General features: G+C 39.6%; 5 protein-coding genes across 8 annotated transcripts in view; all 5 read right to left on the bottom strand.

Moving 5' to 3' along the window:
• Positions 1-4066: 4066 nt before the first annotated feature.
• LOC117288237 (programmed cell death 6-interacting protein-like) lies at positions 4067-37205 on the bottom strand. The gene is made up of 14 exons (XM_033769014.1): positions 36985-37205; positions 32926-32980; positions 31449-31518; positions 29985-30266; positions 27469-27695; positions 25600-25822; positions 24408-24531; positions 22976-23153; positions 21664-21885; positions 20005-20164; positions 18057-18205; positions 16341-16475; positions 14664-14829; positions 4067-5983 (listed from the first exon to the last, which is right to left on the bottom strand). Exons 1-14 carry the CDS (start codon positions 37185-37187, stop codon positions 5511-5513), a joined length of 2667 nt encoding a protein of 888 aa, XP_033624905.1. The 5' UTR covers positions 37188-37205; the 3' UTR covers positions 4067-5510.
• Positions 37206-47775: 10570 nt separating this feature from the next.
• On the bottom strand, positions 47776-78013 carry LOC117287819 (ceramide synthase 1-like). Its single transcript, XM_033768353.1, has 6 exons — positions 77333-78013; positions 64972-65131; positions 57849-58029; positions 52235-52396; positions 48632-48785; positions 47776-47914 (listed from the first exon to the last, which is right to left on the bottom strand). The coding sequence occupies exons 1-6, from the start codon at positions 77579-77581 to the stop codon at positions 47786-47788; spliced, it is 1035 nt and encodes a 344-aa protein (XP_033624244.1). The 5' UTR covers positions 77582-78013; the 3' UTR covers positions 47776-47785.
• A 2968-nt stretch (positions 78014-80981) lies between these two features.
• Positions 80982-82013, bottom strand: LOC117288047 (vicilin-like seed storage protein At2g18540). The gene has a single exon (XM_033768730.1). It carries the CDS (start codon positions 82011-82013, stop codon positions 80982-80984), a length of 1032 nt encoding a protein of 343 aa, XP_033624621.1.
• A 9782-nt stretch (positions 82014-91795) lies between these two features.
• On the bottom strand, positions 91796-105228 carry LOC117288276 (cyclic AMP-dependent transcription factor ATF-7-like). Of its 2 annotated transcripts, none has more exons than XM_033769064.1 (10): positions 105151-105228; positions 102487-102593; positions 101821-101917; positions 100763-100872; positions 99594-99901; positions 98254-98464; positions 97432-97592; positions 96927-97095; positions 93648-93762; positions 91796-92452 (listed from the first exon to the last, which is right to left on the bottom strand). In XM_033769064.1, the coding sequence occupies exons 2-10, from the start codon at positions 102538-102540 to the stop codon at positions 92355-92357; spliced, it is 1323 nt and encodes a 440-aa protein (XP_033624955.1). In that variant the 5' UTR covers positions 102541-102593; positions 105151-105228; the 3' UTR covers positions 91796-92354. The 2 variants fall into 2 exon arrangements, with proteins under 2 accessions (XP_033624955.1, XP_033624954.1); XM_033769063.1 differs by having other exon boundaries at positions 100763-100875.
• A 6009-nt stretch (positions 105229-111237) lies between these two features.
• LOC117288441 (tight junction protein ZO-1-like) overlaps positions 111238-144179 on the bottom strand; it is a 70348-nt gene continuing 37406 nt past the window's right edge. For 2 of the 3 annotated variants that reach the window (XM_033769304.1, XM_033769303.1), the window contains exons 8-25: positions 143964-144179; positions 142901-142958; positions 132168-132357; positions 131513-131612; positions 130372-130591; positions 129932-130089; positions 128791-128841; positions 128162-128257; positions 127565-127662; positions 126591-126807; positions 125801-125898; positions 125000-125218; positions 123567-124257; positions 122230-123295; positions 121461-121669; positions 118829-118891; positions 115933-116079; positions 111238-112034 (exon numbers count right to left, since the gene is read on the bottom strand). The exon at positions 143964-144179 is cut by the window's right edge and continues 121 nt beyond it. In XM_033769304.1, the coding sequence (XP_033625195.1) occupies positions 111934-112034; positions 115933-116079; positions 118829-118891; positions 121461-121669; positions 122230-123295; positions 123567-124257; positions 125000-125218; positions 125801-125898; positions 126591-126807; positions 127565-127662; positions 128162-128257; positions 128791-128841; positions 129932-130089; positions 130372-130591; positions 131513-131612; positions 132168-132357; positions 142901-142958; positions 143964-144179 (3998 nt within the window). In that variant the 3' untranslated portion in view covers positions 111238-111933. The remainder of the gene's footprint in view (positions 112035-115932; positions 116080-118828; positions 118892-121460; positions 121670-122229; positions 123296-123566; positions 124258-124999; positions 125219-125800; positions 125899-126590; positions 126808-127564; positions 127663-128161; positions 128258-128790; positions 128842-129931; positions 130090-130371; positions 130592-131512; positions 131613-132167; positions 132358-142900; positions 142959-143963) is intronic. The other variant, XM_033769306.1, reaches the window with a different exon arrangement.

The raw sequence follows: 144179 nt of genomic DNA on the forward strand, positions 1-144179 counted from the left end.
TTTACCTCGTCAATTAACACAGTCGGCCATTTATGGGAGTCAAATTTTTGACTCCCATAAATGGCCGACAGTGTTAGTTCGCAAAGTAAAAGGAAAACCACGGAATTTCGAGGCAAATTTGTGTGGATCATTGTATTCTACTTTTAAAATATCTTTCTAACCATATGCATTTTATAACAAACGGTTTAAAACGCTTTTTATATACCAACTCGTCCGATCCAAGGCAACGTGTTCCTTTAACACTTTTACGTTTGATAATTACAGTTCTCAAGCAAAAGGAACCACTTTCGCGTAAAAAACAACCTCAAATTAATGATTAAAGCTATTTGTATGTTTTTAGGCTTATTAATAAAATCTTATATACTATTTAAATTACATAATATTAAAAATGGAAATATAAACTTTAATGCAGATATTTAAAGGGCCTGTGTCGTCATGATCAAAGCAGGCTATTGTACATTGAATGATGAACTCTGACCAAGTTACAGCACGTACACACTCCCTCCGTATCCATAGAGTTATATATAAGAACTAGAGGGCGCACTGGCCTATATGCGCGCTCCGGCATGCGCTCCGGCGGCCATTTTCTAAGTTGACAAAACTGGCATCTCACAGCGTGTGTTTGTGCGGCCATTTTGTAAGTTGAACAAACAGCATCGCGTGAGCGTTCAATAAAAAAAACCTCAAACGTGTATTTCATATTCAACGCGCGTGCAGAATGACGCGCTTGTCGTCTTGCGGTCCCGAGGCGTTTGTGCACGAACTATCACTCGTGCGCCCTCTAGTTCTTATATATAACTCTATGTCCGTATCTTATCTATGAAGAGCGTGTGTGCATAGACGTTTTCACAAAATAATACCCATTGCGTAAGCGTCAACTGTTGAATGAGGTGCATGCTGGTCTAGCTAAGCAATCAAAATCATCGAACCTAGTTAACTGGGATCAACTGGTTCAACTGGATAGTGACCAAACTCGTCCATTTTCCATATTAAACCAACTGGTTTTAACTGTGTTTAACTAGTTTATCAACTGGGTTTCAACTAGTTCCAGTTAAACACAGTTTAACTAGATCAACTGGAATTTTGACCTGGGGGGTGAGACTTCAGAATTCCTTGTTGAGGCACAGGCCTGCTTTAAAATGACGAGACTGCCCCTTTAAATATGTTTCAATAAACATTTGTTTGAAGTAATTTTCATTTATTATGATGCTATGTACAACAAATCTGACTGCCACTACAACAAAAAGAATCAAACCACAGAAGAAAATAGAACAATTATTGCAAAGATAAGTATATGATGTGCATAGAGATAATAAGTTCATGTACCACAGACCAGTGACAAGATTATTGACCAGTAAAGATTTAACTGTTAAATAGGCCTGGGTGACTAGTGTGACTAATGTCGTAGTCGCGACTACCGTTTTAACTACTTGGTTAATCGTGCCGCCACAACTACTAAACAAAAATAGTCGCGACTTCCTATTTGGTGGACCTTTTGGTGTCGCCCACGACTATTCACAACAACAAAATTTACTTCTGAAACACAGTAAAATCAGTGACACAATCCTTCAATCCTGTCAGCAGGAATTTTACTATATTGTGCCTGCGGCTAACATTAGCTGCAATGCATCTTGGGAATTAAAATTAGAGGCGGAACTAGTCGAGTAGTAAATTTCACTAGTCGAGTAGCCTACTGTTTAACCATGGGAGAATTATTTCTACCTCCATGGTTAAATGGAACAATCAGGGCCAACACTCATCATTTAAACCTTGTGGGCAAGTCTGATATCATTTCAACATTGGCATTCTGCCAATTTTGGATGGGTAGCCTGAAGCAACGAGGAGGGGCGGAGAGTGTTATTGCAGACCTGGGAGAGAGGGGTAAAGGGGTAACTACATTGTAAAACCCCAAATCTTGGCACAGGTGGTGACAAGTCAACGGTGCCCCCAAGTACCTCAGAGCATGGCTCAGAGAGGCTACAGGGGGGCATTTGGTTTCACTACTCTTAAACTAGTTATGATGGAGTGCTCAGGTAACCTTCATCTCAAGAATGTAAATTTCAAATTGCAGGAAAAAAAAGAGGAAATGGCCGATTACACTTAACTTTTGTACAGTGTTTTTTAGTTTTCTATAGCACTGTTTTGAAAAGAAAAGAGGAAAATCAGCAGATCAAAAAGTTGCATGCCTCACATACGAGGGAGGTTAATGGAAAATGGGGAAAACGATTCATCTATAACTTCCATTGAGTACATGGCTAACCTTTCCTACTACAAGAAGTGATATTTGAATCTGTTTGAAAGTGTAAAAAAAGAAAAAAGTTTACAAGAGGCAATCTACTTTTTCCACACACAATTTCTTGGGCACTAAAATTGCGCCTCTCTTTTTAAAAGTAATAAAGGGAATTTTGTGCCATCTGACTCCTTCGGGAATGCTATGGCAGAGAAAGGGAATCCGGATAATGAACTGTCTATGATGGGAATAATTCACTACCGATAGATGCATGAAATCGCACCTGTTGAGGTCGTCACAAACTTGCTTTCAACATTCAACTCACTTCGGGGATGAGTTTTCCAAACTGTGGAAATTCCTGAAAAAAAAAATGCTTGTGGGGTCTCGGTTCCCCTTAAATACTAAACCAGGCCTCAAAATTGCCACAGCAATTGCCTTGGTGCCCTGTGCTTTTGCTGTGGTGCCCTGTGCAAGGTTCCTGTGCAAATTGAAGTGCCCTTTACCAGAGGAAAATTCCTGCACCCCATCAAGAGCGAAGCTCAAGGCCTGCTAAACCTGGTACATCCTGAGATGGCTCAATTCAGAAGGTTAAAGACTCTGTATACAGGTTTGAAAACAATGTGGACTATTTCTTTCTCAGTTTAATGACCGCTTTACTTCTATTAAACAAATTTAAAAACTCAAGACAGTGAGTTCTGGAATAATCTTAAGAAATCTCATGCCATCTTCAATCCTTTTTATTGTCATAATGAACAAAATCGAAGCCAAGTCCTTCAACCTCAATCATACACTTGAAAGTATCGATTTGAGCTTGTCTTTTGGACGAGAAGAGAGGACAATTTCACACATGTTTTGAACAATCACCAACAAAAATTCCCTTTTGAAATTTTGAGCAGAAGTAGGTTGACAGTTTGCAACCTTGACTTTGATGAATATGCAACCTTGTGTCACATGGTGAGACTGTCCTCCTCAAACATTAACTCAATTAGACTGAGTCAGTAAACAGCGGTAGAAAAGTTGGATACTTAATGATAAATAGTCATAATAATGGTTGATTCTGTTACTCTTTGACTGTTCCATGTGTAATAAATTGCTACAATACTTGGTAATCCACACCCTTCTGTGTTATACTGCATTTACATGTTGCATTTTAGCTGCTTGATGCTTTCAGCTTTCAAAAGTGTTTACAATTGTTTGGATTTTGTTGGCCTTCATATTTAAAGCAAGCTATTACATTTTAATTAGTGTATTTTATTTGGCAATTCAGTTAGTCTTACTGAGGATACACACAACAACCATATTTGTCATAAGAGATGTTGAATTTGCATCGGGGATAAAGAATATTAATTTTGATTTTTTTTACCCATACACCGATGTGTCATGTTTCTTGAATCCACAACCACATTATAAGCACAAAACTTCACAGGTACCAGCCTACTAGATTTAGCGAACAATAGAACATTACATGCTCGATATGGGGTATGGTGACCACCCTACTGTCTCTTCATTGCGTTCTCGGAATCACAGAAAATCTTTGGAGTGTTTTAAAGCCAGTGGACACTATTGGTAATTGTCAAAGACCAGTCTCCTCACTTGCTGTATCTCAACATATGCATAAAATAACAAACCTGTGAAATTTGAGCTTGATAGGTCGTCGGAGTTGCGAGATAACCAAGAAAGAAAAAAACACCATTGTAACACGAAGTTGTGTGCTTTTAATTCTAAACTTGAGGTCTCGAAATCAAATTTGTGGAAAATTACTTCTTTCTCGAAAACTACTCCACTTCAGAGGGAGCCGTTTCTCACAATGTTTTAGACTACCAATCTCTCCCCATTACTCGTTACCAAGTAAGGTTTTAGTTAATAATTATTTTGAGTAATTACCAATAGTGTCCACTGCCTTTAAGGAGTGGGGGTACTTCTGTACAATAGGAAAATGGTGTGTTCTGAAAACATTTAGTGGGGGTACCCTCTGCCCCTAATAAAGCATGTTATAAAACAGAATTTGTATGGGTGTTTAAGTTGATTTCTGAATAAGCCACTGAGGTTGCGGCTGCGGCTGTGGCTAGATCACCATGTTAACACATACTGAAGTGTAGGACGTCCTTAGGAACAGCCAAGGCTGCAACCCCAAGTTTAAACCCAGCCTAATTAATACTGCATCTCAATTGAGCAACTACTCCTTAGGCTTCCTAACTTAGGATTAACCTTAGCACGAGTTAAGTTCTGTAACCATAGCGTTTCTCATTTACCTTTCATGCACAGCTCGGTCGACCCGCACCAGTAGCGCCCGCCATGACAAACTTGCAAGTCAGGGCGCATTGAACCAATCCTAACTTGACATAGGATTAATCCTAGTGTTTCATGAACAATAAGCAAGTTTGGACAAGTATCCGAGGTCAAATATCTCTGATAAAAACAGTACCATCCTCACACACCTTATGAGGAATTTTGCTTGCTTTTTGAAGCCGCATGGCAATAATTAATTAATAAAACATGATATCTACAAAGTCCATTAGTATTCTGGTCAGTCTTGAACTCCGTGTTTCGACAAATCATTAAACATTGCTGGGGTGAAGTCAATCAAACCAACCAAATTTGGGAATTGTCCATATCCAATTTTGCAATCTTTCCAACGTTTGAAGTATACATGTATGTAGCCACAGCCAAAAGCTTCCAATTGAAAAGCAGTGTTTGATTTCAAGTAACCAACAAAATGATGGTCAACACCAAAGGCCCTTTGAGAAAAAAGGTTGTGGCTAATAATTCAACAGGAAATTAGTCAATCCGAGACTTACACTGGCAGCGTCATACATCAAGGGAATCATAAACCACTGACAGCGTATCGTTACTGCATGCTTATCATTGCTGATATTGGTTGTAGCCTGGTTGCTGAGGAGCTGGTGGCTTTGGAAAGCCACCTTGTTGTGGATATCTGGGCTGTTGTGGATATCCGGGCTGTTGTTGATACCAACGACAGTGTATCGGTCACTACTGTTTACCGTTGCTGATATTGGTTGTAGTCTGGTTGCTGAGGAGCTGATCGCTATTGTGGATATCCACCTTGTTGTGGATATCCAGGCTGTTGTGGATACCTGGCCTATTGTGGATAACCAAGCTGTTGTTGATACCAACGACAGTGTATCGGTCACTACTGTTTACCGTTGCTGATATTGGTTGTAGCCTGGTTGCTGAGGAGCTGATGGCTGTAGTGGATATCCACCTTGTTGTGGATACCCGGCCTGTTGTTGATACCAACGACAGTGTATCTGTCACTAGTTTACCGTTGCTGATATTGGTTGTAGCCTGGTTGTTGAGGAGCTGATGGATGTTGTGGATATCCACCTTGCTGTGGATATCCAGGCTGTTGTGGATACCCGGCCTGTTGTGGATAACCAGGCTGTTGTGGATACCCACCTTGTTGAGGAGGGGGCTGCTGATACTGCCCGCCGGGCTGTTGTTGATACGGGTTGCCGAATCCCTGGGGCTGCTGAGGGGCTGCGTATGGGTTATAGGGAGTAGGCATGGGGGCGAATCCCCCAGCAGGGGCGTAACTAGGCGTGGGTTGGTACCCAGGGGCGTATGTGGATTGTGGGGTGCCTTGGGGATATTGAGGAGGAGCACTAGATGGAGGGGCTTGGGGGCGAGGGGCTTGTGCAGGAGGGGCTTGTGCTGGAGGAGGTTGTGAAGGAGGGGCTTGAGGGCGGGTCGGGGGTTGGTTTGGGCGTGGTGGTGGTTGTCTCGCAGCTGTTCCTGCAAGCAAAACACAAGTTTTCTTTATAAATAAGTGCAGTCTTTGTCACCGCAATAGAGACATCAACGGACAAGTCAATTTTATGAAGAGTATAGTTTGAAACCTACTGATGAATCAGTTACCTCAATGTTATTTATATGTCAACTAACAATGGCTGAGTCAATGATGAACAAAAAGTGCTTGCTTTGTTGAGTACAAGATCTGCAAAGAGTTACATGCAAGCCTGGTTCATCACTGCGAGCGCGATTCAAATGTTGGCGCCACATCTTCACAATACATAATTCGGAAGAGACACGGTGCAAAATATTTGCAGCGAAAACGGAGCTGTAACGCAAAAGTTTGTATCGCATTAGCATTCGCAGGAAGTATGAATCAGGCTGATCTCAATAATTTCTATGTTGCTCATTTGGTTGCTCATTATAAACTGTTTTTGTCTTTTGGTGAAAAATCAAGCAATGCAACTCTTAACAAAATCTCTTAACAAAATATTCAATGTTACTCCCAGTCTTTCTACACACACAAAAAGGGCTGTAGATCACTCCATAAAAAACGTGTCACTTCCTTCTCATGGCATAGCCATGGTTTTGACATCACCGAGGGCCTAGAATTTGAACTGTTTCCCGATTATTAAGCAGTCAATATTGATTTTATATACCAAATAAAGATTCTTTTAATCAACAACACTCTGACTATTCAGTGAAAGGTCGTATGCGAAGAAAGGTCGAGCCGTGACACGGAACGCTAGTCGTACATTATACGTACCATAGTTGCGTTATTTTCAGAGCGGGCATAGTCGATTGACCATGCCCCCGGCATAGTCACTATGACGTCATCTTTATAGAAAAAGGGGGCATAGCTATTTCCCCGACTCCATTTTTAACCAATCAGATTAGAGGATTCTATACATGAGGTTGAGGTATATAATGGACACTATACAACACTATTTGGTTAGGTAAACTTGTCTGTATTGACCCCTTGCGCGAACGTCTCACCATTTTGGTTGCAATAGGTTTACATGTAAACGCTGCATCACCAAAAAATGCACACTTCACTGAATAACGCACAGGGACATTGCCCACCAATAGGGTACATCCAAGATTATTCTGATAATGAGGTGAATTGGGTCAATACACCCAAACCAAACAGTGCACTCCTACAGTTGCCACCATACCTCAAAAAGGCTAATGGGTTAAAGCTTTGGTGCTTCTGACAAGCTGAAGCAGCGTGTGGGTTTGAGTCCCGGTCTTGTCAGATCAACTTGTTGAGCTGTTGTCAGGCCCCTTCTACCACCAGCTACTGGCAGCAATGTACAACAAATGAGCCAGTATTTTGTGCAAAATGCGTGGCACACTGTATTATGGTATTTTCCTTTTTTTTTTTTTTTTAACACCATCTTCTGTCGTCTGTCAAAGCCAGCTCAGTGAACAAATTTATAAACCGTTTTTGTCTTTTGGTGAAAAAACAAGCAATGCAACTCTTAACAAATAATCTGACCAAATATTCAATGATATTCCCTGTTTTTCTACACACACAAAAAGGGCTGTATAATTAGATGAATAATGTACATGGGGTATCAACTGATAGCTCTGTTGAAAACAAAAGGAATGAATGAACCTTGCTGAAAATAATGTGTCTTATGACTCAAGATTATTCCATAAAAAATATGTCACTTCCTTCTCATGTCTTTATATACAGTTACTCCCTTTGCTTTCTTATTTGTCAGTTTGTAGCCTGATTAAGTTTCTCGCTAGACATTTGTTGACACACATAAACCTTTCACTTTCTTGTTGATGTTAATAATAAAATAATAATACTAAACAGTGCTTATTATAGCGCTATTCCAAAAGAGGCAAGATCACAGCACTTGTTATAACACTTATCTCTTCTGTCGGTAGAATCTTTAATTTATAATTAAAGGTATTCCGCTCATTAAGCTTTGTCTTTTCGTGCTTATGCCGTTTTATTCTTCATTAACTTGTAATTTTCATGAAATAACGCAGCTCTCAACAAAGTAACTATTTTGTTTGTATTATGGAGAGGAAAAAAAAACATTCTTAGTGGCCGCACATTTCGACACTAACAAAGTTCTTCTCGCAGGCTAGATGACAACACTACAATCATACACAGGAATACCGGTTAATCAAACCAGTCAAGTGGAAAAAGATGATAAAGATTAAAGCACACACAGAGAAAGCAGGGGATGAACAAAGAAGAAGGTAACAGTTGGGGGGGGGAAGGGGGGTTGGATAGGGACTGGTTGTATTCTTGCGTCTTTCATGCATATGCGTACATTCTCACATAAGGCGCAGGATTTATGATACCATGTCATGCACTGCATTTGCAATGAACAAAGAGGAAGGTAACAGTGGGGGGGTGGATAGGGACTGGTTGTATTCTTACGTCTTTCATGCATATGCGTGCATTCTCACGTAAGGCGCAGGATTTATGATACCATGTCATGCACTGCATTTGCAATGCACGTTAAATCGGCCCCCGAGCAGACATGTGCACAAACACACACGTCACAGGTTTTGATAACACACCGTCTTTCAACTCATGAAAATATTCTCACCATTGCATTAAAAAGCATTCAATATTTGTATCCTATTAAATTTGAAAATATCCTTGAGTAACATGGAAATAAAAATTTGTGATTGAAAAATGAATGAATGACTAGAACTCACACTATATAATGAAAATTTGTGCTTTGGTTGGGGTGTCAGCAAGTGAGTGAAGCGTGATACAAATGGACACAAATTTATGTGGCTCTGAGCAATTATTGGGCAACTGAGGTGATGGTTGATTGTATACCTTCACGTCCAGTAGGCGTATTATATTCAGCCTCAACGTTCTGTCCTTGGGCGAAAACTGACGAACATGTTCAAGAATATACAAAAAATATTGGTTAAACTTTAAAAAAAAACAATTTAAAAAAAAAGTACTTCGGAGTCTGACCCATGTAAAAATATTCATGGATAAGGGCTGTGTCAACTCTTTTAAGGTAATATCATGGTTTGAGACTGTGATCACAGAAAACAATTCATTCATTCATTCATTCATTCAGTCCATGCGGAGAAAACAAAGACACCAAAAACCATTGAAAACAACAAAATGAGTTAGTCTGAGCATGGAGGGTCTGAGTGGAGTAATAGCCTGAACACAACCAGAAGCAGATGAATATCACCCGTCATGAACTGAGCAGACATTTGATCTCTCATCCACAACGTTTTCAATGACTCATGGCTCTAAATGTAGACAAGATGGCCTCCTCAAGTCGATCCCTCGATTCCAATATTAAGTCTAGATAAGGTTCTCAGTGAACCGTGGCTACACCTGCCAGAACAGTTGTCAAGACTTTTAAGGAAATCTTGGATGCATGGCAGTAAATGTGTACTAATGTTACCAAAGGATGTGTCCGAATAAAAGACAACTGGACCAAAGTTCATAGATCTACACTGTACTTTAAAGCAGAAAATTTTGCTTAACATATGTCTGCTAAGCAGAAATGAGCAGTCCAGTCACAAATTGTGCACGTAACATGGTAGTTCAGCTGGTAACCTTATTCTGGTAAGCATACTTTTGTTGTGCTTAGCTACTTTTTGTGCTTATGTAGCTCCATCAAATTGGGCCCTGCCCTTTTCGAACTTCTTGGTTTTGTATCAAGGCTATGTACACTGGCTGCAGATACAATATTGAAGAACAGGCCTTTGCAGTGATTAGGAAGTAACCTACCCAAAGCCACCAACATTGCCCGCTGAGGGAGGGCAAAAACAGCCTGTTTCTTTTTTGGTGAAATGAGAGTTAAGCCATATCTGATTCAAGCGACTTCAGCTACGTGTATGGCTATAGCCGACAGTGATAGTGTTGAAAAATAGGTGTTTTTAGTCAATCCAGGCACAGCCACAAACAACGTGATTATAATTGACCTGGGCAAATATTCAATCAATCCAGGCCCTTTAAAAATAAAAACCTGGACTCGTGTTTTAACAAATTGGATGGGCCTCAGGTCAGGTCCATGATTCCAATTATGATGCCTAAGTTAAGGTCAGTGAACCATACTTGCATTTTGACCTAGGGAATTTCTACACATCAAGACCTTTGACAAACCTATTACAGTGCATAATTTTGTCAAGCCATCAGCAAAAAGTATTCTCAAGCACCGAAAAGTCTTGCACAGCCGAAACAGATAGGAAGCCAAATTTACACCAATTTCAATTGGTTCTAACTGCTACAATGAAATACTTGCTTTAGGGAAAACAATTCTTGGGCAACTCGTCTGTTTTGAGTGAGGCTTTACCTCTGTCTGAAAAACTACGTTTCTTCAGAGGAAGCTGTTTCTCACAATATTTAATACCATCAACAGCTCTCCGTTGCTCATTACCAAGTAAGATTTTGTGCTAAAAATTATTTTGAGTAATTACTAATAGTGTCCACTGCCTTTAAGAAATTGGCTCTTCATCTCTGATTCAAGTTTAGGTTCCGATTACCATTTGAAGCTATCCACGTGCAGGAAACACAAAGTTTCTAATTTGACAAATTCAGAAGCCCCATCGGCTAGAGGCAGATCCAGAACCAGGAGTTTGGACTAAGTCCCTAGAGAGGCTCAGAGATCAAAACAGGGAAGATCCCAGAGCTGAGACTAACAGACAAAGATGGTGATGTCAAGATTAGCTGTCGCCACCCCTCAGCCTCAGGGTTAGGGGTATCAAACTGGTAAGAGAACTGATGACAGAATGACTGACTGTTTCACTGACATCATGATGCTCAGGTTCACCAAGAAGGCCTCACTGGGTAGGAACTTCATGAAGCAAAAAAAATGCCTAACCACAAAACATGTTTGCTGACAATAAGAAAGATTACCAGTCACAACAAAATGCAAAGCATTCTTTACAAATGACAAGTTGCCAGACAGAATGACTGACTGACTGCACTGAAACTCTATCACATCGGAACTCACTGCTCTTCACTGGCTCCCCATACAACAGTGAATCAAATTCAAAGTTGTTCTTCTTGTGTACAAAGCTTTCCATAAACAGTCACCATCATACATATCTAACTTAACTACAGCTGCAACCAGTACATTGACAGCCTAGATCATATACATCTTCTCCTAAGTTAAATATGCCCAGAACTCATGCTGTGTCATTTGCAGAGTGCTCACTATCCTGCTACGGACCGAAATATTAAAACATTTTACCAAATCACATTTTTGCTGCGTGCTTGTTAATTTATTTTTCAATATTTCCAAGTTTCTCTTATACTGTTTAGCAATTATTTGTTAAACATTTCGAGTTTGGTTTGATAGGCTTTTGAGTCACAGTGGTTCGGTTCAATTTTTATTAATCCTAGCCATCAATACTAATGATAATGAGGCTCATACTTTATGTGTCACTTCACTATTTCCAAGAAATGCCTGATATTGGCGTGGGGTGTCGCGAAGTAACACCATTCAACTATTAAGTTTCTAACACCCACAGATTGTCAATTTATTTTCAGATAACCAAAGTCTGTTGATTAGTTTTCATACCAAATGTAATTTAAGTTATTTTCTGTAAACCACAAATACTCAACCTGTCTTCTGATAATTTAAAAAAAAAACTGCTTTACTAGATTGACATTATTTATGACTTCATTGAAAACCGTGTTTTTTTGGTCACATGCCAGTTGGTAATTTGCGAGGGCGAGATTACCGTTTTGCTGAAACAAAATACCTTCGCCCACTCAATATGTAGCATGATACATGTACATGTATATGTTATTGTTTGTTAATTTTGTTAAGTAGTGGGTGCGTTCGTTTAGCTTCCCTTGGTCGACCCCGGTGTGTGGCGTTTTCTTTTTCCAGGACGAACAGTGCAGATAATTACCCACATTCGTCCTGGAAAAAACCGGAGTCGACCCAGGGAAGCTAAACGAACGCACCCATACTTTTCCTTTAGTCAGGGACCTCAAAAGATCAGCTGTGCTACTGCACCTGTTTTTGCCTCTGACAATGGCACAAATATGAGCAGGAGAGAGACTGGGGAGCCCATAAAAGCAATAAAAAAACAGCACAAACCCGTCAGCTTGGGAAGACGCTGTCCCTTGAACCCTATAGGGCCCCCTTAAAGGCAGTGGACACTATTGGTAATTACTCAAAACAATTTTGAGCATAAAACCTTTCTTGGTGATGAGAAATGGGGAGAGAATGATAGTATAAAACATTGTGAGAAACGGCTGCCTCTGAAGTGTTGTAGTTTTCGAGAGACAAGTAATTTTCCACGAATTTGATTTTCGAGACTTCAGATTTAGAACTTGAGGTCACAAAATCAACCATCTAAACGCACACAACTTCGTGTGACATGGGTGTTTTTTTCTTTCATTACTATCTCGCAAGTTCGAAGACCGAATGAGCTCAAATTTTCACAGGTTTGTTATTTTATGCATATGTTGAGATACACCAATTGTGAAGGCTAGTCTTTGACAATTACCATCAGTGTCCACTGCCCATAAGCGGGCCCCTAGACCCTAGTCGTGAGGTGCTCTGCTGCACTAGATACACCCACCCTCGACAAAATTAGCCGGCATACAATTGGCCCTAGTGTAGCTACAACCTTGCTAGATAGGCTTGGTAAAAACAATTGCAACTTCCAAGGGTGTATTTCTCACTCAAATATTAAAAGAATTTGAGGCTGAAGCCTTTTCTAATCATCTGAAAGCACACACATTTGTGCAACAGGGATGTTTTTTTTCCCTTCATGATTCTCTTGCAACTCCTATGACCAATTGAGTCCAAAATAATTTCACAGATTTGTTATTTTATGCATATGTTAGGATACACCAAGTGAGAATACTCGTCTTTGACAATTTCCAAAGGTGTCCAGTGCCTTTTAAGAGTACATGAAACAGCGGTAGATAAGCAGGATGGGTGACAAAGAGTTGTCAATTGGGATGGGATGGGACGGGAAATCAGTTAATGAGCACCGGGCTGCCTCTATCAAACAAACATGCATGGTGGGAGACATCGTTATGATCCAATAACACAAACATTCACAGCTGCATATTTACAGTGCCTGTACGAGCAGGGCTCAAATTTGGGGGGAAACCTACAAGACCGAATGGATAGTAGCTCAAAACATATACTGGACCTGCCGTCGATTTCACCAAACTCTTCCCAACTTAGGAATAATCTTAGATTAGGACGAATTACTCTTTCTAACTCGAGATAGAATTAATCCTAGCGTTTTGTGAAATCGGCTGCAGAATTTATCTCACAAGACAAAAATCAAGATGAGTTGAACAAGCCATCAGAGAAGATGTTTCCACAAAGATATTACACAATGAAATATCTTATTCAAATAAAAATAAAAACAATACCACCGGGCTTGTCCCATTGTGAGTTTACTAGGGGAAAATTCTGCAAGACTGCATGGATTGCAGCTCAAATTTTTGTACTGGCCCATAATTATCTTTTTTACAAGCCCAGAATCTAATCGAGTTGAACAAGCACTGAGAAGATCATCCCACAAAGATATTACAATGAAATATCTTGTTAAAATAAAAACAAACAATACCACCAGGCTTGTCCCATTGTTAGTTTACTAGGGGAAAATTCTACAAGACTGCATGGATTGCAGCTCAACATTTTTACTGGCCCATAATTTATCTTACAAGCCAAGAATCTTATCGAGTTGAACAAGCAATCAGAGAAGATTATCCCACAAAGAGATATTACACAATGAGATATCTTATTCAAATAAAAAAATTAAAAAGACCACCGGGCTTGTCCCATTGTGAGTTTACTGGCCCGACTCTAAAACCATTGGACTCAGGCTTGTGGTCTAGTGTAAATTTTGAGCCCTTATTGGTAAAGCAATCTCTCCGTAACTTGATTACGGCAAATGCTTCTAGTAATACCAACCACGCTTAACTAGGGGCGAGAGTCATTGCTGACAAGAAAAGTCTGACACTACGATGAAATGATGGCATTTGCACCTTTCGGTAACCCCTAACCCCTATTCCGTCTTTCGGTTACGATTTCACAGAGTTAATGGAAACAGTGTCCTCAGCACTAGACAAGTACATATAGATCAAAGAGCAGGGGGTCGCTTTCACACAGAGTTAGAACTAGGACTAGTCCTAACTTAGGACTAGGCCTAGGAGATATTCAAAATGTATGGCTACATCCTAATACTCGTCCTAACTAGAGATAAGACTTGTCTCAATTCTTTGTGAAATCCACCCCAGGATTGTTTTATACATGTATGTGGACAAATTTACATCACATTTTCTTCACTAGGTTGACTTTGAAAGTCCGATTTCAGATAAAACTCTGAAATTTCTCCTCCCTGCTTAATTAAAGGGTGCTTGGCGGGGAAATATTGCCCACTGAGTGAGACCTATTGAGGGACGAAGAGGGGTGGGTGGGGGTTCAGCCAGCATAACAAGTTTTTTTCCCAAGCTCTCAACAGATTCAAGAAAGAGGAGACTTTTTATTAGGGATACTAGGTGGCAGTAGAGTTCAAGAAAAATCCGTTCTTGAAAAAAGTGCCCATGAACAATGGAAATTTATTGTTTTGCCAACATTCGGCAGCAGGGCAGATACAGGGCACCTACCAAAGCATTAAATAACTCTGCTGATGAGTCACTTTTCCAGTACATGTAGCTGACAGCGCCCTCTATTGATGTGATTAATCTACTCACCTTGAGTGTGATGCGCTGGGGTGACAGGGGGAGGAGATGACGGCTGGTTGGCGATACTCTGAGTCAGGTCCCTAAGGAGCTCCTCCTTTTCCGTCCTGCGAGCAAAGCAGAGGTCGCTGACCTTTCCTTGGAACCGGACCAGCACCTGGGTCAGGTCGTTGTAGAACTGGACAGCGAGGGAAAGAGCAACAAGTTGTGATTGGTGTTCATAAATATCACATGATTTGGTTAAATTAAAGGACTTTGATCAGCATCAGGGCAGATTGCACTAATGGGTCTATAGCCGGTTAACTCAACATGCGCTTAGACAGTCTTTAATTATAGACTGATTTCAACAACCTGCAGCTGATTTCACTAAGGGCTTGGATTAATACTAACTCGAGTGAGGACGAGTAACCCGCCTTAACTTAGGATGGGTTCAATGGGTTCTACGTATTTTGATACGGAACTGACCCCGTCCTAAGTTAGGCAGAGTTTGGTAAAATCGATGGCTGGTCTATAATGAATAGTGAGTCTTCAAAACTTAACCTGCGCTGAGCTGGCTATAATCAATTGTTTTGAGTTTAAACATGGCCCTAGTTTAATTCATGCAAAGAGCCCTACAACGCTACTAAATCCTTCCATTTTGTTCTTGATGTCTTCGTGTGTTCTTACAGCAGGGTTGATAATGTTGACTTGGTCTTTAATTTCGTCCCAAAGTTTTTGTTTTCCTCCCTTGTCACCAAATTTCTTAACTGAAACTAGTAGAGAATCGTTCTGGACCTCATGTAACCCTCGACAGGTGCAAACTTATCTGCTTGTCTGAAGGCTGGTTGCCAAACATTTGAAATTTGTTGACGTTGTCAGTGCGTCATGAAAAATGGCAGCCCTTGTACCTAACAAAGTTGAAGGGACGTTTGTCCGTGTTTCACTACTCATCACAGACTCTAAGACCAGCTTATTGCAACAGGCTTTAGATTTGACTACACTAAGACTGTCTAAGGCAGAGAAACAGCTATCTGATGCTCATGTTAGTGTGTTGGTGTAGTTTTGACAACCATGCCCTATAAGTATGTTAGCAGTGACTTGACACCGATACTCTTGTTAGGGTTGTCTTGACAACGATACTCTTGTTAGGGTTGTCTTGACAACGATACTCTTGTTAGGGTTGTCTTGACAACGATGCTCATGTTAGGGTTGTCTTGACAACGATACTCTTGTTAGGGTTGTCTTGACAACGATACTCTTGTTAGTGTTGTTTTGACAACGATGCTCGTGTTAGTGTTGTCTTGACAACGATGCTCAAGATAGTGCTTTGGGATTTTTTTCCACGCAAGAAATTATTTATTCAAACTTAAGTGTTGTGCTAAGTGTTGTCTTGACACTGACGCTCAAGATAGCGCTTTAAAGTAACAACGACACTCATGTTTGTGATTTAGTGTCGTCTTGACAACAATGTTGTTCATGTTAGTGTTTTTGTGTTGTCTTGACAACGATGCTCATGTCAGTGTTTTAGTGTTGTCTTGACAACGATGCTCATGTCAGTGTTTTTGTGTTGTCTTGACAACGATGCTCATGTCAGTGTTTTAGTGTTGTCTTGACAACGATGCTCATGTCAGTGTTTTAGTGTTGTCTTGACAACGATGCTCATATTAGTGTTTTAGTGTTGTCTTGAAAACGACACTAATGTACAGCTACCTTAGTTCCTTCTGTGAGGTTTGCAGTGAGTTCCATGTAGGCATTATGAGCAGCAGCCAGCTTACATAGAACCTCTTCACGGTTACTGGCCGATGTGTTGGACTGCTTGGCTGTACAGAAACGGGTGTTGGCATCCTACAGACATAACAAAAACAAAGAAATAATAAATAATCATTGTTTACATCTTGATAATTACCCAGCAAGTATGATTCCAATGGCAATTATGTAATGGGGTGTAGCGATCGGGTGGGGGTGTGAAACCCTTACCCTCCCAAATCCTACTCTATCCTCTACGGGCCTGTCACACCATGGCGATTCACCTGAACATATGCCGACGTACACACAAAATAGTGCAACACAATTGTCAAAGTCCAAGAACGACGAACTTCCCATCGGGAAAATTGATGTATCCATAGCGTATCCATAGCTTATTGAAAGTGTTTAATAGCGTATGACTAATGTATTGATAGCGTTTCACTAACTTATAACAAAGTTATGTTTACAACACCCTTTACCAATATTCTGCCTTTTCATTGGTTTAGAGCGTGAGCGCGTCACATGATATGTCTTAGTTTTACTAGAAGTCGGCCGTGTGATAGTGCAGCGGTTTGCCATGTGATAGTGCATCGGTTTGCCGTACGCTAGTCTGAAGACTATCACACGGCGTGCAATACCCAGACGTCCGTTGCGTGTACGAGGATGATAAATGAATAGTCTGTAACCATTTCGGATTACATGACACTACATGCAGCACAGTAAAAGTTTTCGCAATCTGTATAAAGCCAGCCGTCGATTTCACAAAGAGTTAGGACTCGTCTTATCTCGAGTTAGGACGAGTAACTCGTCCTAACTTAGGATTAATCGTAAGGTCTGCATGCTACAGTGCAGGGTTGGGACTCGTCCTAAGTCCTAAGATTAGTCTTAAGTAAGAAAGAGTTTTGTGAAATCGACGGCAGGCTCCTAGTGGATGATACCCATGCCTACATCCTTAAAGACTGTATAAGGTGGTCACCCTGTTTCAGCCCCAGGAAGTAGGTGGCAACGTGCCCGTGGTGGCAGTAGAACTTTGTTAACAGCCAAAACCAGTTTAACCCTCACCTTGAAGTGGCTGTCCGTGGCCTTGTGATATTAGGAGATCTCCCATAAAAGAAATTCATAAATACCCCAGACAGTTTCTCTACTCCTATTGGTTGAGAGCACGTCACGTTGGGGTGTTTAAATGGTTGATAATGACCAGTGTTTATAACCGGCTGGCTTCCGCAGGTCAGGCGCGCAAGATGATCACGCGGAATGTAACTCATAGCTATTAGTAACAGCGCGTAATCTACTTCTAAGCGCGCACGCGTAGTCTACTTCTAAGCGCGTGCGCGTAATCTATTTCTAAGCGTGCACGCGCATACACACAACCCACGTGCAACAGACTCTTCACAAAATTTTTTAAACAAATATTTCAAACCTCGAATTTTCAACTGTCAAAGTGTCTGTGTTTGTATTTTTTTATGTTTTTTACCAAAAGGAGCATTTATGAATGGGAATAAAAGAGAAGTGACTCGTTCTAAAACGTCTGTTTAAAACCTTGCAGGGCCATTGCCATCACAGCAATTCGACCCTGGCGGCTTTAAACGGCCGTGTAAGAACCCGTCACTACCCTTTTATTCCCTTATTAAAAAATAAGAACATGATTCTTCTTCTTGTGAATATTATTATTTTTCTGACCTGGACATTATTGAGCAAGACTTCCTGTCTGTGAATGCTTTCTTGGACTTGTTGGATGAGCGGAGAGAACATACGATCCAAATCCCCAACCGAGATGGACTCCTCATCAATTGCTCCGTCGGATGCCAAGGCACCGAGGAATTTTGATGCTGTGTAGATATAAAGACAACAAAGAATAAGAATATGGAGTTCTTAAAGCTATGGACACTATTGGTAGTTGTCAAAGACTAGTCTTCCCATTTGGTGTATCTCAACATACCCATAAAATAAATAACCTGAGAAAATTTGAGCTCAATTGGTCATCAAAGTTGCTAGATAATAATGAAAGAAGAAAACACCCATGTCACCTGAAGTTGTGTGCGTTTGGATGGTTGATTTCGAGACCTCAAGTTCTAAACCGGAGGTCTCGAAATCAAATTCGTGGAAAATTACTATTTTCTCGAAAACTATGTTACTTCAGAGGGAGCCGCTTCTCACAATGTTTTACTCTTCACCAAGAAAGGTTTTATGCTAATAATTATTTTTAGCAATTTTCCACAAATTTTATTTCGAGACCTCAAGTTTAGAATTTGAGGTCTCGAAATCAAGCATCTGAAAGCACACAACTTCCTGTGACAAGGGTGTTTTTTCTTTCATTATTGTCTCGCAACTTCGAAGGCCAATTGAGTTCAAATTTTCACAGGTTTGTTATTTTATGCATATGTTGAGATACACCAACTGTGAAGACTAGTCTTTGACAATTACAAATAGTGTCCAGTGTCTTTAAGTGTGTTGCTCAAAGAGTTTGGGGACTCCCTCTGCCACATGTTGGACATAGTAGGTGCATTCCTGAATAATCTTTGGCAAATATACATGGTTCGTTGTTTAGTGCACAGTTTCTACACAATTCTGGGTTTAACTACGATGCAGAATCGCTGGTCGTCATGTCACAATTCATGAGCAATGGGAAACATTAGACTTTCTGCCAATCACCAAGAGATGGCGCTCTTCACCAGGTAATGTCAACAATTTATGAATAGGAGAAGCATGAGAGTGACGGTCACCGACAGCACTTGTCAACAAATACTTTGTGTATTGTGTGTTTATTTTTTAAAGGGATGCTGCAGTGAATTCAAATAAAACAGTTAATTTTGCTGTCATTTATTTCTGATATATGTATTGAACATCAATAAAATGTGTTTTGTTTATTCCCGACATATCTGACTTGCGTAATTAGCGAATAAGTCATGCCCCCCCCCCTTTGTGGATTGTTACCGCCCCCTACCGTCGACGTCACGTCGGGAATTCAAACATATCATCGGCAAAAAGAGTCTGGTCCCTAACTACACGCCCCTAGGTACCAGGCCACACAGTGCACACATCTCTATAATATGCACACAGCCAGGGGGCCCGGCGGCTCGAGTTACCGACATGACATCACGTTTATGCAAATAAAGGCTCCCTTTTAGGGGTGGGGTGGGTTCCCCTAATCTCTTGAAAACCATTTTTAAAATACTTGCGCATTTAATTAAAAAAAATTTAAAAAACACTGCAGCCACCCTTTAAATTTAGATTTATTCCATCTGTATTTTGTATTTCAAAACACAATGCCAAACATTTGGTATGCAGTTTAATAAATGTGTAAACCAAACTGTTCTGGAACGGGACGTACTGGACACGAGTTCCCCAAGGATAACAACCGTTTGCATGAGTTTTTGGGGCTGTTTTTTCTAGGGTAATTAGCAAAAATTTCAAACTGCTGACCTACCAAAAATTGAGAAGAAATCTAGAGTTTAGTTGTCTGATTAATTTTCAAGAGGCTGAGAGACTTCCTAAATATTTGCTGAGTATTTTTGAATTTGTTTGCTATGTGAGTTGTGCACCATTACCTGGTAGGTCTGCTGCCCTCTAGTGGCAGAGCTTTCACAAAGTCTCCAATTCAATTACGACAGATTACCAAGGGACTTACTCATGTCACACTTGGTGTTTTTGAGTTCCGCCTCGGTGACTTCACGTTCCGCTTTGATGGACTCCACTTGCTTCATGAGACTCCGCAGTGACTGAACAGCCGGGTTGTCCTTGAGTGCTGCTGCAGCACTTGCTGCAGGCAGGGCGACACCTAAATCCTTCTGTAGGTCAAAGCATGGAACTATGGTCAAAGGAAGTACATCTTTCATGACATAGAGCAAGTTCGAATGCGCACATTTAGTGGACTACTGACCAGCAACGTACATGCGCAGTGACCCACTCACTCAAACCACTCGTTTGGAAGCCAAGTCAACCATCGGTACCACGGTATTCCACACTCCATTGCCTTCTGCGTTCTCAAAATCTTTTACTCTGCCCTCTTGATGTGTTGCTTAAAGCCATATAGTATTTGAGGCATTGCATGGTGAGGTATCAATGTATATTTGGTTTGCGGTAACACCATGTGTGTATCTACTTGCCAGGTAGAGTTGTTCTTAGGGAACTGTCTTGCTTTATTCTACTGCCGCGGAGTAGATAAACGGAGGTTCGGGAGACTTCTCAGTTCTGAAAAGAACTGTCCTGCTTTTTAACTATTACCAGGACGGATGGTATAGAAATTAGACTGGACTACTACTTTAGCTTATAGGATCGTAATTAACTGTACTGCCGCGGAGTCAGTTCAGAATTGGTCTCAACGTTTCGACTAGCTTGCTCTAGTCATCGTCAGGAGACTGAAGAGGTAAGAGAAGAGTGGGCTTATTTTTTTTTTTTTTTTTTTTGCTTAAAGCCATTGGACACTTTCGGTAAACAGTATTGTCCAAGGCCCACACTTCGTGTATCACAACTTATATATAAAATAACAAACCTGTAAAAATTTAGGCTCAATCGGTCATCGGAAACGGGAGGAAAATAACGGGAAAACCCCTCCTTGTTTCCGCATGTTTCGCCGTGCCATGACATGTGTTTAAAATTAATCCGTAATTCTCGATATCGAGAATTGGTGTTGTTTTAATTTTTTCTCAAAAAGTAAAGCATTTCATGGAATAATATTTCAAGAGAAGTCTTTCACCATTACCTTCTGTTAACCCTGTAAGTTATTCGTAAATCTGTGAACTTTTTTTTTCTTTTCTGTTCCGAAAGTGTCCAATGGCTTTAAAGGAGTGTACATTTGGGAATCACTCTTAAAATTGATGGCAATAAAAAGTTCCTTGGGGAGACATTCATGTACACCAGCTTTTGATAGTAAAAAGTTTTTTGAGAAAAGTTTCACTTCAATATAATGTGGTTAAGGAAAAGGATACCAGATTTAACCCCAATTTGACAAACGTTATTCTCAGTTTCTAAGACTGTGCACTCCAATCACAAACTATTCTTCCTGCTGCGTGGAGAAAAAAAAAAAAACACTCCAGATTTTTGGCGGTATTTCAATGGGACCCTTTTCGCAGATAAAAGTTTGGTAAAGGGTACCTTATGGGGAAATTTTAAAAATTCTACTGGAGCATTTCCAGGGCACCAAGGCATTGACCAGGGGGGCAAGGAGGCAAACACCTCCGTTGCCTCCAAGATGTATCAGACACGTCATTTTTTTCCCCCATGAAATGTATGAAGGTAAAATAAATTTAACAAATCAAACCTAAGAATAATGGCATTTCATCAGTACCTGGTCCTTGGACAGAATGACAATGAACTCCCTGTTGACATTGTACTTCTCTCTGACGACACCATCGGCCTGTATAGCATTATTAAGGATGGTACGATACTTTGAGGATTCTGTACGTAGTGGGGTCGTTAATTGTCCTGACTGGAGACGGGTCCATCGCTCCTTGAATCGTTCTCTCATCTCGTCATCGCTTTTGCTTTCCTCGTCCAGTAGACGTAATGACTGCAAGGACAAATGGGTCAAAACTTCTTTTGAAGGAACATTACAGAATTGTTTTTTTTTTTTTTGCTTACAAAACAGTTGCTGGCAGTGTAAGCACTTGATGTTATCCACCAATATAGAAGTTTGAGTTGATCGGCTATCAGGGTCACGAGAAAATCGTGAAAAACCATTTACACAATTTGCACGACATCGATTTAAACAAAAAATGAATAAAATGTTAACTGAGCAAGGACAAACCAGTCAAAACATCTTTTAAAGGAACAATACAGAATTGGTTTTTGCTAATAAAACATTTGCTGGCAGTGTAAGCACTTTAAGTCATCCACCATATTACACAAACTGACAAACGTGTAGAAGTCTAATACGATCAGGCTATCAAGGTGACGAGAAAATAGTGAAAAAACCGTTAACACATTTTGCATGACATCGATTAAAGGCAGTGGACACTATTGGTTATTACTCAAAATAGGTATCAGCATAAAACCTCACTTGGTAACGAGTAATGGGGAGAGGTTGGTAGTATAAAACATTGTGAGAAACGACTCCCTCTGAAGTGACAACGTTTTGAGAAAGAAGTAATTTTCCACGAATTTGATTTTGAGACCTAAAGTTAACATTTTGAGGTCTCAAAATCAAGCATCTACGAGCACACAACTTCATGTGACAAGGGTGTTTTTTTCTTTCATAGTTATTTCACAACTCCGATGACCAATCGAGCTCAAGTTTTCACAGGTTTGTTATTTTATGCATATGTTGAGATACACCAAGTGAAAAGACTGGATTTTGACAACTACCAATAGTGTCCAGTGTCGTTAAACAGAAATGGAATAAAACGCTAACTGAGCAAAGAGTTGAAAAACGGTAGTCGCAACTCGACTATGCAATCAGTAGTTGCACTAGTTGCTTAGGCCTATTACTGCCGTTGACTTAGGATTAATCTAGGACTTAGGATGAGTCCCAGCCTTGTACTCTATCGTGTAAACCTTAAGATTAATCCTACGTTAGGGCGAGTTACTTGTCCTAACTAGAGCTAAGATTATTCATTGAGTTTCGTGAAATCGGCAGCTGGTTCAACAGAAAGTCATCTCACCTCGTTAAGGATTTCTGTGTTCCTCTTCAGCAGATCTGGCATATCATTAAAGAGTTTATCAATGCTGGCTATGCCTCCCTTCTCACGTACTGCGGTGGACTTCTGCAAGACAGAAGGTGGGACCGTCGACCCACCCATATCTTCTATAGATGCTGGCAGATTCAACGACGCCAGAACACTGTCAAAGAAAATTCTTAAGTTAATTTTTCTTGTCTATAGACCATATTGAATATGACGTCACCATTCAAATAACTGCCCTACAACGTGGCGTCTGTAAGCGTGTGAGTGTACGTCTGCGTGTCATAGAAATCAAAACGGGAACGCTGCGTGCTGCGTGCTCCATTGATGTAGGCATTTAAACGTGCAACAAAGGGGTTATTCAATACAGTCAATTTAGCCAAGTGTTTTGTTTTCCTGTTGTGGCAAAGCAAAAGGCTACAGATATAAATCAGTTACTACTACTAAACAAAATTATACTAAAAATTAGCAAGCACTAGTCAGCAGAACAAGATCATCTGAGCACATTACACCTATATTAAAGATGCCATGTCAGATTTTTGGCCGATTTGACCCACAAATTTTGATTTAAAATTCAATATGATGGGGGTCGAGAAAGTTACATGCTTTCATTTGAGCCATTGCTCGAAAAAGTCGACCAATTATTAGTAGCAGTGAAATAAAGTGCTCAAAATTAGTTTTTGTCGGGATCCCGACAATATATCACGTGACCAATTCTTATGTGTTTTATAAGAAACGTTTTAAATTTTTGTCATGGTTCCTGACCATCAAAAGTAAAAGGTAAAAAATATTTGGTTAGAGCGGGTGATACTCTGTGAAATACCATTCATTCAAAAAATATATCTTTTTAAATGTTTGGGGCCGAAAATCTGACATAGCATCTTTAAATACAGAATACAAAATGTATAACAAATTTAAAATGTTGTGTTACACTTTGTAGAGGGGAGATAAAATAAGACAGTTCCATCAACAAAAGGGATGTCAATACTTCCCCTTGAACAGTTTTAAAGAAAAGGAAGACCCAATTAATTTCTTACCTTCTACTCTTTTTTACGTTTTACGTTTTGTTTAAAAGGACATTGGATTGCCTTGGATCGGGCCAGTTGGTCTAAGAAAAGCGTTTGTTCTGAAATGCATATGGTTGGAAAGATGTTTTAAAAAGTAGAATATAATGATCCACACAAATATGCCTCGAAATTGCGTAGTTTTGCTTTTATTTTGCAAACTAACACGGTCGGCCATTTTGTGGAGTCAAAAATTTTACTCCACAAAATGGCGTGCCGTGTTGGTTCATGACCTATAGGGGAAAGCAATTTGGTAATGGGTTTGAACATTGTTTTATGGGTAAAAGACTAACTGGTTAGAAAACATCTCAACCCTAGTGTTTACATGCATATATTTCAGCAGCACTTACCTATCCATGAGTTGTGTGCTCTCACGTAGCTTGCTAAACTCTCCGCTTATTATATCATTTTTCCGAGACTCAAACGCATCCAGTGCGTTGTGAACAGCTAAAGGAACCAGTTTCTCAAAAAGATCTACAAATCAGAAACATCAAACAAAACATCTTTGAGGACAAAGCTAGAAAAGGGACTCACGCCATATCAAAAGTTGTGAGCACAATACAGTGAAGTAGGTTTTGAAACTGTCTCAAGACCTTCTTTTAGTGGACTCAGGTCTCAAATGAATGAATGAATTTAGTCGTGCAAGGCAGTCAAAAGAGGCCGCTCAGATTTCCACTCAACATGTTCAAGGGTTTGGGTAACTTTTGAATGACAAAGAACACAAATGTCCACAAATTACATAAAACTTTTAACGGTTTAAAAATAATGATAGAAAGCTTCCCTTAAAATATTACTTTTGTGAGTGGGGTGGTGTAATTTTTTATAAATTAGTAAAACTATTTATCAAGAATAATTTTCGTTTCAGGGAGACAAATTGCTTCTCAGTTTCAAATTTTTAGCATGTACAATGGATTAACGCAACTCTCCTGAAAACAGTGCTCTGTAATTTTCACTTGTTTTCCTCAAAAACTCGACTACTCATGAAGCTGGAACTTCTTCGGGTAAACTATATTACATGCATCTTCATTTAAAGGCAGTGGACACTATTGGTAATTACTCAAACTGATTATTGGCATAAAACCTTTCTTGGTGACGATTAATTGGGAGAGGTTGGTGGTATAAAACATTGTGAGAAACGGCTCCCTCTGAAGTGCCATAGTTTTCGAGAAAGAAGTAATTTTCCACGAATTTGATTTCAAGACCTCAGATTTAGAACTTGAAGTCTCGAAATCAACCATCTAAACGCACACAATTTCATGTGACAAGGGTTATTTTTCTTTCATTATTATCTCACAATTTCGATGACCGATTGAGCTTAAATTTTCACATGTTTGTTATTTTATGCATATGTTGAGATACACCAACTGTGAAGGCTAGTCTTTAACAATCACCAATAGTGTCTACTGCCTTTAAAGTGAGTAGGAATTCATGTCATGGGCAAAAACTTGATCTACAAAAGGTATCAAAACCCATTTAAAGACACATAAATATGAATGTCCATTAAAAAAAGCATTCTTCTAGGACCTTGAAAATTACACACACCTGAGAATTTGAGATACAATGGTGATGGAATTTCCAGAGGTTTAGCGATGGGAGCGGAACCAATAGACTTGAGATTGGCAATCTCTGGTACGATGTCATGATAGATGAAGTCATTGTCTTTCTTGGCGGCAGCGAGGGCACGCTGGACCTTCTCTGTCGTTGACTTGAAGTTGACGTGCTGGCCTCCACGGTGAGTGGCTGACTGTAAGAGCTCAATGGCATGCTGGAAAAGAGCAAGAGCAGGGGTCGATTTCACAAAAAGTTAAGAAACATATTGCTAGTCCTAAGTAAGGACGAGTAACTCTTCCCAACTCGAGATATAAGACTAGTCTTTACTATTTGTGAAATCCACCCCTGGACAGGTGTTATTGGTGTGATCACAGCATTAGGGATAACGAATATGACAAGAAACACAATAATAAATAGTAAACAAATAATGAAAGTTTATGAATGCAATGGTGTGTAAGATGGAATGTTCTTTTCAGTAAGGCGGAGCCGGGTTGAATGGAACATTCCGTCTTTCAACAGATGAAAATATTCTCACTATTGCAGGAATTCAAAACATTCATTACTTGTTTTATACTTTTTTAAGGATACAACTTTCAAAACAAAAAAGCATACCAAAATTTAATTGTGACACTATAACCATTTTTCTGGTTCGGCTTGTCTGAATTCGACAGTGACTAAGTGCATTCTGTACTGCTGTTAAGAACCGTGGGCACTGTAATGTAGTATGTGCCGAGCAGTAACTGTAACTGCTGCATTAACAATGACACGCACACGCGGTGATGTTGAACGTACCACGCAGTAGAACAAATTGGATGGAACGAGAAACTCACGGTGAGTAGAACGAAAAATGCACGCTGAATGAAGTAGTGCAATGGTCTGTTTATTTCCTATCACGTGACGGACAATACTCTAATCAAATGGCAAGAATCTGCTTCGGTCTTATATAACACCATTTGATCTACCATCGCGTTAGCAGTTTTTCCAAAGGTTGAATTTGTTTTTTTTAGGATCAGACCCTATTCAAGATCCTGCAATTTTAATCCACCTTTTGAGTGTATCTAAGATTGATCGTAACTGCAAATCAACCACAGTTGCTATGAAAATGGTGATGTCACAATACAAATTACTATGGTGACATTGAAAAATTGTATTGCGATGAATTGTATTGCTTTGTGAAATCGGCCCCAAATCAGGCAAAATGGTTTCCAGAAACAGGTGTAAACGCAATGGTGGATCAGACTTGGGAATTCAATGTGGCCATTTCCGGTGTTGCTCTGAATGCCAGGATTTTTCTCAGTGTTTTTTGTGTGACTTCTGTGAGCATAAGTGGATTTAGAGCAAGATTAAGCACTGGTGTAATAATAACAATATCAAAGTCTTATATAGTGCACGTATTTACCGAAAGGTACTCAAGGCGCTGAGTATATACACACTTTCAGAAAGATAGGTTATTGAAGTGATGAATTCTGCGACCCAATTATTTAGCACCTTATAAGGGTTTACAAGGTGCTACGGCGCATACAGCAGCCACAGCCAGGAACACCGGGGCGAACCCCTTCTCTTTTCGATAAGTGCACTGGGTTCTTTTACTTGCGTTACACAACACATGGGACCAACGGCTTTACGTCCCATCCGAAGGACAGAGCAATGGTTACAGTGTCTTGCTTAAGGACATGGTTAAAGTGTAATGGCTGGAGATTCGAACCCACATATGAGTTTGAAGTCGGTGCTCTTAACCGCTCGGCCACGACACTTTGACTACCTTGTTCTGAGGTCCTGATAAATATGCTTTTCTAGATTGAGTGCCAACGCTGTAAACCAGGCCGAGGGAAGCACAAATTTGGAGATGAGGGTACTCACGTTCAGCCTGCCAATCTCCTCACCATAATTCTTTGCATTTTGACACACCATGGACTGATAGTACTCGGCCGTGGCATGCATGAAGGCTTGTTTCCCGGCCACGATAGGAATCCATTCCTTGGGAAGGATCTCCTTGATGTAGGACACCTGGCAGAGTTTCAAGGCCTCGGCGTACTCCTCGCTCGCCGTCATTGCAATCTTGGCGATGACTCCATTCTTCATCTTATCTGAAGGGGGATTAAAAATGGGGAAGACAGGCACACAGGGTCAAGATATATAATGTGATATAATAATAAACAATAATAATAACACCATTTATATAGCGCCTTTTCCTAAGGTTGCAAAGCACTCAGAGAATGACAGGGAAAAAAAACAGCAATGGGAATGCAATCAAAAACCAAAAGGGAAAACCACGACTAGGCAAAGCCTGAACTTAATCAAGAAAAGCCGGTCTCTCTTTGACTAGAACGTGCAGGCCAAGCCAGGCTAGATTTACTGATTGAAAAAGAATGTTTTCAGAGACCTTTTGAACATGGTAACAGAACTCTGTATTAGTCTTATAAAGCTCACGTATCTACTGATAAGGCACTCAAGGCGCTTGAACATATAGAAACATTCTAAGACAGGTTTTTTTATAAGGCACAATCCAATCACCAAACTGTTGTACCATAACAAACAGTCTCCTGACGATGACTAGAGCAAGCTAGATGAAATGTTGAGACCAACCCAATAACTGACTCTGCGGTAGTACAGTTAATTATGATCCTATAAGCTAAATTAGTAGTCCCAGCCTATTTCTTTACCATCCACCCAGGTAATAGTTAATAAGCAGGACCGTTCTTTTCAGAACTGAGAAGTCTTCCGAACACCCGAACAATCTACTCCAAGGTGTTAGAATTAAGTAAGACAGTTCTCTAAGAACAAACTCTACCTGGCAAGTAGTTACACACATGGTGTTATGACAAACCAAATATCAATCAATCAATCAATCAAAGGTTATTTGTAGAGTGCCAAAATCAAGAGTTTGTTCTAAGGCACTGAGGCACAGTTGAATGGTTAGTAAGCCTGCTGGAACAGGTGAGCTTTAAGGAGTGTCTTGAATGAGGTGAGTGAGCTGGCATTTCTGATCTGTGTAGGAAGCGTATTCCACATTTTCGGGCCATATACAGAGAATGATCTCTCTGCAAAAGTAGAATAGCGAGTTCTTGGCACAACAAAAAGGGAGCATGAGGTAGTTGAACGAAGATGTCTTTGTTGAGATCTTAACTCGAGCATGTCCATGATATATCCAGGAGCCTGCTTATGGTACGCTTTATACATCAGGATCATAACTTTGAAGGAGATTCTTTGAGTGATGGGAAGCCAATGTAGGTTGAATAGATGAAGACTGATGGAGTCGTATTTGCGTATACTTAGAATCAATCTTGCAGCAGTCCATTGAACATTATGAAGCCTTCTTTCCAGGTTCTTGTTGATGCCAGTCAAGAGACTGTTGCAGTAGTCCAGTCTAGATGTTACTAGTGTGTGCACAGCTAACTTTGTGGTCTCGACAGTCAGCAGTTTTCGCACTCTACCTATGTTGACCAGATGGAAGTTGGCAGACTTGACAATATATATATTGATACTTCACCATGCAATATATATATTGATACTTCACCATGCAATGCCTCAAATCCTATATCAAACAGGTGAAACAGCACCTTAATGGTCCACCTCAGCTGCTGAGCATAGAATGTACAGGCAAACAAACAGGGCCCAATTTCATAGAGCTGCTAAGCACCAATTGCTTAGCATGACAAGTTTGCCTCCATAAAAACTGGATTACCAATCTTATTTACCTGAGATTTTCATGATAAGCAAACAACAGCTTAATACCAGTAAAAAGCAATATGCAACAAATGGTAATTTGGTTGGTAACCTATTTTTATCAAGGAAGAAATTTCATGCTAAGCACATTTTTGCGCTTAGCAGCTCTATGAAATTGGGCCCAGGAAGGCCTAATTAGCCCAGCCTTTATGTTTATTGTGACTGGTCCCCAATTCGCTAAAAGGTGTAAATTTGATGGGTGGTAATGAATCAATCAGCAGGTCAAGCTTTTGAAAGGAAGCAAGATACAATATTGTACAATATCCACCATTTTGGGGGTTAAATAGACCGATCCATTAAGCTCCGCCTTATTGCGTGTTGACCAACCACAACCCATTGCACAACCAAAAGTCTGACACTATAAAGTCCGACATGCGTGAGCGTATGTTGGCGCGCGCAGCAGGGTTGTGCAGAATGGCATGGGAGAGGCTCACATGCTCTTGCTCACACGTGCGCCATGGACGGAGCCTAAGGGATCGGTGTATTCCCCCAAGTGGTGGATAAGCTAGGCCGGTGTTAGTGAGCTGGGCATCAAGCAATAGGGGTAAATTACAATTGATTGGGCTACTGTGCAAAAGTGTGGTGATCTGTAGTGACTGGTTTCACCATTCTACTAGAATTTTGTCGAAAAATATATGTCAGTGACTCACCCTGTCGAGCTTTCTTGAAGAAGGTGTCTTGGGCTTGAGCCAACATGAGTGCCCCCAGAGCCGCCAGGCAATCTGGGTGTATATCAAAGGTACGAATGCTCTGCACGCTGGAGACCACAGTGTCTTTGAGATAGTTGAAAATACCCGCTGCTTGCTGGAACTGTTTGGCCGCTGTCTTAAGGGAGTCGTCGTCCTCTGAGCTCTGTAGAGCGGCTATCTGACTGTTCATGGCAGCGATGTTGAATAGTACACATACCATCTCATAGCTCCCTGTTGATCCACCTGTCAGGAATAATACATGTTTCAATATGAAAACCGTGGGACATATCATCTGATGTTTTGTAACTTCTGTGCCTGTAAATTTGCTAAGCACATACAAATCATGCTTAACAGATCCTGGTTACCAGCCAAAACTCCATAAAGTTTACATTGATGCAACTGGTGCCCGCACTAATGTTTTGCTTAGCAAAGAAATTTACTAAGCAGTATTTTCTGCTTAACAGCTTTATGAAATTGGGCCCCTGGGCATTTATCAGGGCTGGAGTTTCACACTGGACAACAGGCCCCAGGCCACTGTAGCTGGCTACCAGCCAAAACTCCATAAAGTTTCATTGCTGCAACTGGTGCCCTCACTAATGTTTTGCTTTGCAAAGAATTTTACTAAGCAGTATTTTCTGCTTAAAGGGAAGGTATACGTTTGGTAATTACTCAAAACAAATACTAACTTAAAAACTGACTTGGTAACGAGCATTGGTTAAACATTGTGGGAAACGACTCCCTCTGAAGTAATGTAGTTTTTGAGAAAGAGGTTATTTCTCACTAAAATAATAAAAGACTTCTAGCTAGAAGTCATCTGAAAGCACACAAATTTGTCCAAAAAGGGTGTTTTTTCTTTCATCATTTTCTCGCAACTTTGAGGACCGATTGAGCCCAAATTTTCACAGGCTTGTTATTTTACGCATAATGGGATACACCAAGTGAGAAGACTGGTCTTTGACAATTACCAAACGTGTACCTTCCCTTTAACAGCTTTACGAAATTGGACCCTGGTCATTTTCATTTATCAGGGCTGGAATTTCACGCTGGACAACAGGCCCAAGGCAGTAAACGCTAGTGTCAGGCCGGCAAAATCAAAACATGACTATTGGGTCTGATAAAATATAACCAGTTGAGTAGCGAAATGCACTTTATATGAAAGACAAATGTGTACTTGAATTGAATTGAAAATATAAAAATCTTCTCTTACCCGCCTCGACCCCCCAATGTACATACACACGTACATGTCTACTCTTCATATAAAAGCCGGTCTGTGCACATTAAACTGTGTCAGCAAGTTTTCTTCTTATACTAAATCTGGTCTTATAAGAAAACTTCTGCTTCATTAAATATTTTTAGCTACAACGCCTATATGTCCTTGTGGATTTTTACCCCAAATTCAAGCCTTGTTTATTTTTGTAAGCTTACTCTGCTTTCGGCCACCCCCAAAGAAGGATCCCTTATCGAACGCATCTTGCCATGTGAACGTTACAGAAACCTGCAAAACAAAACAGAAGAATTGGTTACATTTACGTCTCGCTCATTCAGTTTAAATAGCATCAAGTATTGACAAGCTAAATGCACTTCCTGGTTCGTGATGCTCTATGAATTTCTGAAGTGCTTGCGAGTGATTTAAAAGTTGCTGATTATTTTCAAGATGGTACATGTAGATTGTCATCTGAAGTGAGTTATTAGACCCCCCAAACATTTATTCTGTTTTGGGTTACCTGACCAACCATAACTAACTATGCCATGAGCCATAACTTTTTATTCAAAGTAAAACATATACAAGTAAAAATTAATCAAGCAAAATATAAAAAAATGTTTCACGGACAAAACAAATGTCTGACTTCCGACTTTACATGTTTTTAAATACAAAATTTAAAACACAACCAGAACAGTAATTGCCATGGTGCCTTGTGCTTTTGTTGTGGTGCCCTCTGCAAGGTTCCAGTACAAACTTTCCCTAACCAGAAAAAAACAAATTCCTGTGCCTCTTTAAGAGCGAAGTTCAAGGCCAGGAACGTGAATGTTTGCGTAAACATTTGCAAAATGTCAATGAGCGCATGTAGCAATATTTAAAGGATACTTTTTGTAGGACAAAAAAAACACAATGTCCACAGATTTACATTGAACTATTTGAAGATAATGATAGTCCTGATGCTGTACTTTTTGAGAAATGAGTAAAAACAGTGTCATGAAAATACGCTTTTATACATGCTAAAATAATTTTCGTCTCATGATCACTGAGACGAAAATTATTTTTATTGACATTGTTTTACCCATTTCTCAACAACTACAACACCTCAGCAACTAATATTGTAAGGTACGCTTTCTACTATCATTATGTGCAAACGGTGTAAGTTTAATGCAAATCTGTGGACATTGTGTTTTGTGCGATAAAAAGTACCCAAATCCTTTAAACACCCTGGCTAGAAGATGAATAATATCATAATTTAATTAATAATTAATAATAATTAATAATTTGGGGGCTAATCATCCTTACTCGCAGCTAAGAGCTGAATTGCGAAGGACGCGGCTACAACGTGTTCGAGAAGCAGGCATGCAAGGGCGCATTCAGCTGCCAGCCACATCAACCCATTATGACCACGGAGCACAGCCAAGATCGAAAGTGTTTGATTTTTCCTGAGGGAGGAAAACCGGATAGTCTGGAAAACCCTCGTGGCACAGCAGAGAACCAACGCACAACTCAACTCACATATGGCCCCGACCGGGAATCGAACCAGGGTCACCTTGGTGAGAGGCGAGCGCTTTACGCACAAGCCAACCGTGCCACCCTTAATCAGGGGAAATATCACAATTGGACAGTGAAAATGCTCCACAATGTGATGAGAGATCAATAACTATGTTGAGCCATGCCCTTGGTAAAAGGAGTTCTACTCACATGGCTTTCAGAGATTGGTAGTTTATTTTCTATGGCCTTCAGTTGATCGTAGTATCTGAGAAAGAGAAAAAAAATCAAAAAGAAAATTTAGTTTTATTGCAGCAGTTATGTATTTTGAAAGTTGTAAAATTGTGTATTTTAATCAACAAATCTGTGATGGCCCTATAGCCAAGTATCTTTGTCATGCACATTCTACATGTATAGTGTGTGCCAAATGTCATGATGTTATCATCAAGAGCTACCTGTATTCTACATGTATCATGAATGCATAAATGGCGAATATAGGTCTAGCTGACAGAAAGTATGAAACAAAACAAGTATACTTAAATTTGATATGTCATCTACATGTAGTTCTTAAAAACAAGCAAAGCTGTCTTCTCAGCAATAAGTAAGGGGGGCACAACTGCCCCACACTCCTAGTACACTATGAAATGTTAAAGCAGAAGAAGTTTACATTTCCTCATATATTTTAGCTTTTATGAATGAAATACTGCCCTAACATTGAGTATAGAGCTCAAATCAGTAAACGTGGAAGTTACAGTAATGTTTACATTTTGGGTTTGTGTCCAGTCTGATTTAAAGGCAGTGGACACTGTTGGTAATTACTCAAAATAATTATCATCATAAAACCTTTCTTGATTACCAGTAATGGGGAGAGGTTGATAGAATAAAACATTGTGAGAAACAGCTCCCTCTGAAGTGACGTAGTTTTTGAGAAAGAAGTAATTTTACACAAATTTGATTTCGAGACCTCAAGTTTAGAATTTGAGGTCTCAAAGTCAAGCATCAGAAAGCACACAACTTTGTATGACGAGGGTGTTTTTTCTTTCATTATTATCTCGCAACTTCGGCGGCCAATTGAGCTCAAATTTTCACAGGTTTGTTATTTTCTGCATATGTTGAGGTACACCAACTGTGAAGACTAGTCTTTGACAATTACCAATAGTGTCCACTGCCTTTAATACAGAGGCATGTTGCCTTCAGGGCCCAAGTTCATAGAGCTGCTAAGCACAAAAATCTGCTTGGCATGAAATTTTTGCCATGATAAAAAAACAGGATTACGAACCAAATTTCCATGTGATTATCAGGATAAGTAAACAACAGCTGAATACCAGTAACAATCAATATGCAAGAAATGGAAGTTTGGTTGGTATAATATTCTGTTTTTATCAAGGAACATACTTCATGCAAATCAAATTTCGTGCTAAGCTGCTCTATGAAATTGGGCCCAGGTTGGTGCTTTAGGCTGAAAAATGTGTTTGTTTTTAAATTAATATGGTAGGAAAGATATTTTTAAGTGATATATAATGATTCCCTAACATGTCCAATGAAGAATGTGGTTTCTGTGTAAAATTTTGTAGAACCAACAGACTGTATAGATATAATAGATGTTAAATTTTGCATCGGGGATAAAGAATATTAATTTTTGTTTTTACCCATACACCGATGTGTGTTAGCACTGTATACTCAGTACTTTCCCAAGTCCTGTGAAAAAATATCACAGGCATGTTACTCGGATGGGATTCGAACCCACGACCCTTGCAATTCTAGAGCAGTGTCTTACCAACTAGACTACCGAGGTTGCCCGGTAGCTAGAGGCAGTTCAAAAAAAAATTAAGACTGTATAGACTATGTGACCTACAATTACATTCAAACCGCCCTCCGTTGACAAAATACTGCATACCGTATGTCATGTTTCGCCGGGCAAAAAGACGCATAGTCATGGTAAGATTGCATACACTTTCTAGCTGGCTGCCAAAAAACACATTTAGGTTTTGCCCGTCTCTGTAAAAATTATCAAGAACCAAGCCTCGGCAGGTTTAAACCACTAGTTGAAAACCTCTTCACCACACATTGATTCCCTTATTAAAAAGGATAATAACTCGTTTCAAACAGCATCAATTTGAGAGACTTGAATTAATTAAAAAGGCAATGTCACCCTTTAGGAATTCTTATTTGTAAGTAAATTGTTTAGTTTTTCACAAATGGTAATTCCGTACTCCAAACACCAGCAGTATAAAATAAGTTCATAGGCCTCTATCCAGGAGGATATTACAAGAGAAAGAGATCTGACTGTGTTCATAGCCACCATCCCTTTCCTGCATTTGTCATACCATTTTGGTAACTTTACCCTCAAAATGACATCAGATTACAAATCCCGCTGCAGCGGGATGTTTGTTTCCATTTTGACAGGAGCTTTTTACTAGGAAAATGAGGGTGGGTTGTGCTCATAGCAGGAAGCCATCAGTCATGTCAGTAGCCACGATGTTTCCTGCAGTTATTACACAAATGTATAATTGAAACTCTAATCTGGTATGTAAATCCAAAAGCCCGAATTATAAAGATACCAATAATATCATTACCAATGCAGTTCTAATACAGTGCTTCACAAGCCTGTTGCTTCGCTGCTTGGGGCATTGCTAATTCATACTCTGCTGTGGTGGCGCTGTGAGTGAAGAATGTATAAACGAAAGACTACTCCCCGCACTTGCACACTTTTGCAAACGTCATGGCACTGTCCATGTTGTGCCACTTTTTCTTTTCCTTTTACAAGTGCAGCCTTCTTAATTCAAGATAGTCACACTGCCAGACACACCAGGACGAACTTCTTCTCTTTGAAATACATGTAAGTGTGTATTTGGGTCTTTTATGTGCGTTGATAGATTTTAAAACAACACACAAGACCTACAGCGTTCACCCCACCGGGCAAAGCAGTTGTTCAGTGTCTTGCTTTAAAGGACACAACCGGGACTTGAACCCACACTCGACCGACCAGATACAGCAGAGCTTGAGTTTGGTGCGCTTAATCATAGATAGACAGGCCTTCGGGTCACAGTGTTTTGGTACACTTTTGCCATCTTGGCCGGCTTAAATTGGTTATGCTTATTGACCTTGCACGCGCGTCACACGCGGCGACTGATCCACGCTCACCATGTGGGTGGGCAAGTTAGGTTTACGTGTATTAATGCCACGTAGCCTAAAACGCGCACTTTCACTTCATAACGCACATCATAGAGTTATATATAAAAACTTACAGTGAAATCGCCCACCAGTATGACGCATTCAAGATTTTTTTTTATGATGACGTCGGGTGAAATGGGTCAATTGGTTCTTGATTTTGTCTGATTCTGTTGTTTTGTCATATTTTTAGTTTTCTGTTTTTTTAATAATGTCTAGGTATGTTCTTTGCTTTTTTGTGTTGTTGTATTGTTCTTCTTTGTTTTTTGTGTTGTTGTAGTTGTTGTTGTTGTTTTTGTCATTGTTTCTTTTGGTTGTTGTTGTTATTTGTTTTGTTTGCTTTGTTGTTTCTTTGGGTTGTTGTTGTCGTTGTCCCTATTGTTGTTGTCTCCATTTCGTTTTTCTCCCCATTGTCTTGCTTGGTTGCCCAACCCCAACCCCCCCCCCCCTTTCCCACCCTTTTCATCCAACTGCATTTTGTATTATAATAATTTCTTGCCGATATTATTATTTTAATTTTAACAATTTTGATTTATACATATTGTATTTGCTAGTTTCCCTGATTCTGTTTACTTGTAGTATAATACTTTTTTGTGAATGTTATTGTCTTGTATCTTGGCCGAATAAATAATAATAATAATAATAATAACAATACTCGCCAAATTGAGCACACACATTTTGGAGTTGATGTGCTCTCCACGTCCACGAGCTATGGTAAGTGATAGCTGGGGGGGGGGGGGGGGAATCTCAGCATCAAACTGACATTTTCTATTCAAAAAAGTGCTTTCACCTCCTGACCTTATTGCTGAAGGACAAATGGTATTTTTACATAGGTGTTGCCATTGGGCCAAGACGGCAAGAGAAGAAGTGGATGGATTGAGGGAGTCCAGCGCATTCAATTGGCACTTCCCTTCCACTTGGAAGCAGGATGCACTTTTCATGACGGATAATTTTCCGCGCGTCGCCACCAATTTATCCGCCGTTAATTAACAACATGTTGCTTTTAATAGTGCTCAACAAATATTATAAATAAAAGTACGAGCAAAACTTAAAAAGGTTGTTTTTCTAATCAAATTATTGTCCGGATTCTGGGCTACACACCTTGCGAGCGTTTCCAGAGAAGTATTGTGTTTGTCAAGTTTTCTGCACACCGCGTTGTTCCGGAGTCTATGGAGCTCATCCAACTGACTTGAGTAATCGTCACTTCCTTCATCTCCGAAGGTATTCTTGATGAAGTTTTTCAAAGGACGAACAAGGTCCAATTCTGCGCTGTTTTTCAGCGGAACGGCGAGCATCGTTGCCATTTTTGTATGTCTACAGCAGTGAAAAGTTCGGTGTGAGCGAAAAACAACGGAATCTACGACAGCGCCCTCTATGTTATTGGTACACCTGTCACGAGAAAATGAGTATCCCCAAAGGGCCCACCTCTTGATGATGAGTCAGGATAAATCAATAAAAAATACTACGTCACTGCTTTGTGATAACTCAAACATTTGTTTGAAAAAGGCTAAAGAAAATCACCCAGAACGATCAAGTTCCTTTGACTATCAGAACTTGAATGTGTGCAATGAAAAAAAAAACACATCAAAATTCGATATGAAAAATAAAAGAAATTGATTTGCCAGATAGGTCAATAAATTATTTTGTTTATACTTTTTGAGTCATCTGGATGAGACCAATAACTTACTGCTTTCGATGAATTGTTCAAATTGCAAATCCAGCATAACTTCTTTGTATAATTGGCACCCCAACTATTGGTGCACTGCTAAAAATTGTATTCTTGAGATATGAAAAAAAAATTATTTTGAGAAAATATTTCTTGTGTCCAATCTCTAGAAAAAGTTTCTCGGGAGTGACACAAGGAAATAATATATTCTCTAAATAAGATGTTTTTCTTATTTCAAGAATACCATTTTTAGCAGTGTGACATTTTAGAGCATCATAACAAACTTTCCAGAAGAAAAAAGATACCAGAACCCTAGCAAGTTTCTTGCTTCACATCGTATCGCTATGGAAATTGAGAGTGTGAGATCAAGAACAGAGTGCACAACTGTATGAATCATTTTTTTAACTCAGATTTATACTGACGTATCATCCATGTGGTATATTGATGTGCAATATTAAGGGATTTCTCTAAATAAGATGTTTTTCTTATTTCAAGAATACCATTTTTAGCAGTGTGACATTTTAGAGCATCATAACAAACTTTCCAGAAGACAAAAGATACCAGAACCCTAGCAAGTTTCTTGCTTCACATCGTATCGCTATGGAAATTGAGGAGTGTGAGATCAAGAACAGAGTGCACAACTGTATGAATCATTTTTTTAACTCAAATTTATACTGACGTATCATCCATGTGGTATATTGATGTGCAATATTAAGGGATTAAGCTGACAAACATCTGAATTAAATACCTCTTTATGAAGAGAGTTGTTCCGAAAAAGCACCCAAAATTGAGATGTCTCATTTCGAACAGTGTAGGTGTCGCATGCAATTATGTCCTCTATGCAATACTATCCGGAGGAGGACATTATTGCATATGCAATAATGGCTGCCGGACGGTTTTGCATAATGCAAGTGTTCCACCAGACACATTTGCATATGCAGTTGTGTCCACCCCATGCAAAACAGTCCTTGCAGTAAATTAAACGCTCTTGGTCGAGTGAACACGTTCGTCATTGTTTTACAAGCTAAGTGCATAAATATGTCATGGATGTCATGGGAAACAGCTGTTGGTTATTCGCTGCAATCATAAAATATGGAATATTCATGCTGCATATATAAGGTATAGGTTCAGTGCATGCATGCTCGCTTACGTGCGCACATAATGTACAGTCATGTACATGTACTGTCCACCGGAAGGTTTTTGCATAGCCCCGGACACGATTGCATATGCAAAAGTGTCCGGTGCGGACAGTATTGCATGGTGGACACAATTGCATCTGACATAGGCCTTTTGAAGACGAGCACAGCACTGTTCAGAAAGCAACACACTAGAGAAATCAAATTTGCATGTTTGCCACCCATAAGCCAGTCTCCTTACTTGTTACACCATCAATGAATGTTTCAAATCAGTGTACTTAAATTTATGCAAGAGGAAGGAAATACTTTCTCCATGATTTTATCCTTGAATATTGCTGCATTCCAGAGCTGTGTGTTCTGCATTACCTAGAACACTGCCCTCTGTTGACTTATTGTTGTACATCCCACATTCAGTCGCTCTGATGTACTGCAACCAGGGGCCCAATTTCATTTAAGCCATTGGACACTTTTGGTAAACAGTGTTGTCCAAGGCCCACACTTCGTGTGAAAATTTAGGCTCAATCGGTCATCGAAGTCGGGAGAAAATAACGGGAAAACCCACCCTTATTCCGCGCGTTTCCTCGTGTCATGACATGTGTTCAAAATAAAATTAATTCGTAATTCTCGCTATCGAGAATTGATATTGTTTTAATGTTTTCTCAAAAAGTAAAGCATTTCATGGAATAATATTTCAAGAGAAGTCTTTCGTGACCATTACCTTCTGTAAACCCTGTAAGTTATTTGTTAATCTGTGAACTTTTTTTTTATTGTACCGAAAGTCAAGTGTATTAAGGCTTTAATCCTGTAAGCACAAAAGCACAGAATAGTATTGCCCAGCAGAAACAGATTACACGCCCGAATAAAGTTTGCCAGACTCCAATTTTGCTTAGCAAAGAAATTTGTTCATCAGTATTTTCTGAAATTGGCCCAGTTCACTGTGATTTTTCATGTGTAGCCCTTGCATGTTATCAATAATCTTCTAGCAGGGTGCCCATGTTTTCAAGATAATAAATAGCCTCCCATGGATTTCTCGAACTAACGCACTTTCAAAATTTAACCATAATGATATCATAAAATCAAAAACCTAAATTTTTGAAACTAAGATTAATCATGTACCAGTATAGTATTTCTTAATTCAGTTGTATTGATCCATGATCTAATTATACGATTCAAGGCGTGTATGTACATGTGCATCATGTCAAGCCAAAAGACAGCTGATTTCACAATGACAAGAATGAATTTTGTCGTCTAGTTACAGAATCACAATTTCTTGATTTGTGTAATTGGTATAAACATACACATTAAAGCAATGCTTGTATCAGAAAGATTGGCTGTTGCCAGGTTGTTTTTTTTTTATATCCCCTTGTGGGAATTTATTGAGTTCGCAGGAAGATCATCTAAAAAAAACCATAAAATAACTATTTATTAAATTTATGAGTTTGTCTTCAGTTTCTATTACATTCAAACCAAAACCACTTCAATAAATGATTTCAAACTATAGTTTTACTGTCCTCCATATATTTGCTGGATTTTGTTTTCCTCCTAGTTTATCACACAAGTTGAATGGCATGCCTGCCAAATTTAAGCCCAACATTTCTGCAGATACATGTAAATTAACATTGGTCAACTTGCAAAGTTTATTGAATTTTGTACAAACTCAAATCCAAATGCGGCATCACAACTGCAAACACAATACTGGAGAAACAAAGTCATATCTCTTTGAAAAAGGTCTGAAAATGTGTCAATACTTGCAAACCGCCTAAATATTGAAAGGGAAATAAAAATACAAATCTACTTCCTTGTGTTATCAGGGCTTGTCATTTCAGATGTAGATTTGAGCGCTCATCTTGTTTTTTGTTTTTTTTAAAGGTACTGGACACATTTAATAATATTGTCAAAGACCAGTATTCTCACTGTGAAATTTCGGACCCAATTGGTAATCGAAGTTGCAAGTGAATAATGAACGAAAAATCACCCTTGTTGCACTAATGTGTGTGCTTTCAGATGCATTATAAAATGCTTCAGCTGAAGTCTTTTTTTTATTTGAGAAGTCGTTTCTCACAATGTTTGATCTCATCAACTCTTTATTGCTTCTTACCAGGCAAGTTTTTGTGCTAATAGCTATGTTGAGTAATTGTCAAGTGTCCAGTGCCTTTTAAGGCAGTGGACACTATTGGTAATTACTCAAATTAATTATTAGCATAAAACCTTACTTGGTAACGAGTAATGGGGAGAGGTTGATAGTATAAAACATTATGAGAAACGGCTCCCTCTGAAGTAACATAGATTTCGAGAAAGAAGTAATTTTCCACGATTTTGATTTCGAGACCTCGGATTTAGAATTTGAGGTCTCGAAACCAGGCATCTGAAAGCACACAACTTCGTGTGACAAGGGTGTTTTTTCTTTCACTATTATCTCACTACTTCGATGACCGATTTAGTTCAAATTTTCACAGGTTGAGATACACCAAGTGAGAAGACTAGTGATTGACAATTACCAATAGTGTCCAGTGCGTTTAAACCATTCCCTCAAAAAGTACAACAAAGTGAGAACTAATGAGGAAATAATACAGCTAATTTGGAGTCAGGGAATTTCTTTCCAATAACAATGTTTATTGACTTTAACAGAGATATCATGTTACTAGGAATGCTTATACACAGTTTTATATTCAAGGACTTTCTTCAACCAAACGATTACTCTGGTTTGCTTAAATTCGGACGTTAAACCTCGGGAGGCACTTCGGTTTTTACAAAAATCCTTTGAAACAAAATTCGACCACACTGGCAATCCATTCTGAAGCAATATTCTTGCAAATTATACATTTTGAAATATGCTCACATTTACGTGAATGTTGACACTCCTTTCTTTACTCCAGTGCCAGTGATGAGGTCAAGGTACCATACCAATGACAAGAATATAATTACAACTGTCTACAATTCAAGTTTTTCTTGACTTAGACTTTTGTTGTCAACTCGAACAAATTTATTAGAATGTGCAGACATCATCTAGTTCATATCATAAAGGCACACTGAGAAACACAGATAGCGTGACTGTTTGCTATTTTACGAGTAAGAACCCTGTGCACAACACGCTGCGCAAATACACGCGCATCTCCTGTCCGGCACTTTGTGTGTCAAAACGTGCACAAAAGGAATGGACTCCCCCAAACTTGGTTCAAAGTCTTTGATCGTGGCTTTTTAGTCGTCCTGATAGCCGCTACAGAGAGCGCCCGCTTATGATCAACCTTCGTCATTTTTAGCCTACGATCAATTGCGAGTTAGGGCACGTGATAACTAAACATGTGAGGGTGTTTTTCGTGGCTGAGATAGAATAATAACCGCGATCTAACATTTGAATCAAGTCTACCAAAAAGGCAGAGTAGCCAGCCTGGTTCGCAGGTGCGTAAACACGTGTACCTTCCTTTAATGCGTGTTTTTAACACACAAAATGATGGACAGCAGAGGCGCATGCAAGCGCGCTGCGCGTTTTGCAATGAGTCTATTGTATATGATAGAATACAATGATTTTATTCTCTAACATGTTTATTATTTTGCGGGGTGCTATAAGTGCTCTTATAAATATTATGTGGGTATGCACAGAAATACAGCACTTTTTAGATTTATGCTCTTGTTAGGTTTGCGATAGCATCATGTGTAAATCCCTTTTGAGTAGTGTTGGTTCTGCAAAAAGAACTGTTGGTTTCAAGTCAACATTTAGAAGACAATCAGAGCATACCGATCAACCACCGGTTCTTCTCAGAACCAACACTACCCAAAAGAGATTTGCAAAAGGTGCTAGAAATGGCAAACCTCACCTGATAATACTCCCACCATGCAAAGTTTGACTTAAATTCATGCTACCAAATTTATGCTACTGGATAGCCGAGTTAAATGTCTCCCCCCCCCCCACCCCATGTTCTTTATTCATGCATTTCCATTGTGTAGCCATATTTCTTTTTTTTCCAGAGTGGCAATAATCTAGTGGCTTTTCAAGGAATGAAAATCAGAACTTATACTGTCAAACAGTTTTGATCAAACATTTAAATACGAAATTCTTATAAATGTGGTCGCATTGCTTAAGTGAAAGTTCTTAAGAAAATAATTTTTCAAAAATGTCATATTTTTCCCTTCCAGTCTAGGCTTGGCTTTTCTCCAGTGGAATAAAAGTTCCATAATAAAGAACTTCAAGCGACTATCATTGGGTTTTATCTCCTACCCCCTTCAACAATCCCCACCCCCCAAAAAATACATTTAGGAGATCCACCTGGTGCCTTTATGAACATTATCTCAGTTTTAAGCTATGTTTGAAAGAAATTATCTGCCAACAGGAATATTTATGCGACTTAGATAAGTTTTCACATTTCAAGAAACATTATAATATTTAAAATTACATTTTGATACAATGACACTCTCGATTGCTGCAACCATTTCAAAACATACAAGATTTTGTTATTGTTATGTTCCCAACATTGCAAACAGCATACAAATGTATATGCAACACTTCACTTGTCAAAAACTCCTTTAAAAAAAAAATGCATCCGCAAATTTATCTTCACTTCATATGCATTCACAGAAGTTTCCTCATCAAAAAAAAAAATGGGCTTGTAAATTAGTTTAAAAAAATAGTAATACAACTTAAAACTAGATACATTCAATTAACGCTTAATATAATCTAAACCACTTCAGTTCCAAATCAAAATAAACATACCATTTTCTAGTAATAAGTTCAGCCAGTTTGTGACATCATTGAAATCAATTGTAGTAATTTAAAATCGTTAGTTCCCAAAATCCTAAACAACTCACAGCACTGGTTAAGCCGTGATCCGCGGCTCTGGTTGTTGCTAAGAGCAACCTATACTTTAATGTATGTTACCATGGTGATCTAGCCATATCCGCTAATTTCGAAATGGTCTTACATCCTCTTGCCTTTTTTGATTGAAGTAATTGCTCTCCATACATTTCTTTTAGAGCTTTGTAAACATTCTAATAAACTTTGATTTAAAGAGAATGACTACAAAAAACGAAATCGAGTAATGTTTATCTGTAGGCCTACTTGTTGTTAAGATAGTAATGCAAGTATCTTACAGAATATCTAATTGAAAATGCCACTGTTGTATGTCAAAGATATTGAATCTTAAAGTTTGCCTGCAGACGACTTCTGGAAATTCTGTTGTTTTTGTTAGAATGCCGCCTCAATCAATACAGCCACAGATGCAGGTAACTTCCGTCATTTGATGCTCTTTGCGTGACAGTTTTTTGGGCACTATATTCAAATGAAATGTTCACAGGTGTCTTATATTGTTGTATGTTTATTGTCAATTTGCCCTACAGTTAAACATAATGTTGACAAATTTAAAAAAAATCAATAACCCTAAGGGGAGAAAACAGTAACATTTAAAACATTTTGTTAAGTCCCTCAGCAATGTTAATCCAATATAAAAAGTGATATTTTGTTTTTATCAGTTCCCAAAAAATTGACAATCGAATATATATATAGTATTGATTGCCAAAGCAAAAAGATCAAGCCTCAGTTTATTCAACATGAAATGAAATGGAATGCATTATAGACTGATATTGGTGCATAGTGAATAACTTTGGTTACTTCAGAACGCACAATGGTGCCACTCCTCTAAACTCTTCTGGGTGTTCAAGTTCGGACGAGTAAAGGCCGAGTCACACCGCTGCGATAACGAAAACCATAACGATCAGGCAGAAGGCATTCTAATGTTCGAGTTGCTCCACGCAGAATATGCCCACACTCATTCAACCAACAGAATGCATTCTCTTTGCGTCGTTATCATTTTCTTAATCAGTGCAGAGTGACTCGGCCTTAACCTGTTCTAACAACTCCTAGGACTAGTCCTAAATTAGGATGTTCTTTGTAAAAATTGACCCCAGAGCTCTTTGAAATAAACAAAGACAGTTTCTATAGAGAAAGATTTGTTGTTTTTGATAGACCTCTTCCTTCCTGTAATTTAATTACCCTTTCGAGACCATACTTTTTGTAATGTACTATTTCCAGACATAGTCAAGGTGCGCTGGAAGGCAGACAGAATGGTCTAATTGAATTCTGCCCCATGCCGCCAAAATCCAAGCATAGACCATACCCCAAGCTCGCTGCATGGATCCATATTACACACGGTACAGTGTGTTTGGCAACACTTTCGTTTTCTTTCTTAAGTATAAAAATTGCCATGCAATAAATTGTTCAACATTGGAAACCACAACAAGTGGCATATTTGATGTACAGCGACAAAATTTGCGTATCTACAGTTAATGGACCCTGCATGGGCCGTGTGCATGTGCGCATTTGTGTCGTCCTTAGGGACTTCATGTGTGCATGTCATCCTGCTGATGTATCATAATATGCATGGACCGTGTGTGACTGTGTATCATCATAACCTATTATGTACGTAGACACCACCCATCAAAGATATAGCACAAGACGTCCTTGATCGCAGCTACAGACATGGATGATTGCATAACACAATCCTGTAAAAATGTCTAAGGAAACAAATAAATACACAGTTATTTGTTACATAATTAGTTCACATAATTATAAATGCATTGAAGGTTGTCAATTCAGAATATGACTTTCGCTGAATAGATAAAAGTCAATGCAGTAGCTGCTTGTTGCCACCACATGCATTAGTATGAGCCATTTTTAACCACTGTTGGTTATTTGGATTCTGACACGGCCTACAAAAGCTACACAGAATAACAGCATCACTCTCATATGACCATAAAATTGAGGGGTTTAAGTGTCTATTGGCCCAATGCACCCGAGTAGAGCACGGTTATACTCCATGTGAATGAAAATGCAATGCATATTTTGACAGCACGAGTTCGCAAAACACATTTTGAATGAGTTCAGCACAGCGAGACATTCCCGGGGCAAAACATAGCTGTGACATAAATAACACAGGAAGTATGAACCGGGCTGCAATTTGTATTGTCTGTAGTAGAGAATTTGCTATCCTCAAATAGTTTTAATTATTTTAATTTTAAGGATCCCCTTTTTGATTCCATTTGGAAGAAAAGAGTTTCCCTGTTGAAAAGCACTACGGCAATGCTTTTTGTAAGCCTGATGCCCTTAGACTGGTACAATATCTTTATAACTTGACTAAAAATGGCAGACCATTGGGCAGGCTGACCATTGGGCAGGCAGACCATTGGGCAGGCAGACCATTGGGCAAGTGGACCATTGGGCAGGCTGACCATTGGGCAGGCAGACCATTGGGCAGGCTGACCATTGGGCAGGCAGACCATTGGGCAGGCAGACCATTGGGCAGACTGACCATTGGGCAGGTCGACCATTGGGCAGGTCGACCATTGGGCAGGCTGACCATTGGGCAGGCAGACCATTGGGCAGGCTGACCATTGGGCAGGCTGACCATTGGGCAGGGAGACCATTGGGCAGGTGGACCATTGGCCAGGCTGACCACTGGGCAGGCAGACCATTGGGCAGGCTGACCATTGGGCAGGTAGACCATTTGGCAGGTTGACCATTGGGCAGGCTGACCATTTGGCAGTCGCGCTATGTTTTATGTATTTAACAAACATCAAGTTTATAATACCCCATTACCTTCATTAAAAAAATCTGTTAGAAACTGCTTTTCATCTAAATAAATTGGGGGGAAAGAAAGCTTCATTATAACGCAGCCCTTCTTCAAATGTTCACTATGTAGCTTACCATATTATATACAAAGTTTTAGTCTAACCTTTTCATTACAAAAATCCTGAATTACATCAAGAAAAAATTCATCCTTATTGGTATTGAAGTATAATACTATTTACAAAGACCTAAGTGTCAGTTATTTGAACATAAGTTTACAGTTAATTTATATGAGCATCAGCAAACAATTGATATTAATACTTGGAGAAAAAAAAAAGATGATTGAAAAAAGGCAGTGTCAACCATGTTTTAAAAACTCTGAAAATAAATCCTTCAAAATAAGAATGCAGGATCCAGAGAGGCTCAATTGTAAGAATTTAATTCAGGTACAATGCCTTAGTTCTGTTATGCAGAAAAATATTGCTTAACGTATTTATATACCTTGCGGAAAAACCCCAAAACAACAACAACAGGGAATCAGTCACGACAATGTAAAGTCTTTAATTGTGCCAAGCAATTGGTGGGCAATGTCAATGTGTGCTATTCAGTGAAGAGCGCATTTTAGGCGACACAGCATTTACACCGTGCCCACGAAAATGGTGAGCGTGGCACATTTGCCGCGTGTGACGCGAGTGCAAGGGGTCATCAGACACGAAGCGCAGGAAACCTGCCACTGTCTCTCATCAGTATTTTGTCATATTTAAAAATGAATGCTTTTCAATAAATAAGGTGAAAAAACCCCAAGGATGCAATGAAACTCTCGCATGAAATTCTGTAAGTCCAATTCAAGACATTTTTCTGACACCAAAGGGTTTTCAATTGGGTATATATTTTCAAGAGGGTGGGAAAATACACACTATGTAACTACACTGTTAAAAAAAAAATTTTTTAAATGCCCTTTTTTTTTTAGTGCATCGACACAAACCTCCATAAATTTAAATGGCTGAAGTTTATTCTGAAAGACTTTTAATTTGTAACGGATCTAGAAAATTATATAGTGTACACAATTTTGATTCAAATAAAAAATTTGTAATGATCTCTTCAGAACTTAAAATGTTACTAGTAACAAACCATCGTTTGCTTTTGATCTACTCAATTATTTTCTTTTTCATCCACCACATGGGTCGGATTTTAACTTCAAAATTAAACTTGTGAACTTTTGTTAGTATAAAAAAGGGTTAAGAACCATCAATTTGCACAGCTACAACTGAAACAATGGGGAGGTTTAGCTGCACGTTACGCGAGCAAATACGTGAACGTGAACGTCAGAAATTGTGTTGTTAAAATCTCACGTTTTTAGCATAAGTGCTGTTACCATTTTTCACTTCAGGTAGCAGACGTCGTACTGTACGTAAGCATGAAATTAGCACAGAGTGGTGATGTACATAGAAACAAAACAATCTGTTGACATTTGCGTTCATATGTTTGCTTGCATGACGTGCAGCTAAACCTCCCTATTATCATTGCCTAAAGGTGTGAATTCTTCTATTCGGTCTTTTGCTCTTTCTTGGCAGCATTAGCTTTAGCTATTTCTTTGGTAACGTCAAGGTCACGGATATCATCCAACTCTTTCATCTGTCCAGTTGCAACTTTCTTCAAGACAACGAGGATGTGCTGTGGGAATTAAGTGAAGAAAATTAAAGAAATGTGAGGTTATATTTAAAGACACTGGGCACGTTTGGTAAATGTCAAATGCCAACCGCCGATTTCACCAAAGTCTTCTTAACTTAGGATAAATCCTAGGACTAAGGACAAGTAAAGTTCCGCATCCAAAGACGTAGGACGAATTGAACCCATCCTAACTCAGGACGGGTTACTCGTCCTAACACTCGAGATAGGATCAATCCTAGCGCTGTGTGAAAACGCCTGCAGTATTCTCACTTGGTGTTTCCCAACAATACTATGCATAAAATAACAAACTTGTAAAAATTTGGGCTCAACTGGTAATCAAAGAGAAAAAGAGTTATTGAAAGAAAATACACCCTTATTGCACAACTTCGTGTGCTTTCAGATGCAAGGTCTTTTATTATTTGGGTAAAAAATTATTCTCTTAGCCTTAGAGGAAGTATAATAACATAGACAACTTTTGCCGACAGAGTGCGTTCATTGAAATATTTCTCAATGTTCATTGTTGACCGATCAGTGATTCACGAAGATTTTGTTGTAAACGGAATTCAAAACATGTTCAAAACAACCGATCCTCAAACCACAAGTTCATTAATTGTTGTTGATGGGAAAAGGATAATTTAGGGCTGAAATTAATTAAGATAAAAATCGTCCAAAACGATTTTTGAAGTGAAGGAGTGAAAGTATTGCAATCCATTGACATACCATGAACCAGTAGATATCCATGGCCAGTAGAATCCAGAGCATGATATTGAAGATGATACCAAACGGCATGTGATGAACCTCGTTCTGCTTAGCAACCAATGGTATGGTGTTCTTCAGTACCTTCAACGGGTACCAGTATAGACGCATCACACACCTTCAAGCAAATAATATAAATGTACAAGAAAATACATCAATAATAATAAGTATAATAATAATAATAACTTGTCTTATACAGCGCATGTATCTACCAACAAGGTGTTTGCACCTTATAAGGGTTTACAAGGTGCTATGGCCCATTTAGCCGCCACATCCAGGAACACCGGGCGAACCCCTTCTCTTTCTAATAAGTGCACTGGGTTCTTTTACATGCGTTACACATGGAACCAACGGCTTCACGTCCCATGCGAAGGACAAAGCAATGGTTAAGTGTCTTGCTTAAGGACACAAGTGCCACGGCTAGGGATTCGAACCCGCACTCTGCTGATCAGACCCACCAGGGTTTGAATTCATTGCTCTTAACCGCTCGGCTATGACACTACCACAGATCAACCATCTTAAGCAAAATATTACAGACAAAATAATTTGAGCTTTCCTTGCATTAGAAACCAAGAACATCGCGTGACGTGTCATGTTCTAGCGGTTAAGGGTACCAGATTCAAACTCTGGTGTTTCTGATCACAGATTGTGGGTTCGAGTCCCAGTCGTGCCACTTGTGTCCTATTAAAGTAAGGCACTTAACCATGATGTTTTGTCCTTTGCATGGGACGAAAACCTGTTGCACTTATCAAAGAGAAGGGGTTCACCCCGGTGTTCCTGGTTTGATTGGCAGCGTATTGCGCAACCAACATCATTTTGTAACCCATTACATTGTGCTATATCTCATGCATGTGCATTTAGGTCTCATACCTTGTAGAAAAATACTGTATGTTTAAAGCGCCTTGAGCATCACTGAGTGACAGATATGCGCTCTTTATAAGAAGCCACTATTATGTGTTGTGGAGTGTTGTGCACAAGAGGTATTGCACAAGTGGTATTGTTATTGGTATCTGGTGCTAAGTCACCCAAATATGGGTTCGAATCCTGGTCGTGACACTTGTGTCCTTAGGCAAGATACTTTACTATAATTGCTTCTCTTCACCCATGGGGTATAAATGGGTACCTGCGAGGGTAGAGGTTGATATTGTGAATGAAAAAGCCTTTGGAGCGATATAAACTGTTGCCCAGGTTGTATACTCCCAAGGGAGCTGAGAAACATTAAAAGGGATGTTACTGGCCCTATGACCAGGGCACTAATGTAAAGCACATTGATACGGTTATCTTGATTCAATCATAGTTAAAACAATGACAACAGCATTTCTATATCAGATTTAAAGGACACACTATTTTATTTAAAAACAAAGTTCATCACTAAAAGAATAACATTTCCTGAAACAGATGAGAATTTTTGGGGGCTTTGTATTATTTCTTCAGGCTTTTGTAACCTATGAAGAATTCAGCACCACCAAAAATTATCACTGCATTTTGTTATCCATTCTGGGTGTATTGTGATGATTTTATAGGTTTATTCGGACGAGGACTCATTTACTCTTAAGTGAAAAACAACAATGTGCTGCTGTGGTTTCCCCATTTTAAAGGCAGTGGACACTATTGGTAATTACTCAAAATAATTATTAGCATAAAACCTTCCTTGGTGACGAGTAATGGGGAGAAGGCGATGGTATAAAACATTGTGAGAAACGGCTCCCTCTGAAGTGCCATAGTATTCAAGAAAGAAGTAATTTTCCACGAATTTGATTTAGAGACCTCAGATTTAGAACTTGGGGTCTCGAAATCAACCATTTAAACGCACACAACTTCGTGTGACAAGGGCGTTTTCTTCTTTCATTCAGTTCGGAGCATGCCAAACGCACAGTGAATACACTGTTTGCCGAATACCTGTACGTGTACGAGGAAGGAAGTCTCAGTTTTAGATGTGGGAGGAAAACCTCAGAGAAGAATTCTTGGGAAAACCGACGCAGTCAGATAAGGACTAAAAACCCATTCCACGAAGTGCAACCTGCGTGATTTGAACTGGGGTTCTAGAAGTGGAAGGCTAGGAAAGATACATGAACCACAATGCCAACCGTATATCCCTTGTAGAGTGTCATGGCAGAGTGGTTAAGAGCATCAAATTCAAGTTCTGGTGCAACTTCTGGAGTGTGGGTTCGGATCCCGGTCGTGACACTTGTATACTTGAGCAAGATACTTTACTATAATTGCTTCTCTTCACCCAGGGGTATAAATGGGTACCTGCGAGTGTAGAGGTTGATATTGTGAATGAAAAAGCCATTGGAGCAATATAAACTGTTGCCCAGGTTGTATATTCCCAAGGGAGTTGAGAAACATTACAGGGATGTTATTGGCCCTATGACCAGGGCACTAATGTAAAGCGAATTGATACGATTATTGTGAAATGCGCTATATAAGAATTGGTTATTATTATTATTATTGTCCAATTGTCCATGCAGGGTTCTATCTTTCATGACTTTTATGAGTTTGATCCGCAGCTTAAAACAAAAAAAATAAGCAAATCTGCCTCCATTTAGCACCAATACGCTAGATTGTGCATGTTCCATGGGCAGACACAGTAACTGTGATGTCATGTACATACGTAGCAGGCTGTGCAATTGACCGTGGAAACTACAGGATGAGGTTGCTTATATACAGAGCAGGTAAGGCTTTTTAACAAAGGCAATTTCCAATGTTGTGGAACAATAGTATGCAGTTTTTATATAGCCCTTTATAAAGGCCAAGGGCAATCTCAAAGGGCTCGTTATTTTTACGATGATCGAGTTATGAGACCTATTATTTGTCTATCTTTGTCTTTTTTTATTCTGTGCTGATTGCTTCTTTTTTTTTTTAGGAATAGTTTTGTAAATTGCTTAGCTCACTTTCTTTGTATATTTGTAAAGCACTTAGAGAAAAGGAGATGTGTGCTATAGAAATAATGATTTAAATGTTAATGCAATATGTATGGGTTAACAATACGAAGTACCCAACTTTCCTTTTATGTCCTTCAGTGGCCTTTTAGTGTCAAGGTCGCACATGTTCGATCTATTTTATGTATTCTATAAGTGCCATTATCGTACATGTACATGTATTCAAAAAATGTCATCAATCATACATGTAGGCCTACTATATGTATGGACCATGATAGGCATGTTATCAGGAGGGGGGGGGGGGGCGGGCATTATCACTCAGTGTCTGGATATATTCTAGCCAAACCAATAGATAGAAGACAATGAAGAAGTTTCAGTTTTAAAAATACTACTGACTTTGTGATGAACCAAGGGCATTGCAAATCAGCAAGACGCAATTTTTAAATAACATTCTGAAGTTTTGTTGTGTGCCAAGTCTGTCATCTGTGATTACATCTTCATGTCTTTCAAGAAATTCTGAAGGCGCAGGGAGTTCAATTGAAAATCCTGAACTTGGGAAAAATCCCGATGCATCACAAGCCTAAATGAACCTGTGTACAACTCTATGAATGGTCTGAATAAAAGGTCAGTGGGACGGTTTAGACAAATTTACATGTATACGAATGAAACAAGAGAATGTTCGTACCAGGAAAAGGTGAGGAAGGTGAAGAAAATATTGGCCAGCATTTGAAAAATATTATGCTTCTTGCCGTTGCGGAACTTGAGGTAAACGCAGACTTTGGAGAACTCTAAGAAAATGTCATCGAAGTCGTGAAAGAAGGACACCAGGATTCCAATCTTGTGATATCTGAGGAAGACCAAAGAGAAAAAGAAGAACAAAATGAGGGGTGCAACCAATTAATTGGGATTTGTCATTCGAAGGATTAATCTAACCAGAGAAAATTTTAAGGATTCACCCAAAAAAAAAATACTATAGTAATGTTTCGGTTTTGGTTTTGTTTGTTGTTACCCTTACACCTATGTACTGATATCATTCGGGTGGGATTTGACCCCACAACATTTTGTATCGATAGAGCAGATGTCTTACCACTAGACCACCAAGCTATCTCGATGGCTAGAGACAGCTTGAATGCATAGCAGTGGGTGGAACAACAATTTAATAGATGTTAATCTTTGCATCCGGGATGAACAATTAAAAAAATGCTCAAATTTTTTGTCAATTATAAATTATACCTTGTTTGTTTATTTGACTTTGTCTTCAATTTCTCAATTTTCTTTCTTTTGTCTTCAACAAAAACAACAATCAAAGTGGTACACTCCAAAAAACCTAAATCTTACAAATATTATGACAGCTCTCTTAATTTCCTGGGTTTTTTTGCCACAGAAAATTCAGCAAAAAGGAGGTTGGTCTGAAGATGGTACTGTAAATATCATTAAACAAACAATATCACGGTACTGTATATGTAACTTAATTAACATTTCAGTAGGACTGATGTCCTTTTGAATTGCACTTCGTATCCAATTACAACACAGTGCGATAACCAACAATTAATTTGCCAATGCGACACAAAAGAGTGCATTCATAAATGATGGTACGTGGCAAGCCCTCAGAGCAGTGCAATCGTTAGTTCAAGTTCTTAGCCACCACCGTCGACCCTGCTTGTCGTCACAATACCCCAAGGTTAAATTCAACCAATCACAAAATGAGCAAATTATAGTCACCGTTGTTGACTCATGAGTGAACCCGTTTAACACAAAAGGTAATGCATACTCTCAAGAGGCCATTACTATTCGAAGAGAACATTTTGATAAATAAATAATTTAAAACTGCGGTCAAAGTCTCAGCTTTAAAGTTTCATGGCTCGATTTTTGCCGTAAAAAAAAAAGGATAAATTGTTTGTATTTTCACAAAAGGTACTAAATCTCTAAAGACGGCATTACTCTTTGAAGAAAACATTTTGATAAATAAATCGTTTAAAACTACGGTCACTGTCTCAGCCTTAAAGTTGCATGGCTTGATTTTTGCCTGGAAATAGAAGACGAAATGTTTGTATTGATCAATTTTTAAAATAAATTTATAGCACGGCTTGTGTGTGGCCACCATTCTATATTTAATACTATAGCTCACAATTTGTGCAAGAGAATCTGTGCATAAAGCATCTGTGAATCCATGTTCTTACAGAACTTGTCTGCGGCCAAAAGATTACTTTTCCTTCTCTGTTTGGGGTCTGCTATCGGTAAACCTTGATATTTTGCCAAGATCTGTATCATACTCAGTTGCTGTACAGGCATGAGACAGTATTTTGTCCTTCAGCGAGCGGAAAAACATTTAAGGAATTATGTAAAATAAGGCAGGGAAAAATTTCATTTAGCACTTTTGTATAGCAAAATATTTGAATGCACACTGACTGCATGCTAATATTGATTAGCTAATTTATGAATTTGGAGTAGCAACTGATACATTTTGTGTAGCATTTTGCTCTGCTATACAAGGGAAACTGTCACTGCAAGGGCTGAACTAGTGTGATATAGGCTTTAACAGACACTATTTATTTGAGGCTATTGAATTGAATCACCCTTTCTCCCTTTTCAGTGGCCCTGCCCCGATGTATTAACTTCATGTAGACCCTACATGAACAATTTTGCCCTGAGCCCCTTTCACACGAGAGAAATTTAGCAGGGGTCCCTTGTAAATTGTAGCATGGTTGTAAAAATGTAATGTACCAAGTGTGAAAGGACAACAATTGTTTCTTCTGTCAAAGTTCTCTTGCAAAATCTTGTCAAACATTGCTACATTTTACAACCATGCTACAATTAAGCAAATGACCCCAGTTAAATTGCTGTCATGTGAATAGCACTTTAATGAGCTTTCTTGAGACAATCATGAATATTTGTGTGTTAAAATCAACAAAAGGGGCAGACAGTTTGGTTCCATGGGAGAGAAAATTTCCTCCCGAGTGTGTCAAGGTCTCATTTAAATGCGCGTTGGCTCTGCTCCATTCAGTGACTTCAAGGCAACAGGTAACAACAACACTGCTAGAGATTGTTGCTAAGGAAGAGTGCCAACATTATGGGGTGATTTCTTTTTGCTGTTACCATTATTAAAGGTTATGGTAATGATTAAAGCAAATATCTGGGCGGAGCAATTAAGCGTGGGTACCTTGTTTTATTTCAGTTTGAATTTTAAAAATATTAAAAAGTTGCACTTTGTGTGACTCACAAAACACAATGCTCTGATCTTTGCTAGTAAAATCTTCGCAAGCATGGATAATTTTTGTCGTATATGTACCTGTAGGTCACGACATGCAACAAATCTTCCACTTGCGGAAGTTTTGACTATGACTACGGAATGTGCAAAATCCTTGGGTAAACGGAACCTTTGTCACCGCTGCTTACTCGCTGACAGTTAGTTTTGCGCATGTGGGAAATTGTTGACGAGCGCCCTCTTGAGTCAAAATCGTAAACAAAACATAGCCTTTCAACAGTTGAAAACGATCTGAGGTCATCGCGATTTTTGACCAATTAAAAGCCAAGATGGAAAACTAAACATGAATATGCAATGAAGTTAGTTGCGATGGTCGGATTTTGAGTCGAATTGATCCTTCAAAATCTACGTAATGTGAATTTTCTTGTTGAGAAATAGACCTCACACGTAAGAAATATATAACAACTAATGTTTTCCACTCAAAATTGAGAAAGCAAACCCTTTGAAAACAATTCCCTGTTTATTTTTGTAACACATGACGACGTTCTGGTGAAGCATTTTTATCAAGAGTAATGTACACAAGCATTGGGCAATTGCGCTTTTTGTGACGTGTGCACATTGTAATAAACATTGTGCATTGTATGCGTTTGTTTAGTTTGTATGTGAAACATGTAGGCCGCGTCAGAAAAACGTCGGTGGAATCCCACTGATTTTGATAATTCCAGAGGGTTTGCTGCTATATAAACGGAATAATTTGATAAAATAATAATTTTCCTCTACAACAAACATTGTTTTAATATCAGGGAAATTCAATTTTACTCACAGCACTAACAAAACTCATCGTTGACGTCATTCGGTCTCGGTTTTAAAGTCATAGAAACATGCACAAAACAGCGATGGGGTCACTGCTATGAATAATTCATCTCATGTTGGACTTTCTGAAAATCTCGCGCATGCGCAAAACTATTTGGCACTCGATGTAGAGCTCTGAACAGCGGTGTTGTTCATTGAATGATGCCAAACAAAAACAATCAGTACTCATATATATGTGTAGCAAGGGAGCATATATGGTTTTTTGTCATGTGAAAAGGGCTTAACATAAAAACTTGCACTGGGGGAAAATACATCTATAGCAAGATGCATTAAAGAAATCCAATCGCCTCAAATTGAAAAGGTCTACTATAATAGTTCAGGTTCACCAAGTAGGCTTTCAAAGTGAGGGGGGTAATGCCCTCATGTTTTGATCCAATCAAAGTTTTTCCAAAGGACTCTGAAGAGAGAATCTCCTTGAAATATGCACCCATTGTCAAAAATCAGTAAACAGTTTCAAATGCAAATTATGTATGTATTATTAAGGGAATAAAAGGTTAGCGACTAGTTCTTTCACGGCCGTTTAAAACAGGCAGGGTCGAATTGCCATGTGATAAAGGCCTGAGCCAAAGTGAAAGAACTGTAGCTACCCTAGTAGCTACCCTTTTATTCCCATTAATAACTACCTTTTGGGTTTAAAGTAAGAAACTCTGTAAAACTTGTCCGTTTCCGACGTGCTTGAGCTCTGTACACGTTTCTACCTCCATGGTGTATGTTACATGTACAATGCCCGTGTGTTGCATGCCTATTTCCGACAGTTTCTTAATAAAAATCTAAAACCACCTGTCATTTCAATCTCTCAGAGTATTTTATCGAAACTGCACTAAGGTCATCCTGGTGTACTTTGAGAGAATTGCGCTTGCATGATCAACTCAAATGTGTGTGGGTCTATTCAAGAAATCGTCTAATGACATGAATGATAACAAGCCATTGAGGGATACATAATGTTATCATGAGCCGGGCATTGGCCTTCAGTAATACCACTTAGCAATTAGTGTAGATGATTAAAACGCATGACGGAGGTGAGCTAACAACAGTTTTTCCACAGTTTACAGATTGGCTTTAAAGGAGGTGTGCAAGCCTTCAGTTAGGCCTATTACAGAGTACGTCATCTGTACCCTCTTTAAAGGGAAGGGTAATTGTCAAAGACCAGTCTTCTCACTTGGTGTGTCCCAACATATGCAGAAAATAACAAACCTGTGAAAATTTTGACTTTTTTTGGTCATCAAAGTTGCAAGAGATTAATGAAGGAAAAACCACCCTGATTATCAATAGCTCTCCATTGCTTGTTGCCAAGTAAGCTTTTACGCTTACAATTGTTTTTTGTAATTACCAATAGTGTCCAGTGCCTTTAACCAGACACTGTACCTCAAAAATATTCTCGCTACTAGTATTATTATGAAATAGGGTTGCGGAAAGGGTACCCCATCCAATTCCAACCTCAAATGTTTTCCTCCCGATGACCAAAATTGATATTAATCCCGACTATTAATACATTATGTTTTCCTCCAGCCAATTCCAACCTCAATGTTTTCCTCCTCCCGATGGCCGAAATTGTTATTAATCCCGACTATTAAAACATTACGTTCAACTTCTCCCCCAGCCAATTCCAACCTCAATGTTTTCCTCCCCCGATGGCCGAAATTGATATTAATCCCGACTATTAATACACTTTGATCTCCCTCATCCAATTCCAAACCTCAATGATTTCCTTCCCAATGGCCGAAATTAATATTAATCTTGAATATTAATACAATTATGTTTTCATAACTACAGCTGAAGGATTACGCTCGTGTGAGTCTACAAAAATTTGGGGTAATGCTTTTTCAGCAGTACAAAATCACATTTACAGGCACTGGAGAAAACGGCTCCCTCTGAAGTAAAACAGTTTTTAAGAAAGAAGTAATTTCTCACCAAAATATTTGAACTGAATTCGAGACCTCAGCTGAGGTCTCGAATTCAAGGCATCTGCAAGCACACAACATGTTCGACAAGGGTTTTTTCCATCAGTCTCGCAACTTGGAAGACCAATTGAGCTCAAATTTGCACAGGTTTGTAATTTTATGCATACATGTATGTTGAGATACAGCTAGTGAGAAGACTGGTCTTTGACAATTACTAAAGGTGTCCAGTGTCTTTAAAATTAATGTTTGAAATGGGTAGCTGTAGCTGTATGATGTGACTTCCAAGGAAGGGGGGAGGTATACACATATTTCTTTAGTACCTTGTCGCATATGAGAATGCTATAAGCGTGAGAGACAGGACATGATGGAGGGACATGACTATGGTATCCGTTCGCCATATGTCGTGGAACAGCGTATCCACAATACGATGTAGGTAGTATCCTCCCTGGATTGCATACACAAGGTAGATGTCGTAGGGAACCGCATTGCCCGGTGCCCAATCTGCGAGAAATAGACAACAATTCAAAGTTCAGTTAAAGCCATTATACACTTTCGATAAACAGTATTATCTTCAAGTACACGCCAATCCTCCAATCAGATTCGCAGAATGGAGTGGTGATAAAAACCTATATTGCTAATAGTATCAATAATATTTGCTTGAAGATAAATACGTTATCACACGCGCGCTCGCGGAAAATATAGCGCGTCTGTGTCCCATATCAAACTCGACCTCGTTGGATATGGGACGCAGACGCGCTGTATTTTTCCATGTTCCACTCGCGCTTGTGTGACAACTTATACTGTCCAAAGGCCCACACTTCGTGTATCACAACTTATATATAAAATAACAAACCTGTGAAAATTTAGGCTCAAACGGTCATCAGAGTTGGGAGAAAATAACGGGAAAACCCACCCTTGTTTCCGCACGTTTTGCCGTGTCATGACATGTGTTTAAAATAAATCCGTAATTCTCGATATCGAGAATTGATCATTGTTGTAATGTTTTCTCAAAAATTAAAAAAAGAAGTCTTTCACCATTACCTTCTGTAAACCCTGTAAGTTATTTGTAAATCTGTGAACTTTTTTTTTCCTGTTCCGAAAGTGTATAATGGCTTTAACGAGTTTGATCACCGATCTTGGGTACAATACAAAACACAATGTTCACAGATATACGTTAAACTTAAAATGATGGTAGAAAGCTTCCCTTAAAACATTACTTGCTGAGGTGCTGAAGTTTTTCAGAAATGAGTAAACAATTCCTGAAAAATAATTGTTTTCTCACTGGGGAGAAAATTGTTTTAGCATGTACAACTGATTTACTTTTAGGGGACTCTCCTGAAAAACGTGCTCTGTAATAGTGCCTCGGGGTTGGTTTACCGTGAGGCGATTAATAAATCTAATTCATTAATATGAATAACGTCTGCGATTCATCATCTGTGTACTATACAACCTGGCATGATGGTTGTCCCTTTAGAGGCAGTGGACACTGTTGGTAATTGTCAAAGACTAGCCTTCACAGTTGGTGTATATCAACATATGCATAAAATAACAAACATGTGAAAATTTGAGCTCAATCGGTCATCGAACTTGCGAGATAATAATGAAAGAAAAAACACCCATGTCACACGAAGTTGTGTGCGTTTAGATGGTTGATTTCGAGACCTCAAGTTCTAAACCCGAGGTCTCGAAATAAAATTCGTGGAAAATTACTTCTTTCTCGAAGGACACCTCTCTTATGCTATGACTGTCAATTTTCACGGGGAGTTTGAACTCTGATGATGTCAAATTTAATGAATCGCGATTATATCGAATATCGCGATATATTGTCGGCGATATATCGTGAATAAAATAAATCGATATGGCCCAAGCTTACCTACATGCAAACAAACTTTGATATATAAGTAGGCCTATAGAATTACAGGTAGTTGGGATTGGAGGGACAGTATGTAAACTGATGGACTACAGGAACAAAAACAGAAACTTAATGTGACCTCGGACTGTTCCTAAAAACATGCCAGGCTTGGCATGATAAGGAATAACCTTGGATAAGACTAGTTAATCATCCATGCCAGCATGGTCAATCCATACAATTTGAAGAAAAATAAGTCCATAACAGCCTGCTAACATTTAATAACTGTTTTCAGTCAGGTTCTTATTTTTTTTCCTGCAAGGAGGGGGATCTACATCATGCAGTGAACGATTCTACAGACCGTATTGAAAATGATGTCATCATTAAAAAAAAACCTGTCCTACAACATGGAGTCTGTGAGCGTCTGTGAGCGTCTGTGAGCGTGTGTGTTTGTGTGTGCGTTTGTGTGCCTTAGAAATCAAACTGGGAACACTACGTGCTGCATTGATGTACACGTTTAGACGTGTATACTGTTTGCCCTACAAGATGGCGACTTTCATAGAAACAAAGGGGTCTATACAGAGCAAAATACTATACAAAACGTATCAGTTGCTACTCAAAAATCATGGATTGCCCATCAATACTAGTATTCAGCTGTCGATTTCACAAAACTCTTACTATCTAAGGACTAATCTTAAGACTTAGGACGAGTCCCAACCCTGCACTGTAGCATGCATACCTTAAAGGGTCGATGTAACTTTTGTAGTAGGACAAAAAACACAATGTCCACAAATTTACACTCAACTTTCACAGTTTGAAGATAATGATAGTAGAAAGCTTCCCTGAAAATATTACGTGCTGAGGTGCTGTAGTTTTGGGGAAATGAGTAAAACAATGTCATGCAGGCCTGTATGCTTCGTTTTTGAAAGGGCAAGGGCACCAAGGCATTTTCTCTGTGGCAAAGGGCACCCTATGAGGAAATTGTAAATTTCTACTGGAGCATTTCAAGGGCACCAAAGAAATGGCAAGGGGCAACGGAGGCAATCGCCTCCGTTGCCTCCGTGAAGTATCAGGCCTGGGAATGGAAATAATTTTCGTCTCAAGAGACGAACACTATTTTTATCATTTACAAAAATATTTTTATTACATTGTTTTACACATTTCTCAAAAACTACAGCACCTCAGTAAGTAATATTTAAAGCTTTCCACTTTCATTATCTTCAAACCCTGTAAGATTAATCCCAAGTTATTCTTTGTGAAATCAACGGCAGTGTGCATATTAATTTAAACAAATTCAGCAGCCTGTAGAGAGAAAAAGAAATGAGTGGCATGCCCCGCAGTTATGTCTCTTAAGTAAACCTGGAATCTGATGGCAAAGGGTGCAAACAAAAATTGTATGATATTATACTACATTGTACTATGTACCTCTCGTGATCTGGGTCAGTACTAAGTTGATTAAATTCTGTTGTCCTTATTTCGACCCCCTTGGAATAAATAAACCCTTTGCATTATGACATCACAAGCCAAAACGGTATTTCCACCAATGTGAATGAAGAGCTTACACGTGTACGTAATATCATGAGTCCTGAGCAGCACGTTATGTATACCCATGCATGTTTCCATTGTTTGACATCAAGATGGCTGCCAATGCAATGAGGTAATATAAGTAAGTAATATAAGTAAGACACTAGAGAAAATTTGCCTAAATCCAAAATGGCCACTCATTGCATTTTTAGGCGAACGATGAAAGCTTTGACGAGGTGCATGAAGTCACCACGAGGGGGTTGAGTGAAGCTAGCTCTTGTCATGGGCTCACCTGAATGAGCACCATAGGGTAATCTCTAATCAAAAGCACCCGATGAGAAAATTCCCCTCATCTAAATTTCAGAGATCCAGGATGATGAGTAACTAACCATCATTTTCCATTGGCCTTACATAATAAGCCTTGAGGGTTACCATAACAAACACTGCATAAATGATGAGTTCCTGTTTTTGTAGCTGGAACCTGGTGATCGAGTAACAGATCTCAATAAACTATCCATCTATACAGTTGTTTTAAAGTTTTATTATCCCAATTTAAGTGTCCATGCCATGTGATTTGTACATAAAATAAAAAGAACGGTAGATCTTCAACTTGGTTAAAAACAAGGTCTGAGTTGAAGTTGAAAACACCACCAATTCAATTAATGTGTTTCACTGTTTTTAAGTTATAAACCACCAGGGATTTAAGTACATTCCTTGTCAACAACTAAAAATAAATTGGTTTCATATGTTAGCTATAACTTCTAAATGGTACGGAAGTTGTGACATGTTCATGTTTGCTTGGAATTGCCCATGTGCATTACGTTTAGACTTTCTCTATGGTCTGACAATACAGCACTTCCTAACTGATGACCCAAAACAACCAACCCACGTGGTGCATGTATCAGAATACAATGGGATTTTTCCCTGCCTAAATAAAATACAGGTCATGGCAGCCTAACCTTAGCCCAAAATAGTTTTCTTCAATAAGTAAACAAGTTTTGTACTTTGCACACTTGACTTCAGGATGTGCTTAAAGGCACTGGACACTATTAGTAATTGTCAAAGATTAGTCTTCTAACGTGGTGTATCTCAACATGCAAAAAATAACAAACCTTTGAGAATTTGAACTCAATAAGGGACTTTCGGGACGCTTGGTGGCAGCAGACTTACCAGGTAAAATCCATTGTTCTCGGTAATGTGCGCATGCTCAGAACTATGTAAACAATGGAAATTTACCTGGTAAGTCTGCTGCCACCTAGCGTTCCGAAGTCTCCCATTGGGTGTCAAAACTGCAAGAGAACAATGGAAGCAAGTCGCACGAGTTGTGTGCTCTCTGATACTTTTCGTGAGAAATTACTTCTTTCTCAAAAACTAGGTTACTTCAAAGGGAGCTGTTTCTCGCAATATTTTATACTATCAACAGCTCACCATTGCTCGTTATCAAGTAAGTTTTAAAGCTAACAATTGTTTTGAGTAACTACCAATGTTGTCCAGTGCCTTTAAAGGCAGTGAACACTATTGGTAATTAATCAAAATAATTATTGGCATAAAACCTTACTTGGTATCGAGTAATAGAGAGAGGTTGGTAGTATAAAACATTGTGAGAAATTGCTCCCTTTGAAGTTGAGTAGTTTTCGAGAAAGAAGTAATTTTCCACGAATTTGATTTCGAGACCTCAAAATTAGAATTTGAGGTCTCGAAATCAGGCATCTAAAAGCACACAACTCTGTGTGACAAGGTGTTTTTTCTTTTATTATTATCTCGCAACTTCGACGACCAATTGAGTTCAAATTTTCACAGGTTTGTTATTTTATGTATGTTGAGATACACCAACTGTGAAGACTCGTCTTTGACAATTACCAATAGTGTACATTGTCTTTAATGTTCTAGTTCGCGCACATGACCACCAATATGCAGTGAGAACTTCAAAGGAAAGCAATAAGCGCCTGACTGCCTCCCAGCAGTTTTTAAACAAACCCTTGGCAAAACCGAACATCAAACAGTGGAACAATGGCGCTCAGATGATATGCAGTGGTGTGATTAGAAAAGTTATTTTCGGCACTGATCTGTGGTGCAAATACCAGTAGCAAACTTTTTAGTGCCATACTTGCTGGAATACACCCAAAGAAATAAGCCATCCCTACTAGGGGCCAACATTTAAAACATTAAATTCTTGTTATTTTAAGCTACAAATTCTAATGACCCTTTTAAAAAACAAGCTGGAATGAAACTCTTGCACACAACTTTAAAGGGTTTTGATACCCTTTGTTTTAGGCCACCACATGATCTCTACTCTGTGAATGAAGTTGTATATGTAACATAATTTACCTATCTGTACAAGTTTAATAATAATAATAATAATAATAATTAATAATTAATAATAATTAACCATTCTTATATAGCGCATAACACATAGAAATCAAACATGTCCCTAAGCGCTCTTGAGAAAAACACAACAGAATACAAAGACCAGATGTACTGGGTAACAAACAAATGGATGAATTAAATGTTAAACAAGTGCGTCTTTAAAGCAATCTTAAACTTAATAATGGAGTTTTAGCTTCTACTGTCTAAGTCAGCAAGTTTTTTGAGAAAGCAGTGAAAATCACAGAGCAATATTTTTTATAGAGAGTCATGTAAAAATGGTATTAATTTAGTAACACTAGTACTGGTAATGATGCTAAAATAATGTTGATCTCCCGGGAAGACAAACATTATTTTCGTGACATCATTTTACTCATTCCTCAAAAACTACAGCACCTTATCAGCTCAATCTGCGGATATCGTGTTTTGTGTCCTACAAAAAGTTCTCAAACCCTTTAACATCGAATGACAAAAATATGACCTTGTCATTGACCAATCCCTATCCTACCAATAACATGAAGTCAACAAACTTTTCTGTTGCCATTTGGATTCAACTTTGACCCCACTGAGTCAGCCTTGTTTGGGGTCCCTGGAAAGTTAAATAGTACTAAAAGTATCTCTTGTACCACCAGTACAAAGTTCAATGATGAGTGATTACATTAAATGCATGAGTAGGTATGTAGGCGTATGTACACTGATAACTCTCAATCAGCATCGATAACATTCCTGTCAGAACACGCCAAAACAGAACAATCATTTATTCTTTCAAACACTAACACCTCGTTCCAACTGGCCCCCGCGTTGATCCCCCAATTCGAAAAAAAAGGGGCGATCAAGACCCTGACAGTGCGATCAAAGGGCGATCAAAGAGAAATAAGCTCCAGTGGGAACACGAGGGCAATCAGGATCTGACCGTGCAATTTTGATCCTCCTCGGGAGTAGGATTGAAGCGGGATCTGATCGCCTTTTTGGATTAATGGGCGATCAAAAGTCTAGTGGGAACGCAAATTGCGATCAGACCCCGCAATTTGCTAGCAAAACAGAGCATACAGCCCTGTACACAAGTGGGATCGCGACATGATTTCACGCCTGCAACTAATCTTGTTGCGGGATCCTGATCTCGCAGTTGTAGGTCCAGTGGGAAGGCCACGTCATAATTCTTCAAAAAAAGATATCTGTAATTCCTACCTTAAGTGCTTTGTCCTTGGGATAGAAAATTAAGGGCTATGTTTCAGTGTGGTAATGATCTGCAAGTTCTAAGTAACTGGAAACCCAAACAGGCCCTGTGAACCTTAAACAGACTGATCCAATGAGCTCAACCTCCATGATCCGCCAAAGCAATTGTCTATCAATCAATGTCATCCATTTTTGTAATGGGACTTCAGCTTATCAGACATTTGAGTAAATTTTGCAGTTGTGATTGGTCAATCCCATTAATGGGCACAGTTCCTTGGATTGGTTCTTGTGTGTGGATTGATGCAATGGTTTAATTGGTCGACTACATCTGTACGGGATGTTGGTCTCTTGACCGTCTGAAAGTTCGTGTTCGAGTTTGATATCTGCCCACAACAACTGGAGCCCTAGACTAAGAACCCTAGTTCGTCTTTGTTGTGTGAAAAGGGCTTTAAAACATACAGCACAATCAATGCATAATCAGAGTGTGGGTTTTAGAGAATTAGGATAAATGCATATATAAAAAGACAAACCTTTGAACATTGTGTGTGGCTTGGTGAAAAAATCCGGGTAGCGACTTAACAGGACATAGGCAGCAAAACTCCATGTAACACAGTGACACATGCAACGCCATGCACTCTCTGGTAACTTGTTGATGTTGTCTTCACGCAGCTTTCCCCAAACTGCAAGAGGCTGTCAAGAAAAAGAAAGAAAGGAAAACTAATTTAGTACAAATAGTGCAAATTTCCAATACAATTTTTGTCCTTGTATAGAAGTGCCCCTTACCAGAGCTAAAGTGCCATGCAGGGTTTGCCCTGAAATCAACTGACTGGCCAGCAGGACCAGTTGGCTTGTCATCTTGCAAGACAATCAGGTTTTTTTCACTGGTCAATATTTAAAGACAATGGACACTATTGGTAATTTTATTGTCAAAAACCCAGTCTTCTCACTTGCAGTATCTCAACATATTTATAAAATAACAAACCTGTGAAAAGTTGAGCCCAATCGGTCATCGAAGTTGCGAGATAATAATGACAGATGCTTGATTTCGAGACCTCAAATTCTAAAATATTTCCATCTATGAAATGACGTAATGAGCTGTTCTGACCAATAATTGATATTCAAAATGTTCAATGTCAGTCAGTCCCACACCAGACCTTTCTAAAAAATAGCAGACGTTTGTAGGAAATTTATGCAACCACATGATCTCACGGAGTGCCTGAGGACTGAGTCAGCAGACAGACTGCCTTAGTGAATAAAGTCCTTGTGAGAATTATCATAACTTGAATGTGACACACTCTATGAATGTGACATATGGGTTTGCAAATGAGTGACCAAAACCACATTGCACAAAGCATGAGATACATCCACACTGTATTGTACGTACATTTCATTGAACCAACCAAACCATTCCTACATGGCTGTTTACACACGTAGGTAAGGGCTGCAGTCCCTAAACCTTAAACCCGCGACAGTACTTTGTTAAAAAAAAAAAATAGGACACCAAAGGTTGTGCAGACAACGAAGGATTTATTTTTAGTACTTTAAAAACTCTTGATAACACACTTCATGTTGCCTTTGCCACACCTTTAAGTTGAACTTTAGTCAAAAGATAACCCGAGTTCATGAATAAAAATTCATATTTGTTGAAAGAGCAAGGTCATTTGTAATTTGCAAAGGGCACTTCCATTGGAAAATCTATTTAAAGTCTATTGGGGAACTTGTGGCCCTTTTCGAAATGACTAGACTCGGCTTTGGATTTGGCCCAGGCTAGCTTGGCCCCTCGGTTGTTTTGATAATTGTGCATGCTTTGCGTATGCTTTTCAGACGAGAGGGCCCCGGCCTGAAGCCGAATCCAAAGCCGAAGCCAAGGTTTCGAAAAAGGCCTATGACTTGAAGCTTTGGATTTTGTCCCTTTCAATTCCGGAAAGGGGGGGGGGGGGCGGGGGCAGGGCAGCTGGGGAGGGGGTGGAGCTGGTGAGGGAAATTGGGGACAATTATGATTATTACATACATTTATTTTGTAAATTTTTAATTCTTCATTCTAAATCTAAATGCTATAGAATTTGTCCCTTTTGATATTCCTGGCACTACGTTCAAAACTCCTCCCCAGCTAGCCCCTATCCAATTCGCCCGAGGCCACTACATGTAAATGGAGGAAAACACAATGACATGCAAAGTGGAATATTCTTCCCAATCATTGTTCTTCATTGTTTACAAGGACAGTTGTATTAATCTAATGCAAAACCTTTCCAGAAATTATGGTCAAATATTAAAGTGTACAGAACAGTGAATCATTTCAGTCAAAATAATATTGGTTTTAGCAAATTGGTAATACTCAAAAAAATTGTTAGCATAAAAACTTACTTGGTAACAAGCAATGGAGAGCTGTTGATAGTATAAAACATTGTGAGAAACGACTCCCTCTGAAGTAATGTAGTTTTAGAGAAAGAAGTAATTTTTCAGAATTAGATTTGAGGTCCCAAAATCAAGCTTCTGAAACCACACAATGTGATAAGGATTTTTTCTTCCATGATTAACTCTCAACTTCGACGACCAATTGAGGTCAAATTTTCACTGGTTTGCTATTTTGTGCATTGTATGTTGAGGTACACCAAGTGAGAAGACTAGTCTTTGACAATAACCAATAGTGTCCAGTGTCTTTAAGTGAATGGTTTATCAGTTCTGAATACCAGTGTCTTGTAAACACACCAATGACGTGTATAGAGAAATTGGCCCCTTTAAAATGGTAAGTCATCTTTACATCGTTTTGGTTTTTTGTTTTACAAATCAACAAAGAAACTGAGTCTGGAAGGGAAAGTGGTCGGTTTCTTCTTGGAAATCCGAGGGCAGAGATTATGCATCCATCGCATTACAGAGGGCCTTTTTTGAAGTGATTTATGGGGAAAACTAAAAGGTCAACAAACTTTTGGTCTCAATGCAGCATCTGCCACACGTCCCCCCCCCCCCCATATTTAAAGGCTTGTAAAGCAACAAGTTCATAGTTTTACATGTACTGTTTTTATGTACATCTTCAGATGGTATTTTGTGTGACTGGTGATAGTTTGCACACTCCGGTTTAAAGCCATTAAGGAACCAAAACTGGGCAGAAAGTTACGGGTGCAATTTGCTGTTAACGGACACTACAGGGTAAACTGCAGACTGCACACACAATGCATTGCTGTTAGTGTTACTACCAATATCAAATGTGTGCAGAAGAGCCTTGTATAGTACACACATGTAGGTCAACAGTTTGCCAAAAATACAACTTTATCTTACAATTATAATCTGCAGATTGCAATTTTTTTATTTTTATTTTTAACAAAAAATATTATCATGGTGTTTTGTCTCGCACTTTATTTTAGAGGAAATTTCCATAAATTCTAATTAAACATTCAATAATGTTCAAGGCCACCCGGTGTTGTTAAAATTCTATTTGATTTGCAGGGGAAAATAAATTACAGCATCACTCTTTCTGTAGGGCCTACATGTAAAAATGTGATGTCATCTTTAAACAATGCAGTTTGGTTACTGCCTAACTACCACTGGCAGTAATGCTGCACTCATTAAGTAAGAACTAGTGCTTCAAGTGTCAAGTTACACACTAAAAAATACAAAGCTTTAGTTTCAAACCCTTAAAGGCGCTGCAGCTGAATTTCACAAAACGCTATGATTAATCCTATCTTGAGCCCGTCCTAACTTAGGATGGGTTCAATGTGTCCTACGTATTTGGATACAGAACTTAACTCATCCTTAATCCTAAGTTAGGAAGAGTTTGGTGAAATCGACGGCAACTTTGGTAGTTATCAAAGACCAGTCTTCTCAATTTGTGTATCTCAAAAGATGCATAAAATAACAAACCTTTGCATCAAACCTTTGGAATATTTGGACACAATTGGCTGTCGAAGTTGCGAGAAAATAATGAAAGAAAAAACACCCTTGTCGCACAAGCTGTTGCAATTAAAATATTTTAGTGAGAAATAACTTCTTTCTCAAAAACTACGTTACTTCAGAGGAAGCAGTTTCTCATAATGTTTTATACTATCAACAGCTCTCTATTGCTCGTCACCAAGTAAGTTTTTATGCTGACAATTATTTTAAGTATTTACCAATAGTGTCCAGCGCCTTTGAAATGAGGTACATTGTAATATTAATTTAACAATAACAAGAGTAGGCCTTCACAGACATGCAACTTTGTAAATATTTTGCAAAATACAAGGCAATGTCTAAGCTGGCAAACCTAAAGCCTCAGTGTTTTTCAGTTTTCTAAAATTTAAAAACCCTCTGGCAGGGACACTGTCAACTGTACCTGTACTAAAACAAATAATGACGTAAGCACGTATAGCTGCACCTGCAGTAAGAGTGACTCTTGTTAAATAATACAAATTTATGTGTGAAGATTAACTCAATTAGGCATGCAACTACTTGACAACATTCATAGGAAGATCGCAGTCCTTTTGGAGTATATCATTTTTAAGGTCTAAAAAAAAATAGTATGTAAATAAAATAAAAAACGCTTTGTTTGCTAATTAAGTGTTTCAAAAGAAAATGTATTACTCTTGTTAATGGGTTGATACTTTGTTTGAAATAACCTCAGAGCACCATGGGTGCCTGGGGCTCTATACCCCTCAGGGACCCAAGAAAGATCACAGGAATGTTATTGGGATACCAGGGCACTGCAAAAGTGTATTGTCATTAATATTTTAAAATGCACTACATATAATAACAACTAGTTTAAAGACAGTGGACACTATTGGTAATTGTCAAAGACCAGTCTTCTCACTTGGTGTATATCAACATATGCATAAAATAACAAACATGTGAAAATTTGAGCTCAATTGGTCGTGGAAGTTGCGAGATAATAAGGAAAGAAAAAACACCCTTGTCACACGAAGTTGTGTGCTTTTAGATGGTTGATTTCGCAACCTCAAATTCTAAATCTGAGGTCTCGAAATCAAATTTGTGGAAAATTACTTCTTTCTCGAAAACTATGTCACTTCAGAGGGAGCCGTTTCTCACAATGTTTTATACTATCAACCTCTCCCGATTACTCGTCACAAGAAAGGTTTTATGCTAATAAATATTTTGAGTAATTACCAATAGTGTCCACTGCCTTTAAGGTAGGCCTTCATCAAATCGCCACAACCCTCCTTGCTTTAAATAGCTGTCAAATATCGTCACTGGTCAGTCTTTTATTTCCCTATTCTCAAACTGCTGGTGCTTTGTTTCCTTCCCGACTTCTTGATGGCCATTAATACAAATTGGCATTCATTTATTGCAAATGAAAAAAAAACAGGCAACATGGGCCCATTTTCATAGAGTTGCTTATCTGCCGATTTTTTGTGCTTACTGTGCGATTTCCATTTCATAGCGCTGCTCACCGTAAGCACACGAAAAAGGCGTGCTAACCTTCTGGTGCTTACTGCACGAAAATAAATGACCTGACAATGCAAATCCATGGTGAATGTGCAAGATGGCAGCCTAATTGTCTTGCTAACCTGTGAAATACGCTTTCTGCTACAGTAAGCACAACAATTTGCTTATAAAACATTAAACAGCTCTATGAAATTGGGCCCAGGTTTGTCGTTAATTAGCATGATGCTCTAAAGGTATTAAGTGATTACTGCCACATTGATAATGCACAACGTCTCATTGTCACACTGGGGTTTATGGGTTAGGGACCATCATAAGGTTGAACAGAACAGACACCAAATAAACCTTGGGTTAAGTACTCAGGGCAGTTGGTCAGCATTGTCCTAGTGTCCTTTCAGTCAACCTCTTTAAGCACACTTTCAACAGCAGGAACAATACGCATCATATAATATGATTGTATGTGTTGTTGGGTGTTCTTACAGGGTTCGTTTTAGGCTAAAATCCATAAGTTCCTCAATTCTGATCAATAATAAATGATCTCCACCATATACCACTTGTTTAGTAGCACCGCCCCAGTTTTGGATATGGAGCCCTTGCCCTTTTTGCATTATCAATGTAAAAATAAATAACTGAGGTCAGTAGAATGATGATCAACAGAAAACCTTAAAATAGCTCTACGGCGGACATTGTACGCAGACATTGTACAGTACTTGTAAGTCGTCACGCAAGGTTGTTATTAATTATAAACATTGCATACGAATCTGTTATAAAATACACGAATCAGGCATAATGAGGCCGAACTGTATAGGTATCAGACAATTCTAAATGGAGTGTGTGTTTGAGTCCAAGTCCTAGTCATGAGACTGTCACTTTGGGCACTGTCACAAAGGGCAAGACATTTTAAAGGAACTTAAAGGAACACGTTGCCTTGGATCAGTCGAGTTGGTCTTTGAAAAATGTTTGTAACCGTTTGTTATAAATTGCATAATAGAAAGATGATTTAAAAGTAGAATACAATGATCCACACAAATTTGCCTCGAAATTGCGTGGTTTTCCTTTAACTTTGCGAACTAACACGGTCGGCCATTTATAAGTTTGACTCCCTTAAATGGCCGACCATGAATTGTTAGTCGACGAGGTACGTGTAAAAAGAAAACCCTGCAGTTTCGAGTGATACTTGTGTGGATCAGTATATTCGACTTTTAAAATATCTTTCAAATCATATGCATTTTATAACAAACGGTTACAAACGCTTTTCAAAGACCAACTCGACCGATTCAAGGCAACGTGTTCCTTTAAACTACAAGTATGGCACCAAGTTTACACTCAATCCAGAAAGGTGGATTGAGATCCAATATTTTCATATCCAAGAGCTACTGCAGCAACCATCACCTTTGCTTGCCACAGCTTAAGCCCGATTCATACTTCTTGCGAATGCGCATGCGATACAAATTTTGACGTTACATATTCGCAGCAGTTGACTTGTGCTCAACTTCTGCAAAACATTTGCTGCGAAAACAGCCCTGTGACAGCAAAACTCATGTATCGCATTTGTAAGAGGACCATACATTGTTTACGTACTGTTTGTTTTTGTCGTTCTTATTGTACAATGTAATTTTGCTGTGTTTTGCTTACTCTTTTTAGCTTTAAAATGTTTATAATAATTATGTAAAATTCTATACGGCATTTTTTATGTAAGACGCTATATTAAAAATAAATTATTATTATTATTATTATTATTAACCAGGCTTCATACAGTGCTTTAAAGGAACAAGTTGCCTTGGATCGGTCGGGTTAGTCTTTGAAAAGCGTTTGTAACCGTTTTTTTATAAAATGCACATGGGTAGAAAGATGTTGTAAAAGTAGAATACAATGATCCACACAAACATGCCTCGAAATTGCACGGTTTTCCTTTTACCTTGTAGACTAACACGTCCGCCATTTATGGGAGTCAAAATTTTGACTCCCATAAATGGCTGACCGTGTTTGTTCGCACAGTAAAAGGAAAACCACACAATTTCGAGGCAAACTTGTGTGGATCATTGTATTCTACTTTTAAAACATGTTTCCAACCATATGCATTTTATAAAAAAGGGTTAAAGACGCTTTTTATAAACCAACTCGTCCGATCATTTTCTTCCCTTTCAAAGCTACCATATAAAATGTACAATCACATCACCCAGCACAGCTATGTCAATGCGGAGATGATCTTCCCTTGATCTTATCCAAGAATACAACATAAGGCCGGGGTTGGTTTCACAAAAGAGCTAAGATTGATCGTAACTGTTATTCAATCGTAGTTTGCTTAATAATAGTAAATGTGATGTCACAATGCAAGTCGCTACGGTTAAACTGACAATTTTGTCTTACGTTGGATTTTAATGCTTTGATATACTGAGCCGCGGACATCTAAACGTATACCTACACTGTTAAGTTCTATAATACATGTACTGTACATGTATGATAAGTCTGGATCACCAGTCTGGATCATATTGAATTTCCAGAGGATCTTTACCTACTTCATGTCTCTAATGCCTTCTCTGGAACATGGCCTACAAACATCTAGTGCCACCTCACCGTATGCACTTGAAAGCAAATGTTCTATGGGTACTTCTTATAAAGAACCAGTGAAAAAAACCGAGGCCAAGTTTTTTAGTCTGCCTTAGTACTCCAGGGGCATTAAACTGCACTCACCGACAATATGAATTACAATGTACAAGCTCCTCTGCTGCATGCGTCACACCAATGATTACACAACCTGCACATATGAGAGCCATTTGCGTTCACTACAAAATAGCATTAATCGTCCCATCGCCTTGCTGCATAGAATTTGAGGTATCAATATGTATTGGGTTTGCGGTAACACCATGTGTGTGCATCTACTTTGCCAGGTAGAGTTTGTACTTTAGAGAAGAACTGTCTTGGCTGATGAGTAGATTTATGGGATTGTTCGGGAGACTTCCCAGTTCTGGAAAAACTGTCCTGCTTTTTAACTACTATTGGGCGGAAGGTATAGAAAATTGGCAGGGACTACTACTATTTACTTTAGCTCAGACTCAGAGGACCATTAATAACTGCACTACCACGCAGTGACTTCTTAAATTGGTCTCAACGTTTCGACTAGCTTGCTCTTGTCATCGTCTAGAGACTTCAATTATCAATACCTCAGTTTCTTTCTTCTTTCTTTGTCCTCTTTTTAATTCTGAGACATGCCGCTTACAACTTCCTCTGTATAACCTCAAGAACCAGCCAAGAAGTGGTTTCTTCCTTCCATTTTGCGCTGTCTTTCTTTTTCAGGCCACATACAAATTATGTACATGTACCTGCACTCTGAGTTTTAAGCTATAGAACATATTATTTATGATGGAACTTGGATTGGTAGATTCAAATTCCCTAGTGGACAGCAAGGTACTTAAAAACGTAGCAATTGCATCTTGATTTTAAGAAAGTTTGAAATGCAAATTAAAATGTGTTTTAGGGGTTAAAATTTGACATGGTGATCCTTAATTGATTTAAATAGGATGTTGTAGACATTGACAAAGGCAAAGATTAAGCAAGATGGCTACACACTGGCATGGAGGAAGAGATCTCACCTGTGGGTGATTCTATAGTCTCCAATACAGTTTACTGTGTGCATTCACCCATCAACCTCTATTGATCTTGGATCATACACAACTGGCTTCATTTGAATACAGTAGCATTGTGATCACCTGATACCAAACAGTCACCAAAGAGCCCATGCTGATATGCAGGGTGACCATGTACATGTACCTGCACTGAAAAACAAGTACAACTGTACTTATACGTACTACACATGATGTCGGATGTGTACAAAACCTTTTGTTTGGTCAAAGGGTGTCTTCTATTTTAGAGATAATGGTCAAGGACAGAGAAAGTAGAAGAAAAACACTGTATAGGCATATTGGTAATTTTGCACAGTGAATAAGTTTTAAAGGCAGTGGACACTATTGGTAATTGTCAAAGACTAGCCTTCACAGTTGGTGTATCTCAACATATGCATAAAATAACAAACCTGTGAAAATTTGAGCTCAATCGGTCATCAAAGTTGCGAGATAATAATGACAGAAAAATAACCCTTGTCACACCATAGTTGTGTGCGTTTAGATGGTTGAGTTCTAAATCTGAGGTCTCGAAATCAAATTCGTGGAAAATTACTTCTTTCTCGAAAACTATGGCACTTCAGAGGGAGCCATTTCTCACAATGTTTTATACCATCAACCTCTCCCAATTACCCGTCACCAAGAACAGTTTTTTGCCAATAATTATTTTGAGTAATTACCAATAGTGTCCACTGCCTTTAACGTGCACGATCTACTCTAAGAGCAACTCAGCTCCACTGAATCATGGTAGAGCCCTCTTAAATAATGTTTACAATAATGTGTACTCCCACTTGAAGTGAAATGTATTATTTCGAATACAAGCTCTTAATTATTACTTTTGTACATTTGCGGTAACATTTTAAACTATTTTCTCTAGCTGTCATTAATGATATCAGGAGAATGCTTTTGTCTGTCGATTAACCTTAACAAAAGGCTTTAACGTTCAGATAAATATACATGTAGCGTACATGTATGTCTGCTTGTTTCAAGTGGTGTACTGTCTTATTAAAGACTGGGCGAGTAGTGCATTTTACTACTTGACTAGTCGCACCTCAAATAGTCGCAACTTCGACACCAGTCACAACTAATTTTTAATTCTCAAGATGCATTGCGCCATATTGTTTGACGTAGGTACATTATCTAATAACATTCACGCTGAAGGATTGAAGGGTTGTGTCATTGGTGTCTGATTTTAGTCGCAAATTTTTTTGTAGAAGTCGTGGCGGCACGATTAAAACCAAGTAGTTGAAAAAAGTCATCTGTATCAAAAGCGGATATGACTAAATTGAATTGCAGTGTCTGATCCACCTTTGTGAAAACACTCGTTTCTGTAGTCCACCCATTGCAGGGTTTGACATTCCTCAAAAGGTGGGTTAACAGTGCAGGATCTTGAACTACGTCCTATTTTCCTACAAGCTGGTCTCCCTGAGTCTATGGAGGTCCACCAAGCCTTAGACATCGAGATGTTTTTATAGGATCCCCAAGAAGTTGAAAAAGGGTAGTTGCAACTCTATCTCGACTTAGACACTAGTCACACAAGCCGCCCAGGCTTTAATCTTATTATTGACGGTTTAACATGGATCTACTGAGTGGTAGTGTGGTTTGGTTTGTGTTTACATTTCACAGTTATGTGTATAGAGTTGGCCACTGCTGCCTCTGTACAGATAAGACAGTTTATAAATCAAATCAAATCAAAACCCAGTCCTCAACAATGTTCAACACCAACAGAACTTAGCTGGCCAGGTGTACATTATGCAATAAAGGAACCTACATTTTGCACTAAATTGGCCTGTAAAAGCTACCTTGCATGACCAATGAGGATATTGCAAATATTAGGGCCTACCACACAACAGAGCTTACTTTGTAAGTCAAAAGGCTTTCAGTGTGGCTGGGCCAATGATTTGGAACAATCTCCCAACTGCCATTAGGGAATCTACTACTCTTTCTGCATTTCATAATGTCCTTAAAGACAGTGGACACTATTGGTAATTGTCAAAGACCAGTTTTCTCACTTGGTGTATCTCAACATATACATAAAATAACAAACCTGTGAAAATTTGAGATCAATCGGTCATCGAACTTGCGAGATATTAATGAAAGAAAAAAACACCCTTGTCAAACGAATTTGTGTGCTTTTACATGGTTGATTTCGAGACCTCAATTTCTAAATCAAATTCGTAGAAAAACCCTTCTTTCTCGAAAACTATGTCACTTCAGAGGGAGCCGTTTCTCACAATGTTTTATACCATCAACCTCTCCCAATTACTCATTACCAAGAAATGTTTTATATAATGCTAATAATTATTTTGGGTAATTACCAAAAGTGTCCACTGCCTTTAAGACTAACCTTTTTCACAATTAATTTCTTTCTAGTGCGCTATGATCTAGATGGAATTGCGCCTTATAAATTTTAATTGTTATGTTACACGTATGTTAAGTGTGCATTCTGATTGACCAAATCTGTTTCAATAAAAAAATTCCTACACTATTCGCTGTGCCACCAATTACCCATTTCAAGGAGGCAATTTTATCACTGAGATTTAAATCACACAATTAAAATCATGTGATGGTATGTGTAGGCATTGTTAAGTTAACCTTCATACACCTGGATGAAACTGTGAACCATTCATCAAAAATGCTGCAGAATATGTACCCTGCATTCAAAGTGCATAGTACAAACAAAACATGATGAGCATCCATCATTTATAGGCCCCTGCTAGTGCTAGCCCCTACTCCCTTTTTTATCGAGTAAGAAACAACAAGATTCCATCCTAATCAAATAAAACTTTTTGACAATTAAACAAGTTAATTCAAAGACTGCCAAATATTAAACAAAACTGTATCTGGTCATCTTAAGGGTGCAGGTTTCCTGTAGTGTGGGAGGAAACCCAGTCCTTAGTTCAAAGACATTTCTGATTTAAAGAGAGATCTCCATCTCCATTGGTTCAGTCAGCAAAATATCCTGCCGGATACATCTAGGATACATCTGGACTTTTCTTCTTTAAAAATAGACCATCTTACATTTAAAAGTAATATTTCTGGAACCAACTTGGTCCTAATGCGATTCGTCCTAACAATGTCGCTGAGCTGAGCTCTGTTTCTTGAAGTACTTCTATGGGGTTAAGTAAAACTTTGCAATAAAAAAAAATGAAAGTGAAACAAACAAATCAATACGTTACTCACATGCCAGGCTTGTACTCGTATAGGAAGAAGAAGAAGATTTTTTAAATAGATTTATATTTTGAATAATGCTATTTAAAACACCCATGATTGCATTATTTGTGCAACGAATAACTTCTGTATGGCGCCACCACTTTTTCACTCATTTTTACAAAAGGGGATATCTCATTAAGGTAAATTAGATACTATATTATTTCATATCGAATGAAAAAGTGGTGGCGCCATACGGAAACTTTTCCTGTGCAACTGTTGTTGAATGTTAGCAACAAAATAAGCAGTTCCCGCACATTAAGGCTACTCCTATATATAAAACTGAGGTTCATAAATCATAGCGGAACGAACCTCATCATAGTTCTAGGTAGTAGTCCGTAGTATGATTAGGGGTTAAAAGGCAAGCTCAATTTATATCAAATATGTCAACCCCTTGAGCATGCATGGACCATGGTCAGTGACTGTGACACCGACCATGGAGGTAGCCTACTAGCCCACCTTGTTGAGCTGTTAATGGCTCCGCTTTTAACATCGGTCTCATCACTGTCACCATTATATGGTAACAGGTGACAGTGATGAGACCGATGTTAAAAGCGGAGCCATTAACAGCTCAACGAGGTGGGCTCTACTGTATAGTAGCCTCCATGATGAACCGACAGTGTCAAGTATTTACTGCAATGTAACGGAGTGTACTTATACTAAGCAAACATTTTTAGTAAAAAAAACATACCTTAAAAACCTTTGTTGTCATCAAAACTCTCATTAGTGTCCAAATAATTGCCAGGGAGAATGGCAATTTCAGTTCCTCCCAAGAAATGGGCACACAATACGTTCTGACATCTCCGACAAATCCGTCGGGGTGGCTCGGCTCGTGTTGGTAGTAATGCCACAAATCGGGGACGACCACCGTCACAAGTCTGTGATATTCTGGGTACAGCACGAGACTATCCATGGTTATTGTCAGATTGTCAAAGAGCATTCCAAACAAATACCTCACTCAAAATGGACAGCAACTATCTTTGTTAGGCGGGAATATTTCTGAGATAAAAACGATGTGTCTGTTGTTGTTGTCTTGGGTGTTTTCTTGAACGGCTTCTAAAATCGAAAAACACGTTCACACACGCACAGTTACAACGTTCGTCATCTTCTTCGTTCGTCGGCACTGGACTTCCGCGTTCCACCAAACAGCAAAAGACACTTGTCCAATCAGGTCCTAATTGTCAAACTAGTTTAATCCCCTGCTGCAAAGTGTAAACTACAAGGGGTACCCAAATAACTGATAGTGAACAAAAAGAGTAAACAATCGTGACGTCCTCTCTAATCTGTGTCCTGGCTGGCACTAGCAGAAATGTCCGTGATAATAATTATACAACGCAGAGCATGAGAGTCAAAATTCACCGGCCAACGGCTACATGATCATCAATGCATGCGCATGTGAATCGGACGATATGACGTCAATCCCCCACAGTTGGTTCAGTATCTGGTGACCCCCCGAGGAGGTCAACCATGAATCGAGGGGGTGGGGGCGGGGGTTGTTAATTTCAACACAAAAATACAATAATAGTGAAACTAGCTAGGTTTTACCATTCTACCTCCATAGTTTTACGACGGAACACGACAGTTTTACGACGGAACAGGACAGTTTTTCTTTGAATCGTATAAAAAAAAAATGGTACGTGCGGGTGTAGTTCACGTGGGCGGGGTCGTTCGGATCGAATACAGCGCGGCGTATACCAAAACCCTCGTTTATGTTTTGAGCGCGAATGAGGGCGGGCACAGGCCGCGTGTGTGACGACTCAGTGTGGAGAGGGGAGCCTTCACAATTCGAGTCCATTATTTTATGAATTTGTTTGCCTACTTCTACTCTGAAAATTCGGATGTCGGACACTTTCCCTGAACACTTCGTACTCGGGCAGACATAGAGACCATTTCGAAGGCCTATACCATAAAAGCCTTCGAAAGTTTACACTGATTTTTATGTGAGGCGCATTTTCTTGAGGGCTAAAATATGCGACTTTAAGTTTCCACAACAATTCACTTGTACAGTTTGTTTTGTTCCAAGTCTGGCGGCGGCGTTTTGAATTCGAGTGTAGTTTCTCAATGACATAAAACTTGTTAACGACCATGTTATGGTTTTTGAAATAATGATTTTAAATATGTTCTGCGGTATAGGCCTATACTTGACAATAACTCCGGAACTGTTTGTTGCATCATAATTTCAAAGTTTAGTATGGCAGCTTCGGAAATAAGCAGCTTGCTCTAAACAGATGCTCCTCAACAGCGGCCCGAGGGAGATTTTTGTACAAAGAGATGTCAAAGAGACAAACACAATAAATGGTTTGAATAAGGAAGTCTGCGATAGTGATTGGCGATAACTCAGGAACTAAAGGCATGGCAGTGCACAATATTGTACTTCAATCTTCTTTGAATAATACCCAAAGCTTTATATTGCCACTGACTTTGTGTGTGCTAAGCTTCATCGTAAACCGGATGAACAGCAAGTGGGGACGCTCCGAACGCGTCTCAAAAGCATCTCCAACAGGATTTTGCACATAGATATAAAGAGGTGTCAAAGTCAGAGTCAAATGCAAAGTAAAAACGACCACCCGCGTGCAAAGGTGACATCCTGAATTGACATTTACAATGTCAACATCATGCTTACATAGTATCTATGTTTCTGAATAAAAAATGCAAAATAAAAACGACCACCCGCGCACAAAGGTGACGTCCTGAATTGACATTTTCATGTCAACATCATGCTTTATGTTTCTGAAACAAAAATGCAAAGTAAAAACCAATACCCGCGCGCAAAGGTGACGTCCCGAATTGACACCATGCTAACATAGTATCTCTGTTTCTGAAACAAAAATGCAAAGTACAAAACCAATACCCGCGCGCAAAGGTGACGTCCCGAATTGACATTTCCATTGTCAACATCATGCTAACATAGTATCTATGTTTCTGAATAAAAAATGCAAAATAAAAACGACCACCCGCGCGCAAAGGTGACGTCCTGAATTGACATTTCCATTTGTCGTCAACATCATGCTTACATAGTATCTATGTTTCTGAAACAAAAATGCAAAGTAAAAACCAATACCCGCGCGCAAAAGGTGACGTCCCGAATTGACACCATGCTAACATAGTATCTCTGTTTCTGAATCAAAAATGCAAAAAACTAAGACCCGCGCGCAAAGGTGACGTCCTGAATAATGTCAACATCATGCTAACATAGTATCGTTGTTTCTGAAACAAACAAAAACAAAATGTCTGTTTCATATTTTTGTTCAGTTTGTTTCTAGTATGATTCCATTGAAGTGGTTTGTTATGTGGTTTTCTGAATATCTTTTAATAACAGTGTTCCTGTTGTGTGAAGAGGTAATTTGGCCAGTCCCAGCGATCTTGTTATAACATGTAGGTTCAGCAATCCCCTTGTTATAACAACACAATTATTATAACGACAGTCGACTGTGTGACGCGGCGGTCGGTGGGGGCGCTGTCTCTCTCTACAGTATCTCCTACCACTTATCACCGTGATACAAATAAATTTAACTTCCCCAAGTCCGTTGGGCTGATAATTTAGGACAGCTTCTATTACAGCAACTGAACATACATTGTAAAACTTTCCCTTTATATAGGCCGCGAATTTCTTACCGCTTTTTGATTGGCTGAAGGCAGCCACGCAAAATAGGATTCGCGCGCTACGAAAAAAGCAGACAACAATTGCAATAAAACCCTTAATAAAAGGAAAGTTGTAAGGTTTTATACATCGAGATTAAGACAAGTAATGATTGTGAACTTATTTATGAATAACCCCAGGTCTTTCTGCACTTTTACAAGCTTAATTTAAGGAAAGAAAGTCCTAACAGCGTCTCCCTTATTTGGTATGACGAATCACGAGTCATAGACCTAATGAATATTAATGAACTGAGTGTGCAATGGCGGCGCCCATACAACGATCATCTCGTCGCATAGAACTAAAGTAATCTATGAGAATTGTACGGATCTATATCACTTGTTTTTACATGAATTAAATTTTACATCTCAAAGGTAAGTTTTCTACTTGTTTAGGGAGAAATACACAATAATTAAATGAGACAAAATAGACGTGAACTCCGTCTCACGTCACACAGCCGCCTCCCGAGACTTTACGCTGTCCCCAGCGTATTTTAGATTAAAACCCAAATTTTGTCTCACTTAATATAATTCTAGAATAAAAACTTTAAATTTTAAATATTGCGAATTTAGATAATTAATCTGAAACTTCCTCAAAAGGTCTTGTTTACCAGTCCGCAACATAATTTGAACAATAACAATCCTCAACACATTGGAACAATCTGCAACACATATACTTATTACTTTGAAAAACAGTTATAAGTTCACTCCTCTGACAAAACATATTCTTTCTCCCAGGTTTCGGTGTGGTCCTTATACTTCACCGTATGTCGTTCGATGAGTTTTATCACCTTCCCCTTTAATACTGACTTTACTTCTTCGTGGGTTAAGTTCCGATTAAGAGGGTTGGAATCCGGAAACGAGGATGAGTTTGATGCCGAAGATGTTACTGACGATGTTGATGAACATGAGGATGAGGCTGAGGAAGTTGCCGACGACATAGAATGGATTGATGAAGTTGGGCTTGGTGCCTGCTTGGTCGTTAACCGTTTTCCTATTCCGGGTCCTTTTACGGGTGTTTGTGGTCGAACCAAATAGCTTTCTATCTCCTCGTCCAGAAGAGATATTGAGGCGGCATACGCCACAACCTCCTCTTCCCTCTCTTGCATCTCGCCTTCCTCCTCGTTCTCCTCTTTCCTTAGCTCTTCATCTTCGTTCTCTTTTCTTATCTTCTCTTGTTTCTCCTGCTCCTCCTTTTCTCGTTTCTTCTCCTGTTTCTCTTCTTCTCGTTTCTTCTCCTGTTTCTCTTCTTCTCGTTTCCTCTCCTGCTCCTCCTTTTCTCGTTTCTTCTCCTGTTTCTCTTCTTCTCGTTTCTTCTCTTGCTCCTCCCTTTCTCGTTTCTTCTCATGTCTCTCTTCTACGTGTTTCTTCTCCTGTCCCCGTTTCTTCTCTTCCTTCCCTTTCAGCTTGTCCTTTCTCTGTTTTTCTTCCTCTCCATGTCGTTTCTTTCTTTCCTCCTGTGTCTCTTCCTCACTTCGTGGTTTCTTTCTACTTCGTCTCTCCTCTTCTTTTTCTTCCCTCACCCTCTTCCTCACTAGCTCTCTCCCATCCTCCACACCCATGTGTTTGTGTCGGGTATGTCGTTTTAAATCCTCGAATCTGCTAAAATTTGTGGGGGTCGGGCACTGGGGACATCTGTACTTCTCCTTCTCTTGCTTGTGTGTCTCGATGTGGCGGGCTAAGTTCCACCGCCTCCAGAAGGTTTGGCCACATTCAAAGCATTTTAGAGTCTTCATCTCGTATCTGTAGTTAAGATAAACAAACAGAAATATCCATCTTACTTAAATACATCACTCTAGTTAAGTATATCGCAAGGGTCTCTGGCGCCTTCGTTTTGGGTTGTGACGCACAGTCACCTCCTTTGTTGTGGGAAGAGAACTCTCTTTCCCTTCTTGACTGTTATTACCATTGACTTCAGACTTAAGCCAATTCTCTTTGCTGTTACCCTCGTACAATTTCAGGCGGTCTGCATGCACCACGAGCATCTTTCCTTTTGGTTTCACCTGAATCCTGAAAATAACATCAGATAGTTTATGTGTTATCAAATACGGTCCCTCCCAAGGACTTCTAAGTTTAGGACTTAGTCCTCTCTTCTTAGCAGGGTTATGCAACCATGCAAATGTCCCCTCTGTTAGTTTACTGGCTTGGGCTCTCCTGTCGTAATTTCTCTTCTGTCTGACGGCTGCGCCTTTTAAACACTCTCTGGCCCCGGTGTGAGCTAGTTGCATTCTTATTCTTAACTTCTCTGCATAGTCATCTCTGTTCTCCAAATCTTCCTCGGTCCAGACTTGCTCGGTAACTACATCTATGGGTAGAGCTAGATCTCTCCCCAACATCATCATGTTAGGTGTCTCCCCTGTTGATTCTTGGACTGATGTCCGGTACGACATCGTAGCCAATGGTAGTTGGTCATCCCAGTCCTTGTGACACTTAACGGGATCGATCATGGTAGACACAATGTTCATCAGAGTCCGGTTGAATCTCTCAATCAACCCGTCCGACTTGGGATTGTATCCAGTAGTTCTGGTTTTTCTCACACCCAGATACTTACAAACTCCTTGTATTACTCCAGCCTCAAAGTTTCGTCCCTGGTCTGTGTGGAGTTCCTGTGGCACACCAAATCTGCAAATAAATTCTTCTACAAATATCTTAGCTACTGTGTCGGCCTTCTGATCTGGTAGTGGATATGCCTCCATCCACTTGGTGAAATAGTCGCCAATTACAAGGATGTACATGTTACCCCTCTCAGTTTCTGGTAATGGCCCAAGGATGTCCATGGCTACACGTTCAAGCGGCACTCCAACCCGACATTGCTGTAGTGGCGCTCTGCCCTTCTTGGGAGGTGATTTTCGTCGAGCACAAGTGTCACATTTCCTGATAAAGGACCGGACATAAGCCGACAATCCCATCCAATAATATCTCATCTTGACCTTTTCAAGGGTCTTCCTAATGCCCATATGTCCAGCAGACTTTGCCCCATGTAACTCTTCTAGAATGGTTTGTCTATACTTCTGTGGCAAAATGACTTGTTTCTTCGTTTGTTGACCATCTGCTGATTCCCATCGTCTACATAACACTCCGTTGTGTACTTCAAGTTGGTCCCATTGTGACCAGTATGTCTTCACTGAGGATGAATTCTGAGAAATTGTCTCCCATTTAGGACGCTCTTCGGGAAAGTTTTCCTTTGCAGTGAGGATGTTGCTCATGGTTGAGTCTGCTAGCTGTCCTTGACGGATATCTGTACAGCTTAACTCTGGTTCCCAGAAAATCGATCTTATCAAGTTTTCTGTCATTTGATTGATTTCCGCTTCTTTCTCTACTCTTGGTTCTATCTCTGTCGTCGTCTCTTGTCGGCCACACTGTTTGCACGGTCGTCTTGAGAGACCATCTGCATTACCATGCTGCCGTCCTACCCTGTGCTCGATTGTAACGTCGTACTGTCCTATAACTTCCATCCAACGTGCTAATTGTCCCTCCGGATTTCGGAAATTGATTAGCCATCTCAAAGACCCGTGGTCTGTCCGGACTAGAATCTTCCTTCCATAAAGGTAGTGACGAAAATGTCGGAGGTATTTTACAACAGCCAGAAGTTCTCTCCTCGTCACACAGTAGTTCCGCTCTGGTGGGCTGAGGGTCTTACTAGCGTAGGCGACCACCACTTCCCTTCCTTCTTGCATCTGAGAAAGCACTGCTCCTGTTGCAAAGTTGCTAGCATCGGTGTCCAAAATAAAATCTAGTTTAGAGTCAGGATACGCCAGTATAGGTGATCTGATGAGCCGACCTTTAAGCTCGTTAAAACCCTCTTCACATTTCTCTGTCCACTCAAACTTCGTGTGTTTCTCTGTCAATTTATGCAAAGGCCTTGCAATATCTGCAAAACTCTTAATGAATCTCCGGTAGTATGATGCCAATCCCAGAAAACTCCTTACTTCTGTTACATCCCTTGGCTGCGGCCATTCTTTTACGGTTGCTATCTTCTCCGGGTCGGTATGTATCCCCTTCTCCGACACAACATAACCCAAATACAACACCTCCCGTTGATACAAGTGACACTTCTTTGGCTTCAGCTTAAGTCCAGCCTTTCTAAGTCGATGTAGGACGGTCACCAGCCGACCTGTTATTTCTTCCTCTGTCTTACCATACACTATTATATCGTCAAGATAGATTAAAAGAATGTCCCATTGCAGTCCAGCCATGATACGTTCCATTAATCTCTCGAAAGTGGAGGGTGCGTTTGACAGCCCGAACGGCATGACGTTCCACTTATATAGCCCTCCCCTTACAGTAAACGCTGATTTGTCCTTGGCATCTTCATCTAACTCTACTTGCCAGTAGCCGGATGCCAAGTCGAGAGTGCAAAACCATTTGGAGCCTGACAGTGCATCTAAAGATTCTTCAATTCTCGGTATGGGATATGCATCTTTAATGGTCACGGCGTTGAGCCTCCTGTAATCGATGCAAAATCGTTTCGAACCATCTTTCTTGGTTACCAAAACCACTGGTGATGCCCATGGGCTATGCGATGGCTCTATAAGTCCCCTGTCTAACAAATCTTCTACTTGGCGATTTATTTCTTCTTGTTGTCCCATCGGTGCTCTTCTAGGTGGTTGGCGTAGGGGTGCTGCATTGCCAGTTTTTATGTTATGTTTGACTGCATCGGTGCGACCTATGTCATGGTCCCCCTTGGAGAAAACGTCTTTAAAATCACTTAGCATTTTCTTCACTTGTGGTTGGTACTTCTCATCTAAATCTTTAGTACTCCTTGTATATAGGTCATTAAGATGCTCGGGGATGTCTGTCTCGCATTCCACGTCGTCATGTTGTAACTCTCTTACCATGTTAGCTGAAACCGTCTCATGTTCAACCTGCACTGGATAAATCGTACCCACAACGGTCCCCTCTCTCATAATTTGTTCATCTCTCGTCATATTGATTACTCGGGCTGGTAGTACACTATGGTCCATGTTCACTAATGTTCTTGCTACCATTAGCCCTCCCTTCGCCAATACTTCTCGTCCAGTTGGTTCTATAATACTATATCCTCTAAACTTCGTAGGTTTTGAAGTCCTAACTTTTATGACTGCTTCATGGCATGCCGGTATGGTAGTTGTCTCACATACAACCACTCTGGCACAAAGAAGTACGTCTCTATCATCTCTGCATGAAATTTGTTCTCCATCTATTTTAAGTTTAAGCTGGTCGAAATTCAAAGTTCCCCCAGAAGCTAACAAGAAATCCATTCCCAGAATTCCTTCACTGTTGATCTCGGCTACTGTTATATCGAGCGGCTGACTCTTCTTCCCCACTTGAAGATTCATCATTACATGTCCCCATGCCTCTATCGGAGTTCCGTCTGCCTGCTTCAAACAACTTCCCATCATACCCAAACTTTGTCTCTTCTCATCCGGTAACTGCATATATGAAGAAGTTGATAACACCGTCTGTGTCGAACCGGTGTCCAGAAGAAATTTCACTTCCAACCCATTTATCATCCCAGTCACAAAAATACCTGCATGTGCCCGTTCTTTGGCTGATTCTTTCTTCGTTACATCAGCGTCAGGCCTATACTGTGTCTTTATTTGTTCTACTGCTCGCTCCTTGGACCATTCCTTCTTGTAGGCGTTCCCTCGATCCGCTGGGCTCGCCCTTGGCCGTTTCCCTGGTTCTTTATACGTTGTACGTGACAGTCACGAGCAATATGTCCCAAATCCCCACAGTTGTAACACCTCACCGTGTTATTCACATCTCTTCTTGGTACAGCTTGAGGACATGTCCGTTGTGGCTGCCTGGTAGTCATTATTTCGTGTTGTATCTGGTCTACCACCTTCACTACATTCGCCAGTGTCATCTTCAATTCTGACAATTCATTTGGTGATTTGCAGCTCTGCTCTCTGTCGGTGAGTGCTCGGAAAAACTTGTTTTGCCTCCCTCGCTCTCTACATTTTTCTACCTTTACGAAAGATTCGGTGTCCAAGGCTGCTCTGATTGCGTCATCCAATGTTTCTGGGTGAGCCCGGAAAATTCCACCCCTTATCTCTGCATCATCGATCGCATCAGTGAAATGTCCCTTTGCAAGTCGTTCCCTAACGACGTTTGGTAATTCTGGATACGCCATTGCTGACAGATCACGAATGGCTTGACCCAACTCTTGTAAACTCTCCCTAAGTCCTCGTTTGCGCAGACGAAGTTCCAGAAGAAAGTTTTCAGCTTGTTCGCCCGGGCCGAATCTTTTCTCCAGTTGTGTGCAAAGTCTCTCATAAGTCGGATACTCATGGGTAGAAAAATTCCCAAGTACTCTCAACGCTGGTCCTTGAAGTCTGGTGGCAAGCTGGTGAACAGCCTCTTCAGCCGTCCATTTATTAACAAATCTGCACGCTTCAAAATGTTTGTAATAGTCCTTCCACGGAATGCCGCCATCAAACTTATCTGGAATTACCTCCCGTCGAACACCCAAGCGAGAAGGTCCGTTGGCCCTATTAGTATTACAGTATGGTCTCCGAACTGCCTCACCACGGTCTCGTTCGTCGTACATGTTTTCAGGGGGAGTCTGTTTTTCCTCCTGGTAATCTTCTAATCTTTCATACCGCTGCATTTCACCGATGTCAAGATTTCTCCGTAATTCTCCGTCTCTACAACTCCGCTTGTAAAATATTTCTGAATCCGATTCTCTTGTGACGTATGAGGGAGATGGTCCAACTTCAGGTCTCCATGACAACTCACGTTGCTCCGGGTCGCCTCGTAGTTCACGCCCATCTACCTTTCTCATAGATTTACTCCTGGAGACCAACTCACGATCCTCCGGGTAAAGTGTGGACCCTCTCTGCTCATCACCCTTGCCCCCATCATGAACATCTTCAAACCCAGTACGCCTCCCTCCCAGAGTCTCATCTCTCTGGTTTTCGTTTGATTTACCTCCTTTCGTTGTGTCCATGGTTCTACCCTTAATATACTCGTAAACTGCCAATCCTGTCTACGACGCCAATTTGTGACGCGGCGGTCGGTGGGGGCGCTGTCTCTCTCTACAGTATCTCCTACCACTTATCACCGTGATACAAATAAATTTAACTTCCCCAAGTCCGTTGGGCTGATAATTTAGGACAGCTTCTATTACAGCAACTGAACATACATTGTAAAACTTTCCCTTTATATAGGCCGCGAATTTCTTACCGCTTTTTGATTGGCTGAAGGCAGCCACGCAAAATAGGATTCGCGCGCTACGAAAAAAGCAGACAACAATTGCAATAAAACCCTTAATAAAAGGAAAGTTGTAAGGTTTTATACATCGAGATTAAGACAAGTAATGATTGTGAACTTATTTATGAATAACCCCAGGTCTTTCTGCACTTTTACAAGCTTAATTTAAGGAAAGAAAGTCCTAACAGCGTCTCCCTTATTTGGTATGACGAATCACGAGTCATAGACCTAATGAATATTAATGAACTGAGTGTGCAATGGCGGCGCCCATACAACGATCATCTCGTCGCATAGAACTAAAGTAATCTATGAGAATTGTACGGATCTATATCACTTGTTTTTACATGAATTAAATTTTACATCTCAAAGGTAAGTTTTCTACTTGTTTAGGGAGAAATACACAATAATTAAATGAGACAAAATAGACGTGAACTCCGTCTCACGTCACAACTGTAAGATTTCATGGTCTATAAAGAAACTAAAATACTGACTAGTAAACTCATCAATTCATTTTGAATTAAGGTGACTGCTTATTAGCCACATGGTTTACCGTACAACAAAGCAACGTTCAATTTTACCAACATAATAATAAGAGAGGCACATACATTGTCACAAACAAGCCCACAATTTCGTCAAATTATCAACGACAACAAAATTAAATCTTATCAAATGAGTTTATTTAATTTTGAAAATAAGACGTTCACTGACAGAAAAAACAAATTCAGTGGTTGTAAGATTAAATACAAGAGTCACCAGGAGGTTTCAATGGTTCTGTTCTAGGCTCCTGTACGATGAGCAAAAGATATCACAAGAGCTCACTACACCAGCATTTAACATTATTTCAACAAAATGGCAAATATTCTACATTCAAATATGAATAGGGGGGTAAGATAAAACAAATTCTCACATGCCAAATTTTAGCACTAAGGCAAAGATGTTTAACATAATAAAAAAAAAATATACAGGGGCTCTGTATAACACAAAGGTGTGTCTGCAAAAAGGACACCCTGTTTCAAATTTGGACACCCACAAATGTCAATGTATTGTAATTTAACAGTTTTGACACCCTATTTTTCCCTTTTCAGCCTTGGTTTGGCAACATTGATCTGATAGGGAGAAAACCAAGATGGCCGCACCATGATTAAAGCCATTATACACTTTCGGTACAGAAAAAAAGAAAAAGTTCACAGATTTACTAATAATTTACAGGGTTTGCAGAAGGTAATGGTGAAAGACTTCTCTTGAAATATTGTTCCATGAAATGCTTTACTTTTTGAGAAAACATTAAAACAATATCAATTCTCGATAGCGAGAATTACAGATTTATTTTAAACACATGTCATGACACGACGAAACGCGCGGAAACAAGAGTGGGTTTTCCCGTTATTTTCTCCCGACTCCGATGACCGATTGAGCTTAAATTTTCTCAGGTTTGTTATTTATATATAAGTTGTGATACACGAAGTGTGGGACTTGGACAATACTGTTTACCGAAAGTGTATAATGGCTTTAAAGGTCTATAGCGCAAAGGGACAACAAACAAATAAATAAATGCAAATAAAACTTCAACGCCTTGATCGAGTATAGGTTGAGAAATAGATCCAAGAGCAGAATTTATTTTCTACATTGGCCCTTTCTTCACTTTTGTTTTTGCAATTTTGCTGGCTATTTTGTTCACTTTTTACATCCAGGTCTAAATACAGATACAACTGAAATTTGTACAGTTTAATTTCTGGAATTTTGTTTTCAAATAAACAATTTGAACGACTTAATTTCCTCATAGAACACGGCTCCATCTTTCTAAAGATTGACGAAAGCAGATACAAGCACTTCACCTAACAGAGTCATGAATTGTCTAAACATACTCGAGTGAAAACTTGCATAATATGAAATCTCAAAGCTTAAACCAAAAGTTAGTTTTCAAAATGTACAAAATAAAATGTGGATAAAATACTCTTTGAAAAACATTTAAGAAGATAAAAGTATCAAAAGCTAACTACTTTTATAACCAACTATTCACAAAGAAAAACATTACTCTTCCCTATTGTTTAAAAAAGTCAAACTAATAAATTAAAGTGAATTAATACTAGATTGTGTTAATATCCCCAAACAACCATTTATTGTTACCTAAAATATTTGGTGTAGATGTACTATACAGGTTTATATTTCATTTTGGCAAAATGTTACAGACGTAAATGTACAGCAAATCACTATCTGTTCATAAATTACTAGACTTATCAACACACTTTCGTTCCACTGTCCAAAATATGTCCAAATACATTTAAAAAGAAAAACTTCAACTTCAATTTGCCAGATCCATTAAGCCACCTCAATGCATTGACCAATAGTTGAAATTGATCAGTTCATTGTTACAATTACATATAAATTGTCCCCTCATTTCCCTTCAGACAATATGTATTTTTCCCCTTAAAACACATTTTCTTTGAATGAGATATTAAAAAAATAAACTGACAAGACACTAATTATTTAAGGAACAATATGAATATTTCCTTTTGATATAATATTTTAAATACTGTACATACAATGTTCAAGAAAATTACATTCTTTGCCATGCCTGAATTGAATTTCAGGGGAATCTTTTAAGGAAACTACACAATATGGTTTCAACCTCAAAAGTTTCACTGTTACAAAATATTTTTTCACAAGACTTGCACAACTTTCGGGAGGAGCTTCTGGCTGGATAACATTGGGTGCGTTCAATTAGCTTTCCTAGGTTGACCCGGTCTGCCTCCGGTACGTTCAAATAGCTTTGACATCATTCCAGGGGCTCACCTGGGTCGGCCCCAAGTGCCCTGCTTGTGGAGTGGGTCACTTGGGGCTGGCCTCAGGTGCATGACATTTAGCATGACGTTTAGCTCTTGTCACGGGCTCATCGAGTGAGCACCATGGGGTCGACCCAGGGAAGCTAATCGAACGCACCCATAGCTAGGCATTTAGCAAGCCTTACCAGTTTGTTTTCACTTTTTGTGGCAGAACAAAACTCAAGACTGCTGCAGTTGAATTATTCATTTGTTTTATACATTTATTTATTTATAATTTATTTCCGTTTGTGAATTTAATCCCTATACTAGCAAAGAACACCATGGACATAAGACAAGGAAGGAAGTTTCAGCTTTAGATGTGGGAGGGAAAACCCCAGAGAATTATTCCAGGGAAAACCAACGCAGTCAGGTAGGGACAGGAAACCCTATCACAAAGCGTGTCCTTGAGCAAGACACATAGAGCAAGTGTGCATCATGGTTAACTAAAGGTTGACTATTTTGACTCAACCCAGGCTGGTTGACCATTGGTTGACAGCTGTGCTTGACCATTTGGAACCAGCCTCATGACCATGGTTTCTTCCGTGGTCCCGACAACCTGTTCCATGCTAACATGTGCTAAGTGTAGAGGGGAACCAGTGACACTAAAGCGAAAACGCGGAAGGCAAAGGAGTGTTGGAACCGATGGTTGACTATACTTCCAAACGCGTCGCCCGAGTGAGTACGTCACTGCGCATGTACGGTACTGGTCGGTAGCTGACTAAAGTGTGACCACTCGAACTTGCTCTTAGCTATACTTGCTTCTCTTTACCGAGGGGTAAATTGGTACCCGTTAGGGCAGAGATGGTTCTTGTGATTGAATTAGCTTGGTGTGCTACATACTTTGAAGCACAGGCTGTATACTCCAAAAGGAGGTGAGATGGTTTGAGGAATATAAAAATAAATGGACATGTGACCAGTGATTATTATGTTGGAAGGCCATAAGTGTCACCATGGAGGAAGTAAGAAAAGGAGCTCGAACGAAGGGACTTCAAAAGTCGAACCCGTGGTACCGCAACCGTTTAACGACACCTCGTAATCACCCACATACCTTACACAGACAATGGCTACCTGGCGTATGTGAGTTTGCGCGTGCGCACTTGGTTCTTCACTCAACCATGGTGTCGTATGTCGTATGGATATAATACAGAAAAACAACTTTTTTGAGACCTGATAAAAATTGTGTACACTTGTGCTCACCAAATTGAAAAACACAATTGAATACAAACCACCCTCGTGTGCTAATACCCAAATTTTGAACCACCGCTAGTGACCGGAAAGTCACAAAAAATGTTAAAATATGCCATGATGTTTCCGTGAAACACCACAAACGGTAAATGAAAACGTGTATATTCACAATTCTTGTCTCCAATGATTCAACTTTACACGCAGGCAAGAGTGCAGACTGGCGGTACCACACGTTCTGTACAAAGAGATTTAATCCTACTCGTTAATCGGCTGTCCAGCTGGAGGTCTCCTATCTTTTTCCACTGGTCAGACAGGGGCATTGTCAGAGTATTCTTGTGTTACTCTGCGGTTTTGCAGGTTGTTCGAGCTCCTTCTCTTCCTTCCTCCATGGTGTCACCGAGTGACGAATTCGGGTACTACATGTATTATTATAAGAACCCACTATTGTTATCATTATGGTTCATAGATTCTTGGGCTTCGCACATTTCCAAGAACGCACATATGCTGCCCCCAGGAGTTTCCCATTGAAATGCAATGCATTGAACGATTCTAAAGATCAATGCTGTACCCGTCCTTTAAAAATTATCTTAATAATAATTCTGGGAAGAATTAAACAGATTTTGGGTGACTGAAAATCCACATGGTTTTTCAGTAAGCCATATACAAACTAATCATTTGCTAGTTTGATTGAACTTTAAAAAAAAAATTATTTATGTATACTGATATATATATTTATATGTATAAATAACTATGACATTGTATAAAAAAAAAACTTCACACTATGCATGATGTGATGTCAAAGGTCACGAAGAGCTCAGCCAAAGGGTGAATCCCTCTTGAGGGGGGTTGAGGGTGATTCACGTGGTCGTGGGCACGTCACCTTGGGAGCTGTTGGCCGTCATCCTCTGCTTGATGCTGATTGGACGTGGAGGTTTGCGCTATGTCCTCATTGGCAGATTGATTCTGCACAGCACCTGGTTCAAAGACAAGTTTTTATAATAATAACAATAATCATAATAAAATTGTTACTTTCTAATAAAATTATTACTCAAGGTGCTACAGAAAAGATAAAACAAAAGTAAACAAATGCTCTCTAAAATTACATCAATGCAGGAATGATAGTAAACAGAACTTTCTTAATATGAGTCTGAAATGTGTCTGAGATTGTTGGGTAGCTTGTTTCATAAGACTGGTCTATGTGAGAAAATGCCATAGAGTTATATATAAGAACTAGAGGGCGTACTGATGATGCTTCTTGTACAAACACGACGGGACCGCAAGGAGACACGAACACCATTCTGTACGTGCATTGAATATGAAACACACGTTGGAGTTTGTGTTTATTGAACGCTGACGCGATGCTGTTTTATCAACTTACAAAATGGCCGCACTAACACACGCTAAGCAATGCCTGTTTGTTCAACTTAGAAAATGGCCGCCTGCACGCATACGGGGAGCGTATATAGGCCAGTGCGCCCTCTAGTTCTTACATATAACTCTATGGAAAATGCACAGTCACCATAGTGGCCATATGGTACAACGGTCGTACAAGGAGTCCGGTTGAGGCAGCAAACGGGAGAGGATAATGACAATGCCTTATCTGAATATTGAATAACAAATAACCAAAAACAAAAGCCGACACACAAGTTTTGATGTCAACAAATCATTGAGGGCGCTCTGGAACTGTTCTGGTTGTAATAAACCGTGTGCCGAATGCAGGTCCAGAATAACATATAGTATAAAGGTCATTCAACTCAGACCTTTTCACAAATACAGTGTTGAATGAGGTGCATGCTGGTCTAGCTAGCAATCAAAATGAATCGCTAACTACACCAGCACGTGATTAGTAATGAGTTTGTTTGTTTGGTTGTTTGTTTTGATGATCTTCAGGCCAAGGGAACACGGCAAAACTCCCACAATATATAAACACCAAGCTGGCAACAGCCAATCTCTCTCACAAAATCATTGATTCAACATCTTTGATTATGAATTGCACAAATCAAGACAATTTTGATTCAACCAGAAGACAATATTTATTCCAGTCATTGGGAAATGTAGGAATCGAACCATCAACCTTGTGATTACAAATTCTGCAGTCTTAACCGCTGGACCAGAGTAAGCGAATTGTTGGCAAACCACATGATTTGAGTTTTGAAGTAGTTTACTTACCTGCTAGGATGCTAGCGTGAGTTTGTCTTTGCATGATGGTGACCGGGCAATCATTATGGGCCAGTAGAAGCTGCTTCAGTTGGGCTACTTCCTCCCGTAGTTTTGTCACCTCAGACTATAGAAAGGGGTGGGGAAATACAGGAAGTATTAATGACGTCTTTTGCAAAATTGTAATCAAAGGCTGTGTCAAAAATTGTTGACTTCAGAAGTGATGCAAATTTAACATCTATTATATATTGTTGCGGTACCCGCTGCAAAGTTATAGGATTGAAAATGCCCCTAGCTACCGGGCAATCTCAGTAGTCTAGTTGGTAAGACACTGCCCTAGAATTGCAAGGGTCGTTGGTTTGAATCCCTCCTGAGCAATACGCCTGTGATATTTTTTTTCACAGGACTCAGGGAAAGTACCGAGTATACAGTGCTAACACACATCGATGTATGGGTAAAAACAAAAATAGAACTAGAAAGCACGGTAGCTGTATTTGAGCAAATACGGGTATCTCTGCCCGGCGGGGGGTGGAGCATAATATTCTGCATGGTTTATGTTGCACTTGGAGAAATGAAAATTGTGTGTGTTTTGGGGGTGATACAGAACAATCTGTAACATGAAGCTTATAACTCCGGCAGGCATGGGGGCCCTGAAGGGACATATCGCTAACAGGTGCCGGACAATTGCGATGTCACAAATTTATTTGCAAATGTTTGCGCATACGTATGCGGTGTCGTGAAATTATTCGCGAATAAGTACGATGTCGCGATCAGACTGGATGCTAAAAATCCACAGATATATATTAGAAATTTTATTTAAATGTATGCGACAAAGTAGGCAATAAAATTTTCGACAACTCAAACATATTCGCATACGTTACTCGCGAATACGAAATCCGACCATACGCAAGTGCATACGTAAGCATGCGCACATATTCCCAAATATTTTCACGACATACATGTACGTATGCCGACAAGTTTACAGTTATGCGATGTGCTTTTGGGCCACCGTACCTTTTTGATTGCATACGTTTGCGATGTCACAAATTTATTCTCAAATGTTTGCGCATACGTATGCGGTGTCAAGAAATTATTCGCGAATAAGTATGATGTCGCGATCAGACTGGATGCTAAAAATCCACAGATATATATTAGAAATTTTAATTAAACATATGCGACAAAGTATAATAAAATTTTCGACAACTCAAACATATTCGCATACGTTACTCGCGAATATCTTAACGAAATCCCACCATACGCAAGCGCATACGTAAGCATGCGCACATATTCCCAAATATTTTCACGGCATACGTATGCCGACAAGTTTACAGTTACCGTACCTTTTTGATTAGGTAAAAGTCAGCTGCCTATTATTACATGGACAAGTGATAACACTATTAATATCAAGTGTCCAACTTTGACTAAGAAACACTTAAGTTTGGTACTGTTACCAACAGTATCATGCAGTTGTTTTACAACATATTTCATTGCAAAGACATTTGGCAAGGTAATGAATCTCACATAAATTCCAAAAACATTCAAAACCTTTTCTTAAGATGCACTGTGAAAAGAATAATTTGTAAAAGCTAATAAGCTAATTTAAAACAATTTTTCTATAAAAATGCTCCGTTATTGAATGACTATTGACTTATGGATTAACGGTGACGATTGCGAAGTTTCCTCACTCAAACTAAAGCTCATGTAACTAACAACCATACACGGTTAGCACGGTTAACATCCGTTGGCTCTCCGGGTTTTCACCGAACCCGTATGCCGTGAATAAGCTCCAGACCACGGCAGAGTGTTTTTAACGTTCACGGTGCAGGTCACACTGCGACCGGAAAATCCCCCATTGCAATAACGTGGGGAAAAGCTTCGGTGGTGATCGTCTCACAGCGCAGCGTAGAGGATTCACTCATCACGTAAATAAAACAACCTCGTTATATTTTTACGTTGCAATTCTGATCGGCTTACAAGCTTTAGGTACGAGGTTGGAATTTTTGGTTCCGTTTTTTACGAAACCGCGGCTTTAGCTTGGGATGTCACTTGGGCTTCGGCTTGGGCTTCGTCTGCCTGTTTGAAGCCCCGTTAGAAAAGCACATGTTTTCTAAATAACTGACGGAGCCTAAGCCCAAGCCCAATATGTGGCCACGGTTTTGCAAATGCAAGCTGAAGAAGAAGAAGGAGAAGAAGAAGAAGAAGAAGAATATCCACCACAAGGACAATATCTCTTCCGTTGCACGGGCAGAGATAAAAAGAGTGCAAGTTCGGTTCTCGGTCAAGACACTTGTCTCTTTTGGCAAAGGCACTTCACCACAATTGCATCTCTTCACCCAGGTGTATAATATGGGAACATGCCAGGCCTGAGACAGTATTGTGTTGGACTAAGTCCCGCACACTGTTTAGGCAGCTTGGCGTTGCATGGCCTCAGGGAAGTGAAATAAGTTGGAATGGTCTTCAGAGCACTTTAAAAGGCAGTGGACACTATTGGTAATTACTCAAAATAATTGTTAGCACAAAAAGCAATGGAGAGTTGTTGATAGTATAAAACATTGCAAGAAACAGCTCCCTCTGAAGTCATGTTTTCGAGTTACAAATTAAATTTTCAGCAAATTTGATTTTGAGACCTCAGAATTAGATTTTGAGGTCTCGAAATCAAGCATCTGAAAGCACACAACTTCGTGTGACAAGGGTGTTTTTTCTTCCATTATTATCTCGCAACTTCGCCGACCAATTGAGTTCAAATTTTCACAGGTTTTTTATTTTTTTATTTTTTATGTTGAGATACACCAAGTGAGAAGACTGGTCTTTGACAATTATCAATAGTGTCTAGGGTCTTTAATGTATTAATTTTTGTTGTGAACCCAAAGAAACTCAGAATCAATCACTACACCTAGCCAAGAACCCAATAAGCCTCTTTGAGGTATGGTGGACGTAATAGGAGTGTACTATTTGGTTTGGGTGAATACACACAAATTTACCCAAACCTTATAGTGTTGTAGCTTTGTGTTCGCCATATCTCAAATAGGTCTTTGACAATTACCAAAATTGTCCAGGGGTCGATTTCACAAAGAGTTAGGACTAGTCTTAACTTAGGACTAGTCCTAAGAGATATCAAAACATTCAGCTAGTCCTAAGTTAGGACTAGTAACTCGTCCTAACTCGAGATAAGACTAGTCCTAACTCTTTGTGAAATCCACCCCAGTGACTTTAACCGCCTGGCCATGCCATCCCGCGAGTAATGCTGTAAAGCACATTGATCTAAATCTGCTAAGGACTGAATACACTTACACTCAGTACGTTGTTAGTGCTGTTTAAGTCGTCCGCTTTCTGCTCCAGACTGTTAATCCACACTTTACGTTTGTTCCGGCACCGCGTTGCAGCGGCTCGATTTCTCTCCAGGAAGCGTTCTCTCTTCTCGTCTGTGCTCATGTCAGAATTACGACGTTTCCTCTTACTACTGCAGAAAAAGAGAACAAAAGTAACTAAGAGTAATCGTCTGGGGAAAACCAAACAAACAGCAAGAATGGGAAAGCATGCTAAGCACAAAAACTTGCTAAGCACAGAAAACTATTGCTTAACAGAAACAGGTTACCAGCCAAAATTACATTAAGTTTACATTGGTGTGGCTGGTGCTCCACTTAATTCTTGCTTAGCAAAGAAGTTTGCCAGCGCTACAAGTGTTGAATGTCAGATGGCAGTTCATTCTATAGAAAAGGATCTGTCACCCAATGTTTGTATTATTTTGGTCATGAGAAAAGATGAATACAACTTCTTGTTAGATGTGTGTACATACTTGAGAGGGCTGTTTGGTGATAGATCCTGCAGATCCCCCAATGATGCCAGAGAATCTCGAGTCAACACTCCAGCCTGTTGCCTGGTGACCACATCAACAGCTTGTGTCATCACACCCATGTTACCCTGGGACTGGCACGTCAGGAGGGTGTTCTTCAGTTTCTGTCAGGGTAAAAGATAAAACAGAATTCATCATAATCAGATTGAATCCCCTCTGGGATTTTGTCTTGGGTTTTATCTGCATCTTAAAGGATGTTATGTAACTTTTGTAGGAAAAAAAACACAATGTCCACAGATTTACACTAAACTTACACAGTTTGAAGATAATGATAGTAGAAAGCTTCCCTGAAAATATTACGCGCTGAGGTGCTGTAGTTTTTTGGAAATGAGTAAAACAATGTCATGTGACACGGTTGAGCAGGAGTGTCTAGGCATTTCTCGAGGCTATAGCGGTTTGTGGTTGGTAGCAACCTACATGTATATCAAGTACAAATTATCAAGGTCAAAAAGGTATCATACAGCATTGGTAAGGGTTAAAAACATGCAGGTTTTAGAAGTTCATACAAGAACATTTGGGTTTTTTTCTTTGAGGATGAAAGCCGTCTCCAAGAAGAATGTGTTTAACATGCTGAAAATTGTGCATGATTTGTCACTATTTTCTCGCAATTCACACAACAGATGCTAGAAAATGTTCCCAGGTTTGTTTACTCAAGGTTGGTCACATAAAACATAAACACTGTCTGTGACTTTTCTCGTCAGCTCTACCAATTCGGTAGCTCACTAATTATATGCCACCATGGGTATTTGATGAGATTTTAGTTACCTGTTTCACAAGGTTGGAGTCCAGTGGAGGTGCCTCGACGGGCTTTGTGACCATCACAGAGACCTGTGGCACTGCCGACATGGCGACTGGAATGGGTGCCGATGGATTGGCAACCGAGGGCGGTACAACCGGGATAGTTTGACCATTTGGTAAGCGCAGCAGGATTGGTGTGGCAAAGCTTTGGCAAATACCAAGAGCTTGACCTCTGTAGCTGTAATACAACAGAAGAAATATGATGAGCTAATGTTATTAATAACGAGATCGAAGTATAGGACCTTTATAGCACCATGTAATGGTTCACAAGTTGCTGTGGCGCAATATACTGCCGACCTGACAAGGAACACTGGGCGAGCCCCGTCTCTTCATGATCTGTGCACTGTGTTCTTTCAAGTGCATTACACAACACACAGGACTTACGGCTTTGAGTCATATCGGAAGGACGCAGCAATAATGGCCAAGTGTCTTGCTAATGGGTACAACTGGGACTCTCACACTATGCTGAACTGAAACTCATGAGCTTGAGCAGTGAAGTACTGAGTATACAGTGAGAACATAAAAACATCAGAGTAAGGGTAAAAAACAGTCTCCACCATTTTGTTGAGTCAAAAATTTGGACAAACCAAATAGTGGACCACTTTCTGTCTTGAAATGTTATACTCCCTTTCCCAACCATACGGAATTGATATCCAAATGCTTTATACAGCTCAAAGCGCAAAGTCCCCAGAGAAAGTGCACCTTTAATAATATAGCTCAATTGCAACTGTGGAGTTTAATATAAGAGTAAGGGAAATGATCAAATGAATATTGTGATGTACTTCTTTTCTAATAGATATTGAAAAGTTTTGCAATGGAAAGGGGGAATCAGAAGAAATGGCAATTTAGACTATTTTGATGTGAGATTAGAGACTTGTAGTATTAGGTTCTCCACTAACACAAGGACTCCTTCTTTTGAAAAATGAGTACATATGATTTGAGGCATTGCATGGTGAGATATCAATATATATTTGGCTTGCGGTAACACCATGTGTGTATCTACCTGCCGTTACTTGACAGGTAGAGATTGGAGGTGGAGAACTGTCTTTCTATATTCTACTACAACAGAGTAGATTTATCGGATGTTCGGGAGACTTCTCAGTTCTGAGAAGAACTGCACTGATTTTCAACTACTACCCGGGCAGAAGGTATAGAAAATTGCTGGGACTACTACTTCAGCTTATAGGATCGTTATCTGCAGAGTGAGTTCTTAAATTGGTCTCAACGTTTCGAATAGTTTGCTCTAGTCATCGTCAGTACAATACAAAATTATTTTGGTCATTTCCCTTTCCTATAATTAACATTACTTGTTTGAGAGTCTGGTCAGTGTATTCCCGCTAACAGTAACTGGAGCTCCATGCAAGCTGATGGGCACGACCGTCTGCGAAGTTGGAGTGGCATTAGATACCTCCACCTCCACTGAGACCATGTTATCTTCAGACAATTCCTCCGTGCCGATGGTCTCTTCCAACTGGTGTGTGTCCTCTGTGGTCGTAGAGGAGACCGCCTGCTGGGCCGATTCTTCCATTGTGTTATCGGGGGAGTCGGTTAACTCGATCTCTAGTGATTCCTCTTGCGGGGTTTTTGACGAGGAGGTCTCAATGGAATCAGGACCCTGTGTGAGAAAACAGGATACAAAAATTTGAAAGATTTTATTGTAAAACGCTAGGATCATGCTCTTTGGAATAGCGCATACAAGCTCTGTTTATGATTAAATTATAATTAATAAATGTAGGTTGTGCTCAACAATGACTAAGGATGGTTTATTTCACTTCATTCTAATTAATTCATTAAAGGAACCTGTTGCCTTGGATCGGACGAGTTGGTCTATAAAAAGCCTTTGTAATTGTTTGTTACAAAATGCATATGATTGGAAAGATGTTTTAAAAGTAGAATACAATGATCCACACAAGTTTGCCTCGAAATTGCATGGTTTTCCTTTTACTTTGTGAACTAACACGGTCGGCCACTTATGGGAGTCAAAAATTTGACTCCCATAAATGGCCGACCGTGTTAGTCAACGAGGTTAAAGGAAAACCGTGCAATTTCGAAGCATGTTTGTGTTGATCATTGTATTCTACTTTTACTGCACCCTTCTACCCATATGCATTTTATAACAAACGGTTACAAACGCTCCAAGGCAACGTGTTCCTTAAATTTTAGCTGTGAACCCAAGGAAACACCGACTTAACCACTACACCTAGCCAAAGACCAAACAAGCCTTTTTGAGGTATGGCAGACGTGATAGGAGTGTACTGTTTGGTTTGGGTGTATACACACAAATTTATTCAAACCTTATAGTGTTGTAGCGACTAGTAAAAGTTACTACACGACAAGTCCGCCTCAAATAGTTGTTACTTTGACACTAGTCGCAACTAATTTATCTTGATTTTATTCCCGGAAATAATAAAACCTGCTGCAATAAAGGAATTCTGCAATGATACTCGAGTGAAGCTCTTCCCTGAAGACCACTCACCCCATGTTCGCTTGCCTTTCGGAACATCGCATCAAACGGATTGTGAGGCTCGTTGAAGAGACCCACCTCTTCGCAGTTCTTCAGGAAGCGAGTTGGCGTTGGAGTTTGATCTGCTGTTAAAGAAAATATTATTGGATATCAAGAATAAGGGAATCAATGTGTGGTGAAGAGGTTTTCAACTAGTGGTTTAAACTCGCCGAGGCCTGGTTCTTGATAATTTTACCGAGGCGAAGTCGAGATAAATTATCACGAACCAGGCCTCGGCAGGTTTAAACCACTAGTTGAAAAGGCCTGGTTCTTGATAATTTTACCGAGGCGAAGTCGAGGCAAATTATCAAGAACCAGGCCTCGGCGGGTTTAAACCACTAGTTGGAAACCGATTCAACACACTTTGATTCCCACTCATAAATACCTTTTCGGTCAAACAACATCAACACTTTTTTTCATAAAGTAAAATAAATGCAAAAATTATAATTATTCAATGATTTCTTTACCTCCACCTATGAAATGGTAAGGTACTCAGGTAAACAACTCCTTATAAGGAGATTGCTGTGTGTGACACGCACATCGCGTGATGTGGCACAACTGTCTCGGTCGTTGCTCTTGACCAATAGGAATGAAGAGAGCAACGGCTGGAACAGTTGCGCCAAATCACGCCAAACGCGCGACGTGCACAGCAATCTCCTTATAAGGAGTTGTTTACCCGAGGCCCTTACCATTTCATAGCTGGAGGGGTGTTGCGTTGAAAGAAATCATTGAACAATTATAATGTTTGCATTTTTTTCCTTCTTTTTTGACCGAAAAGGTATTTATGAATGGGAATCAAAATGTGTTGAATCGGTTTTCAGCTAGTGGTTTAAACCCGCCGAGGCCTGGTTCTTGATAATTTACCTCGACTTCGTCTCGGTAAACTTATAAAGAACCAGGCCTCGGCGGGTTTAAACCACTAGTTGAAAACCTCTTCACCACACGTTGATTCCCTTAATACTGCATTTATATAGGATTAAAATAATTGATTGTTCCAAAAACCAAGGGCATATGCCTTTAAGAACACCTACCAATAACGGGCGTGTCCAACGATTTGAAGTCGCGTAACCCAAGAGACATTTCATGTTTCCGCCTGTGCACTTCCAAGTGGTCTTCATTCACAAAGCGCTACAAAAATAAACAAATTAGCATAAAAACAGATGTTTGAGTATTAATAATAATAATACACGTACTAATACTGCCGTCGATTTCACAAAGAGTTGGGACTCGTCTTATCTCGAGTTAGGACGAGTAACTCTTCCTAACTTAGGATTAATCTTAAGGTCTGCATGCTACAGTGCAGGGTTGGGACTCGTCCTAAGTCCTAAGATAAGTCTTAAGTTAGGAAGAGTTCTGTGAAATCGACGGCTGGGTTCTTAGCGCTTTATCACACCCCAAGAGGTGTATCAAAATGCTCAGTATTTTGTTTTTGCGAATTATGTGGAGCTACATTTTAAAAGTATGAGCCCTACATGTATTCCTATAGCACGGCTGATAATGACCAGCAGGAGCTGTTTATATCCAGTTGTTTTCGGATACGCTTGTGCGGGTACCCCACAACTTCGTTCCCAGGGGTGATTGATCTTGCCGAGCCATTTAAGCCCATGGATACGAGGATGCATTACGCCCACAAATACAATCCGAAAACTATCTCAAAAAAACTTGCACCACAGCAATGGAAGTGACTTTGTACAAACCTGATTGCATCCCATCTCAGTGCAAGCAAAGGGCTTTCCACTGTCTCCCATCATGATTTAGTATCTTCTGCACACCACCAAGTACAATCAACTGATCCAAATCCAATCTATAAACACAAAACAAAAATAACAAACTATTACTTCAAAGCTTTCATTTCAGGGGCCCAATTCATAGCGCTACTTAATGCTATGCAAATTTTCATACAAAAAAAAATCTATCTCATGCATTATTTGGCAGAGTTTGTGGAGTTCAATATACATGAACATGTAGGCCCTGTAGACCCCAAGTTGCACAAAAATGCGCAGCGCGCATATACAAGAGTCTCCTGCCCGCCAGGATGGTACGCGTGTTTACACATGTATTTAGTGCGTAACATGTGTACCTTCTTTTGTGCACATTTTACCCCCTGTACCCCCAATATGGCGGACAGGTGGCGCGCGTGAATGCAGGCTGCGCAATGTGCAATGGTTCTATAGACCATGTGAACTTTGTTCACAATAAGTGTGACCGTGTACATTCTTTGGGTAAGGTATACTGCACTGGTCACATGGGAAAGTTGACATTTTGTGTCATCAATTCCACATAAATCAAAGAGTTATGAAAGTAAGAGCTGGACAAGTTATGAGATGTGCCCCCTTTCACCATATCAAAAGTTGTTAAGAATTAGACAGTGCAATCCAATCTCCATAAAAATATAAAATGTTATGTTTTCTTCTGATTGAGCTGTGTACAAATCATGCCTGCAGGAAGTCCAGGCTCTGTGGCTCTTTTGTAGACATGAAAGATCCAGAGAGTACGGTAGGTGCGGATGCAGAAAAAGCACTAATAAAATGGCTTAAAAATTTTGTGTTTTGCTTTGCTCTCCTTTTCCCCCCACAGGTATCCCACTTTGTGGCCCCTGCCTCATTCACTAAAATAATAATTTCCTTTTTCTTCCTCTTCCCACACTCTTGATATTGTCCGTAAGTTGTGTTTACATTTTCTTGTGGTCAAACCAGCTCATTCACTCCACTCCCCCACCCCCACCCCCACCTGTCTTCCTATTCATTGTTTACCCATTGCTTTTTCTGACTCTCGTTATTCATCCACTTCACTACTTCGGTCGCACTAAATACAGACAACTCACAACCCCTCATGACAACAATTTTTAAATGCACAGAATAAAAATTAACAGAATATTTTAACATAAATCAACCGTTTAATATTTGCGCAAGAGTTTAATGCATCTAAATAATAATAATAATAATAATATCGAAGTCTTATGTAGCGCGCGTATCTACCAAACAAGGTACTCAAGACGCTGAGTATATACAAACTTTCAGAAAGATAGGTTATTGCAGTGATGAATTCCGAGACCCAATTATATAGCACCTTATAAGGGTTTACAAGGTGCTACGGCGCATTAAGCAGCCACAACCAGGAACACCGGGGCGAATCCCTTCTCTTTTCGATAAGTGCACTGGGTTCTTTTACATGCATTACACAACACATGGGACCAATGGCTTTACGTCCCATCCGAAGGACGAAGCAATGGTTAAGTGTCTAGCTCAAGGGCACAGTGTCACGGCTGGGGATTCGAACCCACACTCTGCTGATCAGAAACACCGAGCTGAGTTTGAATTCGGTGCTCTTAACCGCTCGGCCACGACACTTCCACAAATCACTTTCCAACTGTTGAAAAAATTGTATTTTTGATTGTAAAAAGGTGTTTTTTTACCCCGAATTTAGTAGGCCTACCAAACAGAAATATTTGCCATGTTGTAATTTCTGAGGGCCGAGTTGTATTTTTTTCTTCTAGGTTTTAGCTGCTGTTTTTTCATTTCTTGTAAGTAACTAAGCCGCCACTCTGGAATTTGAAGTTACAAGGGGAGATTTAAATATAATAATATGTGATGTTTCCGTTCGCTACTAAATTCGGGTTTAAAAAAACTTTTTTTACCAATTAAAAACACAATTTTTTCAACAGTTTGAAAGTGATTTGGGTTCATATGACTCTTGTGCATATATTTAACGGTTGAATTATGTTCAAAATGTTCTGTTAAAGTGTAATTAAAACTTGTTGTTGTCGGTATTTAGTGCGACCCCTTATTATAGTTTCTAGAAGTAGATGGTCTAACTCTAACTAACTCTATAGATGAATCCTTTCATAACACTCAAAACTCCATTGAGGAAATATTTTGGAGGAAATATTTTGAAGGAAAAGGACTACGTTATCGCAACTAGATAAGGCCGATGATAAGATAACAATTCATTATTAACAAATCAGTCAACAACAACAAGGAATAAACAATTTTATTTTTACTGAGTTGGTGTAGTTTCACCCCTACCCCATGGCATGACTTCCTTACTCAAACCCATTTATTAGGCCCTATCAATAGACAGTAGAAAGATGCCTAAATTTAAGGTTAGATCATTTAAAACAGGATGTTGTTCTCTAGTGTTACTTGACTTGATTTTGAAAGAAGGAAAAACCATACAACCCCACACACCATACTCCATAGGCCCCTGCACGTACGCGCACAAGCCTGCGAATTCAACTCTGAACATTTCCTCTAAAACAGCCATTTCAGAAGCGTTCATTTCATCCATTCTACCCACCCTCCTCTTCCCAAGATATCAAAATATCCTTTACAATAACTATTTTCGACTGTCTGTCATCTTACCGTTCTTGAAAATCTCCGTTTCTCCCTCCTTCCCGGTTGTTCAACCACGTTCGTTGAAGATGACGCTATTCTTTATTCCTGTAGCATTACGTAGTGCAAAGATGGCCAAGGAAAATTCCCAATGACGTCATTGTTTCGGCAGCGTACGATGGGTATTACACCCTGGCGTCTGAAGTGTTTTGTTCAAGCGGATAGGAAGCGTTTGGAGGGGAACAGGCTACGCTGGAATGTTATTGCGAAATGGGGCGGGTGTTTTTTATTGTTCATTGATTGATTGGCGCTATCAAAGAGTACGGATGGTACATGTATTCAATTGGAGATTTATTCAATTCACTTCACTTTATTTCCAACCAGACCAAACAAATAAACAAAACAATTAGGAGTGAATAAAGGAGTATGTTTTACAAGCAAATGGAATAATGATAACACATGAAGTAATACTATTAAATACAACATTTACAAGCATTTGCAAATGATATAAATTACGGAAACCAAAACGAAAACCAAAAATGGAGTTGGACTAGGGGGCCCATAAAAAGCAAAGCTTGTCGAGTATGGACCCCCATAACGAAAGCAATGAAGCAAAACTAATCTGTGGCGAGAGCGAGTAATTAGAATAATGATACGTCAATGTTAAATCTGAATCTGATAAATACAATTCAGTTGAGTATCAAATTAAACTTAAACCCATATTTAAGAAGGAATCGCTTAGTGACTGTTCAAATAACAATTGTTTACCACAAATTCCTTGCTCATGCTCAAACCATATAGTTACTCTAGTCTTATTTCCACCATCCCATGCAAAGTTTCAAATCCTACTTTACAATATACTTGTTTCAACTTTGTATAAAACTCTTTCTTATTAAGATTCTGTCTTGTAAAATAAATTCTGGTCCAGTGTACATTTTGAGCTACAAGCTCAAAATCTTATCATGCAGAATGTTACCATAAATTTGAGCTCTACTGCCAGTAAGGTTTTGTTGTTTTACAATATTCAGCAACATAAAAACTCACACTATCATCCAATAACTTTGAGCTTGTAAAAACAAATCTTTTAATTAATGATCTTCAACAATCCAGATGAACTTATTTAATATCAGCTATAAGTTGAGGTTAGGGTAAGCGTTTTACCTTTGTCATAACCATAAGGGTATAGGCCAACACCAATCCCAGAACTCAGTCAAATCTTACACGGACCACAGGCTCTATATAGGCCAGTAGCTTTGTGTCAAGGCCTCTAAACTCAAGAAAGAAAAAGTCCAGCGGTCTTGTGTTTTTCAATTGAATAATAAAACCACACTCAAAAACAAAAACAAAAAACACCATCTTAAATGAAAAAATGTTGTCTTTGAGTCTGATACACGTACTCAGATTCAAAGACAACATTTTTCGTTTAAGTTTCGGTGTGTTTTTGTGTTTTTTTTACACTAGTGTGGTTTTTTGTTATTCAATAGTAACACAAGACCCTTGGCACACTGGACACGATTGGTAATTGTCAAAGACCAGTCTTCTCACTTGGTGTATCTCAACATATGCATAAAATAACATACCTGTGAAAATTTGAGCTCAATTGGTCGTCGGAGTTGCGAGATATGATGAAAGAAAAAACACCATTGTCACACGAAGTTGTGTGCTTTCAGATGCTCGACTTCGACACCTCAAATTCTAAATCCGAGGTCTCGAAATCAAACTCATGGAAAATTACTTCTTTCTCAAAAACTACGTCACTTCAGAGGGAGCCGTTCCTCACAATGTTTTATATTACATGTACCAACAGCTCTCCATTGCTCGTTACCAAGTAAGTTTTGATGCTAACAATTACTCTGAGTAAATACCTATAGTGTCCAGTGCCTAAAAACTATTTGTTTTAAATGTTTTATACTATCAACAAGTCCTGTGGTCTTGTGAATTCCCCCCAAATTTCGAGTCCTGGATCCTAACCCAACTTGTAATAAGGATTTGTAAAGCCATTTAATCACTGAACTCGACAAATATCAAAGTCCCTTCCCCTGACCCCAAAAAATTAATTCACTGTTCTCTATTAACAAAAAGGAAGTTCAACAAAACAATTCACAACAAAAGACAAGATACAAAAGCACTATATTTGTGATGGGATTTTACATTTATTTCTCCTTTTGTCTCAAACCTTTAGTTGACTCTACAGATAAGAGCATCATAACTACATCTTAATTTTTTGTTTTACATCTCCAGTGAGCGTCGAAAATTAAATTAGAAAAACAACAAAATAGTTAGTACCACATATTAAAAACGAAAACAAGATTTAAACTGCTTTTAAAATATTCTAAATTAATGTAACTTATAATTTTGTTTTCATATACTTATAATAAAGGAATGAATATTTAGCGCTAATGGCTTGGTTCCGAGTATTATTGAAGTATTAATTGATAATTTCTAAATGAAGTGTTTTACCTGCAACTAATAACTGTGCTCCCCTTCATACACATGAATAAGATATGGATAGAGCTTTCAGCTAGAATTTGTTTGTTATACATTTGTTATACATTTTTTAACCATCTTGGCTTTAATTAGCTTGTAGCAATATGGAAATTTGTATCAAGTTATGCATACATTTCAGGTTTTTATTTCTTTATGTTGATGGAGTGTCACGCGTTAATTGAGCAAAACAGAATCCATCAAGGAAAACTGATTTTCTATTTAACGCAACGGTTACAAGCAAATGCTCTAAACGAAAACAATCATGATTGTGGAATTTTACAATTATTTTTTGCCTTATAGTAATCGTATGTCTTTGATTACGAGTCATTGGTACTACCGCCTGGGCAGGATAAACTAAGGCACTTCTGTTTAGCTGGTTACACACAGCGGCAAACTTGGAAAATTGTACTGGAAATCTCATTCATGAGAAACCGATTAGTCAACTGTCGACTAAATTTAAACTGACTGAGAATCTGATTCAAATGGCGACTAGGAACCTTGCATAATATTTGTGGTTGGATAAAACTGCAGTTGTATATCCTCAGATGTCACTAAACATATGTACATATTTATTACACTGATTATAAAAACTCAACTTGGATACTTAAAGTGCTTTTTATGATGACTTGATCTTCAAAGCGTCTCCACGTATTAGACGATGTGACCTCTGACGTCACCCGAAAACCATAACATGATTCGCGTGCATACCGCCGGGCAAAACCCTAGTGTTTTGGCAGCCAGCTAGAAAGTGACGTATGCAGTCTTACCATGACTACGCGTCTTTTTGCCTGGTGAAACATGACGTATACAGTGTTTTGTCAACAGAGGGCAGTTTGAATGTAAACATAGGTCACATCGTCTATAGTACTTCCCTATAGAGGCTAGCCTCACTACTGAGGGAATAACCATAAATGTACAAACTGGGGAATACTGAGCTTAATTGTTGTCTGTGTCTGCCATGCATGTGTCCTCTATGTCACCTCGGCCCTTTCATGGCAAATTATCTCGAAAAATTACACTTTTAGAAATGCTCGTTCAGAGATGAGCTGTTCTGTCATAAAAAAAGAGAAAAATTTACCCAGAAGTGATCTTATATCAAAAGCATAAATTTGTTTTTGAGTTGGGCCGTTTAATTTAACTGCCTCAAAAGTAGATATGCACAGACAACTGCAAACAGAATTCTCCAAGTGGTATTTCTACGGGAGTAACTAAGAGAAGTCAAGGTACCTCCATTCATACCTACATAGTAAGTATACAAGAGTAATAGGCTGGTTCCATGCTAACACTAATTCCCTTTTTCAACACCTCTGAGTTGACTCCTGCTTTATGTTAAATATTACGCAGTTAGGGATGAAGTTCTTCAAAGACACCCCTCCATCTTGGTTTTCCTCCATTCAAATAACAAAAACATTCTGAGTCTTGTAGGAAAAAAAAGTACTGTCACATTGAAATATCAACAGCATTACAGCTTTTGTAGATGGGGAACACAGTGTATGCATTTAAAAGGTAATTAGCCATACAGAGTTTTAAAAAAAAATGGAAAAGTTATGGGATAAACCAGCCTAGGTTAAAAGTACTGTATAATAAGTGCTGTATTGAAATACTGTACAAAATGAAATTAACAAAAAAATCAACATAAAGTAAGAAACAGTAAATGATATGCTTCCAAATAAACTTTTGTTTTTAAACAAGATTAAATGAGACGAAATTAACATCTAAATAAGTAAAAACGTCACTTTGATAATGAGTATATACAGACTACTGGATATTACAAATGTATAACTGATAATATATTTAAAAATGCAAACAAATCGTACACACAAAAAAAGAAATGAATCAAATGTTAAACTTGGTGATAATCATGAAATTGAAAGATATTTAAGACATTTGAGTTTACATAATGCCCATTGTTTTCACGACAGTGCTGTGAATTGTTTGTACTTCGTGGGCTAATATTGCTCAAGTGGGAATCAAACCCAAATTTTGATGCATTGCTTGCACAAGAAATGACTGTGAAACCCAAACTGATTATTTTGAGAATTGTTTTCAGAACGTGTGATGTTGAGTTACTTTTGCTGTTGGCTGTAGTAGCAATCTTGATGACTAGACCTATGCAGTGATCTATCTATATATAACCAGTAACCCTCAATTTGGACACAACACCCATTTCTATACTAAAAAAAATAGTCTGGCCCCTTCAACAAATTATAAGATTAGCATGCTAAATTACACTTTGGTACACAGGAATCCATTCAAAACATGGCCTCAGCCAGACAGCCCAATTTCATGGAGCTGCAACAAAAAAGTAACTCAGCATTTTATTTTTTTATTTTTATACTAAACACAGATTTAAGGCTACCAGCCAAAAATGCTATGTCACATTCACCACTTAGTAACTGGTTTCATGTAATTTGTCTAGCTTACCACAAATGTTGTGGAGCTATACTTTCTGCTTAAGCAGCTCAATGAAATTGACTTCCAGTTGGTTCCTACAACGAGATATACACAAACTGACCTACAATAAACGCAATGCTTTAAACAAGATCAAACGATGTTCACTACCACAACAATAGCTTTAGATGTTCTTAAAAATATAATCCACTAGTACTTCACAATCGTATAAAAAACGTCCACGCACACACAAAACCCTCTCATTTTAAAATAGAATTCAATATTTTGTTTTGTGTGTGAAAAAAGTTCATCATTTTGGTTTTGTACAAAAACAAAGCATATAGTTATCTTAGTAGTTAAATTAGTGAGTGTTTAAAATTCTACTTTTATTGGGGTCTAAATCAAATCTTCCCCAGAAAACGCTCTAAAAAGTACAATTATGTACAATGCATCAAATGTAAAATTCAGAGAACACATATATTATTATTATTTTCTCCCCTCTCTATTAATATTAATTATTTTAGGATCTTCACCACAGCTACTTCAGAATGCTAGGCATTAAAACAAAGTTACGCACTAATGACATATCATAAGAATCAAGTACTTGTAAAATTGAAACAAAAAAAACCAAAAAAATCGACATAAATGTGGACCCCTTTAAAATACCTGTTGTCAAACAAAAAAGGCATGCAATTGTCAAAACAATATTCCAAGCATGTATGTTATAACATGAGATAAGGTATTTGAAGTTACTGCATGGAATAATTCAAGTAAGTCTTTCTTTTGGAATCTGAAGCAAGTCAGCTGGAAAAAATGTTGGTGTTGTTTTTTATTAAAATATTAAAAAAAAAAATGTGGTCAGTTTTGGAATGTCCAGAAAAATTTCACTGTGGAATGAAGTACATTGAATAGATGTGAACTGTTTAAAGGAACGTTACAGAATTGGTAAGAAACAAAAATCGTGAAGATCACAGATTTATATAAAACTTGGACGGTCTAATGCTTACTCCGAATTCTGCGCTTACAATCATCATTCTCCGCTTACTGTGTCAGCACATCATTTCTGCATTAGCTGTGTAAGAATGCGTAGTAACGTGGAGTACGTACCCGCACAAGTGAAATACACTTGATGTAAGCGCGGAATTCCCTGCTTCTGTAAGCGCGGAATTCCCTGCTTCTGTAAGCGCGGAATTCCCTGCTTCTGTAAGCGCAGAATTCCCTGCTTCTGTAAGCGCAGAATTCCCTGCTTCTGTAAGCGCAGAATTCCCTGCTTCTGTAAGCGCGGAATTCCCTGCTTCTGTAAGCGCGGAATTCCCTCCTTCTGTAAGCACAGATTCTTTGCTTCTGGTAAGCAGAGCCATGAAATTGGGTCCAGGTAACTTTACCGCGAAGCTCAAAAAGATTTTAATCACGAAGAACCTTTTTTTTTGGTACAAATGTATGTTCAAATTTGATCAAAGTTAAATAGAAAATGTCCAGTTTTTTTTTAGGGTCTTTTTTTATTTATTTTTTAACACAAAAAGTCAACCAAATGAAATTTTGTTCACAAAAAAAACCCCTGAGTTTTGCATGCCCTTTTGAAAAAAAAAAAATAACAAACCTAAATTGAAACTATTTACAGATGAATATTCACTGCTTCAGTAAAAACTTCAAACTCTAATGTAATAATGTTAAGAAGTCCATGACAGCCAAAGTGAAAGTTTCACTGGTGACATTTGTGTATCTACATGTATCATAACATTTTGCCTATAATACAGCATTACGTTGACAAACTTACACCAGGATCCAAATTCCCCCAAGAGATTTAAACATGACTGTAATCAGTTGCACTATTGCTTCACATGTCACTAGAACAACTGTCCATGAACAACAAATGAACGTTTACAGCTACTAAAGACAACTTGCGTGATTAACTAAATCGTGGGTGCATATATATTAGAAGTGGTCGACAAGAATGGAGACGCTGTTAGCGTTGACTTGGCACTGGCCTTCCTCACCGCCTGGTATGACCATGTTCTGCCACTGAGAGGGAGTGTCTGCAACAAGAAAAGAAAGACATTTGATTATTAGACACTCTTCAAAGTAGCATCAAAACTTACTTGGTAACAAGAAATGGAAAGTTGTTGATAGTATAAAACATTGTGAAAAACGGCTCCCTCTGAAGAAACGTAGATTTTAAGAAAGAGGTAATTTCTCTTTCAAATATTATTAAAAGACTTCATGCCTGAAGCCTTTTTTAGGGCATCTGAAAGCGCACAAATTTGTGCAACAAGGGTGTTTTTTCTTTCATTGTCAACTGCAACTTCGATGACCAACCGAGTCCCAATTTTCACAGATTTGTTAACTTATGCCTATGCTAAGATACACCAAGTAAGAACACTGGTCTTTGACAATTACCAAAGGTGTCCAGTGCCTTTAACGGTAGAATCAAAGTTTGGTAATGGCCTGAAAATTGTCCTATTTCTCTCCGAAGGCCACTGTCAGAATCGCGCTGCATTTAATTTATTTTTATTGTTCATCCTTTAGCTTTAAGCCACCTCTGCAACACATTGGTTTAGCCTTCTCGTATGACATATAGGCAGAAGCCAATCTTGCACGTTTAATTTTCCCGCTTCTAGAAACCGCACCCTTCTGTATTTTTTTTGTATAACATAAGGCGCTTTTTCGTTGCCTGTAAAGGCCGTTGTGATTGTCCCCGTGTAGTTCTGTTGTTGTTGTTTGACACAATCCACCGGGACAAGATGATGAACATCCTCACTGCCTATGGGATCCCAAACAGGCTAGTTGAAGTGATCGGGTCAACATACGCAAACACCAGAGCAAAGGTCACTTCACCAGATGGGGTCACCGATTTCTTCGACATCCGAGCTGGAGTACTCCAGGGTGACACCTTGGCCCCCTTCCTCTTCATCATTGTCCTTGACCATGCGCTGAGAAAGGCAATTGGCGGTAGAGAAGAAGAGCTGGGTTACACCTTAGTTCCCCGCAAGAGCCGACGCGTGCCTCCTGTGACAGTCACTGACCAGGATTTTGCGGATGATATCGCATTGGTGTCAAACACGATTGAGCAAGCCCAGGACCTGTTACTGTCAGTCGAGGAGGAGTGCCTGAAAATTGGCCTACAGCTGAACACAAAAAAGACCAAGGTGATAGCTTACAACATCAGTGACCCTCCTGTCCACACGAGGGACGGCACAACTCTTCGTTTTGAATCTGACTTCAAATACCTTGGATCCTGGATCAACTCCAGTGAAAAAGACCTGAAGATACGAAAAGGACAGGCGTGGTCCGTGCTTCACAGCATGAAAAAGATGTGGTCATCAACGCTGAGTGCCCGGCTGAAAAGATCACTATTTGTCGCAACAGTGGAGTCAGTGCTACTATACGGAGCTGAGACCTGGACCCTCACCACCAGTATGGAGAAGTCTCTGGATGGCTGCTACACCAGGATGCTGCGTATGGCCCTAAACATCCCCTGGCAGGACCACATGAGAAACTCCAACCTGTATGCTGGCTGGCCAAAGGCCACAGAGAAGATCCGTGAACGGCGACTCAAGCTCGCTGGGCACTGTGTCCGCCACTCGGAGCTTGCCGCTTGCCCAACCATCCTCTGGGAGCCCACCCAAGGCAAGGCCTCGCGTGGGAGAAGATGTCTCTCCTTTGTAGACACACTAAAACGAGACACCGGCTTGACCAGCGCTGAGGAACTTCGCTCCTGCATGCTGGACCGGAACATCTGGAGAAAAATCACTGGGCAGGCTCGAGCTTCTAGATGGCGCTCGACATGATGATGATGATGATGATGTTGTTGTTTAGTCTGTGTGTGTGTTCTTTTGTTGATTTTGGGCGTTTAGGAGTAAGTGAGTTTGCTAGTGAAATTGAATGTTAGTTTTGATCAGAACGATTTGATGGTGAGCTAAAGTGTGAGAGACCGTACCAACTGCGTGAAGCTTCCTGAAGCAACAGGTAGACGTTCAACAAAAATTCTGTCTTGTTGATCCGTGACCAAAAACTATCGGCCAAACATAGCCAGTTTATAAAGATGGTTACTCTGAGGTGTGCACCTTCGCAGGCAGACCCGTCTTTTGGTTCCGACAAAGTCTAAGTTTTTGCCTGGCTGTGGATCACAACAAGATTTGAAAGTCTATCAACAGCTTCAGGTTGGGTCATGGAACAAACTGAACTACTTCTATCTTCATGAAATTGCCAGGTAATTGCTACGTTTCAAAGAACAAATTTCTCAATCTTGATTTGAACTCAAGTATGCCACCATGATATATCTACAGTGCATTGGCATGCTATTGTTGTTGATTGTCTCCCTGGCAATGCATGCTACATCACCATGGCTACCCAAGCGTGAACCTTACAATATGTTACAATACAGCAGCATTGAATTGAAGAGACTAAGACCCGACATGTCACTACAGCAACCGAGGTTACCATGTCATGTTTACCAACGAGCGTCAATCTGGGTATTACAAAAGGTAATCGAGGTTCATAGGGGTTGTAGAGGTCGCCAAAAGGGAAAGAAAATGAGTAAATACCAGGAAAAGAACTGTCCAGTCGCACAGACTCTGTCATATAACTCTACTATGATGACAAATCTCGCCTTGATCAATTGCCAATCAGCCTGCAATAAAGCTGATGTGATCAAACACCATCTTATAGATCACGATATTGAATTACTGGCTTTAACAGAGACATGGTTCAAAACTCAACATGACCAAAGAACCTCAGATATTACCCCGTCTGGCTACAAGTTGGTCCACACCCCTCGTACAGGCCGCAAAGGGGGTGGTGTTGCATTATTGTATATGTGTGGACTTATGCTGTCGGTTTTGAAACTTACTGATGAGCAACCATCTTCCTTCGAATACATCATGGCTGATTTCACCCACAGTGCACGCCATGTTCGTGTCATAGTTTTGTATCGTCCTCCCTCCTCCCAGAAACGACGAGCTCCTTTCAGTGACTTTATCAGGGAGTTTTCGATTGGATTTCTGCAATAGTTTGTTATCTGGACTGCCACAACACACCACACACAAGCTTCAATCAGTGCAGAATGCTGCTGCTCGCCTGATTATTGGAACCGAGAAATATGACCACATCACACCAATACTTCATCAACTTCACTGGCTCCCCCGTACAGTTCAGAATTCGGTTCAAAATCATCCTTCTCACGTTTAAGGCTCTTCATCAACTCGCCCCTATCTACATCCGGGACATGCTACAACTTCGTAATGTCAGGCCTGGTCTACGGTCATCGGCTCTCACACTCCATGTACCCATATCCGCCTCGCTAGCTATGGAGACAGAGCTTTCTACAGCAGTGCACCTCGTCTTTGGAACTCACTGCCACTTGACCTCAGAACACAAAGTAATCCCTCAATCTTCAAACGGCAGCTCAAAACACACCTCTTCAAACAATTATCTTAATCATGGACTCTTGCCTGGTTCATACTTCCTGCGAATGCGAAGCGAATTTGACGTCACAAACCCTCCTTTCGCACCAATATTCGGAAGTGAGTTTAGCAGAGTTGAACTGCTGCGAATTATTCGTTGCGCATTTGTCAACATTCGTATCGCAGTCGCATTCGCAGGAAGTATGAACCAGGCTTTACACCTAGCTTAATGTGTATGGGTTTAACGCTTTGATGAAAAATACCTCAACAGTTTTTTTTTTCTGTTTTCCTAACAAGTGGAAAATTTGACTTATATTGAATCTGGGGTCGAGTTTAAAAATTAAGACTAGTCCTAGGAGTTATTAAAACTTAAGGCTTGTTCTAAGTGAGGGTGAGTAACTCGTCCTAACTTGGGCGAGTAACTCGTCCTAACTTGAGATATGACTAGTCTTAACTCTTTGTGAAATCCACTACTGCTAGTAAGTCACGCAGCGATTTGATTCAAGAAGAACTACCAAGAGTAAATACTTACTGCCAGTTCCAGCGTCGCTGGACTTGAGGTTGAAGGACCAACCATCAGGTGTCATGGAAGCACAGTGCGGGAGACGCAGCTCCACCGGCTTGAGAAACTTCAGACCGTGGGGCTTACAGATGACCACGGGGCTAAGGAGTGTCTCGCCTAGAAGGAGGAGGAGAGATCAAAGTTAGGTATAAAATCTCTCTCAAAAAAAAAGAGAACAAAAATTACCTTACAGAGGGGCGTTTTTGTCTTTATGTCTCTTGCATTGAAGCAAAACTTTCCCTTTCACTGGTTTTGATGTGCATTGGTCCCATTGGAGATTCACCTTGCCTTTCATGTATTATCAAATTTATGAATACAGTTTTGAATACAATTCATAATACATGTATTAATAATAAAAATAATATTTATAATTTATATTGCGCCACCTGCAGAACACATGTTAAACAGCACAGAGTGAAAGAAAAAGAAAGAAAAAAAAAGACTGGTCACCAGGCCCAAACTCATGAATACAATTATGAGATTCTGTTAAAGAACTCTCTCGATTCCCGTTTTTTAAATATTTTTTACGAAGTACAGGCACCACAACTTCAAAGTGACTTATAAAAACGACAAGAAATAGTCCTATTCTAAGAGATGAAAGAAACTGTGAATTGATTGTTAGTACTTAGTAGTTACGTTATACATGTAAAGAAGAAATGGAGCAAGGAGTTGCATTAACTTGCGTCTGGTTTTGTAACTAGCTAATAATTTGTGCAGTTACTTCTGAGCAGTTATTTCTGGGTTTTGGCAGCAGGGCGAAAATTTTACTTGGAAATTTCTCCCTTAAGAATTCTTTTTGGTGCTTAGTTCTTGTTTTGGTGCCACTAAAAAGCAAAGGGTGCTTGGAATTCTACAAATGAACCTAATGATGAATGGTTGGTTGTACTGGTAGAATTCTCGGGCAGGGGGGGGGGGTGTGTTTGGGATCCACCATTATTAGCCGCATCATACATGGTATTGACATGAACACCGCCAAACACACATAGAAACTCAAAAGCAAGATTTGATAAGACTCGCTGCTTCCTATAGACTGAGATTTTTGCGCTTATTGTGTCCTCCAGAGCAACTGGTTAAAAACAAAAGGAAAAACCAAGATTTTTTATTTTTATTTGGAGATACATCAGAGTTTATGAGAAATCGCCTAACGCCACAAGTCCACAAACGGGCACTTCAAGGTGAGGGCTACACTTGACCGATTTGGGCCATTTACCCAAATCAATTGCCACCAGTGGCACGTTGCCACCTACTCCCGAGGCTGAAACAGGGTTACCCCCTTCACAGTTTGTAAAGGATGTAGGCATGAGCATCATACATTAAGAGCCAGGGCCCAATTTCATAGAGCTGCTAAGCACAAAAATTTGCTTAGCATGACATTTCTTTCTTGATAAAAACAAGATTACCAACAAAATTTCTATTTGTTGCATATTGCTTGATACTAGTAGTCAGATGTTGCTTGCTTATCCTGAAAATCACATGGAAATTTTGTTGTTGGTAATCACGTTGTTATCGAGGAAGAAATTTCATGCTAAGCAAATTTTCGTGCTTAGCAGCTCTATGAAATTGGGCCCTGGTTGGTAGAGCAGAATGCACTACATGTACAGTGTCCTCCCCGACTTTTACAAAGCAATTATGAGAGCAACTATGAATATAAATATGAATAGTAAACTTGCGGGTACAACCATGGGTAAAAACTCTTTTGAAGGAGTGGTGGCTCTGAAAAGAGCCGGTTTGGTCTCGACGTTTCAAACAGTATACTCTGCTCGTCTTCAGCAATCACGGTTAAGTGCCTGACTCAAGGGTACAAGTGTCATGACCAGGATTCGAACCAATACTCTGCTGCTGACAACACCAGAGCTTTGGTCCGCTCGGCCACGACACAACTCTTTAATAATGAAGTGAATCCTTATTATGGTTAGCACAAGAGATGAAATACTGGTACCAAGCTTTTCTACATCTATCGTTAGTTCACTTCAAATTTATGTTCATTTATGTCAGGTACAGCATTGATGATGATGGTAAAACTACTTCAGTGAATAAACTCTTTGGTTCAAATTTCACATCTATTAATTGGAACATTTCAGTTCAATACTTTTAAGGTTGAACAAAGAAAACACAACTTAAAAGCAGGACTTGAACCTGCGACCTCCAGATTTTGGTGCAGGTGTTATCAAACTGAGCTATCGCGCACGACCTAAGGTGATCCCTCTCTTGCCACTACCAAGGGACCAGTTTCATAGAGCTGCTTTAGCACAGCAAAATTATGCTTACCAAAATATGGTTACCAGCCACAATGCTATTTCTCATGTAAAATCTGTGACTGGTATCCTACTTATTTCTATTAAGCAGAAACTTTTCAAGCAATATTTTCTGCTTAAGCAGCTTTATGAAATTGAGACCAGGGGTGGATTTCACAAAGGTAGTCCTAACTTAGGACTAGTCCTAGGCAATGCTAAGAGATAGGACTGGTCCTAAGTTAGGACCAGTAACTCATCCTAACTTAGGACTGGTCCTATCTCTTAGCATTGCCTAGGACTAGTCCTAAGTTAGGACCACCTTTGTGAAATCAACCCCTGGATTCTATTGGAAACTTTAGTGCGATCCCTGACTGACACCCCAGATCATACAGTAGGGAGATCACAAACAATAGCCCCTTAAATATAATCAATGCTGTACCTTACAGTTCTATAGTAACACAGCAAACTTGCAAAAAAGTCATAAGCAACTAGGCTAGGCAGAAGTTTGTTAAATCACTAAGCAGCATAACATGAATGTGAGAAAGCACACCAGTGAAACAATCTTGGCAAAGTGTTAATGCATCAAGCCCAAATAGGAATATCCCCCAATTAAGGACTCCTGACTTGTGTACCTAAATAGATTCCAGCCTCTAAACCGTTTGGTTTATCTGTAGTAACTGGGCAGAGATCCTCACCTGGGAAAGATTGAAATAATCAGGATGTTTGAAACATCCGGAAATCGACATTGGATTGTAGTCAAACTATAACTTCAGGTATTTCTTGTTATAATTTTTCAAATACATGAAAGGCATAGGTTACTTAAATATTATTCGATTGTCGCAAAGGATGTGATAAAAGTTAAACCGCAACAATTTATTTCCTATTTCAATGGGTCCATGCGAAGTTTAATATTAATGGCAAAGCAAAATGATGTTTTTGATTTAGAGTTAGTTTAATAATGGAAACATGGCCATGAAAACAATTATTGAAAATACAATAACACTAACATGTGAAAAAAATTCATTTCAAAAGGTCCTCTTTTTTTTAATATAGATACCGCTTAAAATCTGGGGCAGAATAATCCCTAATAGGAATACACAATCGGAGAAGCATAACTGACAGTAACATTTCTCAGATTACAATTTTCAGGCATAAAAACTAACATCTTGATTAACAACCCAATTACTTCATAGTGAAGTTTTTCTAAAAATGCTTTTTACTATCAACCAAAATGTTTTGTTGCCATTGAGTTTAAGAGTAATTACCAAATGTAGACCTTCCCTTTAAGTAATGGTCAACGCAGCAAGATGAATAATTTAATTTTAAAGATTAATTTTTAGTACAATTAGTGTCGTAACATGCTGGGTAATTTTTGCAATGCAGTCAAGTTGCCATTCTTTTATAATTAAATAAAAAAAAAATTAAAAAAAATGGGTAAGCACGCTCACAAAAGAACATAAATTTATGCCCCTGGTATTTTGCCTTGAGGACTATGGGGCTTTTGTCCCCTTGGCCTTAAACTGTCCTGAAATGGCTCTCATGCCTGAATTCTCCCTGGTTCTCGATCCAAAACCTTCCAGTTGTTGTAGTATTACTTCTATCAAACAAATTTTATGGCTGAAGGAGTTGATGTTTTGGGGTGTTTTCTTTTACTGAAATCTTAAAAATCATAAGATGTCACATGACTGTTCTTTCCTTTGCTGCTCGTACCTTGGAATCTTTTTAGTAGAGGAAGGATTCAATGCTGACAACGTGATTTAAAGGAACACGTTGCCTTGGATCGGTCGAGTTGGTCTTTGAAAAGCGTTTGTAACCGTTTTTTATAAAATGCATATGTTAGAAAGATGTTGTAAAAGTAGTATACAATGATCCACACAAACATGCCTCGAAGCTGCACGGTTTTCCTTTTTCCTCGTCGACTAACACGGTCGACCATTTATGAGAGTCAAATTTTTGACTCCCATAGATGACCGACCGTGTTAGTTCGCACAGTAAAAGGAAAACCATGCAATTTCGAGGCAAACTTGTGTGGATCATTGTATTCTACTTTTAAAACATCTTTCCAACCATATGCATTTTATAAAAAAGGATTACAAATTCTTTTTATAGACCAACTCGTCCAATCCAAGGCAACGTGTTCCTTTAAAACTGTGAGCACAATTTAAAAGGGAATGATGGCATCCTCATTTCGGCAACCCCAAGAGTTCTAGTGAGCTTCTAAAAACAGTGTCCTCAGCGCAAGAAAGTTAAATCAAAGAACATGGTTTCTGAAGAAAACATTTGTTCAGGCCTGATACTTCACGGAGGCAACGGAGGCGATTGCCTCCGTTGCCCCTTGCCATTGCCTTGGTGCCCTTGAAATGCTCCAATAGAAATTTACAACTTTCTCATAGGGTGCCCTTTGCCAAAGAGAAAATGCCTTGGTGCCCTTGCCCTTTCAAAAACGAAGCATACAGACCTGTTTGTTATTTGTTTTTACCAGGCGAACGAAAAGAACTTTATGTCTCAAAATTCTCGTCCCTCACTAAAATAAATTGTACGGTGTATCAAGTAGATATCAGACGGCACTACACATATTCAAACTTTTCTCAGTGTATCAGAAAAAAAGGCTATTCATTTCTACTTTTTAGTGAAACTTTGCAAAAAAGAAATACAAATGTTGATATCCACACAAGAAAAAAAAAGCTGATGGAGAAGCAGCCAGCAAACCTTAGCACCAAATATTTTTCTGATAAAATTATTTTGATTTGTAGGGAGGACATGCCAGTTTGCAAAAAAAAGCAATCGCCACGATACCAGCCATGTTTGGTTGAAGTCAACACAGCTACGTACAATTCCGGCCATATCTCTTTGGCCCCTCGTGCCCCCTTTCAAGGTTGGTGTCTTCCCATCAACCTTGAGCAGGGGGGACGGGGAGAGAATGTTTATTGTCAAGGGAAACTGGACAGGAAATGTCTATTGTCATGTTGGGAATTGTTTGCCAAGCACTTTGGCTGGGATTGTAGTTGGTTTAGGGATTTTTTTTAAGAATTAAACCGACGACGCCAAGGTTTGCAGTAGGAAAACAAAAGAAGTATCAAAAGGTTAAAGCCATCAGAAGAGTTGCTAACAGACAACATTTGCCGATGGGTTTGTGGTTTTTTCTTCACCAATGCATGGTTTTGTTACAGTTTAAGAGGGGGCAGAGGGCACTCCAAAAAAAAAGAAAAAAATCAACCTAACCAAGAATGGATTATTTCACACCACAGATGTACTAATAATCACCTTTATCCTTGTCCAGCGGGGGTAGCATGTTGGTGTCCTGACAGACCTTGAAGAGGATTTCCTGCCTGCCGCCCTCGGGGAGGGCACCCTTGGGGATGACGATGCTCACCCCTGTACTTGTCGAGGACAGCACCCCTCCGGTGCAGTCAAAGAAACCCCTGACTGTGTCCAGCACTTCGTGTCCCTCGTCAGCATTTAGGCTGTCCTCGCTACGATAATAAAAGATCAGAAAAATTGTATGCTGCACAGTAACTTGAGGACAATTGCAGGCGCTGGTCGCTAGCAAATATTTTTAACTACCAGGCTCTTATAGACGATGTGACCTATGTTTACATTCAAACCGCCCTCTGTTGACAAAAAACTGTATACGTCATGTTTCGCCGGGCAAAAAGACGCGTAGTCATGGTAAGATTGCATACACTTTCTAGCTGGCTGCCAAAACACAAAGGTTTTGCCCGGCGGTATGCCCACGAATCATGTTATGGTTTTTTAATGACGTCAGAGGTCACATCGTCTATAGCGAATGAAACCCGTGCCTTCATCCTTATGGACTATGAAGGAGGTGACCCTGTTTCAGCCCCAGCTGTAGGTGGCAACGTGTCCCTGGTGACAGTTGGTATGGGTCCATAGCCCAAATCTGGCCTTGTGAGTTTGGCGAAACCACATGCGGAAAGAAAACTGTGGTTCAAATGAATAATTGGAAAATATAGGTCTTAAGATGATAGTTCAATCTTGGGACAGCAGAGTTTGAGTAAAAGAGTGTTCCTACCTGATAGGGATTGACCAGAAGGACGCAGCATTGTTGTTGTCCTTCTTCCTGCTGTTCCATCCCTTGGGTGCATAAAGGTTCTCCTGGTACTGCCTTCCAGGTGACTTGGATCTCTTGAAGAAGGCCTCCCTGTACTCCTTGTAGGACTGCCGGTCGTAAGGAGCCGCTCTGGGAGCTGGGTCTGGCTTCCCTTCAGAAATGTTGCTGTACTTGTCCGTGTCTGATGTACCAGAGTCAGACAACCCGTTGGGTGGCTCCCGACTTGGAACCTCTTGCCTGGGCTCTTCCCATCTTGGGGGTGCTTCCTCGGTCTGCGCTACCCGAGTCAGTTCCACAGTAGGGCTGTTCCTTCCCTGGGGGTGCTCCCACCCTCGAGGGCTCTCCCGCACCTGGACCTTCTGCAGCTTGGTGTACGCATCTTTCATTTGCTTCCTGAAGTCACTGTTAGAGGGTGGTTCTGAATAGTCTGTGCTCTGGGGCTGGGCCATGATCAGAGGCGGGTCTCTCTCCCCGGACTGGTCCCAGTCATCAAGGCGACCCATTTGCGTCACCGTGTGAGACTCCACATAGTTGGACTTGATGCTCACCATCTTTGGTTCGGGGCGTTTAAACTCTGGTGGCGGCTCCTCGGGGCTTGGTCTGTCGATCCCGCTGTCAACCTGGGCATATGGGGACTCCACCATCCAGGAAGGCGGGGCACTCTCCTGAAACTCTACAGGGCGTGGTGCGATGATATCAGGTTCGACCTGCCAAGAGGGGGCTGCGTCATCAGAAAATGACAGTCCATTCGTTGGGCGGGAATACTCAGGGGGGTCCAGACTTCGAGGGGGGTCCAGACTTCGAGGGGGTTCTGGTCTTGGAGGGGGCTCCGATCTAGCTGGGGGTTCTGGACGATCCTTCTGCACTTGTGCATAGACTGGTTCTGTAACGTGCTTTGGCTTTGGGGCAGGAGGAGCAGCACGAAGGACCGGCTCCTCCATCAGGTTTGGACTATCAAATTCTATACCCCATTGGAGGTCACTTTCTCCACCAAATGTAGTCTCCATCCTTGGTTTCTCAGGAATAGCTGAGGGCAAAGAGAAATGGTTTCAGTTAGTAACTTTTACAAACTTTTATTTTCATTAGCTAACAGTTCGTTTCTCCTGGATTATCATCTCATACAAAAACAATAGTGGTAAGGCCTTTTGCTCTAGCAATACAAAGGTCATGAGGTTGAATCCAACTGAGTGATTCACCTGTGATTTTTTTTCCCACAGAAGTACAGAGTATAAAGTGCTTAATACACATTGGTGTAAGGGTTAAAACAAATTCAAAACAAAGAAGCTGGAAAAACATACGTGGAGGGCTTGTTTCTGTGACGACGTCCTCCTCAACCCCAAACGTTGTCTCTTTCACCCCAAAGGTGGTTTCTTTAGGAGGAACTCTGGGTTTAGCTTGAGGAGCGGCAGGGGGAACCGTGGTTGGTCGGGCGACTACCGGCTTGGCAGCCACTATTGGCTTGGGAGCCGTTACCGGTCGCTGGCCTCGCTGTGGTGGAGCATCAAGTTGAGGTAGCTTAACAGCCCCTGGTGCGGGTGCAGGGCGAGCACTACCTGGCTGCGACGAGGCTGCGTTAATTTTCTCCGCCCTCATCTTTGCCTCCTCTTCCTTCGCTTCTTTCTCCTTCTCAATCACCTCGCGTCGCCTCATGTGCTCCCGGCGCGATGGACGCTCTGTCGGCGTCCACGTCTTCTCCAAACGGTCCGAGTATTTGGACCGCGAGTCGACATTGTACTTATTGGCATTGCTCGAATCGTCCAGGTCTTCGTCGTCGAAATCCGACTGGCGTCCGCGAGACTCCGAGCGGCTGAGCGATGGGAAACGACCCAAGAGGCCACGCTCTTTGCTGGAAGGTCTTGGCTCCGAGCGTTGTTTGTCCGCTCGTTTCTTGTGGCGGGGACGACTGCTTCGAATTACAGGCTTGACTTCTACTTCCTCATCTGAAGAGTATTCTCTGGTCGGAGGGCCCACTGCTAAAACAGGTAACTCCTTCACAACACAAGAAGAAACGGCAATCAGTCATATGAAGAGTTAAAGGGAAGGTAAACGTTTGGTAATCACTCTTAATATTAGTGGCAATAAAAACTTAATGAGTTAGAAGTACAGCAGCTTTCGATAGTATAAAGCATTTTAAAGTTATGTAGTCATGAAAAAAGTAAACTGTTTGAAACGTCGAGACTACACTGGACCTTTTCAGAGGCAACACTCCCTCAAAGGAGATTTACACATGGTTATACCCGCAATTTTACTACAGTTTCTACCTGTTTATCCACACCATGCAAAGCTTCAAACAATCCGTATACTTTACCTTAAAGACACTGGACACGTTTGGTAATTGTCAAAGACTAGCCTTCACAGTTGGTGTATCTCAACATATGCATAAAATAACAAACCTGTGAAAACTTGAGCTCAATCGGTCCACGAAGTTGCGAGATAATAATGAAAGAAAAACACCCTTGTCACACAAAGTTGTGTGCTTTTAGATGCTTGATTTCGTGACCCCAAATTCTAAATCTGAGGTCTCCAAATCAAATATGGGAAAATTACTTCTTTCTCGAAAACTACATTCATTCAGAGGGAGCCGTTTCTCACAATGTTTTATACTATCAACCTCTCCCCATTACCCGTTACCAAGAAAGGTTTTATGCTCATAATTATTTTGAGTAATTACCAATAGTGTCTACTGCCTTTAAAGTTTTAGAGCTAAAAAAATCTCAAGAAAGCAACTTACCTCCTTCTTCTCAAAAGTTTCCTCGGGGAAGTTATAGCTGTCGTCCTTGTACGTATCGGTGGGCGACACAGGCTCAAAGTCAGATTCCACCATGCTGTCATTGGCCACTGATCTGGAGTCATTAGTGAAGACGGACTCCGCGTCGCTCTCGTAGTCAGGTGGGAGGGTCAGCTGACCAATCACGTTCAGTGTTGTGTCTTCGTCAAGGTCTTCCCCGATCTGTAGGATTGAAGTGGTTACAATTAGGAGATCACAAACACAACATTTATAGTCGGTAGTGGTATCTTTCCTCTCCTTCCACCTCTAGGACCCTGGTTCAAATCCCAGCGGGGGCACTACATGGATTTTGTTTTCAGTCCCTACTCGGTTGCCGGGGTTTTTTCCCTGGGATAATTCTCTAGGGATTTCCACCCACATCTAAACACTGAAACTTCCTTCTTTTGTCATCTCTCCATAAGGTTCTTGATCAAATTTGCTTTCTCTGAAAATCCTAGGCTTCACAACCAGAATTAATCAATATAAACAAAAGTGAATTCCTTTGTATATAAAAGCTCCCTACACTTAGCCTGAGCCACGACTTAAGGCCCAGTAAAACTGCAGTGTTAACGAGAACGATAACGATAACAACGCAAAGAGAAGGCATGCTGTTGGTTGAATTGCTCCGCACAGAATACGCCCACGGTTATTCAACCAAACGAGGGCGTGTATTGATAACGTTTTTGTTCTCGTTCTCGTTATCGAGGCCTGTGTGACCGGGCCTTTATTGGACATATTAGGCCAAAATTGGAAGAACCATCCTACCTTTGCCTCTGAGATCCAGATCTTCTTATTCTGTTGGATGTGGACTGCCTCTTTAATCTGACTGTACCACATACTATCTGGGTTAACCGGTATCATGGCTGAAATCAAACACAAATACAAAACTCTTCTTATTAATATTGATGGTTTATTATAATTTAACTTTAAATTTTTTAAATAATTTTGTGTTGAAAGGAATACATAATCTTAGCTACTTCAAGTCGCACGCCAACTTTAAACTGGACTCGCCTACGGCACAATGTCCAGAACACCATCAGCATGCCCCCTTTTTTTGTTTAAGTCAGATGACTGATCTGAATATCCACCTGGATATTCCATTGTGTAGCGTGCCGAAGGACAAAAGGTTCTGGAAATCGTGCTCATAATATCCCTTTTGCCGTTGTGCAATCCCGGATTCCAGACCTTAGTCCTAAAGAAATGTGGCATTCAAAATTGGACAAGCTGCCACCATTGTTTGTTATTGTATTCTCCTCAATGGGCAGTAAGTCTGAGCAGTCTGAGATTCCACACCAGCAGAGCCAAAGCTGTTGAGCAGAAAATACCGCTTGACAAATATCTTTTTATTCATGTACTTGTAAGCACAAACTTAGTTTAGTCACAAAAATGTAAACTTTTTCTAATTTTTGCTGGTAACTCTGTTAAGCAATACTTTTGATGTGCTTAGCAAGTTTTTATGCGTATAGGCTTGAAATTAGGCCCTGATCAGCTCCATGCCTGACAGATTTTCATCCTTTTTCCTATAGTTATAAACCATATAATATTTCTTCTATACCTGTGAAAACATAGGAGTAAAACTTCTTCATTTTCTTTGCCGTCTGGTAGTGTTTGCGAGACCCTTTGTTCTCCACCCCCTCCCCAAGGAACTGTCCTCGGATCGCTTTGACATGGGCACGGCTCTCGGCGTTCAGGAAAATGACGATGGGGTAACACTGGGCGTAGTTCAGTTGCTCCACGGCATTTGGGGTGACGTCAAGCAGACAGTGTTTGCCCTGGGGAATACAACATTTTAAATAAATTGATGACATGAAAAAACTGTTTACTAAGGCACTCTGCTTTGGTTTGAATTATGCTCACAAAGGAGATCTAATCTTCAAACGTAAACCTGAACCCACAACCGGGGCGCCGGTTAAGCGTAGTTGTTTCTTTCCTCACCTTCCACCTCTAGGACCCCGGTTTGACCAAGAATGGGGTCCTGGTAAGCGTAGGGTCAGGGTTGCCTAAAATGCATACTATACTGTATAGATCACATTGACGTTGACTCCCAAATTGGTGTGACCAAGATTATTTTGGTGTTGATGTCAGGTGCAGAGGCCAGTGGTTGGGGTGGGGATCACCTTTGTTCACAAGGCAAATCTTATCTCCAAACAACATGGTATGTCGTGGCTGTGCAGCCTAGTTTACCGGACCCGAGCTCTGGTGTTGTCAGCAGCAGAGTGTGGGTTTGATAACAGATCATGATACCTGTGCTCTTGATCAAGGCACATAACCATAATTGCTGTGTAAAAAGTGGTGGCTACACTGGATGGTGGCGATTAATTGGGTCCAAGATGCTATCGGCGGCGTGGCCAGGCTGCCGGGAGACGGCAGGGATCTTGGCACTATGGGGAAAGGGCACAGCAAACTTGGCCGTAATATTTTGTCATTTTCAAGGGGCATCACGGCCACTTGAAGGCGGGACTGCAATGGCTGTCATGGCCACAGTGAATATCCAGCCCTGGAACATCTAAAGAGAGTAGGGCTAGGCACCTTATCCATGATGTCCTTGATTGCATGCAGTTTGATGGATCCCTGTGGGTTGACGTGCATCGGCTCGCCAGGTCTACTATCCAAAGTGTGGTTCATCACTAGAAAACAACAACAACAACAAACATCATGAGCTTTGAGGGATTTGAGGCATTGCATGGTGAGGTATCATTATCATTTTGTTTGCGGTAAAACCGTGTGTGTATCTACTTGCTTGGTAAATGATTATGTTCTTGATTATGAACTTGTCTTGCTATATATTCTACTACCGCAGAGTAGATTTTTTCGAAATCCAAATATTTTTCCACTACTACAGGGTAGACTTTTGGAATAAGGGAGATTTCTTAGTACTGAAAAGAATTGTCCTGCTTATTAACTACTACCTGGGCTGAAGGTAGAAAATCAGCAAGGACTACCACTTTGGCTTATTGGATTGAGGGGACTCCTTGTTTTAGACTTCACTACCGCAAAATAAGTTCTTAATTGGTCTCAAACTTTCAACTAGCCGACTTGCCAGTCTCCTGACAATGACTAGAGCAAGCTCCAACGTGTTATAAATGAGGGGAGGAGAACAGGGGGCAAGAAAGAATGAACACCTACGTGGAGTTTCAAATTTATCAGGCATCTCTCTGAGGAGTCGCTCACGGACCAGATCAGACACAGCACCAAAGATCACCACTGGACGAGCAAAACCAACTGAAAAAACAAAATTACAAATTTAGTTTTAAAAAATCTTACGTGTTGGCCAACAGTCAACACCACTTTAAGTACAAGAAAACCTAGCATAGACACTTAGCATACATCGTCACTCTCTCTCTCTCTCTCTCTCTCTCTCTCTCTCAAAAAGCAGCATCCCTGAGGCCAAAAGGAGGCAGATCATTGGACGATTGGCTGTTCTTTGTGCGTAAAAATGTGTCCGTGACTTTAGTGTAGATGTACCTGGTAGTGTTTCAAATTATGCAAGGGGGGGTCATTATGCAATGATAAGCAATTATTAATATTGCACAACAATAACGACATCCTATATGTACATGTACAGATTCAGATTGCTAACGATAATTACATGACAATAAACAATGAATATATTGAATAAGTTACAATATGTGCAAAATTTCTCAAAATGTAGAGCAGCATTTAGCATTTTACACTGATGGGTCTTTATTATCAATCATGCCAATAAACTGACAAAGATGAAGTGCTGAAGATATTTTAATTTTTTGAACACTTACCTTCTCTGAGAACCACACGCTCGTAGGCCGGAAACTTTAAGACTCGACCACCTGTGAAAATTAGCATAAATATCTTTTTTATACAACAAAGCAGACAAATACTGAATGACCAGCACAGGAACATCTAGAGCGAGTTCGGCTGGGTGACTAGACTTAACCAAAGTTGATCTAGATGTCACTCGAGTGCTGTGTGGTTTGACGAGCTAGTCCAACTGGATCAACCAAGCCCCTGGAGCATGGTTACTCTAGTTTCGTCACAATTATTTTGATGCATTGTTCAACGAAAAAGATAGGTATTGTTCAGTACGTCAATAATTTATCTTTGCAGTGAGATAATTACTTAATCAAATTAATGCACTCAAGCAGACAAAAATGATAGAATATATTTGAAAAGGGAAAGGGGGGGAGGGGTTAATAAATCTTTATTGAGCAAATCAATATTATACAAAATATCAATAGGCAGAGGTTAAAGAAAGCACACTTATGTGCTTGGTGTTAGTTTAGATGATCTTCCCGTCGAGGGGGAAATAACACCAAGCTGGCATCAGCAAATCTCTCTCCTACAAACATTGGTTTAACGTCTATGATTATGAATTGCACAAAGCAAGAAATTGTGATTCAGTAACTAGACGACAATAGTTATTCTAGTCATTGTAAAATCAGTGGTTAGCTTGGTAGGATTGGCACCCACAACCTTGTTGCTGTAAGTCCTGCAGTCTAACCATTTCTCAAGATGACCACGGCCCATTTTCATAGAGCTGTAAGGCAGAAAATACTGCTTGACAAATTTCTTTGCTCAACAAAAAATGAGTGGGGCACCAGCCATAACAGTGCAAACTTAAGACGAAACCATAACTAAATAGTAAACTTGCGGGTACAACCATGTGTAAATTTCTTATGGGTGAGTGTTGGCTCTGAAAAGAGCCTGTTTGGTCTCGACGTTTCCAACAGTATACTCTGCTCGTCTTTAGCAGAATGGTGGACTGCTAAAAGTGGTGGAGTTTAAGTAGCGCTGGATGGTTGAAACTTAATGCAATTTTGGCTGGTAACCTGTTTCTGATAAGCAACACTATTCTGTGCTTAGCAAAGTTTTTGTGCTCCGAGCTTTATGCATCTGGGCCAAGGTGACAGAGTTACTCACCAAATATGATTTCGTCCCACTGGTCCTTTATCATGGACTTGGACCTCATGCTGGCCCTCATGCCTAGCCTCTTAAACTTCCCTTTACGCCCATCGTAGGAAACCGGTTTCAGAGCTTGGGCTTCTTTGTTCTGATGAGCCAGGTTTAATTGACTCGCTCTATAATAATAATAAAATAGACACAAAATAAAATCAAGTTATCATAAACCACAAGGAAAACTGACTGGGTAAATTTGTTAATGACTTTGGGGTTGAACAAAGAAAAACTGGCCAGAGTGGGATTTGAAGCAACGTGCTAGCACTCTACCAACTGAGCTTTCTAGCCTATGTTGGCGACACCAGTACGCCAAAACGGAGTTCATTGAAACATCACAAAATCAGGTAAAAGATTCTTTAAAAATATAGTCAAAATCACAAGCCTGCCCCCTTTTTTTTATTTACCTGTTATCATTTGGGATAATACCCCTCTCCACAGGTGTGTTGGCTCGGTCCAGACGGAGCACAAACCAGTGACCCATGACCCCTTCTGGCATGGTGTCCACAACACGGAAGACGGTTCCCTTGGTGAAGCCCATCTCATCTGGGGTCGGGGCTTCGTACACGAAGTGGGCACGAATGAAGAAACGATCTCCGATTCCTCCATGAAGGACAGCCTTAAAAGCTGGGATAAAAATTTAAAAAAACAGTTTTGTAAACAAATAAAAGTAATTTCATACCAATTAATTGGATATCACTCGTTGAAAAGTTTTAAATTTACCGTTTATAATTTAGGAAACAACAAAGGAGATTGTTTTGCCTTCATTTAAATTTGACATCTGTTTTTATATGAATGGCATGCATGAACAAATAAATAACTTTCTCTGAAAGGTTATTTGATGTACACCATCTCCATTTTTGGAAGTTTTGAGGAAATAAAAATATAAATTGAAAAAGAATTGTTGTTATTGCTTGTTGATTGTCAGTACATGTGTTGTTACCATCGTCCAAAGGCTGTGACTGTGCACAATTCTAGGACATGATATTTGGTTCTTGGAAAAAAAAGTAGGGAACACTTTTTCATGTACGACAAGCATGCCTTGAACTTCCCTCTTTGAAGGGGCATAGCAATTTCCTATGGTCAGGGGCACTTCTATTATGAGGAAAATGCAAGTTTGTATTGGAACTTTGCAGAGGGCACCACAGCAACAGCAAAGGGCAGTACAGTAATAGACCGATCCAGTAGGCTCCGCCCACGACGCACGTGTGAGCAAGAACACGTGGGGCTCTCCAATACCTTTCTGCACAACTCTGCCGCGCGCGAAGATACGTTGCGTTGTGATTGGTCAATATGCAATGGGGCGGAGCTTAGCGGATCGGTCTATTGCAGTGGGTGCCGTGGGTTGTTTCGCGGAATGTACAGGGGCTGCAAATTCAAAAGGATTTCAGATTTAAACACTTTGATTGAATCAAGTTAGAAGTTTGTTTTGTACCGAGGATGGAAGTACATGTACTTTATCAGAAATCTTTTGTGTTCGAAGCACAAAAAACAAAACTGCAACGACATTTTCACTTCACAAAGAAAAATTCTAGACAGTCATCTTACCCGAACTCTCTCTCAAGACAAGTTTGACTTCGTTGAGGACTCCAAGAAGTAGAAGGATGACTTCTTCCTTTGTCTTACCGAGAAGATTCATTCCGTTAACCTAAATTAGGAATGATAATATCGAAGTCTATTATAGCGCATGAACAACGTATCTACCAACAAGGTACTCAAGGCGCTTAGGATATATACATTTAAATACAGAAAGAGAGGTTATTGAAAGTTACGAAATCTGAGACCCAATTATTTAGCACCTTAAAAGGGATCACAAGGTGCTACGGTGCATTTAGCAGCCACAGCCACGATCACTGGGGCAAACCCCTTCTCTTTTCGATAAGTGCACTGGGTTATTTTACATGCGTTACACAACACATGGGACTAACAGCTTTACGTCCCATCCGAAGCACGAAGCAATGGTTAAGTGTCTTGCTTAAGGACACAAGTGTCACGGCTGGGGATTTGAACCCACACCGTGCTGATCAGAAACACCAGAGTTTGATTTTGGTGCTCTTAACCGCTCAGCCATGACACTTCCGAATGAGGGAAAGCCATGCTAAGATAATTGATTGTAGAGGAGAAAAAAGGCTGTTCAAAACTTCTAATTCACTAACTTAAGTACGATGGTCAATATGCAATCTTGGGTTTAAACAACACTCACCTCAACAATGCGGTCGCCAACATGTATTCTCTCTCCGTTGTACGACGCGGCGTAAGCGGCGTTACTACCGGGCTGTATGCGCCCAACGTACACCCCCGAATCGTTACCTCCGATCACCTGAAGCCCTACACTCTTGCCCTTAATGAACGACACGGTGCGCTCTTCCCCTTCGACTACCTCGTCCGATATTCTGTGAAGAAAACATGAAATTTTCACAGCATGAATTACCCATTGTTTCCACTCTCTATCTAATCTCGAATGTTAAAGTGTTAATTTCACGAGCATGAAATTTTTTAATCCTTGAAAACGGATAAATCTACACAAAAGACCAAAACAGATCTGCTGATTTTTAGAAGAGACTTCTTTTTTTGTAGCAGTGCCACCTTTTTCAGAAGCGTGGAAAGACCTCAGATCAAGGGTGCAAATTTCATGCTGGTGAAAATTTCAAGTTTTACATAAATCTTTCATTCCCCAATAGGAATTTAAAAAAAACTAAAACTCCCTAACAAAAGGGCAAGGTGACTAGCACATGTACGTTTGATGTGTAGCAACTTTGAAATTAAAAACCACAACAAAATAATAATAAAAATACAATTTGTAGCGCAAATATCCAGATGTTTACTCTGAACAAATATTCGGGAAGGGGGGGGGGGTGGTTTATTTAATTTTTGAGGCCTAAACTTGGCATTTTCAATTTGTTTTTAAATAATATTAAATAAAGCAGAAAATGAAAACCAAAACAATCAATCTCTTGGTACTGTCTGATTTTTAATTTTTCTGTGTCACTTTTTGTTTTTCTTCCCTGGTTTTTAATCCAATAAATATATCTTAAAGGGGTTATTGTTAACTGCAAAACATGAACATGTTTCAGAAGCATTCAACGAAGGAAGTTGGAAACACATGTAAATTGAGAGTAATTGAAGGTTCAACTGATGTCATTGATTATTTTTAGAAGGGGACCAAGTTATGATCTCTGTTGTAAATTGACTGTCCAACAAACCCCTTTATACTGACTTTATTTTGTACAAGAAATTGGCATACATGTATTTCTCAATTGCTAGGAATGTCTCAATTGTATGGTTTTCAAATAGAATCTAGCATATACGTGTAGTGTGTTAGTTCAAAAGGAATGAAATGTCAAGAAAAGTTCCCTTTTGCACACAAAAGTACCAGTAAATTCTACAATTTGTAAAGGCAATTGTTTGCGATTGTGTTGGTGGGAAAAAAAAACAGTTTAAAGGAGGCAGTTTATTAACGGGTCAACAAGTTGCCACGCAAACAAAAATGAATGCTTTGGCAGGCACAAGCAGGATTAGAAGTTTACACTAGACTACGCCATAGGCAGGTGACCTAAGCCACCAGGGGTGGATTTCACAAAGAGTTAAGACTAGTTAGGACGGGTTACTCGTCCTAACTTAGACCTAGCTAAAAGTTTTTAATATCTCCTAGGACTAGAACTCCTAACTCTTTTTGAAATTCGACCCCAGTGCCAGTAAACTCATGACTGGACAAATAATACCATACTAGGTAATAACACCGATTATATCTAAAAACTCTGTCAAACAATTTTCTTATTTTGATTCTGGTCTTGGAAAACAAACTCTGGTCCAGTGAAACTTTTAAATGTATGCGCTCTTGTGAATTTTTCCCTCCAAATTGTGAGTCCTAATAAGATAAATAGAGACTCTCTACCCCAAGACATGTAAAGTTCTTTTTTTTCTTGGAGATTGCCTAAAAAAGGTAGCGGGTCTTGATCTTGTAAAGGACATTGAGGGCACTTGAACGAGGGAAATCTACCTTTGAACTAGAGCACCAAGGCAATGATTACGGGCATGAAAGCAATTGGCTCCTTTGCCCACAGGACATATCAGGCCTGATTTTCCCTTTAAATTGCCTCATACAATGTAACATCAAAGACCTACGTACAAGCCACACTTAATAATAATGAACAACCATAAAAAAAACTAGGCCTGTCTATTTTTTTCCAGATATTGACTTACTTAGATAAAAGAACATTTTTGACAATGATCTTGACAAAAGCAACGGTGTTTATCAGATTAGAGCATTTATTGATATTGTCCAATTCATTTCAAATTACAAAGTACATTTGATGGAATGAGCAGCATAAACATCAGCATTTACAAAAAAAAACAAAAAACAAAAACAGACTTTCTGATTTAAGCTATAAATATTTGCCTTTCAACACTATGATAAACTGACCACTTGAATTTAACACTGGAAAGTTGCTTTTGCTACACTTATAAACAAGGCTTCTATATACAAGGCTTGAATTTGATATTGGACTGCAAGCACGAGGCCAATGATTTCAGAATCCGACCAGGGCCAAATTTCATAGAGCTGCTAAGCACAAAAACTTGCTTAGCATGACATTTCTTCCTTGATAAAAACAGGATTACCAACCAAATTGCCACATGATTTTCAGGATGAGCAAACAACAGCTGAATACCAGTATTAAGCAGTATGCAACAAATTGAAATCTGGTTGGTAATATTGTTTTTATCAAGGAAGAAATTTCATGCTTAGCAAATTTTTGTGCTTAGCAGCTCTATGAAATTGGGCCCTGACCTGACAAGTCTAGTTGTCTTGTGTTTTTCAATTGAAAAATAGTCAGTGTGTAATCATTATGTATCTTAAACAGAAAGAAATGATGTTCAAATGTTGATTGTGGTATTTTTACAATTAATTCCGTTGAGTTTCAAAATATTCTTTTAGTGCTTGTTAAAAAAGAAATTATTTGTTAAATTGCGAGAAAGCTCATGAAGACTCTCTGGGTCCAATTTCATGGCTCTGCTTACCGTAAGCACAGAATTCTGTGCTTACGGCAAGCGTATTTCACCGATTAGCGTCGAATTTGGGCTTCTGCGCGTGCGTACTTCACGTTACTAGTCATTCTATGCTTACAAGGCTACACAGAAATTCGGCGCTTGCTAGTAAGCGGGGAATCGCGATCGTAAGCACAGAATTCGGAGGTAAGCAGAGCCATGAAATTGGGCCCTGGTCTTGTGAAATAAATTCTGGTCAGATAAACATTTTTCTCATCTAGGTCTGTTGTTTCTAACGTTTTGTCGGTTATTATTCGGTTTAATAGTATCTTGCCTCTATGATTTTAATTGGTCTTGTTTCTGTTTAGCCTTTTAGTTTTATTGTTAGGCGCATAGAGGAATCTTTTATTCATAATGCGCCTTATAAATGCTGTTTATTATTATTGTTATTATTTCATTTTATCACAGCATGCAAAAGAAAGATCTCATTTTCCTTTGTGCCGGTAACTCCTCGAGCCGGGCTACGTCCCGTAGCCTTAGATTATTATTATTATTATTATTATTATTATTATTATTATTATTAAAGTTTTCAACTAGCCTCTGCGTGTGTTGAATTGCAGGCCAATACCAATTAGTACAAGTTTCAATGTAATGTAATTACTACCTATAAAAAGCACTACATAGAATGTTAACAAGACCAAAAACTAAAATTCAGGGGGTAAAAGCAAGGCAATACCGACCAAGTCTTTTGTCCAAGTGTGGTACTGAAACAGAATATCCCAAATGAAATTTGTCTATTGCCAATACAGAGAAACCACTCTATGAATGAATCGGCTTTTCAGAGCCATCGCTACTCCAAGAGATTTATCGCATGGCAATATCGCAAACCTCCATGAACGTACCCTCTGTCTTCTGTCTCCACCTTGCACAAGAATTACTGACACACCTCAAGGTGCTTACATCTTACAGATTCGAGACGATACTGTCATCAACTAGAACATTGATGAATACATTAACTACCAATAGTGTTGTAAAAATTTGTTTTTATAAACGTTTTCCTGCTTTCTAAGTGATGTACGCGATCCAGTAAAGCCCGGTGTATACTTCCTGCAAATGCGATGCGAATTTGACGTGAACTCGCGTGAATTTGAAGTCACAACTCTGTTTTTCGCAGCGATTTTCGCGAGAGAGTTGAGCAGAACTCAACCCCTGCAAATTATTTGTGGGGAATTTTTTGATGTCAACATTTAAATCGCATGAAGTATGAACCGTGTTTAATGGCATGGTATCAACCACAAAATTGTGTACGTGTACTAGCACATCCTGTAATAATATCTAGCGCGACAATGAATAATTAATCATATAATTTTACATCATTTTTAATTAGAATATATGTACAGTGAGATTAAACTCAAGTTGGAATACTTGTAGAATTCTGTTCTATGACTGTAATATAGACGGGGTTGTAAATGGTTGCTAAGTTTTATCTATCCTACCAACAAGAAAAAATAAAATAATGTTAGTCGATCTTTGAAGTTTAGGTTTTTATTTCAGCTGTGGAATTTATGATGATTAACACTCAGCCATCAAAATCCAACAGCATGTTTTGTTTGATTCTGTCAGACTCAGGACTGTACACAAGTAAACTGAATGCTTAAATGCAACCTCTTTCCCAATGGTGTAAGGTCTCATCGCACCGTTTGTCCCCCCAAATACTCTGATCATAACCCCAAAGTTTAATTTTGAATTATGCACATAATTATTGGATACTTTAATAGCCCAGTGGCCAATCTGCGATCGCTCAAAATGGTAACCCGCGAAAGACTTATCAAGTTGAAGAGAATCTGGTCCCGTGTCGTTCTTGTGACAAGTCTACACTGTGTGCGGTTTTGTTTTGGGCGTTCCACGCAAATCAGTCAATTGTGGGAAACCAATCAGCATTGATTTTCAGTGCAACCCTTCACTGGTTGGTGACGAGTGGTATCGACAGGGCAGGCTGCCCATGGTAGCGAGGCTGCTTTTTGGGGGATCAGGCTTTTTTATGCCATAATCAGAGTCCAACAGTTTTTTGGGTGCTGCATTACATGGTGTTGGATTTTGTTTGTTTTTGAGTGTAGGAAGAAACCACGGCTACTCCAGTGTGTAAATGAAAACCTAATGCCCATAACTACTATTTGTACACTGCAATGTAGGAATTTATGTATTTCATTTTAAAATATTCGCAGAACAATCAGTTTAAACAAAGAATGGCAGGATTAGATATTAAAATAGTTCTTTGTGGTTCCAATCATATACACATCATCATCATTTTTTTGCTTGCAGAAATTTAAAAAGATTCGATGCCCAAATATTTTCACAAATATCACTAATATATCATAATGGATCAATTATTTATAGAATGAGTCCAATATTTACATATTTTATTAGTATTTAATTAATCACTATTACTAATCGGGGAACAAAGAAGATTAAATAACAAAATTACTTCAAACTATTTTTTGGGTTTTTTTTGCCGATAAGTCTGAATAAAGATGGCACTCTACGGGAAGTTTGGACTACTGAAATATTCAAAATTGATTAAATAATAATCTGGCACCGCTTCCACTAGCCACCACCGCTTCGTGTGTAAGTAATGCTTGCGATGATATAAGATGGCACTTATAATCTTGCCGAGTGATACATGTAGCATCTTCAAGAAAATTCCGATAAGTCAACCCATAGCAACAAAAGGTGTCATATATAAACCTACATACATGTAGCAAGGCCTGTAACACACCCAGTATACATAAGTACATTGCATTTTTTTTACCAAGTGTAAAGATGCGGGTCAAACTTACTTGAAGATAAATTTTTCATCACACGTGCACTCAAGGAATACGGGAAAATAAAGCACGCTCGCGTCCCACATACCTTTCGTTGGATACGAAACGTAGAAACGACATAATTGTCTGTATTCCACACGAGCGTGTTTCAAAACTACAGTAGTACTATCCTAACCTACATGTAGGTAATACGTATCTTAAACTGTCACAGGTTCAATGCACAATTATTCAAAATTTTTGGGCCAGATGATGGCCCATGCAAGATCAGATCACGCGCTGGATGGATCATCACATGATTGGGTATCAGCCAGCGCCCTAATTATATTCCTATTTGGCACGTCAACTCAACTTCACGTGACAGCGGTGGCTTGTGGAATGGTGTAACATGTTACAGTCATGCATCCCACAAAAAATTTAGCTATGATTTGGTGGACAGCTTCAGAATACTGATCAAATATTGTTTTTATACTTAGTTATAGTTAAATTTCATGAAATTAGTTACTTGGTTTTACTAAACACCAAAAACTATACCTCAGATTACATGATGTGTTTATATCAGTATCTTAAAACATAAGAGGTTACATGGTGATGTAACGTGCTACATAAATAAGTCTACATTTGTTAAGCCGCTTCATAAAGTGTCAAACGCCAAGATTTCTTAAAACATGGAAAGGAAACATTGATAACAGACTTGCCATTGATGAAACTTTGCATCACTAGGAAGCCCACTAGGGCCCTTTTCACACCACTCTATTGCAACCCTGGGGAATAACAGCCGGCCCATTCACACTAGAACCACTTTACCCCCCCCCCCCCCCCCCCCATCTACCCCGGCAAGTGGGCATACCCCAGGGAATACTTGTAGTTATCATTACCTCTGCTGTGGAGTAGGTAGGAGTAATTGTAATTTATAAAACTCTGTGGTTCTTAAAACAAAATATTTTTTTTTTTTTCACAGACGATATCTTCCAAAATACGTTATTTTAAAACCGTCTTCGCGTATTCTCCCAAGGATTTCTTACAATCTCGTGCAGCCGGAGCCCTGTGGGGCCTAGACAGTGACAGTGAAAAAGTGCGCCGGGGTAACCATGGGATTAAACAAAACTGCCAGGGCCTCCCTGTGGCTGTATTCCCCGCGGCTGCATTCCAAGGAGACCGTGCGAAAGGGGCCTAGGGAATTTCAAGCATATTTATGTGAGAGTGTTCAAACTCTTAAGCCTCGCCTTCGTAGCATCCTTCTCCAACCCAGACCATGACGACATCCTTGTGTCTCAGCGCTGTGCAAGAAATTGATCCTCGGAAAGACAGGCTCCCCATCTCAAAACAATCTAAGATACAAATACAAGGTTGTCTGGATACCAGTCTACGCAGCTTAGGCACGAACTATTATGATGACAATGATGCTAGACTACACACGACATGTTTCTGAACATTTTCTTTAAAAAATTGCTTTTTCTCAAATGATAAATGTACGTGAAAAAAAAGGGAAGAAATTTTAGAACCCTCATTAATTCACTTTGGGTTTTTTAAGTGCAGTTTGCTGAAAATATAAGTAGACCGGTGCTGCATGGGAATGTGACTTGGTTAAATGTAGAATGAGATTGGGAACCAGTCTACCTCACAAAAAAACAGAGGATCAACTTCTCCCACTTTGCAAAAACGCTGACGCTCTCTCGGCTACAGGCGACGTAGACCCCTGGAATAAGAACCGAGTCATACTCAGGCATTGATGCGGAGCTCTCACAGAAAATAAAGACGGTTTGCTTGCCCAGCCAGAGACGTGATGCAGGAATGCGCACTGTGACCGGCCCTCAATTGACGAGGGAGTAGGTGCGCATGAGTGGAGCGAGTGTTGACGTTGTTAGAGGGCTGTGGAATGCCTGGTGGAGGTCGATTGAGGGAGGAGCCATGAGTTAGAATGAGGTGACTGGCTACATGCATTTTAATAGATGTTACAACACGGATCACCTATTTATTTGAAATACCCTTACACAGTCTGATGATCACCTCGCCATTAGGACAGTACACAATAAATACTTTGATGCGAAAACCTTTTCAGGTAATGTTCTTAAAATGATAAATGGTAATGATCTTTTCATGAAATATGGTACAGTGTATGTACATGTATCCCTTTGCATGCAACCTGTACATTTGCATGTACTTTATTGCATGCAAAAATCATCACTGGTTGCACAAGTTAAAACCAATATACAGTAATGTCGTCGCTGGCCTGCACGCACATCACCCGGTCTACAGAGCATTGATCCTTTGAAACTTTAGCTTTGATTACAAAATGTAAACTTGGTGTTTTGATTTTTATTTCCCCCCCCCCCCCAAAAAAAAGGTGTTAGTATATGTGCAGTGAACGATTTCCCTTGTATAGCAGAGCATAGCTGCTAGTGCTGGGCAAATAGTGAAGTTTGGTATTCGGTTAACCGCTGGCCAACTATCCGAAATTAACCGGATATTCGAATATTTTTTCCCACCGCTAGAGGGCGTTTTTGTTTTTTCCCACTAGAGGGCGCTGTTCGTTTGTGGTCGTCCGTTTGTGAATGAGATCTTATGGGATGTTTTAGACAGTGTCACTCGGTTCATTCATAAAAATAACCAGATCTAATTTAAAGATGGTGATTTGCTTTTGCTGTTGTGATTGACTCTCTATGTGAAGGAAAACTTTCGTAATATTGAACAAAATACGTCGGAAATGTCATTGTCTTAACTGTTTAAGGAGGTGTGCATAGCATAATACTTATTTTATGCTGTTTAAATGGAATTTTATTCATACAAAACATTCCTATCTGCCGGTCGTCGCCCCGACGATCGCGTATAATAGGAATCCGGTTTCTTGGTTGTAATTAGAGGACTGTCCGGTTTATTAAAAGGTATCCGCGCCCCTTGCGAATATCCGGTTAGGTCAAAAACGGTATTCGCGGTTACGGTTAAGACAAATTATATAACACCCAAGCAGATCCTTGCCATTTGATTGGAGGATTGTCCGTCACGTGATAGCAAATAAAAGTACCATTGCACGCTGAGTCACTCGCCGTGCTTTTTCGTTCCATCCGAAAAGTACCATTGCACGCTGGCACGCTGCCAGCGTGCAATGGTACTTTTCGGATGGAACGAAAAAGCTGAGTAAAAACATCACTGCGTGCGCGTGTCTTTGGTAACGCAGCAGGTGTTACTGCAAGAAGGCATAGTAAAATTACTAGCATTCGGCTTCTACAGTTGAAATTGTTTGTTTTGAAAGTTGTTTCTTTCAATCAAAATGACAAAGTTCTACTTGGATGTTATATAAAACAAATAATGAATGTTTTTCATTCGTGCAATGGTGCGAATATGTTCATTCGTTGAAAGCTGGAATGTTCCATTCAACTCGGCTCCGCCTCGTTGAATAGAACATTCCATCTTTCAACTCATGAACATATTCGCACCATTGCACTCATAAACATTCATTATGTGTATACTATTCGCCATTGACCAGATATTCAAATAATTTGCCCAGGCCTAATAGCTGACAATTCAAAAATCACCATTTGCTACTCAATAATTGTGTGCACGAAATCTGTTCAAACGTTCCCTGGTGTGTGTGTGTCAATGCTGAACAAGTGTCTTCTAAGTTCTAGCTGCCATTGACATCAATGAGTCTATCATTATCTTAGACAGCATTTTGTTTACTCTCAGCTGAAAAAGTCGTGCGGAGAGGTGCGTTTTTGACTTGAATTCTTTATCACTCAATAGTAAGAGTAAAATAGTTACTTACTGTTATCTATACGATGTCTGTTTTGGCCATTAACAGTAAAAATTAACAGGAGCAATCTAGAACCGCTCTTTACTAAATGAATCTCACATTACATGTATAAACAATGTTTGTTCATACATTACGTGAACAAACAACTTTTTCATTGCGAAATAGTAAAAGTATAACTGCCAAGCAAATCAAAGATATTTTGTGCAGCGTTTTCAGTTTCTGTGACACTGAAAGAAAGGAAAGACTTTAGAGGAAATCAAGCAATCAGCTGAAAAGGTGAATGTCCATCTTGAGATGAAAGGTTGTCTTCAGCATTGTTTGTGGAAACAGGATGTACTTGGGAAGTGGTAACAGCTGCATCTTAGATCTCAGGGTGATGTCAATGCAAAAAGGTCTACAGGCACTACAAGGAACGACTATCCCTATACATGTGGACAACTGAACACAGTTTGATTGGCTGCATATTGTGCCGCAGCACCTTGTAAACCATAGACCTTTATCACGGTGTGGTCATCTTGATTTTACTCTATACCAACTCATTGTAACCAAACTGAGGCTGGACAAAATATGCCAGTCAATATGTGTTTTATAACACAGCTTGGTCTTAAAATGTCAAATAAGAAAAGAAAAAGGAATTTTGTAGTTTGTTCAGGATTCAAGTCAAGAGAGGGCGCTGTTACCGCGGGCACTATTTGCAAAGACTTGTGCCCGCTCTGGTACTATTCCTGCAAAACACGTGCGCGCGATCACTAGCCTATATTAGTTCATCCCGCGTGACCGTGTTTCAGCCAACCAGAATACAGAACGAGCAAGAGGTGTGTTATAACTTACAATATTTCATGGCCATAGAAAAAATATATGGCAAAATGCATCTAGACAAAGTCCTACATGGTCATTGTGCATGATATGATAATAATTTCATAAACAAAATTGTATTAGCGAAGCCATCAAACATGGGTATTGAAAGAACTACATGTTACTAGAGTGGATATTGAGAGAGGAGAACTATTTGCTACAGTGGATGTTGAGGGGTCTAGTTGATGAGTGTATGTAGGAACAAACGAAAACCATGCTTTGTTTTGGGTGACTGATGTTCTACCGCACATGATGGTTTAGTAGTGAGTTATTGAGTACATTTCACGCAGCAAAATCTCTTTCCATGCAGCAATACAGGAGTTCTGAACCCCCCCCTTTTTAAATCAAACCCCCCCCCCCCCAAACAAACAAACACAAATGAAATTAAAAACAACCAATCGATAATAGAAATAATAATAATGAAATAATAATGACTGACTGAAAAAAAAAAATTGATTAAAATATTAAAAACACCTACCGGGTACTAGTTTTTAGTTGGATTATAAATATTTATAAACTTACCCCATAAACTCTGTCTTCCCTGGGCTTGGAGGCCGGGGTGGCGGCATTGAGAAGGTTTCTGTGTTTTTGTTTTGGGGTGGGGGGGGGAGGGGAGGGGGGAATAAAAGACTGTTTAATGCTTTGCCACGGATAGGTTTTTTAACATTCATTTTTGTTCACTGTTACAGCAGAATACTTTCATGGGACAATAATAATAATAAAAAAAAAAAATAATAATAATAATAATAATAACAATAATAATAGTAATATCGAAGTCTTATATAGCGTACGTATCTACCAAACAAGGTACTTAAAGCGCTGAGTATATACAAACTTTCAGAAAGATGGGTTATTGCAGTAAAGAATTCTGAGACCCAATTATTTAGCACCTTATAAGGGTTTACAAGGTGCTACGGCGCATACAGCAGCCACAGCCAGGAACACCGGGGCGAACCCCTTCTCTTATCGATAAGTGCACTGGGTTCTTTAACATGCGTTACACAGCACATGGGACCAACGTGATCTGATATAAGTTACAACAAAAATATTTGTATGGAACGAAGAAAACTTGACTAGAGTGGGACTTGAACCAGGGTCCTTCAGATTAAAGTGCCGGTGCTCTCTGAACTGAGCTAGAATCTGGCCTTATGTTGACTTGTCTCCCTGTTTGTTTTTCTATCAGTTTCTTTGTTCAGGGGTGTCAATCAGAAGTCATTCAACCTGTAACTGCCACGTAGCCAGGGATCAGGGCAAAGTTTATGTCACAACCTGGGCCCAATTTCATAGAGCTGCTAAGCACCAAAAATTGCTTAGCATGAAATTTCTTCCTTGGTAATAACAGGATGACCAACCAAATTTCTATTTGTCGCATATTGCTTGTTACTGGTATTCAGCTGTTGTTTGCTTTAACCTGAAAATCACAAGGACATTTATTTGGTTGGTAGTCCTTTTTCTTATCAAGAAAGAAATTTCACGCTAAGCAATTTTTTTTTGTGCTGAGCAGCTCTATTAAATTGGGCCCTGGAAAGCAATCAGCAAAATTAGCCGCAACATCAACACGGATAATAAGAACGGAAATGCATACGTGGTTGTCGCTCTCCTCTGGGTAGTGGAGGTCTTGGTGGTAGAGCGCTGTGCAGTGGATCGTCATCCTGCTCTTGGAGCATCTGATTGGTCAGAGTAGGAGCCTGCGACTGCAGCTGGGGGTCAGTATAACCTCTCTGCAGTGGGGGCTGCTGCTCCTCCCCTCTGCCCAGGGACATCCGATCCAGACGGTCCACGCTCCGCGAGGCGTAAGCTG

This window comes from Asterias rubens, chromosome 3 (assembly GCF_902459465.1).
Source record: "Asterias rubens chromosome 3, eAstRub1.3, whole genome shotgun sequence".
In the NCBI taxonomy this organism is placed as follows: domain Eukaryota; kingdom Metazoa; phylum Echinodermata; class Asteroidea; order Forcipulatida; family Asteriidae; genus Asterias; species Asterias rubens.

Excerpts from the sequence above, each read along its gene's own strand:
- LOC117288276 (XM_033769063.1), bottom strand. The coding sequence starts at position 102,540 with ATGATGGGAGACAGTGGAAAGCCCTTTGCTTGCACTGAGATGGGATGC. Across the intron at positions 100,876-101,820 it reads GTTGGACACGCCCGTTATTG|CAGATCAAACTCCAACGCCA; the intron begins GTAGGTGTTCTT and ends TTTCTTTAACAG. Across the intron at positions 98,465-99,593 it reads CTGACCAGACTCTCAAACAA|CTACAGAGGTCAAGCTCTTG; the intron begins GTAATGTTAATT and ends GTTGTATTACAG.
- LOC117287819 (XM_033768353.1), bottom strand. The coding sequence starts at position 77,581 with ATGCTCTTTGACAATCTGACAATAACCATGGATAGTCTCGTGCTGTAC. Across the intron at positions 58,030-64,971 it reads GCCACACACAATGTTCAAAG|ATTGGGCACCGGGCAATGCG; the intron begins GTTTGTCTTTTT and ends TATTTCTCGCAG. Across the intron at positions 52,397-57,848 it reads GCATTCTCATATGCGACAAG|ATATCACAAGATTGGAATCC; the intron begins GTACTAAAGAAA and ends GGTCTTCCTCAG.
- LOC117288047 (XM_033768730.1), bottom strand. The coding sequence starts at position 82,013 with ATGAAGACTCTAAAATGCTTTGAATGTGGCCAAACCTTCTGGAGGCGG.
- LOC117288237 (XM_033769014.1), bottom strand. The coding sequence starts at position 37,187 with ATGGCAACGATGCTCGCCGTTCCGCTGAAAAACAGCGCAGAATTGGAC. Across the intron at positions 32,981-36,984 it reads TCTCTGGAAACGCTCGCAAG|ATACTACGATCAACTGAAGG; the intron begins GTGTGTAGCCCA and ends TCTCTTTCTCAG. Across the intron at positions 5,984-14,663 it reads CCCAGCGCATCACACTCAAG|GAACAGCTGCGAGACAACCA; the intron begins GTGAGTAGATTA and ends TTTTGCTTGCAG.